At 38.6% G+C, this 144,179-nt stretch overlaps 4 protein-coding genes, 1 long non-coding RNA gene and 1 other non-coding gene across 9 annotated transcripts; 3 read left to right on the forward strand and 3 right to left on the reverse strand.

Annotated features, from left to right (window-relative positions):
• The first annotated feature begins 3,368 nt into the window (after nucleotides 1-3,368).
• LOC131778699 (nucleoprotein TPR-like) lies at nucleotides 3,369-24,639 on the forward strand. 4 transcript variants are annotated; one of them, XM_059095109.2, is made up of 12 exons: nucleotides 3,369-3,525; nucleotides 3,953-4,450; nucleotides 7,311-7,609; nucleotides 8,000-8,189; nucleotides 8,809-9,023; nucleotides 9,363-9,687; nucleotides 10,155-10,200; nucleotides 10,620-10,754; nucleotides 12,966-13,216; nucleotides 13,517-21,265; nucleotides 21,460-21,981; nucleotides 22,518-24,639. In XM_059095109.2, the coding sequence occupies exons 1-12, from the start codon at nucleotides 3,513-3,515 to the stop codon at nucleotides 22,961-22,963; spliced, it is 10,689 nt and encodes a 3,562-aa protein (XP_058951092.2). In that variant the 5' UTR covers nucleotides 3,369-3,512; the 3' UTR covers nucleotides 22,964-24,639. The 4 variants fall into 4 exon arrangements, with proteins under 4 accessions (XP_058951092.2, XP_058951094.2, XP_058951095.2 ...); XM_059095111.2 differs by having other exon boundaries at nucleotides 13,008-13,216; XM_059095112.2 differs by lacking the exon at nucleotides 10,620-10,754.
• A 749-nt stretch (nucleotides 24,640-25,388) lies between these two features.
• On the reverse strand, nucleotides 25,389-42,399 carry LOC131778743 (polycystin-1-like protein 2). Its single transcript, XM_066165664.1, is given in 19 exon segments — nucleotides 25,389-27,263; nucleotides 28,079-28,244; nucleotides 28,453-29,887; nucleotides 30,237-30,364; nucleotides 30,605-31,303; nucleotides 31,753-31,992; nucleotides 32,396-32,713; nucleotides 32,850-32,975; nucleotides 33,448-33,660; nucleotides 33,798-34,398; nucleotides 34,821-35,067; nucleotides 35,231-35,284; nucleotides 35,287-35,670; nucleotides 35,854-35,992; nucleotides 36,246-36,574; nucleotides 38,771-38,914; nucleotides 40,628-40,912; nucleotides 41,363-41,481; nucleotides 42,278-42,399. Coding segments are annotated over 18 exon segments (7,122 nt in total). The 5' UTR covers nucleotides 41,424-41,481; nucleotides 42,278-42,399; the 3' UTR covers nucleotides 25,389-25,710.
• A 2,312-nt stretch (nucleotides 42,400-44,711) lies between these two features.
• Nucleotides 44,712-61,415, reverse strand: LOC131778745 (polycystin-1-like protein 2). Its single transcript, XM_066165389.1, has 14 exons — nucleotides 61,394-61,415; nucleotides 59,766-60,056; nucleotides 56,721-57,164; nucleotides 55,714-55,960; nucleotides 54,631-55,231; nucleotides 54,269-54,475; nucleotides 53,620-53,745; nucleotides 53,194-53,511; nucleotides 52,666-52,905; nucleotides 51,397-52,077; nucleotides 50,337-50,573; nucleotides 48,275-49,624; nucleotides 47,190-47,355; nucleotides 44,712-46,752 (listed from the first exon to the last, which is right to left on the reverse strand). The coding sequence occupies exons 1-14, from the start codon at nucleotides 61,413-61,415 to the stop codon at nucleotides 45,254-45,256; spliced, it is 6,429 nt and encodes a 2,142-aa protein (XP_066021486.1). The 3' UTR covers nucleotides 44,712-45,253.
• Nucleotides 61,416-74,808: 13,393 nt separating this feature from the next.
• Nucleotides 74,809-74,881, forward strand: Trnan-guu (transfer RNA asparagine (anticodon GUU)). The gene has a single exon. It is a non-coding gene; the product is annotated as a tRNA-Asn (tRNA).
• A 32,353-nt stretch (nucleotides 74,882-107,234) lies between these two features.
• On the forward strand, nucleotides 107,235-109,704 carry LOC136280604 (uncharacterized). The gene is made up of 3 exons (XR_010717397.1): nucleotides 107,235-107,280; nucleotides 107,422-107,492; nucleotides 108,108-109,704. It is a non-coding gene; the product is annotated as an uncharacterized lncRNA (long non-coding RNA).
• A 4,911-nt stretch (nucleotides 109,705-114,615) lies between these two features.
• On the reverse strand, nucleotides 114,616-136,757 carry LOC131775868 (polycystin-1-like protein 2). Its single transcript, XM_066165721.1, has 16 exons — nucleotides 136,724-136,757; nucleotides 133,423-133,541; nucleotides 130,588-130,884; nucleotides 128,872-129,003; nucleotides 126,212-126,652; nucleotides 125,752-125,998; nucleotides 124,639-125,239; nucleotides 124,269-124,481; nucleotides 123,383-123,508; nucleotides 122,965-123,282; nucleotides 122,418-122,657; nucleotides 120,983-121,666; nucleotides 120,309-120,545; nucleotides 118,214-119,563; nucleotides 117,137-117,302; nucleotides 114,616-116,663 (listed from the first exon to the last, which is right to left on the reverse strand). The coding sequence occupies exons 2-16, from the start codon at nucleotides 133,499-133,501 to the stop codon at nucleotides 115,147-115,149; spliced, it is 6,648 nt and encodes a 2,215-aa protein (XP_066021818.1). The 5' UTR covers nucleotides 133,502-133,541; nucleotides 136,724-136,757; the 3' UTR covers nucleotides 114,616-115,146.
• Between the last annotated feature and the right edge of the window lie 7,422 nt (nucleotides 136,758-144,179).

Below are 144,179 nucleotides of genomic sequence, written 5' to 3' on the forward strand. Positions count from 1 at the left end.
TGTAGTTTGAACGTGTTGAAATTGCTGTTTGAACGAGCGGATGATAGTTTCTCGGTCAGCATATTGCCAAAAACTGGCTAAAACCGAAGTGGACGTAGGTAAAATGACTAAACCAGCCGTCGAAATTTCGCAGAGTGTCTCGTAGTTCATTCTCATCATTTCCTGGTAGGCTTCAGTATCTTCGATTCGCAACTTCTTTACTAAAATTTCAAACACCACCGAAATTGCTGGCCTCAGCGCGCGCCATATTTGTTTACAATCACGCGATTTCATTATTGTGTGATTTTGTCAATTGTCATCAACTATCATGACCGTTTGAATGGGGCTTTAAGTTTCTAAAGAAACTCTGGTGCGGCGTCGGTGGGGGGTATTACAAGATGATTTGGTCAGAGTGAAGGACGAAGTCAAGACGAAGGGCTAACGCACGAAACGTCAGCCTTAGAGGCTCTTTACGGTGGCCGAGTTACATTATCAGCTAAATTGATAAAACCAAATAATCTTAGATTTGAGTAATTTGATTAACGTGCAGGTGTGAACCAGCAGAGTGTAAAGTGGCTTGGACTTCTGTACTGGAATGGGTAGCAACGCAGTAATTGGCTGTGGATTGAATTGTGTGTGTTTGTTCTGGTTATCGTCAGTAAAATACCTGCGCCCAGTTGTGCTAAGGCCGATATAGCTCTAACCAAAGGTTACATTTTAATCCGGGCTTCTTTTATTCATTTTTTCAAGAGCCTTTTGGAATAATTTTTTTCTATTCATTTTCGAGTATGCAATGATCCATTTGTTGGTGAGAAAAATTGTACTGAATTTTCTTTTAAAGCTTTCATATCTGAAATTCGATTTCACGGTAACCTTGGGTTATTTTAAACCAGCTTCCAAAAACCCTGACCCTATTGTTTGGGGAAAGATCGGTTATTTCACTTTGTCTCTCTTTTCGCATCTGTATGAATGGGTATCGGCAGACTGTTGGGTAAGCCCTGAAGGGTAGCCAGCTATCACTTTGAAACCAGCTTACTCTAAATTATTTTCATACAAAAAGTTATTGATGAGGTGAATTTGGCCATTGTTGGGATAATTATGATGGCCCTGGGAATGAGGAAGACATAAAAAGTTAGTTCCTCTGTGTCACAGCTCGGATATGAAAACCAAACTAGTTGTGTCTATCGCTTCAGGGAATCAGGAAAAGAAAAAAGGAGAGACCTTGACAATGAAGTTGAGATTAGACCCATATCAGAAGCGCCATAAATGGAACTTAGGGAAAATTAAGAAGAAAACCTTAAAATTTTAATGTAAACATGCCTGCTTTCCCCCTACAGTGAAAATGGCTCTCATTAATGCCATGTCTTCCCGTACCATTAATCACTTTGACGTACATCACGGCTGTATTACGACAGTGCAAGATTTGAACGCAATAATTATTCGTGTCTTGTAACAAATATTTTGTTGTGCAACGTGGGCTGTCAATAATAATTTTTCTGAAAACGCTTTCTGTCTGTGCCTAGCGGCGTGAAAACATTTCGCACTTGTTCTGATGCAGCTGCAGTTCCTCAAATATAGGTTCAACAATTTTTTTCCTTTTTTTTACTGCGATGATATCATTAAGTAGGGATCCGCCACAATTAAGTTGTCGGATTTTATGAATTACGGGGGCGTATAATACGATTTTGCTTTTTCGATACTGCTTCTAATTTTTCATAGTCTTTTTTTTTTCATTTTCAACACATTTGAAAACTCGTAACCATAATCATTGGCTTACACGTGTTAACACTGTGAATTGGAATAAATAAACCTTAACTAAACTTCGATTTACATAAAGCGCTCTTATTTGTAATGTGCACCTAGGAGTAATTGTTTTATTTTTACGAAAGCGGCATAAATATATTTTAAATACATATTTATAGTCTTAAAACGTTTCTCTGTTTTATATGGAAATAAAAAATTTAATCGAGAGGGATTATTTCGGATTTGCAGTTTATATTTCAAGAGCCATTAAGTATTTGGAATGTTAAATGTACCACGGTCTTATTTGGAAACATGCAAATAAAGATTTTCGCTTTTTTCCCACATGCCCGTTGGCCATTTATGAAAAATTTAATTCTCTCTTTGTGCTTTTCTGTAATTATTTCTGTAGTCACCACGGCTAAAAATTCGTGCCTCGTGTAAAACACGGTTCTTATGGTCGTTGATTAAGGTTTGAACGGCGTAGTTGTCTAGGAACGTAGAAACTTGAGAAACGAAACTACAAGGCCACTCAGACCTTCTTTATGAAAGTTTTTCGCAAACGAAGTTATTTTGCTCGTTGAATTATTGATAGTAAACAGATTGCTTTTCTCATTTTGTTTTGCTTTTTTATTCCTTTAAATATTGTTCACATTTATGAAGCAAGCGGTATTGAAAAGTTATATTGAACGCCGTGCCAATTCACTGTATTCATCATTATGTTTGTTCAAACTTCATTTATTTTAAGCTCTGTGTTATATGTTACTGCAATAGACACTGTGAACTATAAGATATAAATATTCTTTGCTATTGTCCAAATGGATCAGATAAATAGAATCAATATTATGCACAAAAAATGCTTTCAAAACATAGTACGTTTAGCATAATTTTTCTTCTACCCCAGCAAAGCGCTTCAACTATTTAAAAATATTTTTCTCATCGTCGCGACACTTCGCTCCTGATACGTCTGTGTAAAACCACTTCAGACTTTATCGCATCCATCTCACAGTTAAATATGAATTTTTCAGTAACACGGGTGTGACTCTGTAGCGGTTGTTGATCGAATCACTTGTGAAAATATTTTAATAAACGATTTTAATCGAAAAACTCTTTACCCCTTCTGGGAGAAAATCAGAATTTGTTTCCAAAATGAATTTCTGATGCCTAGCTTCGCAATTTAGGTTTCGAGCTCATTTTACGAAACCAACTTTCTGTTTAAGTGGCAAATTGTCATCGTGGAAAGCTCGGATAGGTTTGTGTAATATTCAACTTCGAGTACGACGATTATTTGTCTACATGTTCAAGTAAGTGACGTGAATGTACTGATATTACGTTTCAGAAACTTCACCAATAAACAGCTCTCTTGATTGTGCGTCTCTTTTCAATGGGCCTGTTTCTGTCGAAATTATACAGTACGCAAGCCTACGCGAAATATTTTCTTTGACATCACGGAATTCAGGCCAACGTTAAACTAATAATTTCACGGAATTCCTCAATTCGCAGTGATGCACTTGGTGCCGGTGTAAATCGTTGTCTCTTCCGTTCCAAGTACTTTGAAAAATTAGTTCCCAAACTGCATAAAATTACATCATTAGGTTTTTGTTTTTGAATGTGTCGAAACAGATAGGACGCGGCTTAATGACTGCTTTGTTGATCACGTGACAATACACCACCTGCCCGCCGACCGCGGCAGAATTTCGTGAATTGAATATGTTGAAGTTCATATGAGACAGGTCTGAAAAATTTCGCTTCGGATCGAACCATCATTCTCGCCGTCCATATGCCGGTCTACGATGGAAAAAAGCGGTAAGTAAGGTTTATATTCCATAATTATTTAAGTAGCTTTTCCTCCTGCCTTGTGATCGATGACAGTTCTGGTTCGGTTGTCGCTCACACGAGTCTGGAAAATCGAATGTGAAGACTACAGAAGCTTCATAGGGAACCATGTTGGTATTTGACACCGATTGGAAATTGTGCTCTTGGTCTTCAAGATAAGTTTTCTCTTGAAGGGGTCTTAACGAAGAATCGTCCAGGAGAATTTCAGGTTCTGCTTACAGTCAGGATCAGCTGTTTAGTAGCGAGCTTAAAATGAATGAACGGCGACTGAGGAAAATAACCAGCATGGGAGTTCACGATTATTTAATTTTTTACTTTTATTCAGTTTTCTTGCCTTCCTTCAATCGGTATTGAATAACGCGTCTCGACTAACACCACAAGTTCGTTTTCTCCTCAGACTTGCAGCGCTTTCGCAATGAATGCGTAGCTGCCCATAACTTCTACCGCGCCGCACATGGAACAGCGCCTCTTTGCTGGTCATCGCGACTCGCGGAGAGCGCGCAAAATTGGGCAGATTACCTCGCTAGTTCCGTCGGCGGCTCGCTAAGGTACAGCTCTGACAAGGACATCGGCGAAAACCTCGCCTGCCTATGGGGCTCTGAACTAAACGGGCAGAAAGTCACACGGATCTGGTACGAAGAAGGGAAGTATTTTGATTATAACAAGCCTCGAGTTAACTCGCGTACGCGCTCCTTCTGTCAGGTGGTATGGGAGGGGACGCGAGAGCTTGGAGCGGGAGCGGCTGTCACCAAACATGGAAAACAGATCATTGTGGCACGGTATTTTCCAGCCGTGAATAAGAGAGATGTGACACGGAACGTGAAGAAAACTAGGAGCACGCCAGAGAATGAACAGCCTCTGGCGTACGATACGCGATGGAGCAGGCTCTATGTTGGTAAGAGACACTCTCGAATGTCTTTTAAATATGGCGACCTCTGTGTTTTAGATTTCTAATTTGCATTTTATCCTTTAGTTTTTCCACATGAAATAATTATTTTTTTCATTTGAGGAAAAAAAGGGTTGCTTTGATTGATATAAAAGTAAGGAATTTCGCGAGGTTCAAGATCACTGTGAAAATATTTTAAACATTTTTCCTCGTTAGGTTTCGTTTAGTTCTTGGTAATATATTTTTCTATTGTCGTTTGCTTGTTATTAATATGCACAACACGGAAAACTCGTGATCAACAGGAGGGTTTCAAATGAAGCGATTTTCCATGTTTACTGGATTAGAAACGATGCTGTTTGAAAGCGGTTTTTTAAAACAGAATCTAAACAAATTGTTCCAGCCTCTACTCAATCATGGGGAGGGTCTATTATTTTTGAAATGAAGGACAACAAACATACTTTCGATCGTTTCATCAAAGACAATAAATTTGGGTCGGTCAAAAGTGTCGCAAAAAACATAAAATATTAAAAAAACAAAAACTAGACATTCAACGAATATTCTCGAGTACGAGTACTGGACGCGGAAAAAATATTGTTTCAAAGCATGAGGAGTAAAGTCTATTTTTGAAATATAAGAATCTGATAGTGTCATGCGCCTTACATTTGACGGAAGTGGTTTCGCTTTGTTTTGGTTCGCTCAGTCTTCTCACAAGGGATTGATTTCGATTTGCATCAGAACTAAAATTATGTCACTTTCCTGATCTCTGTTGTCTTATTCAAATGATTCACAGAATATTTTCCCGGTTTATTCACACATAGAGAAACTAATTGTGCTAATTTTAACAATGGTTAAAGCATCGAAAAGAACCGATTTATTTGCTTTTGCTCTTCGTTACAACCTGTTTCTGTAAGCGGTGATATTTGCATATGATTTCTGAATTACTTCGCTCTTTTGTTCCGATTAAAGACTGTAAATTCAGTATCTCATTTACCAGCTTCTTCGCAAAATTTCACTAGAATTTCGAGTCCTCTAAGTTGTTTGCTACAATGTTAAGATGTCCTTAAATAATATACTTGTCTTGGATTTTTTTTTTTAATTTTAAAACTGAGGAACTTAGTATCGTTTAGGGCTAAGTGCGGTTTAACTGATTTTCTTTTATCGTAAAGCACCTGTTGAATAAAAACAAAAATATTTCGTTTTCGGCTTGGATGTAATCCTGGAACGAAGAAATACCTGTTCTGTCCTCCTAAGTATCAAATTATTTGTACAAGTCCTGTTTGTGTGTATTTGTCTAAACTTCACACTATACAGAGCTTGTACTTTCTCAATTTTAATATAAATATTATCGCTTTACGAACGAATTGTTAATATTTCTCGCCTTACAAATGAATCATTTTGCTTTACAAAGAACCTGGTAAACGACTAGCTGACACGTCACTCAAGCATCTTCGGCGTAAGAACAGTCCGTTTCGTTCAAAATTGTTTGGCATTGCGGCTTCAGCCAGGGTTAATCCCATATCGCATCCTGTAGATGGACAACATTCTTATCTCTTTATGAGAATTGTATGTGAATTTTAAACACTTTGATAAATTTGGTGGTAAGCTTGTAAACGAAACGGCTTTATTCATCAAACAATGAACCTGTCGATACACAATATCACGTTTTCTTTCTTTTTTTTTTTATTTTTAATTTTTAATTTTTTGTCCTGTACCAAATGTTTGATAATCGAGAATACCGCATTTAGCTTACTGGAAAATTTTAGCCGCACAGATTTTTGTGGCAAAATATCGAATGTGCATGCAAAATTTGTAACCACGTGTAACCCGCTATTAATTTACCGGAATACAGAATTATCTTAAAATTGTGAAAATTTTCTCCCAGATATCGGTTTAGAAACGTTTCCATAATAGCAACAGTAAAGCAAAGATTTATACACCAGAGCGTAATGAAGGAGAAAATTCGTCTGAGGAAATTCAAACTTGGAAACAATCAACTGTCTTTGCGCCAAACATTCTCTCTAAAGCAATACATTATTAAATTCTTTGTGTGGTTACTGGTAAGTACAGATTACATTTAAATTGTTTTTGCAATATTTTTCAAAAAGCTAGTAATTTTAGATGGTGTCCGTCTATTTGATATTACAGATAGAAATAGTGAAGTTTATTTTTATCCGTAGATAAACCAAGCTCTTTCAAGTAGAAGTAAAACCATTAGCCTCTTTAGGTTCCTTAAGTCGTTTTTCACCACTGATTCCTTGTGTCTGTAAATTGGTCATTTTTCAAATTGAATACGTTCCTTTACTCAAAACATTTCCGTCTGTCATTTTTAAGTTTGTGAGCAACACATCCTTAGAGCAATTTATCAAAGTTGTTGAGTTTGTTAGGTAGCGAAAACACGATATATGCAAATGAAGAAAATTTTGTAATGTAATCAGATAAATTTCGTGCGTAGGAAACCCTAATAGTGAAGACAAGAGTATCTGATTCCACCAATGTCTGCTTGTACGCGAATGTAACCTAAGGAGCTTGTGTAAATGAAAGAGAATTGAAAATATGTTGGTTCCTCTCTTGCGTGTCCTTCCCTTATCAAAGAGTGAAAACATGTTTTTGGTGGCAGTTGTGTGTGTGTGTGTGGGGTGGGAGGGGGGGGATTGTTCGATGTCTTTCAGATTGGATATTTTTGGTGACTATACCATGGAAAACTTCAAGACATGCCTGAACATTTACCAAAAAACTATCGGGGCGGTCCTTTTTGCATCATTTTTCATGCATTTAATCACAGAGTGACGTCATATAGTCAAGCTATTTCAGTTACTTCCACTGTTTAGCTCTCTAACTAACTAACGGACTTAATTTTCTCGTGTTTCAGGCCTTAAAGAGTTTCACGAAGAATGCCTGGCTGTGCACAATGAGTACAGGTTCAGACACGGTGCCGCTCCTCTTCAGTGGTCAGCGGAACTAGCTTGGGAAGCCCAGCAGTGGGCTGAGAATTTGGCGCGAAGTGGTGAACTTCGACACAATGATGACGACACTGTTGGGGAGAATTTAGCAGGAATGGTGGGTGGTGAACTAACTGGGCGGGAAGCGACAGATATGTGGTATGACGAAATAGAAGACTACAACTTTGATAACCCGGGTTACAGCGAAGATACATCAAACTTTTCGCAGGTAATGTCCTCTTGTTTTCTTTCTTTCTTTATCATTAAACATTTAATACTGATGGCCTTGATGTTATACGTTTTTGACGGAAGCCAAATAAGAAAGTGAAAAGCTTATAGGGTAAACTTTTCAAATTGTCCAAACTTTGGCTACGACTCCACAGAAACCAAACCCGTCTTTTTTCAGCGCAGGCAAGGAAAAGAGATCCTAAGAAGGCGTCGAGTTCGTTCGACGAAACAGTCTGGTTTATTGCTATTCAGCGCTATACTCGCATACAGATAGTCTCGCTATTTGGCAAACTGTGTCATATCCTGTTTCTTCATGAAGTTGAAGGTCTTTGTAGAAACATCGAACACTTTTGATATCCACGCATTTTATTTTTTGCTTGTGCCATCCCAGATTGTTTGGGTCGCTTCAGAGTCTCTCGGAGTTGGTAGAGCACTCCACGATGATCTGTGTGTAGTTGTCGCTTTTTATGAACCTCCGGGTAACATGGAAGGATCATTTGGGGACAACGTTCTTCGTATGGGGTCAGCGGTGCGGCAAAGAAAGAGTAAAGAGCCAAGAGGGTTTGTGCCGCCTACCCCTGGTGAGTCATGCCACAAGGTTTTTTTCCTTGACATATCTTTGCCTAACATGGCAAAATTCTTTGGCTCAGGTAACTATTATTTGTTTTCTTATCGTTATTGATAAGAAATTGGTATCATACTAAGATCGATAAAGAAGCAACCAAGTGATACCAAGGAAGATACCAAGGAGAATTGGAACAATAGCCTCCTCACGACAAATATCCGTATATCTTTGGAGTTTACCTTCACTAAATTTCAGGTGACTCGTCAGCGCTCTAAGCTGAAACGTTTTGGTGGCTATAATGACTATTTATTTGCAGCGAAAGGTGCCAAATTGATGACCTGTGTGCGGTGGTAATCTTGCGAATTTTAGCCTTTAGTTACTTAGTCTTCATAAAAATATTGCTCATGCTCGGTTGCTTTCAGCTGTAAAAATTTTCCGTTTTTTAATTGATTGCCCGAGTATGAAACCTTGACATGACACATGAAACTTCTAAATCAAATACCAGCCTCACAGCGTGCTCCAAATGATTTCAGCAGTTTTGCACTTCATAATATTTTAAAATGTGTCTTCCTTGGATTGAAATTTCGACTTCTCTGCTGGACCCCACTGATTTAAACCTTGTATTTGCCCAACAGACTTAGAGAGTTTTCGCCTGGAAATGCTCGTCACCCATAACTACTTTAGAGCCCGTCATGGTTCTCCTCCGCTAGTTTTCAGTGGGGCCCTAACAGATGAGGCCCAGTATTGGGCCGAGCGCCTTCTGGTGACTGGCGCCATGGAAAGCTTGGATAATTCGAGGATTGGAATAAGCGTGGCGGTGCTTGACAAGGCCCAAGTCAGCGGTGTAAAGGTAGGGTAGGAGATTGTTGTAAAGAGAATAGCCATTTTATTATCCTGAAAGATCATAGGACGCTAGGAAAATACAGCCTTGAACGTGAGACGCGCATTCTTTGGGATTTAATCGTAGATTGAAAAATCGGACTTATCAGCGCTAAATGAAAGCTAAAACCCAGGAACAATTATCTACCTTTAGCTTAATCGACCTGGCAAGGACTGCCTCGGGATAAAGCGTCCCTGTTTCCTTGGCTATAAGTGTCGCATGTACAATATATTCGACAATAATAGATCACTTTATCAATAGTTTGAGCTTTAGATACCCAAACTTAGTACGGTTTCCTACTCTCTATAGGTCTCTGAGCTCTGGTACAAGGAAATATTGAGCTATGACTTTGACAGTCCTGGCTTTAGTAACGAGACACTAAACTTCAGTCAGCTGGTCTGGCAAAGCAGTCGTAAGCTGGGTATTGGTAAAGCAACAGGTGTGGACGGAGTGACTGTCATTGTAGCACGCTATGAGCCTGTCGGCAATATAGATGGACTGTTTGTACAGAATGTCAAGCGACGAGGACACGAGAGAGGCAGCTGTGAACCAATGATATTCCACGTGGAATATAGATACCGTGTGCGAGCCGACAGCAAGTCCACTACCAGCTTTATGAGTTGGGAGCATGAAGGTTTGTACTTTTCCTGTTGACAAAAGGAACCTTCTTTGTCCTGCTAATTTAACTGTTGACACATATAAATTAAATGAGAGGGCAGGAGTTTGTAACAGCGTGAGTCAACTTTTTAATTGCAGTTTTCGAGGGACATGTCGTGAAAGTTTTGGTTACATCATACCATCGGCAACTTTGACTCTGCATGTTAGTTGATAATCTTACTTGACCAAACAGTGGTCTCGGTGAATTACAGAAAAGAAATCCACGTCAAAAATATCCCCTATCAGAATATTTACGATCTGGGTTTGTGACAATATTTACTTTCTGATTATTTGGTCATATCCTGGACTACTTGGGTGCTCTTTGATTTGAAATGTGTCAGGAGGCAAACATAAGTAAATCGTGACGTGAGTTGAAATTTAGGTGTGTCGTCGATGCAAAAACAAAGGAGGCAGTTCTCCTGATGAATAAAAATCCTTTTTCAGATGCGCCGACTTTTGTTGAACTACAGACTGGCTCCGTGAGGACGAGGTAAGAGTTATATGGTGCATGTACACGTTATCTAAGTAACGCATGCGTAACACTCGCTCATCATGATTTGCATTAAATGTGTCTGCGGTCAGGTTTGTGTTCTTACATTCATTCACGTTTGTTTGAGGCCTCGTTGGGTTTCTTTTAAACGCGCAATGAATATTTTTCGTTTCTCATGACAAAGTAAAGGAAAAAAAAACTAATTAAAACAGAGATATGGCGGATAGTAATTATTACGGTGCAGCAGGTAGGTAAACCTTGCTAATTTCATTCTTCCTAAAGTGGTTAAAAATCACACTTCCTCAAAGCTTCAAGCGTTTTACGGCAACGTTCGTTTGAAAAATTTGTAAAAATGAAGAATGAGAAAGCTTTCCTGACTCAAACAATTGGTTAATACGTTGATTTTGTCGCCACTTTAGTTGTGAAGCACCTCAAGGGACTGGACTTAATCGTGCAAAGTTTCTGTTAAACCGTTTATTAGAAGACTTGGACCGGTGTCGTAACAGCTGTTACCTTTCCCCTCCCCTTAGTATGGCCGCCAGTTTAAGTTGGAGGTATGAACTCGTCTTCCCGCTTAGCATTTTCTCTGAGTACGTTGACACGAGAGCAAAAAGTCGATGGTGCGGTGTTTGGCGGATGTCCACCCCTCTTTGCGTGAAATGAGAGATTGTTTGCTCACTGTACTTTTGGATCCATGATTTTAAAAAGCCTTGTATAATCGGCTGGTTTTTTTTTAAAAGGATTTTTACATTTATTTTTGAAATTTTGAAAGAGAATTTGATTTTTTTAATGCCTGTTAGAAAAATAGTATAATCACTGAGGAAAACACTAAAGACTGTTTTGACAAAATAGGAAAGAAAAATGCCTTTCAGTGTCAGTGATTTAGAATTAAAAAAGAGACTGTCGTTGTGCCATGACTTCGTGTCTGTAGCTGCCAATTCTTTCTTCCCGATGAACGAGTGATTTCGCTCATCCGTTTATTTTCCTTACCATCAAGTGAACTAGTATAAAAATTTCGTCTTTCAATGATTTTTTCCTTGGGATAACTACCTTATCCTGAGTCGAACATACCATGACTACATCAATGAAGAAAGTGTAATGTATGAGACGACGAAACGAGCACAAAAAGGGGGCAGATTAATTCACATTGTCCACAGTATACTTTAACTGGAATATAATGTAATCATACACAGGAAAACATATTGTGATTGGAAAATGAGTCCAAACCGACCATCTCTACGAGCACACATACCAAAAATATGCCAGCAAAACCAACAGCTTTGTTCAGTGTGGTGTGCGCTAGGTTTTCCCCATGGGTGCTTGGCTCTTTTAGTTCTCTCTATTTCAGGGTTACAGCCGCTTCCCCAGAATCAAGGATCGCGGATAATTTAGCGGCTTTTGCTCTCTTGTAAACGTAGTCTGACTTGTTATCGCATGTTATGAAATGTTCTTAACACTGTGCTAGGCCAAATCAATTAAAAAAATGTCTACTTTAGGTCCCTCTTTTAAAACAAAGCACTTCGCTAAAGAAACTAACAACTGCAATCTTCACTGATGTTCTCGGGATCGTAACTCTTTTGCTCACGAATAAGTCATTAGGCGGCTCTTGAGGTGATGGGAAAGGCTCTCTCTCTTTATAAATATGAAACGCTTTATTTAATGATTAAAAATCTCTGCTGTGCTGCTAATTGAATCGGGTAAATTTCCTCGTTTTCTGGTTCCATTTCGTGTTTTTGTTTTTAGCTGTGGTTTATCATTCTCAACAGTGGAATTCATTAAGGAAACACCTATTTTTTTTTTTGACCGAGTATTGATTACGTAAGGAATTCTTTGTTGTCAGCGCATGTCAGTCCTTGAAATAGCATCATATCACATCGTCATACTCTATTTTCATCTTCCTTGTTTATAATTTCATGATTGTCGTGTCATTCTGTGATTGTTAATATCCAATCACCCATTGAAATAGTTAGAGGGAGAAGAATTAATCACATAAAATTTGCTGAAGGGGTTGTTATGTGAATAAAAATCTTTCATAAATAAATTATTGTAGAAATAACAAGAAACAGTAAATTAAATGTAACTGTTGCTGAAATAAATGTCTAGTCATGCAACTGAAAACGCTTGCTGATAATTTTAATGAGCATTAACGCACAAACAACTTAAATCCTGTAAACCCACAAGAGAAAAACATTTGATCGTGATTTCTTGTTGTTAAGACTGATTGTAACTAAACCAGAGTAACTTAACCTAATGCTAAACAATTGTTTTCTTTCATTCAATAGCGATTTAAGTTTTATCTAAAGGCGCTAAATGAAAGTAAAAATATTTGTCATAAGACTCCTTACTCGTTTTACAAGGTAACGCAGACAGCCACTTTAGTTTACTTCCTCAGGAGAGAATAACGGCACTAATGCACTGAATGGTATTCATCCCAGTGTAATTAAATAGATGTGGTAACAGAGAAGCAGTAGGTTATTTTTTGTCCATTCTCTAAAGGTTCTCTGGCAGAACCAAAGTGCCGAAATTAGTGATCAGAATTGAGATAAAAGAGCTAGAGCTAGTTTCTCATGGGACTATTTGATTGGTATGTAGTGAGCCAAAGTAATCACCAATGAAAAAGGCAAACACTTTGATTCATTGAAACAAGAGCCCAACGATATTATTAGGTTATAAGACAAAGTTGGTGCTTTAAGGCCTCCGACTGTTTCTTTGTAACAAAATATCCGCCAATTTCGTGGCTTCTCATTGTCACTTTCCCCCTCTAGTGACTTGGACGAGTTTGATGAGAACGAGAATATCCTCCACAGGGCCCAGGCGCAGCAGGAAGTATCTAACAACCTGACAGTAAGCGACCATTTTACCCGGCTGGTGTGGATAGATCCTAACAGCCCTACTCTACAGAGGAAAGGTGTTATCGGGGAGCCTGCTAAGGATGACAAGAGTGGGCTGGAGGAGGATGAAGAGAAAGAGGATCCGCGGACAGCGTATGAACAGGATAACACGTCAGAGGCAGCTGGTAAGGGAATAAATTGTTCTGATTCAGCAGCAAATTTTGGGATGAAGAAGGAGTTTCTACCGAATTAGTTGGTTTGTTTGAAGAAAGACAAATTAAGGTGATTTGAACCACGTCCATTCGGCTTCAAATGTTTCTCTGGGAAATAGAAGTCTTCCTTCTTTAGAAAATCTGTTCGCAGGTGTTGGGAAATCATTCTGTTCTGGCCTTTTGCTACTTAAAGCATGGCTTCGCAATGATACCTATTTCAGTTTTTCCAAGTATCCTTAGCAAACGGATAAGTCTTTCTTTGTTTATTTCCAGATCTTACCAGTGTAACGGAAGAACCACTCTTGCATACCGAGGAGGGCGAATTGGAAGAGGCTGATTTGTTTTCTGATCCCGAAGATGATCTGCATCAACGTTTCTCTGAGGTGCGTCGCTCTCTTACATTGGATTCAGAGGGAACAGAACCAGACATGCAGAGGGCAAGCGTTCTGTCCAAGGTAGCTTTTTTTGAGATGTTTCAGCAAGGCATGGAAACTCAATCACCCTCCCATTCAGAAACCTTACTTAGACGCAGTCTCATTCAAGAAGAGCTGGAGGAATTGGCTTCCCGTCCGAAAAGAAGTTCTTTCCCGCAAGAAGAGGAAGTTAGAGGAGAAGAGGAAGTCCTGGAAGAACATGAGTGTCAGCTGGAATTTGACGATGTATTTCCTGCGCACAGGGAGGGGGACGAAGAAGATGTGCAATTAGACGAAGACATATTTGACGACGAGGCTGAAGACGAAGAAGAAAGTCTGGTAAGTGTTTCAGAAACAGAGGATGTGCTAGATTTTCCAGACTATGATACCAGACCAGAAGGCCTACAAGACCTTGAATTTGAGGAGGTCGTTTGCGTGACCCACGAGTTTTCAGAAGAAGAGCAATCAGCTATGGAGATCACTGATGCCTACCACGAGGATATTTCGCATGAGCATCCCGATAATACGGAAGAGGAGGACCAACCACTTGGTCCAACGAACTTGAGCACAGCTGATGAGTCTTACAGAACTGATAATTTTATATTGTGCGAGGATGAATCACCTGATTTAGTAGAGAACACGCCAGATAATTCTAGGGAAGAATGTTTTAAATCTAGTGAGCCAGACTTAAACGAACAAAGAGACTCATTTGAAAGAACTCCAGATCCAGAGTTTTGTTTAATGGCTTCGAAACAGGAAAACGTCGAAATTCGAATGAAAGAACTCTCAGCCAAAGGAGGACTTTCATTAGTGGAGGTGAGCGAGGACGCTAGTGACGAATCTGGTGATTTCAACGAAACTATGGAAGGAAAGCTTTTAGAAAATATTGTAAACAATGGAAGGCGTTATGAGCCAGAAAATGAAAAAACACCAATTGAAGAAACTTGTGAAGCTTCTTTTCGAGAGGCTGTGGAATCGGAAATAGATTTTGAAGCGTTGTTTGGAAAACTCCACGCAGATTGGGATGTATCGGAGAAAGCTAACGAAGGGCAAGAAAGTAGTAAAGTCATCTACCCCTCTGAAACAGTTCAAGTTCTATCACGAGGTCGTGAAAGTGAACGTGCAGCGAAATTGACACAAATAAGCCCTGATCTTGGGCCTTCACCTATTACAGATAATGACGACGATCTGGAAGAAGAAGGGAAGGCTGGGTTAGAAGTAACGCTAGATTACCAAGGTACAACATCCATTCCTGCACGCGATGAATGCTTCGATGAATCTACTCAGAAGGACACCATTCATGTGGTTTGGAAAAGCGCGAAGGATCCCGTGGAGCCACAAGCGCGATTGGTCAGTCCGACCCCGGAAGATAAGGCGGAACAGTGTTATGAAGCTCTTCGTCGAGATTACGGTCAGGAACGTGCAAAGGCTCTCGAGGAAACCGGCTTAGAACTTAATTTAGTGTTCTCCTCATCTGATGAGATACTTCCATCTGAAGAACATGTCGAACCATTAGATTACCATCAAGCATCTAAATCATCAACAGCGAGCGAGCCATCAGAGATCGTAGAGCACATTGATGCCGAGACTCGTCAAGTTGTGCAATCTAAAATGAACTTCGAGGACATGTTTTGTTCCCTAGACGAAGAAAACGCAGAGTGTGCGGACGAACTTTCGGAAACCGATCATTTTGAAGATATCGTAAGAGAATCCACTTCAAAAATCGGGAACGCACCAGAAAATTTTAAGGAGGAATGTTTTAAATCTAGTGAGCCAGACTTAAACGAACAAAGAGACTCATTTCAAAGAACTCTAGATCCACAGATTTGTTTAATGGCTTCGAAACAGGAAAACGTCGAAATTCGAATGAAAGAACTCTCAGCCATAGAAGGAATTTCACTACTGGAGGTCAACGAAGATGCTAGTGACGAATCTGGTGATTTCGACGAAACAATGGAAGGAAAGCTTTTGGAAAACATTGTACACAGTAAAAGGCATTATGAGCCAGAATATGAAAAAACACCAATTGAAGAAACTTGTGAAGCTTCTTTTCGAGAGGCTGTGGAATCGGAAATAGATTTTGAAGCGTTGTTTGGAAACCTCCACGCAGATTGGGATGCATTGGAGAAAACTAACGTAGGGCAAGGAAGTAGTACAGTCATCTATCCCTCTGAAACAGTTCAGGTTCTATCACGAGATCGGGAAAGTGAACGTGCAGCGAAATTGTCACAAATAAGCGCTGATCTTGGGCCTTCACCCATTACAGATAATGACGACGATCTGGAAGAAGAAGGGAAGGCTGGGTTAGAAGTAACGCTAAATTACCAAGGTACAACATTCATTCCTGCACGTGATGAATGCTTCGATGAAACTGCTCAGGAGGATACCATTCAAGTGGTTTGGAAAAGCGCGAAGGATCCCGTGGAGCCACAAGTGCAATTGGTCTGTCCGACCCCGGAAGATAATGCGGAACAGTGTTATGAAGCTCTTCGTCGAGATTACGGTCACGAACGTGCAAAGGCTCTCGAGGAAACCAGCTTAGAACTTAATTTAGTGTTCTCCTCATCTGATGAGATACTTCCAACTGAAGAACATGTCGAACCATTAGATTACCACCAAGCACCTAAATCATCAACAGCGAGCGAGCCACCAGAGATCTTAGAGCACATTGATGCCGAGACTCGTCAAATTGTACAATCTGAAATAAACTTCAAGGACATGTTTCGAGAAGAAAAACGAGCGTCACCGTATATGGAGGAAAATTCATATGTGGACTCGGTGAAGTACAAAGTACCTGAGGATTCCTTACACATTGCTGGTGAAACCCGTAGCTCTGAAATAACCGAAGAGGTGGTAGAACAACATGATGACGTGCAACAGACATCATTGGTCATGCATGAACAAACAGTTGGTAGTGTTACAACCCGTTCGACGTCCTCGCCGTCGGTTATAGCTGGTGATGGCACTTATGGAAAGAGTTTTGAAGAAATGTATGAAGATGTTTTTGATGAAGTGGAGAGAAGGGCGTCTTTGTTAGAGGAAGAAGACTCATTTCTCCATGAAGTAGAACCTATCACTCCTTCTTCCCCCAAAAATCTCGTTCAAGAACATCAAAATGTCGAACCCTTTGAAGAAATTGATGAAGAGCTCATTCAGGAAAGCAAACGGGCATCACTGCTTTTAGAAGAGGAAAAAAATAAAGTAAACGTTCAAACTGACAGCCCATCTTCTCCAAAGCACATTGCAGTGGAAAGCCGAAATTTCGAGACTTACCACGAACTAGAAGAAGAATCTATCGAGGAGTGTAACCAAGCATCGTCGTTTTTAGACGAAGGTACTCTTGTAGACGAGGATATAACTGTTTTGCCGTCATCTCCTGAGCACCTTGCAGGAGAAGGCGCGAATGCGGAGAATTTCGAAGAAGTGGAAGAAGAGCCAACCGCTGAAAATAAACGAGCCTCTCTTTTTATCGAAGAAAACTTTGCTGTCGACGAATTGACACCCACCAAAACGTCGGTTCCCATTCATATTGCTGGTCAAGAGGTGCGCATATCAGAATTTGTGGAAATCTCAGAAGAAGCTACGGCACCTTTAGAGCTTGCCCAGGAATTTGAAGAAAGTGATGAGGAGGTCAACTACGATTATGCCGTTACTAAAACCACTGATGGAAACAATGATGTTGCTGGTGAGGTTACAAACATAGAGCTTAGAGAGATTACAGACGAAGAAGAGTCACCAGAATCGGATTATGGTGAACAGTTTGAAGAATTCGAGAGTGCTTATCGCACTCAAGGACTCATGGAGCCAACTCGAAGCGCGCATATTGCTGGAGAAATAGATAACATTGTCTCTCGTGATGAGGTCATGGAAGACACATTGCAGCTGGAGGAAGGTTTAGAGTTCGAAGATAGCCTTCAACTTGTAACCACAACTAATATAGAGGACACAAACCAATCTCCACTACACGTAGCTGTTGAACTCTCTAACATTGAACCACATGAAGAATCCTCAGAGGAAGAAAAACCAGAAAAAGAAGAGATTGCAGAGGAAATTGAAGAAGCTGAGGTGCGAGCCACAACTGTTGCTCTTAAATCTCCTCAATCTTTACTGAGTATTGCCGCTGCTGCATTGGAACTCAAAATTGATACTACACAACAGGTCTCTGAGGTGGTAGAAACAAAATCTGAAGTAACGCAACAACATAGTGAAGAGAAACATCTCGAGGTGCCAGCTATTTTTGTGAACGTTGCCGATGAAGTATCCGATAATGACGAAGAAAGTGCATGCTATGTCGAAGAAGAACCAAATATCGAGACAGAAATACAAGAACAATTTGAAGAAACTGTCGTAAAATATAAGACTGAAAAAAAACCTGTCTCTGAGTCGCATGTTGCTGCAGAAGTTTGCATTTCCGAATTTCCTTCAAAGAAAGATGACGTGGAGGAGCAAACAGACTTTGCTGAACCTTTTGAGGAAAGTGAAGAGGGCTCTGTCTCAGAATTAATGTCCGAGTGTTCGTCGTCACCGTTGCACGTTTCTAGTGAACTCAAGGATTTTCAAGATTACGAAACAACTGGCGAGGATTATGGCACTGAAACCTATCAAGTCATGACACTCGATGAAACTAAGTTCGTTTCGGAAAAGTCGTTCTCGAAAGGATTGCCATCACTTTACATAACAGAAGAACTGTCGACACAAGCAATTTATGACGAAAGTGTCCTGAACGGGAAATCAGTTGCAATCGAAACGACTGAGGAGTACAAGAAAGAAGAGAAACCTTTAGAGACGGAAACTAGCATTTTCGTATCTCAACCGCTCTTGCAGACGGTTTCGGATTTTTCCGACTCTGATTACAATGACGGTGTTGGAGAGGAAGATGACTTAAGCGAGAGAGAGTTTTGTGAAGGATTTGAAGAGATGGAAGAGAGCGGCGGAAGAGATACACTGTCAGGAGAGCCAACTAACGCTGTTTCTAAAAGCGTGTTAAGCGAGTCGCAAGTTGCAGAGGAAGAAGATAAACTTGTAGACGCAACTGACAACGCACAGAAATCTAAGGAACAAGAGCTTGTTTATGTTCATCACTATGCAAGAGATGTCGAAAGAGAAAGCATTGTCCATACGGAAGGAAAAACGAAGGAAGACACTAAGGAAATCGAAGAAAAAGGTTTTACACATCAGATGCAGACGTTTACGACTGTGAGCCAGAGAGAACAGAGATCTGTGGAAGTCAAGTCTAGTTATCATGTTATGGAGAGCAGAGAGTCACAAAGCAGCGAACATATCTATACTGGAGAAGAAGAACAGCGAATGGAAATATCGCACACAATTGAAGAGACAGTTCAAGTTATTGCATCGAAAACAACGCGTCAGGTATCTTCCACAGATTCTCACATTGCTACTGCAAGTGAAGAAATTCACTACAAGGCCGACAAAAACAGTGAGGGTATACTAAAGGAAGAATTAAAAACAGTTCAAGAAATCTCCTTCACTCCAACAAAACAAACAACCCGACAAACCTCGTGGGAAAACGATCAACACTATGTAAAAAATGATCAGCTTAGTGAAAGTATTTTAGAGAAAGAAGTCGAGGATCAAGAAACCAAGAAGAATGAAAGACTACTTTCAGAGGACGAAACAGAGGTTCGTCTTTTAAAGAGTGAAGTTATGAAATCCAAGGCGGCTGAACAACAAGAATCCTTGGGGAACCCACATGTGATGATAGAACGGGAGTCAAAATTTGTGAGTCTTGTTCACTCTGGAGTTAGGGACGTTCGAGAAGTTCAACAGGTTATACGACAGGAAGACGTAACGGTCATTTTAAAAGATGACGAAGCTTCTCTTGAAGAAGAGTCAGCAGAAGAACACTTTGAAGAAGAAATCGATATTATGCGAATGGATGAAGCCTTGTCAGAGGAGGAATTCCGTGGCGAAGGAGCTGAAAATGTTGATCATAGCAGTTCAAGATTATCCAAGACCGATTCAGTAGAGGAAATAGACAGATGGGACCAAGAGGAGGGAAGTAAACCTCTCGAGGATGAACGAAAAAAACATCTCTTTGAGGAAGAAGTAGACGTCAGCGAAGTGCAATCTATCTATGAGGAGGAAGTGGAAATGCAAAGGGTCAAGCTAAAAGAGGACGGAGACCCTTCTGAAACTAAGGATAATGTCGTCAGTAGCACGCCTACTTTTGAAGAAGAAGTTGAGATAGCAGCACATGGAAGCACTATTCAAGCGGAAGAAGGCAGCTTTGAAAGCCAGACGGCTGACAATATGCAATTAAGACCACAGTCAACGGAGTTTGAGGAGGAATTGGAGGTATCTACACTACAAGAAGTTCAAGAAGTGGGCTCAGAGGATTTTGATCCAGAAGGTCATTCAGTAGCAGCGGTATTTGAAGAAGAGGTGGAGATTTCTGCTTCAAGAGAAGAGTACCAAGAACCCATGATGGTTAAAGACGAGGAACGCAAAACAGTTTACTACATAGAAAGTTCAGAGCAGTTTGTTGAAGAAGGACGTGCTAAACTTGTTGAAAAGAAATCCACACGAAGGCAGCCGCTTGATTTGAGCCAAGTTGATCTGTATGAGGATGAAGGAGCAGCAACACGGTATTACGTTGAACTGTCATCAACAGAGAGCCTGGAACGAGCTTATGAGGAGGTAGAAGATGAAGCACCGTTCACCGAAAAATTCGTGCGACAGGGAGATCCATTGGAAGAAAACCTTGAAGAGTTTATTCTCGTACGATACGGTGATGAATTTGAATCTTCTGGTGAGGAGGACCTTTCTGAGCAACGAGAAATCTACGTCATTCCTGAGGAGGATAATGATGGTGAAAACAACAACCTTGTAGAATACCCGAAGGAAGAGCTTGAAATTGAAAAGGAACCACTCGCGGAGAGTTTTTACGAGAGAGAATACAAAGACGTTGGTCTAGAGGAAATCCGAGAATCCCCAGAATTCGGAATCGACGATTCTCCAGAAGACGAATTGGATGAAGAGGAACAGCGTCAACTCGAAGAATATGAACGGCTGGAGTCATTTGTTATCTTAGAGGAGAAATTGAGCCAAGTGGAGTCCGATGAAGACTGTGATGATGAGAATGGGGGTTTCAGAGGGGAGGAAGGGGACGAAAATGTCTTCCATTCAGATGTACATTCTAGCAGTGACGAAACTTTGCACGAGGATGAATTAGGTGAGACCATGACGACTTCTTCGATTAGACATGCAGCAGTGTCTGCTGATACCGAATCAAATGAAGATAAAAATGTGGATCGCCAGAGTAGCGGCACACATCAAGAACTCGCTGAGGATTCCTTTGTAGTAAAAGATGACGAATTGGAAGTTCAGGAGGGTTTTGCTGAGAGTGCAGTGAAAGATTTTTCCAGTGAGGAATTTCAAACGTTACCAATACAGAAGGGTATTCTTTCTGATGAAGGAGATCGAGAGAACGTGAAAGCAACTCCAGAATCTGTTGAAAAAGAAGTACACCCCGAATCCAGAGAAGGAAAAGACAATAAAAACGAGCACAATCTAAGCAGTGACTCTTCTGGTGAACAAAGTATTTCAAGTGAAGGATCATTGTCCTCCACGGCCTCAGTTGATCTTGAAGGTGAGAGAGAACTTTGCTTTTCCTTTCAATTTGACATAAATGGGAATTTTTTTCCTTTCACTTTCAAGGTATAATGCTCTCTACTCTTTTTCGTGATGATTTTCTGTTCCTTGTATTATACATAATCACGGAGGGTTTCTTTGATAGAGCAATATTGTGACTAAACAAAATATCCTTGGAAATGTATTTTTTAGGATTAAATGACTTTGAGCAAGATTGTCTTTTGCAACACAACTTCTACCGGCGGCAACACCGATGCAAACCGCTGAAATGGTCTGAAGAACTCGCCGCTGGCGCAAAAGAGTGGGCAGAATATTTGGCATCGGTGAGCTCCCTCGAGCGCTGCGACGGGAAAGAATTTGGTCAAAATCTCGCAACTTCGCAAGGAAAAGAATTTAGTGGCTCCGAAGTTGTTGACACTTGGTATGGAGAATCATCAGAGTACAATTTTGATGATCCTGCCTTTAACGCCAAATGTGGTAATTTTACGCAAGTTGTTTGGACTTCGTCCTCTGAGTTCGGTGTGGGGAAGTCTGTGGCTGATGATGGAACTCAGTATGTCGTGGCGTGGTATAAACCTTCAGGAAACGTCGTTGGAGAATTTAAAGACAATGTAAAACCACCTAAAGATTCTTCTAGCCGAGTGCGAAGACGAAGGTCAAGTGCCAGGAGACGTTCCCGGTCAGGAATTCCGCCTTCCACTCCAGCGGAAAGAGGTAGTGACCATGATTAAATTAGAGACTTACTTGAGAACTTCAACTGCCGGTGGATAACTTGTTTGTCTACCGCGGCATTCATGGAATGAAAATTTTGAGGCATGCGGTTTCAAGCATGTCGTTATGTGTATTTTTCTAAAACAGACAGCTGCTTAAATTTACTCAAGAACATAGCAATTTTGGCAGATAATGGCGTAGCACACCAACTAGATAGAGGAAGTGAGACTATATGTAAGAATGGAAGGCCACATCTAGTTGGAAGACTAAGCTCGATTACCGATTAATTAAGATTACTCTTAAATACGGATTGATAACCAAATTTATCGCTTCATTGCCCTCGTGAGCATCCTCTTGCGCTGTTAATACATTGCGTTCATGAGACAAAGACCATCCTTGTTTTTTCATAACCTTATTTTGTGTTACTTTTTTTCGTTTCTGTTTGCCATTCTACACAGGTTTATATCATGTTCTGTTGTTTTCCTTTACTCACACTTTTCATTTTTGTAAGCTCATTTCCTCATTTTTTACGTCATCAGAAAAATTTAAAACCGAGTGCGTCATCTCACATAATTACTACCGTACATTTCACAATGCTCCTCCTCTGCGTTGGTCTCCATTATTGGCTGCCGAAGCGCAGAATTACGCAGATCGCTTGATTAAGACAGGCTCACTTACTCACAGCGGGCAAAAGGACCGCGGGGAAAACCTGGCCTACACATGGGATAGCCCGCTTTCTGCTCGAGGAGCGGTAGACTTGTGGTATGATGAAGTTCAAGAATACGACTTTGATTGCCCAGGTTACACATCCAATACGGGGCATTTCACGCAGTTAGTCTGGGTAGGAACAGAAGAATTTGGAATGGGAATGGCTGTAGCTCCCGATGGGAGACATGTGGTCGTCGGAAGATACTATCCTCCGGGAAACATCGTAGGACAGTTTAGAGCAAATGTGCATCCAAGGGAAATTGCTGGAATTCCATAGTGGGGTTTACAACGATAATACATGGTTAACAGTATTAGGAAAGTGATCTCGGACTTAGAAAAAGCGACAGATGAAATGGCCCGTTTTTAGTTGTTGTGAAGTCTTGGAAAGAGTATTTCTTACACGTGATATTTGGAATACGTCAGTTTTATTTGTCATATTGATCGTTTCACAATATTATCAGTCTCATGAGAAGTCTAATGGAAGATAGTTGAAACCTCTGTTAGACAAAATTGAGGTTCATTTTAATGTTTATGTACCATGAGGGCCAGCTTATGTTGAGCGAAACAGCAATTTAACCTGCCAAATTTACGTTATGAAGTGCCTTTCCGATCGAGATGCGAAAATGCAAGAATGAGGTGATGAGGTGTATGCACGTGTTTTAGTTGAGCTTAATTTTTTGGGTAATGCCTCTTCTTTTCTAGAAGACTGAGGAAATCCGTCACTAAATTAGGGACAATGAGGAAGTTCCCACGCCCCCGTAAAATTCTGAATTTAATCAGATATGCAGCCTTAGGAATGTCAACTATTCAGCTTTTGCTCAATTCTAACTCTATACTTGATCTTGACGGTACTGTCCTGTCAGACTAATCTTGGTAGTTACTCTAAATCATTAGTTAAACTTGAGCCAAGAGCGCATCAACCAAACAGACGGGATTCTTGATGATTTTTTTACCTTAAAAAATTTTAACCCGAGGCTGAAAAATTATCAAAAAGGAAGTTAAAAGCGTTACCTTTGAGCCATTTCAAGTGACGATGCAGGCACGAAAGACTAATTTAAAGGTGACACAAAACTAGATTTTAATTTAATTTTAAAGGTTTTCGTTTCGTAATTTCTTAAAGTTATTTTTAGTCTCGTTTTGGATGGAAAATCGCTTCAAAATGTTTTACAAGTCTGTTTTAGGTTATTTTTGTACTGGGTAAAGTATATGGGATAGAAGGAATAACTTTGGACATTTCCGCATCAATTTGCATTAGGATAGATAACTTCTAATGGCATATAAAAAGACAGTGAATAAATTTGAAGGCGCGCTCTGATTGGCGAGTCAAACTCCTAATATTCTTTGCCATTCTCCATCGAGTAACTCACGCGGGGAATTGCTACCAACGACTATCGTAATCGTTACCGGAATAAATGAGTTAAAATCATCTTTTTGTGCTATATTATCTCACTGTTTTGGTATATCTGATACAACTATGCACCTCAGTGTCGGACACTAGTGATATTTTCCTCGCCGCTTCGCGGCACGGTAAATATCACCACATGCCACCTCCACTTCGGAGAGTAACTGCTAATTATTAATAAGGTTTCAAAAGGATATTGAAATGCAGTTTGCGTCTGCGTTAGGATCGAGAACATTTAACCACTTATTGAATAATAATTAGCCTTACTTACTGGCTATCTTTCTAAAAGATTCTTATAAATACTAAACAGCAAACGTTTGTTGCGTTAAGAAATATGAATTAGAATTCTCTTAATTTATTGGAGCATGTGGGCTTCCAGGGACATTTAAAGAATGTATATTTGATTCCATATTTATTTTGTATTATAACCTTTTAAGAATATTTCTTTGTTAAAGAGAAATTATAATATGATATTTATTGTTAGATAGGCTGTTTAAATTGAGTGCTATGGAAATTATGAACGTAAATAAATTGCAGAGTTTAAGCAGGAATGCAACTGTTTTGATTAACTGATATCTACTGCCGATGGTTACTTATTCTACTTTTGCAATTTGAAATAATGTTGGAGTATCGCATTTTTGCTGCTTGTTAGGAATCACTTAATGGAAAAAATATCCGAATATCCCTATGCCTGTTATTATCTATGATGGGTAGATATTCCTTGGAAGGTTTAATCCACAAAAACTGCAGAAGTTTAAGTGAAGCTTAGGTAGTTTCATAATTGGACGTCACGTGACCCCAAGGTAAGCTTTGAGATAGCGAGATAAAGCACATCATCGGAAAGTAAGTTCTGATAATCCTGCGTGGCCCCTTGCTGAAGCTTTCTGCCTTGGTTAATGACTAACTGTAACGTGGAGGAAACTATTGATGCCCTAAACTGCTGTCATTTTACTGAATAGCTCTCGACCGTTGGCTCCATAAGATAAAAGAAGAGAAAGGGCTTACAAAATGAGTACCGTAGCTCTCGAGAGTAACACAAAAGGAATCTTTTCCAAACAGAAAAGTGACAAGTAGAAAGAAAAATATCCATCATGAATTGCCGAAGGGAAAGTGTTTGTTTGAACATCAAATTCTTAGAGGTTTTAAAAATTGTACGAATTTTTTAGCAGACAAAGAGAAGAGAATTGTTATTTAGCTCTCGGGAATGACAAGGTTTAACGTCAACCTTTGTAAAATCACACCGAGACTCTTATTAATCAACGATACGATATTTCATCTGTTAACCTCCTTTAAGCTTCATTCCATTAGGTTTTTTTTTAATCAGGCACTAGAATTAATTTGTAGCAATTATAGAACAATAAACTCCACTTAACGTAAATAATGAAGCTGTTTCAAACCAATAAAATAAAACTTCCGAAGTGAACACAAATTACAGCACCTCTTTTAACAATTACCTAGCGGAGAAATAATCACTGAAGTGGTTCGCAAGTTTGCGCGACAAGTATTTCTGATCCTAAATACAGCAGCTTTATTTTTTAACAAAAAGTGATCGCGGTCGACTCCTGTTTGTTTGTTTGTTCTCAGTCTAGTCATACAGGCGGGCGAACTGCAAGCACCATTTACTACGCGAGGCTTAAGTATTCTTGTGCATCCTCGTAAACTTCTTCTAAATCATTCTCAAACCTTTCTTGTGCATCCTCGTAAACTTCTTCTAAATCATTCTCAAACCTTTCTTGTGCATCCTTAGCTTTTAAGCGTTGAATGTGAAGATCAAACCACAAAGAAAACATGTCAAGGTCTTCACCGAATTCGTCAACATACAAAATATTTAAATGGTGATTAATCTGATCCAACTTGGTTAATATCTCATCCACTTCAGGAAGTGTATTGTTCTCCTCCTTATTTGTGTTATGATCACACGAACTGTCTGCATCCATTGCTGAACTATGAACCACAAAACCCATGAGCTCCTTTACTTTTACAATAATGAAGTTTCCAAGATTGAATTTCCCTCTGGTGAGGTCTCTGATATTTCCGTAATTGTAAACAAGAACTGAAATGAAAATATTGATGCATATGAGATTTAGTCCCAATTTTAACGCTGTAACGTAAACAGGGCCGATGACTGTACAACAATCGTTAAAATAGTCCACTCCGCCACCGACGACTCCTTCGACTAGAAGAGACTGTAGAATAATGAAAGGCGAAGAAAAGGAGTAAAGTTCTCCCCCAAATAGAAGATATCCCACATGAATACATCCAAATATGAACACAGCGAATAGAACCGAGCAATGAACGAGTTCCCGAGCAGATCCCTTCATTACATAGAATAAATGCCGCACATGGGGATTGAATTTGAGCAAATACAGCAACTTCAAAGTGTTCAAGAACATCAGTAACGATATTAAGACCGTTTCCAAGTCCTCTAAGAGAGCCCCTTTATCAAAACTGATAAACTGAAATGTATTGTTTTTGAGTTTCTCTGTGTTGACAAAAAGCTCTGTTTGTTTTAAAATGTGGGTGATAACAAAACCGACGACTGTTAAAGTCTGCGTGAATTCGACCCAGTTTAGAAAACGTGAGAAATAAATTCGAATACCAGCGATCATCTTTGACGTTTCCTTGACAACAAAGTATACAACATAACCCACTAGAAACAATTGACAGGTGACGGTAACAGCACTGTAGCCTCCACCAATTCCGTATACATGAATGCCTCGAATCACATGATCAGATACCACGTGACCACTTGGTGAAAACTCAATTGGGATCCAAATCACGCCAAACAAATTCACTTGAGAGTTAAAAACAGTAAACTCGACAATTACAGCACTGGTAAACCTGTCAATCCAGTCAAACAGATTAAGTTCAGATATGACTTTCAGTGCTGTATTTCTGTCATAGCCCAACTCGGCCAGGTAGCCTCCTTTACCATAAAAGTTTGACAGATGAAGTTTTCCCCACAAAGGAAGGCTTTGAGTTCGCTCTGCCGAAGAATAATGCCAAGCAGTAGGACATATCTGATAGAGAATGCTTAGCGAATCATTCTTCGATGGGGAAAATTGGCGCCATCGTGTTTGATAGAAGTTGGTGTTGTCCTCGTTATCGGATGTATATGAAGCCACGCAGGAGTTGAATGGGGCTGTTATTTCATCTATGCCGACATCGCAAGAACCTTACAACGAAAAAGAGCATGTTTTTAATCTATACAGATCACAAGATCGAAGTTTGCCTAATTATTCAAACTATAGTTGCCTCAACGACGATCCGCTTCGAGTTCAGTGAATATTGTCGAAATATTGGTGTGTAGCTCTTACGTGAAAATAGGAAAATGTTTCATAATTCATCAAATCAATCCGAAGCAAACAATAAATGTACGAGCTAATTACCCGAAAACTTTTTGCTGAATTTGGTTTCATGTAAATAGTGTCTGGAGCCACCTCCACGAGAGAAGTCCCCCTCAGCGAACTGCCGAAAATACATTTCAACTAAATTAAAACTTGAGACCCGCTGCATCAACTGTTTGAGGATCTTTGTGAAATGAGTTTTTGACTTCATTTTACTTTTTACTTAACCGAATCTTTCGAAAGGTGGATAACACCATCTGCTGGAAAAGTCGTTATGCGGCGGGTAATAAATTATTTTTTGTCAACAATTATCGGCTGTATGGCAATTTATATGTAGGATAGCATTATCCACACCTTGAACAACTGGGCTCGTTCTTTTAGTAGAGGGCTTTTATCAACTGAATTGATAATGTAAATAAGCCACCGTAAAGAGCTTCTAAAGCTGGCGTTTCGAGTGTTAGCCCTTCGTTTTTGCTCTGACGGAGGGCTAACGCTCCAAATGTCAGTTTTAGGAGCTCTTTACGGTGGCAAATTTACGTTACAAACTCAATTGTTAAAACCACACTGTTTTCTCAATAGCCTCCGTCAACAAAAAAATCAATTTCCAAGATGGAAAACGCTTGAAACACTTCTTTTAAGACACCTTCTTTGACTCGCAGCTGTCTGAGGCGAGGCATTCCAACAAGAACAGAGTCGCCATCTCCAATGTAAGGACTGGAACTCTTCAGTGGGACGTTTTTCCCGTCTTCAAAAAGGCCTGGTACTAAAACGTCACGTGTCCAGTCCCAAGTGTTAAAGTGATTTGATATCTATATGATAAGAAGCGAAAAAGCCAACGATCAATCAGTAACTCCTTCTACTTTGAAAAGTTTTAGTTTGATTGTTTCTATCTACTGCCATTGTTTCTCCTATAAACTTAAGGAGTAATCTAAAGGCTCGTACAATCACAGAGAGGTGTAGGTATTCGTTGTCTTTAAGTTACGCGTATATAAAACGAGAAATTGGCCGATAACATACCGAATCAAGTTCCCCAAATGTCTTCTTAATGGAAGATGTCATCGGGTACCCATGCTCGCTACGTCCACCGTAACAAACAATACATAGAATTAACAAGTACAGCATGTACGACACTATATTCCGAAGGGCAGTATACATATACACCTCCCTTATTCGAGCGACCCTTGCGCGACGTAACTGCCTTTTGCTTAGTGGCTTTGGTATTCCAATTTCTTCCTCGTCAATCTCTTTGTTGCCTAACCCATTCAATTCAATATCTTCGACATCAACGACTGCGTCAACGTGATAAGGTTGCCACGTAAATCTTTGAATTCCTCCTTTAAAAATGTGAGATAGCATAAAGGCAACAACTATGATTTGAATAGGTTCCGATACAAATATGTCCAATACAACTGACATTACAACTGAAATCAGCCACTGCTCACTTATATCTGCACCCCACTGAAGACTGTAGAAGATAACAAAAGCCGCCGAACATGACGAGAGGAGGAAACACAAGAGCCAAGGAACGAATATAAACCAGCGTGGAAAAGAGAAGTCACGTTTCTTCTTGGCGAATTTCCTATGCGGGTCCCTTTGGAGAGCCATTTCCTTATTCTCGTTTGAAGAACGAGTGTGAGTAAAAAGTGCCACGGTCAAAATATTGACAGGAAGTACAATCATAAGACTCTGCCCTGCAATGACGAGCGCTCTGAAGTTCACAACAAAACGGCCCAACCTCAACGATCCTTGATCATCGTCCATCGCTGTTTCACGCTCGTAAAACATGGCACTGCTTAGCATGGTAGTCAGTAATATAGCTAGACAGCAAGATAAACGTTGAGCTCGAGTAAATCGATAACTTGGTGGTCTTGTTGCGACAGAAAACCATAAATGTGAATCACTGAACTCACCAGCAATTCTATTCTGAACATAAACTGCAAAATCAATTCCTTTGTCGGCAGTTGAAGTACAACGAAGAGTCCGGTCTATTAATCCATCACCTCTATCAACAGCCAGCCACGCGAAACACACAAAGTTCCATTGCTTCTCATTGGTCAGTTCGCAAACCTTGATATGATTCAAAAACCACGATGGACTGGTGCCCGAGTTGTCATGCCATACGCGCACGGTTCTCATAGGACCAATACTGTCATGAATCGAAAGGATAAAGGAACTAATGCTCCCCCTTGCGAAAGGGATGCACGAATCGTCTTTCAAATGGTAAGGTCGGCTAGTGCCTAGCTCCCCCTCTAGTATAATAAAAATGTTAGCAGTGGTGCCGGAGTTTCGCCAAATGCCTGTGGATACTTGAACCTCGACGAAATAAGAGCCTGGTGAAGGAACTCCTACGAATGGCTTTTCCCCCACCTGTAAAAACCAAAAAGAAAAATAAATCAGTCTCAATTATTGTACTGTGCATGCTGTCCTGTGAATATCAGAGTGCACCAATGAGCTTTGTCACCCACCCCGTTATCAAAAAATTATATACTTATTGTCCGTCTTTGGGTTGTAAAAAATTCTCACAAAAAAAGAAAATTTAGTTGTGTGCTGACCTAAGTGTAAACTTTACACCTAGTTCAGCACTTTACAATTGCGTGATTAACATGAACACATCATGGGTTCTTCATAGAAGTGTCATATGTTGCTCATTTGTAGTACGAACAAATGAACAACATATGCCACTTAAATCTCCTTAGAAGCCCCAGTTAAATATCTATACTTTACAGAAAAATCAGAGTGAAAATAGATAATCATATAAAATTCGATTGTTAAACTAGTTGAGAAATTTATAAATCATCTGCCTACCTTCAAGTTCAGTGAAAACTTTATCAAAATCGATTGGATTCGGCGTGACAAATAACTGACCCCCAAAAGCACTCAAGTGATTACAGGAGCAGTAAATGGCATCTTGAGTAGTCAATTCGGCTACCTGCAAGAAAGCAGTTTAAAATGTGCCACTTTCAAACCGAAACTACAGAGAAAGGAGATTTTTTTCCTATTTTTCAGTGACACCGGCCTCTTCTAATAGAATAATTTCCTATCAGATTGTGGTATCAAAAGGGTAAGTGCTTTTGATACTCGTAGCTGAAGAGTACTTAGTCACCTCTGCGTTAAAGCACTATTCCCTATATTTCATTAGTGATTAAATATCTACTATTTCTTCTCTTACCTGGCACCCCTCTGAGGTCCATTTCGATAACTGCGCATTCCAGAACAGGCAAGCAGCTGACGTCACCTGAAAGGTGTAATTTTCATCCCCTACACGGTATTGAGGTACGCTGTAACTTTCACCAGTGGTGGGTGGTTCCTTGTACTGTACACACGACCGCTTCAAACGGCCGCGACCTGAGCAGCGCTTAACCCTTAGGATCTCAGAAATTCTTGACACGGCTCTTAGCCCAAAGTAGTAATATCCAAAACCTTTGTTTTTAACAAAGTCTTGGTTCACAAACACTATATATGGATTGCGTGAACAGTTCACATGACCATCTGGCATCTTACCGCAAGATGAAAGGTCAGGTATTGTTGATTTTAAGTCGCTATTACTTGGGGAAGGCCGCTCTCCGTACTTAACAGTCACCACAAACTCTGTTCTGTTGCTTTCCGGACGAATGTTTAGCACCAATGCCATCCCTGACTGAGTGACATTTATCTTGAAGAAAACAGTTCTGTTGGCTCCCACATAATGAGACTTAGCAGCGTTTGTGAAGTCCTGATGGCTCTGTAGTCTTATAGTAATCGGGTGTATTAGTTCCGTCGTATTTAAGAGATGCCCAGAACTGTTCTTAAGCTCAAGGCTTGAAACAGCGGTTGTCACTCTTTCTCCTGACGGGTCCCATGAGAACGGTGTGAAGTCTGTCGTTACCATCTGTCAGACCGGCAGCGAAAAAGAAAAGAGGGGGAAATTGTCATAAAAGGATGGTCGGAGCACATCACTGAAATGGCTTTTTCTCACAAAAGTAGGGCCGTTTCGGTAATTAAAATATAGTACTATGGGAGGAATTTGTCATAATGTTAATAACGCGATGTCTGCAACAGAGTTAAGAGTAAATATTTGAAATGTACAATTCATTATCATCATCATCATCATCTTTTATCTGCCTTATTTACACAATACAAAAAATTTATTTACAGCGGTTATAGCTAGAAGGCGAGGAGACCCAGGAAGCCAACAGTCTTGTGGGAGCGCCACCACACTTACATTAATAAATAAAGTAAAGAAAAAGTGCTGTGAAAGTGCGGCTAGGCCAATTCAGTGATTATTTAAGTAAACACTCTTGCATTTTTGTCTTAAAACTAAGAAGGTTTCTTACAAACCTGGCTATCTACAAAGTGGCCAGAATTGTCAAACAATTTGGAGGCCGGAGGAAGCTGAAAACTGTTCCCTTTATTTGACAAAACAGTCCCAGCGAGTGAATTAGGCTCCTGTCGCGACACTAGCAGGGAAATTGCCTGGGCTGGAAGCTCTTTTGGCTCTTCTCCAACGAGAGTCCGGGACAAGATGGTGCTTCCGACTTCCTCCAAGGAATGAAGTAGAGTCTCAACTTGGACACGAGCCTTAAAGAAAAAGATTAAAAAATAATTGTTGTCACTCAAAGTTTTAACTTTTAGAGCAATTAATGCTTTTTTTTCTTTGTTTTTTGAGGAATAGCAACCCAAAAGCTAGATTTTTAACATTAATCTTTTTACCAACTGAATCTAGCTTTTGTTCCCAATTATCGGTCAAAATGTTGTACTTTCAGTGTCTCCTTTCTAGAAATATGGTATTGAAGACATGGCAAGCGAAATTGTGTTTTAGATCAGCGCTCCAATCAGGAAGTGGAAAATGTGGGTAGAATTCCAATTTGACGTGACTTTTTTTCCTGTAGAACCATTATAGAGGTGCTTTGCGGATTTAGCACATGTCTAACTTTAATTTTCGATTCAGGTTTTTAACTTGAATTTATATCCGATTCCCTACCTGCAGCTGTACGTCAGCACCGTCCCTTTTGGTCCTCCTACCCAATTTATTAGACAAAGAAGTTCTCGATTTGAGATTCCCCTTTAGATTCTTAGACAAGCGTCCTTTATATGCAGTTATAAAGTTAGCTTTCATTTGAGACTCTTCATGTGACACAGCATTTTCCACACTAGCTCCGTGTGAAGTTAGCCTGAGCATGCTCCCAAGTCCAGTTACAAGACTTTTCACACCATCAAATAGTGTGTCGTAACTTTGTCCAGCTTCACTCGCCGTCTTCAATACTACAGCCATCTTTTCGAGTGCATCCGTTGCATCTTTCTAGACGAAAAGAAAAGTTTAAAGGATCAGGAAAAGCATTTTTGTTCTTTCAAGCGACCTGATCGTGTTATTTGTAATTTTAGCTAACAAAGCGATACTGGCGTGATTAAAATGAAGTGATTGGTTATTAAATTACCTGTGCTTCGTTGGTAATCTCGGCGATAACTGAGCTGGCAGAGGCTATCACATTCGATACCTGCTGGACTCTAACGACAGTATCTACTGGGACGGTTGAAAGCTGTTGTATGATGTTTGATTTTATCTACAAAAAATATAAATGTATTCTTAACATGGGCACAAATGGAATAGTTCCAATCCCATAACAGGTATACAAATATCGTTATGGACAAAGTAACACGGCCGGGTAAAGACAATTCTGCGCTCAAGCCGGCAACAACAAGACACGGAGTTGGAGTCTATACAAGTTATAATAGTATTGCGTCTTCCTCTAAATACTAGCCATGCCAGGTTTATCTTTCAAACCCGGTGAGAAAAGACCCAGAGACTTCTCAGTTCCAAGCTTGGCACAGCGTGCGGTAACGTTGGTGTTACCAGCAACAAACTTTGCTTGGGTTCAAGTCCCGACCAAGTGCCCAAGGGTACAGGAGCCCAGGGCAGTTGTGACTCAAACTGAACTGTGTCCCATTAGGCCTCTAATAAAAAAAATTCCTTACAATTAGGTAGTTCGCTCTGAGAAGTTCCATCGTTAGTTTTTCTAAGTATGTAAGAATTACCATAATTTTTTTCTCTGTGAGCTCCTGCGCCTGACTTTCTGCAGATTCTGATTGCGTAACAAAATCAACGGCCGAAAGGACTGCTGCGGCCAATTGTGTGGCACGTGACACATCACCTGACTTGATCAAGGAGTTCAGTTCACTTTCATCGCCAGACGTGAGGTTGGTGACAACATCGACAAGGTCTTTTGGATCAATATTGGGCTCAGAAACCTAAAATTAAAAAAAAAATTTCATCAACTACATCTGGATGTCATAGACAGTGCTGACTAAAATAAGAAGTGAACAGGAAAAAAAGTCAAAATAAACTAGTGAAGGTGTTCCTTGCCGTTACGGTTACCATTTCATACCTGCACAGGAGTCCTCATTTCAGTGTATGCCCCCAAAATGTCAACCACTCGCACGCGAAAGTCGATGGTAAAGTTATTTTCACTCTCTCCAGCAGGAAGTTTGGTTGTTAAACTAGTTTTTACTCCTTTGTACGCCACATTTAGAAGATCGTTACTTCTGAGGTAAATAAATTCATACTGCAACTGAAGATCTGGATCCTGCCAACTATCACAAGTAAAAGTAAACTCTGTTATAAGAGCAACTCCTGATATTTGGCTCACATTGCATACTCCTCCAACAGGGGGACTGTTTGAGGTCACGTGGTACTCGGAATACCCGCGGTATCCACCTGGTCGTTGTGCAGTCAATATAAATTTATACCTGGTATCGGGTGTCAGCACTCCAGGCTTAGTGACGAGAGATTTTGATGAAACTCGAGTACTTATCAACTCTTGTATTTCTAAAACCTCAGTCCATTGTGAACTGTTTGAAGAGTTATTCAAGTCTTTTAAAACTGTCCACTTGAAGATAAGGTTACCATGACACGAGGCACCTGTACACATGCCCTGTAAAGCCACTCTCCCAGATGGATTCAGTTTGGCATCGCAGTTTTCAACACACCTGTGGGTCATTTTGATGATGCAGTTTAAACAGATTTCAAAGCAAAGTTACACAGTGCACCCTTAGCCCACCTCGTTTTACTTCTGTCATTTGTGAACCATTTTTCTTCAATATAAAATTTAGTTCCCTCAATTTTTTCAAAATTGTAAACTAGATAGGTAAACGTTTACATTTAAAAGTAGGAACATATTTTTTAATCCTTCAATGGATGTATTACTTGAAATGATACAATAGTCTAAAGACCTAGGAATAGTCTATCTACAACAATACAGTATGGTATGCTCTGAGAAACTTGTCATTGTTCCATTAAAAGTTTTATAAATGCCTAAGGTTGTCGCAATTAATTTGTCAAAGTTGATTTTGTTAAGATTGTCAATAACAGGTGAAGTTCAGCTGTACCTCATGTCTTAAGTTTCAAATACCTGATTTGCACTTCCGGTGGGTCACCAGGAACGATAAACACTTCCTGAGTGTACTCAGCTTTCCTTTCATCCCTTGTAACCTGTACTGTTATGAAGTATGAGGTGTTTTCTGTCATAAGACTGTTGTTTACTCTTAGTTCATGTCCAACATATTCTTTATCACCAGCCCTATAATAACATCCTGCCTCATCTGAATTATTAAGATCCAAAGGCAACTCTCCTCTGCATAGCCAGGTAAAGTTGAGGCCTAAAAAAGCACAATAAGGTTAAACGTAGGGGTTAAATTATGTCAATAGTAACGATCAGTTAGTCAAGAAGTTATTTTCATCCTTCCTGAAAAGTTTCCCTCGTCTTTTTCCGATTGCTCATGAAATTTTGTCAAAAGACCTATGATGCACTTGGTTACTAACCTGAAAATTGCAGATTCTCTTCATCAGGATCATATGAAAGGGATGCATCAAAATCAATGTTCTTTCCAGTCCTCTGGCCACCTTGCTTCCTCCAGTGATGGATGCCACTAAAGGGCTACTCACCACCTCGAAATAACCCTGGCTGACCCCAAAAATTGCTGGTCCTATCATGCTGACATTGAGTTTAACCAAGAATTCACCAACTGGCAACAAGCGTGGTGTGATCTGTAATTCTGAGAAGCTATTTCTTGAAAGTAATGGTGTATCTTCTTCACCCAGTTTATAAACACGCCAGAGGAATGATGTTTTGTCAGATAACTCACAATGCAATTTGACTTCAGATTGTATTGTAAACTGTCTTAATCTGTGAATGTTCACGTCGGAAGATGCATTTGGTGAGATATTTGGCAGGCCCACATCCGGACTTTGGCATGGAAAGTCTGATTGAAAAATAAACCACTTTGAGATCTCCATGTGGAGGGGAAAGGGAGAAGGAGAAGGGGAATAAGAGGGAGAGGGAGACAAAGTCTACGAAAAATTCAGCATGCGGTGTAACCCCTTCTTTAAACTACATGTACTTGCCACCATGCAACTAATTGAGGGCTAATTTAGCATCACAGTACCTGAGCAACCATACAACTCCACTCTCATTGAGATGTGCCTTGACCAAGTCACTGGTCGAAAACGGATGTAACGAGCCGTAATTGATTCGTTGAGGACATGACCGACAACTGTGTTCGGGTCGGTGTTTCCATCAAAAACCTAAAGGAGAAAAGGATTTAAAGTGCATCTCTACAATTGAGACTGGAAAGTAGTAAAGGTAATGATTGAAAGTGTTATTTCGTAGCGAATTGTGTGGTAGATTAGCGGCGTGAAAATGATAATCCTTCTACAGTGCTTCTTCAAAGTAAACAACAAAATTCAAAACGTTTAGCAGGCTGGAGGATGAAATAGTCAGAAAAAGTGGAGCTCAAGAAACCCTGTTAATGAGCAAGAATTTTTCATCCTATTTAACCTTGTCTGCAGCTTGTTCAGGGTCTTTGTATGAGGTGAAGGTAGAACCATCCTTACTGTACTGCAGCTTGTACGTTGTCACCCACTGGTTATAGTTATATCGACCTTGAGTTGCAACACCTGTCACCCTGGTGAACACACTTCCCAGATCAATCTGAAGCCACTGATTTTTATCGTTTTCTTTGGCAGACCATGCTCCTTGTTTGCCTGACGGTGGTTTGTAATGGAGCCGTCCCTGAATGGCGGCATGGTTGGAGTTCCATTCCGAAGATGCTCGCACTTGTTCGTTGGGTATTCCATAATCTTCCATCCCTAGTGCTTCCTGACAATCTGAAAAGTTTAAAAGCGATTTAAACAAGAATCTAAGCATAAATATTACTCATAAAACACGCAAGTTGAATAATCCTTGGGAATCGATGATTTTTATTTTTATCAGTCAACCACGGCAGAAACCTTGCAACATGAAAGTCTGATGTTGACATCAAATGCTGCCCTTAGAGAGCCTTTTTTTCAACGAATTGTGAGAGGAGCTCTTTAAGATATCTCGCTCAGTCCTTGTTTTCTAGAGATGTCGATGAAGAGGTTAACGTAGTAGCGCTGTAGAGCAGACGAGTCAATCAATGTTTCCATCCTTGTATAAAAACTTATAAAAAATTAAAATCGCACACGCTACAGTAGACAGAATTGGTACTTCATCACAATCATTTTCCACAATTCTGTTTATTTCAGAGAATCTTTTACATGCTTGAAATTTATTTTATACTTTGGGCCTTGAGATTTCTCGTTCTTGATAATAAAACGCTTTCGTTAGGGCTTACAAAATTACCCCACAAGGTTTTCCGGTATCGCACGCACCGAAGCATACAGATATCAAATGATTTAAGTAGCCACTGATGAAAAAACGGGCACTGTCTCAGCTAGCTTGATAATTTCCACGGATTAAATTTTTTTGACCGAGTGATCTCCTTTTTCTTTAATTCTTGGTGAGTGTCAACCTCTGAGGGAAATTAAAGAGTCCTTTGACTTCCTCTTGTGTAAAATACCGAGCGATCGCACCATTTTTATCTTTTTTCTTTTTAGCTTGTAAACGATATCCTGGAAAAAAACAAAATTGTGGAAAATAATTTTGATGAAATCGCTTTTTTAGCAATCCATTTTACATATTAACTATGGGGAGTTTCGTTCCAGTTACGTCTTACGATTATGCACGCGGATAATGAGTAGTTTGAAAGGTGGAATTATGAGATTAAGATTCAATTTTTTCTTTATTTTGACATCATAATTTGTTTTCCTTTTCAAGTCAATGAAGGGCTCTACATCGGTAACACGTCAACCTCGTCTTTAAGACCAAAAGTGTTCAGATGATTCGAAATATCTCAATTCCTATCACCAAGAAATAAAAACTGCATGAACTTGTTATTGCAAGGAGATACTCATATATGTCTTTCAAATTGCTATTATCACAACTGGGTTTTCCATGTAGCACTACCGCTGCCTGCTTGCGATGTACACCCTCGTGATTACTTAATCGTGGTTTTCCTAACTATCTTTTTCTAGGATAGTATGTTTCTTCAGAATGCTCAGAAATATAGAAAAATGTCCGGTTCTCGTCTTCTTTGAGGCGAACGATAGAAACCTCATGGAGAAATACAGCGTCACGCCGTCTTGATAATGCATATGTTTATTAACCAAAGATCGGAGTTGAGATAGTTCGTCAGAAATAAGCCGACTTTAACATGTTGCAAATGACATAGAAGTATAGCAGTGTACTGGACGTCAAAGAATTTAGGATTGCTCAGCAGTCATTCATGAAAGTAGATCAATTTCTTTTAGAAGATGACAGCCAGAGGCGAATATCCTCTTCAGGATATTGCTCATAACATAACATTCCTTCAAAGCCATGTATACTACATTTGTCTAAATCTTTTGTTGCTGAGAATGTCAGATGAAAACATCGCCAAATTATGCAACAACTGATTTTTCAGCTTTGTTCGTCAGCTGCCCCTATGAGAAATAGCGGCCTCCCCTCCCAGATTTTTACATATTTCGCAACTAGAATATTATAATCAATTCAGTGCTTAGAAAAGTTTTCCCAGTTTTACCCTACAGCCAAAATGACCGAAATTGCACTGAGATAAATAATCGATTAGTGTGTTCACATTCACTCTTAAGGAAAATTGAGTGTATGAGAATATCTAAGGCGAATAATGTCACTGCGTATATATAATGGTAGATGTGCCAATGTGGCAATGTTGTAGAGAACTAAACATTTTACGCTTTTTGGCAATTTTTTTGTGAAAATACACATTTTCTTGCTGACCAGTATTCTGATAAGTTATCATGCAATTAAAGGGTGCTGTCCTGATACAAAATAAAATTCACAGTGTTACTCACATTTAGTCATTAAAGACGTACGAAAAGTGTACCAGTGACCACCAAATTCTAAATCTAGCTCTCTGGTAATCTGAATAGACACGCTGAGTACAGTGTCAACTGATCATGTTTCATATAACACTTATATGTTACCTCCATTTTTTGGTACAGCACAAAATTCACCAATGAAATGTTCAGTACATTGACAGTAAATACGAAGGGAAGAATGGCTAGGTCTCTGATCATCAACTTGACATGTTCCTCCATTTCGACATGGATTGGGATCACAAGGATCATCTGCAAGGCAACAATCAATTTAAGGGAGGGTACTCTCATATCAAAAAGTAACAAATTTGATACATGTATAATCAAAATTGTCATTAAAATGACCCATTTTACCTTTGTGTTCTTCACTGCCAAAGCTTACACAGAGGTGATGACAAAGGCTAGAGGTGTTGACCTTAACATAATAAATAGTTGCTAGTTTTTCTATGCTAATCTGCACTCCCATCATGCAAAATTTACCTTTTTTTTTTCATTATCATTTTGAATAAAGTTAACTTCTATCCTCACTTTCAGTCACCGTGGGCTTAATGGCAGTTAAAAATTGGTTGATGCAATTTTAGACTACTGGACAAATATGCAAAAAACTCATCAGAAAAGTATTTTGTGACTCAAATGTACACTAGTCTTTGAATTGATTAAATATCATAATCCACTTTGTCTTAGTGGCTACTATACAATGTTTGCACCACTGTGAAGTGGTCAACAACTGACCCAGCCTAAGAGAAACCTGTATGATTATTCACTAGCTGAGCTATCTGCAGGTATTGATCAGCTGGCTGAATACAAGAAGAGCCATGCAGACCAAGGCTGTCAATTAGGAATTATTGGTTACAAAATTGGCCTTTCCAGTAATGCTAGTTCTACAGCCAAACTTCCTTGGCAGTTAAAACCTGCTCCTCAGAATAAGCTTGGCAGTAAATCAGACTAGCAAAGTAAGCAAAACAATTTAAATAATGACTGTGGTTTAGTTGTAACCATTTTCTTGATATGTATGGTCTGCTCTCTGACCATTGCTATCTTGGTTGTAATCAATTGCATGTTGAAGTAATAAGTATACTCAGTTTGGTTGAGTTTGTGGTCTGAAAACTGCAGTAGAAAATGTCTAAGTATCCAAAAAAAGTTTCACTCATCACACTTTCAACAATTATCAAAGATAACTCCATATTAGGAAGTAAATTCTGATAGGCTACTCTTATGTTCTACTAAAACTGTCTGACATAACTATGACAAAGAAAGAGGAGGAGTGATGGGAGAAGTAGGAAGAGTAGAAAGAGAAGGAGGAGTTACTTGACAATAATGATATCTGGCTAGAATACTGCTTAATTTCACATTCCATTACACCTAAATGGCCACTTTATAGATACAAAACATCAATTATTTCAACCCTTCCCATCCTTGAAAACATTTGTAGCTACACAAACTAAGCATCAAGCATTGTGTTTTATCCTAACTATTTGTTTCAGTTAACACTTTAACCCCTAAGAGTGATAAACTTCTAATTTCTCCCAACAGTATTACCCCTCTTTGTCTGTACCCTAGGAAATGTATGGAGAACAGTATGGAGAACTTGGATGCTGATCTTAGGGTGTGAAGGGTTAAACAATAAACAGGAACTGTAAAAACAAAACTTTACCAGTATCTTCTTGCAATCAGCTGCAGGGATATCTTGTGACCACATTTAGTCTCTTCATTTAATTATAGCATACAGTTTCTCAGACATAACCATAATCACATTGAAGAACTCAATATACATTCCAGAGCAAGATTAATTTGGAATCTGCATATATCCGCAGTTTTTCACTCAGAGTGTCTGCAGCTGTCTTACCTGTATAATTTGACCCATCCTATTAAACCCCAGCATAAAAGCCAGTTCACTCTGGGTTTGGGCTAAACCTTGACTCCACTCTTTCTTATTACATTAGTAAAGCAAGCTAATTGTCATACCATATTTATGTGACAATGTCCTGCCCTCCACGTTGTTTGAATATGGCCCATCTTTTTCATTTCCATCCACAAAATATATTCCAGCAACCTGAATGTTATATGCAGTGTTCTTCTTGAGCTCAGTTATTTCAACCTCTCTTTGATCAGAACTTACGGTCATATACTTCTGATCATTACTATTAGATTTTGCATATCTTATCTTGTATCCTGAGACAGAAGAAAGCTGGTCCCAACTAACTGTGATTGAGTTTTGGCTTGTGGTAACAACTTTGAGCCCTGTGGGTTCTATGTAAATCATACAAAATGAGATGAATGACAATTAATACTTGAAATCACATGGTCACTTGAAACTAATGAATAAAAAATTCATAATCACAATGACAAGGAATTATCTGACAATTTTTCCAAAATTGCAATCTCGCATAGATTCATCTACATAAATTATGCATAGTTCATGACACAGTCTGTGGTGACATTCTGAGGGACTCACTGTGTATAAGATACATTTTCCCCTTACTTATAAGTCATTGAACAGAAAGAACCATTAGATAGAATTCCAGACATGATTGGGTATTGCAGTAAACTATTCATGGGAGTAACATGAATTTTCATAGTTAGATTAATTAACTTACCAACAAAAAGAGGTATAAAGACATCCTCATGTAAATAAAATGGTATTCCTATATGCACACTGGATAAGTTTGTCTGTACATTACACTTTATACTTGTTTTTACCTGTACATTTTATTTGTTCAATAAGCACAATCAAAACAAATGTGATCAACAACTTCTCCATGCTTTAAATCTGTGCACTCTTACAACGCACTCTCATCTACATCATCTCATGCCATGAACTAGAATGTAGATAAAGAGATATCTCAGTTTATATTTTAAAACTATCAGGGTTGGGATTGATTCCATGTTGTGCATCTGTTCAGTAATAGATCGCAGACGATGTCAAAATGTTGCAAGAACAAAAAAACTGGCTCATAAGGGGAGTAGCCAAAGGTGTCATTGATGTTTTAACCACATTTTTAAAACTTTTGTACACCATCATTAACCAGACGCACTGCAGTATAAATTTCACTTGTTTTGAACTGTAAATTAAAGAAACAAAATTTTTTTCATATTGACGGATCAGTGCGTCTGACCCGTCCTACGATTGTTTCTAAATTAGACCTCATCAAACTGTTTGTTTAAGTCAGCATATTGCATAAAGAGTAATTATTGGGCTTTAGAAATCTCGTCCAAGTATTTTTTGTTTCAAATCGTTTCTTACGACTAAAGCCAACGCATTAAAGTGAATTACCCGAAGCGAGCCCATAAGAAAGAATATATTTGATATGCAGTAAACGCATCATTTCTCTTCCAAATGTACCAGCTGAAAAACAGTTTCAGCGGCCTTTGGCGAGTCACCTGTGCGTAGAGCTGAATAAGTGAAATGACAATGAAATTAAACTAAAAAGTGGTCTGTTACTAAGAAGTTGTAAGAATTTGATTAATTGGGCTTTCAACCTAGGACTCAAAAAAGTGGTTGTAAAACAAGATTCTATTCAAATGACACCGGAACATGATATTTTTACGACATAAAATACCGAGAAAGAGTGTAAATGAAATGACCAAAAGAGCAGTTTAAGCTCTTAAACTTACCTCAAGAGAACCCAAGTATATATAGCGGCGGATTTAACTCAGGTAAGGAGTAGTAAAACGTTCAGGCTTGTTTTAGTTATTTACCACTGACAAGCTTGCACTATTAAAAAAATCGAACGCAATAATTTTGAGTATTATCAGTTAAAAGAATGTATATAAAAGTAATTAATTCTCTTACATGAACCACAATAATTCGTCGGAAATCCTGTCCTAACAGTTCACACGTTACACGACTTCGTCAGCTATGACGCAGACGCCACACGGGGGAATATAGCGGAAAACTGGCGGGAAATTCTCCTTCTCGTCACCAGGGCCTTTCATGTGTGACGGGTGATTAGGCTTAGGCGCCAGTATTTCATGTCGCAGATGGTCTTTTTTTTTTACAAAAGAGAATTTCTGCACTTCAGATCGTTATTGTTGTGCATTTTGTTCGTGAGCACAACTGGAAAACTTGTTTGTTCAATGCAGGCAGGACTTTCCTTCCAAGGCACGCGAGGGTACCTCGAGGCTTCGCCCAATCTTTACTAGTTCGCCGCCAAATCTTTCGTCTCGTTTTCCTCAATGAATAGATTTTTAAAATTTCTTGTTATGAAATGCATATTGACTTCGTAAGCAATATCCAAATTCTAAGCTATGCTTGTCCTCATGCGACTGTAGGAGTAATGAAAAGCCGTTACATTACACCACTCCTTCAGTAACTTAATTGACAGATTTATTGTTAATATATCGTTAGAATTGAAGCAAAAATAAAGGACTATTTCCCTCGCCTTACATCAGCACTTTGCACCAACCAAAAAGCTGAAACAAAAATTTTCTCCAAAAAAAGATTGGATCAGTATCAGTAGCTGACCGTAGCTCTCTGGGATAACTGGTCTTTTTTTTAAGATTTTAATCCCCCTCGATCGACTTTACATGTTTAGTTAAAAAAAAAAAAAAAATATATATATATATATATATATATCAGTAAAAAATGCTAGTTAGAACTAGTCTTCGTTGAAATTTGACTTGGGAAATTAAATTTTGTTTTCTGATTCCTAAAACTCGCTTCTGTGGTTCTTACTTTGTTGAAGTTCGGACGAAATTTTATCAAGTTTATCTCCTGCTGATGTGCATTCCACACTTTAATCTCCTTAAACATATTAAGCAGCATATGACAGTTTGCAGCCTTTCCCTACATCTAGCCGAAAAACTCAAGAACAAAAATTTATCTTTCAAATCTGCACTAGTGCGGAATCAATGAGCGCTTTTCATTCAACTAATTTATTCTTGTTTTCTCTCCACCATATTCCCACCAATAGCGTTGCTCGATTTTCTGCATAACACACACTCAACCCATGATTCCTCCAATCGCTATAATGAAGGGCTAGCACTCGAATCTGCAACTTTTAAACTCTTTACGGGGGCCAATTTACGTTCATTTATTATCAACTCCGTTGATAATACTAAATTATTCTGTTATTACTCTCCCACCAACGTAGCACCGCAGTTTCCTTAGAAACTTACCCCTTTGCTGTTGAAAATTATACTCATCAACGGATGCAAAAATAAAACGCTTAACTTCGCTTTATCGAAAAGCCGTTGAGCTCAATGGTCCTTGTTTCTCAACAAACAATCGAATTGAGCTCAGAAAGCTTAATTTCAAAGTGCACCCGCTTATTTTCGTTTCATAGTAATATACATAGATTCTGTAAAACTTCCTTTCAGTCGGGGTTTTTTTTTTGTTTTGTCAGAACGGTAAAAGAAGTAGATAGCAGTCATCACTACTAAAAAAGGATGGAGTTGGCTGCGCATTCAACAAAAATACTTTCAAACCATCTGGGTCGCAGTAATCATCGGCTCTGATATTTTCAAGAGTTTCTTACTTGACGCGCAGTAAAAATGTTTAGTGTGAGCGTGCACAGGAGAAATAGTCCCTTGCACTGGGTGTGACCATCCTTAAGTGTTCATGCGATCAGGTACTTTAATAAGTTCAATTCACGCCTGTCTAGATGAAGTCCAACGTTTCACCAGTTTAGTTGCATTTTCACGGTCATTAGAGGGACCTAGAGATCGTTTTCACAGGATATTCCGACGGTCATATTGGCTACCGAAACAATAGTGACTCACGGCCATGTTAGTACTGCACTAAACATATATTTAGGAGCAGATTTTCTTTTTTACAATAACCACCAAGTAAAAACAACGACGCATTGATTTAGGAGGTTAATATATCAATCTTTAGCAATACTAGCGAAAGGTGCCCAAAATTTTAAAATCGAGCATTAGGCATGGTTGAAATTTTGAACGTTATCCGTTTACCGATTTACACACCTCGAGCCTGGTAAATAAATAAATAAGCTCTGAATCAATCCCCATGAACGCAATCGGCCAACAAATACAAGTTGCATGCATGGATACCACTTTCCCGTGATCGTATTTATTGCAATCCAGCGAATAAATGTACAAAATCTACTACGTTAAATAACAGGTAGCGGTAAATCTGCTAAATGGAATCACCCTTCCTTTGAAGAATGTTTAAAAGAATTACTACATCAAAATGGCATAAAAATGCTATTAGTTGATTAACACGACAACTGAGACTGTGTTGGTCCCTCATGGTAAGATTCCAAGGCCTATTAGGTCCAATTAATGAAGTTGCAATTAAAGCTATCGCAATTATGAGTGTTTAACTACAATAAAAACCTAACACTGTAAAAGAAACCATTATCAAAATGGCGAAGTGAAATCTAATGAGTATATGCACTTGAAAGCAGCCCCTAATAAAATTATGCTATGGGAGAAAAATGACTGAAATTGTTCCAAAGTTAACACGACAATGATATCTCCTTCACAGTAACAGCTTATTTTAATTCTGAAAGTGATTCGAAAGGTCGATTCAAGATGATTTAGTGGTTTTTTCGAACAGTCCTAAAGGCGAGTCGTTTAACAATTGCCTATGGTAAACAAGGAAAAAATTTCTTATTCCTTTGCATCCACCTAATCTTCCTCCTCAGCAGACTCAAAACTTTCTGGTGCATCGAACCAGTTTTCTTGTAAATCCTTGGATTTCCTAGCTTGCATGTGGAGATCAAACCACAAAGAAAACAGCTCAAGGTCTTCACAAAATTCTTCGGCATAGTGAACATTTAAAAGATGATTAATCCGATCCAAACTTGCCAATATCTCAGCTGCCTCAGGTAGAATATCTTCCTCAATCTCCGTGTTCGGTAAATCATACGCAGATTTGTCTTCATTCGCCCTTAAACGGTCGCCCACGCAGCCTAGTAGTTCCCTCGTTTTCATTATCACGAAGTGTCCAAGACCAAATTCTCCTCTGGAGAGTTCCCTGATGCGGCCATAATTATAAACAAGAACAGAAACGAAAATATTTATGCATATGAGACTAAGTCCCAATTTTAACGCTGTAAAGTAAACGGGGCCAATGACTGTGCAACAATCGTTAAAATAGTCCACTCCGCCACCAACGACTCCTTCGACAAGAAGAGACTGTAGAATGAGGAAAGGCGAAGAAAAGGAGTAAAGTTCTCTCCCAAATAGAATATATCCTACATGGATACATCCAAACATGAACACAGCGAATACAATTGAGCAGTGAACGAGTTCCCGAGCAGATCCCTTCATTACATGGAATAAATGCCTCACACGGGGATTGAATTTGAGCAAATACAGCAACTTCAAAGTGTTCAAGAACATCAGTAACGATAAAAATACCGTTTCTAAGTCTTGTAGAAGAACACCCCAATCGAAGCTGATAAATTGAAATGTGTTTTTCTCAAGTTCAGCTGTGGTAGCAAAGAGCTTTGTTTCTTTCATTATGTGAGCAATTAGAAAGAAAATGACTGATATAGTCTGGAGGATTTCCACCCAATTGATAAAACGTGAGAAATACAGTCGAACTCCTTCGATCATCTTCCTCGTTTCCTTGATAACAAAGTATATAATATAGACCACTAGTAACAATTGACAGGTTATGGTTACAGCACTGTAGCCGCCACCAATGTCATATATGTGCATAGTATGAATCACGTGATTAGAAACCACGAGACCACTTGGCGAAAACTCAATCAGGATCCAAATCACACTAAACAAATTTACTTGAGAGTTAAAAACTGCGCACTCAAAAATTAATGCACTGGTAAATCTGTCAATCCAGTCAAGCAGGTTTAGTTCTGAGATGACGTTCAGTGCTGTAGTTTTGTCATAGCCCAACTCGGCCAGGTAACCTCCTTCACCATAAAAATTAAACAGATGAAGTTTTCCCCATAAGGGAAGATTTAGTGTTTGCTGGGCTGAAGAATAATGCCAAGCACTTGGACAGACCTGGGGAAGACTAACGAGTGACTCATTCCCAAATGAGGAAAACAAACGCCAGTTTTTTCCAAGGGAGTTGGTTTTGTCCTCGTTAGTAAAAGTATATGTAGCCACGCAAGAGTTGAGTGGGGTTGTCAATTCCTCTATGCTGACATCACAAGAACCTTAAAGTGGAAAAAGACCATCGTGTTTATTGTTTTATCTTTGTGATAGAGATATCGCGTGCATGAGATGCTAATTAATTCATAAATTGATGACTAATGATTAAGGTTTTCATTTTCTCTCCTCAATGGAAGATTCCTAATGAAATGAAATGACTTTGCATAACCTTAATGAAGCACAATTTTTCTGTGCAGGTTACCCGAAATTTTAAATATGCTAATTCTTTTATAAATTATTCAAATCAAACTCATAATCATTGGCAAACCCAGCAATTCACGTTAGTTTCTGCGAGTCTTTTTAACCCACTCAAAATTTGAAGTAAGAACTTTTGACGACCCTGTTGAAGCTTATATAGGCTGAACTGAGATCAGTTTGTTGACGAGATAAATTCAGGGAGCAATTTTGTTTGGTCTTCGTTTAAACACTTCCTTCAGAATACCTTCTTTGACTCGTAGCTGCCTAAGACGAGGCATCCCAACGAGAACAGCGTCGCCGTTTCCAATATAGAGCCTGGAACTATTTGAGGTAACATCTTTTCCGTCTTCAAAAAGCCCGGGTACCAAAACGTTACGTAACCAGTTCCATGTGTTGAAGTGATTTGAGATCTAAATGTTAGGCGTGATGAATGAATAAATTAGTAACTAAACAAATAAATATTCATGGAATTAAGTCGATAATACTTAATTAACCTATTACACTCTCTCACCGACGCAGTTTCACAGTTTTTTTAGAAACTTACCCCTTTTATTCAAAGAAATATTCATACAGTTGACTAAATATTCAGCGACCGTGATTGGTTGTTGCTTGTAATCTATCAGATTATCGACGCGTAGCTGACGTCAAACAAAAGCAATTTCCCCTTGCTTTGTCTGATACGAAAAAAATGTACTTTCGAGATTTCTCCTTAGGATTCAAAAATTTCTTCGCTCTTTTCCCGGGAAATGGAAATACCAGATTGAATTTTAACCTTTATCAGGGATTCTATCATGTGTCCATGTACTTAGCGCACCGTTCAAGTCTAAATTGGCACTTTGAAACTGAGTTGACACACATCCATGCAGCTATACCTTTGCCGTAGAAAACCAGTTCCTTGCAACTAAGAATATACCTTAACAGAAACTTGTCTATTTGAAAGTAGCTTTGATAGCTTTTTTGTAACTACCTCGGTAGTTTCCTTAAATAAACTCCACGGAACCGTTTCTCGAAAGTCCTGGTAATTACTTGTCTCCAAAAAGTTGATTATTGTTGGTCTCGTTCACATTCAGATCGAGGTGTGGATAGGTTCGAGAGTCGGTCGGTCAGGAAATGAAACCAAATGTTTTGGTTGTCTAAGTCAAGACTCGCAACTCTGGCTCCTATATTTAGATTGAAATTATGGCCTCAGCCCGTAAAGTTACCGACACCTATGACAAACGAGCCTTTGCAAATTTCCGTTAACATTATAAGTTAATAGTATACATTCTTACTAAAGTAAGCTGGTCTGAAACGAGAGGATTAGCTCATAATGAGAAGCAATTTACCTACCATATTAAGTTCTCCAAATGTGGTCTTCATGGAAGATGTCATCATATATCCATGCTTGCTACGTCCACCGTAACAAACAGTAAGTAAAATTAACAAGTACAGTAGGTACGATACTATATTCCGAAGAGCTCTGTACATATACATTTCCCTAATTCGAGCGGCCCTTGCACGACGTAATTTTCTCTTCGTTAAGGGCTTTGGTGTTTCAAGTTCTTCTTTTTCGACGTCATCATAGCCTAGCCCGCCAACTTTAATATCTTCGAGATTAACCTCTGTGTCTACAGGGCTAGAAATCCATGCGGACCTATCAGGTCCCCTTTTGAAAAGATGAGGCAGTATAAAAGCAACGACGATGATTTGCGCTGGTTCCGTTACAAATAAGTCCAACAAAATTGACATTCCAACCGAAATCAGCCACTGCTCACTTCTATCTGCACCCCATTGTAGACTGTAGAAGATAACAAAAGTCGCCGCACAAGTCGAGAGGAGAAAACACAAGAGCCAAGGAACGCAAATAAACCAGCGTGGAAAAGAAAACTCGCGTTTTATCTCGTTAAATTTCGTCCTTGCGTTGGTTTTGAGAGCCATTTGCTTATTCTCATTCGAGGATCGAGTACGAGCAAAAAGTTGCACGCTCAAAATATAGGCAGGAAATACAACCATAAGGCTCTCCACTCCAATGATGAACTCTCTAAAGTTTACAACAAAACGGCCCAATCTTAGCGTTCCTTGTGTGTCGTCAGTCGCTGTTCTATGTTCGTAAAACATCGCACTGGTTAGCATGATGGTCAGCAATAATACTAGACAGCAAGATAAACGTTGCACGCGACTGAATCGATATCTTGGTGGTCTTGTAGCGACAGAAAACCATAAATGTAAGTCACTGACTTCTTCAGCAATTCTGTTCTGAACATACGAGGAAAAATCAATTCCTCTGTCATTCGCTGTTGTGAAACGAAAGGTACGGTCTATTAATCCATCACTTTTATCAATTGCCAGCCACGTAAAACATACGAAGTTCCTTTGTATCTTACTGAACAGATCGCTAACCTTGATCTGATTCAAAAACCACGATGGACTGGTGCCCGCGTTGTCATGCCACACTCGAACGGTTTTTATGGTGCCAATGTTGACAGGAATGGAAATAACGAAGGAGACAATACTCCCTCTTGCAAAAGGAATGCACGAATGGTGCTTCAAATGATACGGTCGACTGGTACCTAACTCTCCCTCCAGTACAATAAAAACGTTGGCAGTGGTTCCCGAATTTCGCCAGATGCCCGTAAATACTTGAACCTCGACGAAGTGATACCAAGGTACGGGTACTCCTATGAGTGCCCTCTCGCCCACCTTCAAGGGGAGAAAGGAGAACTGGTCAAAGTATGTTCGAAATGGACACAAACTGTAACAACAGTGGAATAAAATAACTTTTTGAAGGGCATAATTGTTATCTGCGACCGTCATTTAAGAGTGCAAATAAGCTATGTGCCCAACCACTATCAACAAACCTTGTGCGTGGGTTTAGGGTTCACCTTTACTACATATAGCTTCCACTTGATTTCAAACATTTTTTTCCAAGTGACAAATAAGCTCTCTGTAAAGTGTTTATACTCGCTCTACCGAGGCTGAAATTAACTATCAATGATTTCAACAGCATCTCATATAGCATGACTAGTGTCACACAACCGAAGTCACCTTTCGGCTTCCATTTCTCGCACCATTTCTTTTGATCCCCCAAGAAATGGCTCAGTTGGCATTTTCAGCCTGAACATTTTCCTTTGAATTTGAGTTTGGACAGCCAATTTCTGCCATATTTCGCCTAACGATCGGAGAAGACTCGGCGACTGAAAAATTGCAATTCAAACTTGGAAATGTTGGCTAAGCTTACCCTCGTCAAGCAAAATTTGTCGAATAGCAATGAAAGAACCAATAAGCTGTGCAACTGATGAGGGTATTGGAGCTTGCAATCAGTCATTCAAGGCTCACTAGGCGCGAGTTAGTCAGAGGCCAGTTGTCTTTTTTGGCCACACATATTGGTAATAATTAGAAATTACATTTTTACCTTCATGAGATCAAGTTTGTCATTCCGTCTAGCCCATAGCAACAGTCCCAGATAGAGACCAAACACACAGCCAACTGTTATTATAACAGCTAAGTTTCCACTATACGGTAAGCGAACAAGCTCTGTGAAAACTTTGTCAAAATCGATGGCAGTGGGCGCCACAAGTAACTGACCACCAAAAGCACTCAGGTGATTACAAGAGCAATGTATGTAATCTTGAGTTGTCACTTCGCTTACCTGCAATTAAACAGTTTACATCAACAGTTAAATTGAAGTGCTAATTCCAAGTAAAGGTGAACATGTTGGTGGGAGGAAAATAAATAGAAGAGCGCTAAATAACATGAAATTAATGAGCCATTGATAGAGAAGGTAACGTTCTAGGAGTTACTAGTCTTATGGCCACCGTATGATCATATGTTCAAGCTCCGTGGGAAATTTGAGAGTGAAATTAAAAGCTTAGGTAATAACTAAAAAAGTGTCTCAAAAGCGTGTTTAAACATTATTAAACACCCACCCATCAATCTTCGCGCAATTTTATTGGCTATTTAACACCTCGTGGCGCAAAACCACCGGTCAGTATCACGTAATAACCCCAAGTTTACCTCGATATTTGTCCCCTGACTATTTCCGCCGAAAAGAAAAAAGCCAGCGGAAAAAACAATGAAAGAGTTTCACCCTTTCATCGTTATTACTTTAAATGGAAGAGAGCGAACTCGTTTGGTCGAGTCCAGGGATACTGACATTAGTAAGCTGATCTCAGATGCCGCCCCGGTCAATAAAATCTGCTGTCGACGCGCGATCTGAAAATTAATAGGAGGGTTATCAAATAAATAAACCCTGTTTTGGTTTCTGGTATGTTGGCTGATAATGTCCTTGGATGAGAGATTTTCCTCGAATTTCACAAGTGCCCTTGAAGCTTTGCTTCTTGGCCAAATCCTTATTTTCGGACATTATCAGCAGATATACAAGCCAAATGAAGGAGTTCATTCAATAAATATTACGTCGCAAGGTTACAGTTTACAGCAAAGGTTATCATAACTTCTAATATCTCATATTTCACCTTGCATCCGTCAGAGGTCCATTGCGATATTTCCGCGTTCCAGTACAGACAAGCAACCGGCATGACTTGTATGGTGTAATTTTCATCACCTTCCCGGTACTGAGGTACACTTAAACTTCCACCCTTGGTGGGCGGTTCTTTGAACTGCACACATGATTGCTCTGAGCAGCGTCTAACTCGAGAGATCTCAGGAGTTCTTGGCACGGCTGTAAGACTAATGAAGTAATAACCAAGACCTTTGCTCTCTAAAAATTCTTGGTTCATGAAGACTTTATAGGGATCACGTGAACAGTTGACATAACCATCTGGAATCTTATCGCAAGACGAAAGGTCAGGTATTGTTAAATTCAAGTCGCTATTACTTACAGATCGCTCTCCATATTTAACAGTCACCAAAAGTTTTGTATCGTTACTTTTTGGACGAATCTTTAGCATCAAAGCCATCCCAGTTTGGCTGACATTTAACTTATAGAAAACAGTTCTGTTGGCTCCAACGAAATGAGACTGAAAAGCGTTTGTGAATTCCTGGAGGTTCTGAAGTGTTATAGTAATCGGGGCTGTCAGTTCTGTCGTATTCAGGAAATTACCAGAACTGTTCTTAAGTTCAAGGCTTGAAACTGCAGTCGTCACTCTTGACCCTGAGGGGTCCCAAGAAAAAGGTGTAAAGTCTGTTGTTACCATCTGCAGACATAAAGAGAGAACAGAATATTTGTAACTGTAAACGGCTCTCAAAGCAGTTGTTGGGAACCAAAAACGAAAAACATTTCTCGTCTTCTCAACCTCTCTTTTGATTTCACCAAAGATTCACGGTTCAAAAGCGCAACAGATGTTTATTCAACTTCCCACGGTCGATTCAACTGCAAGTGAATCGAAGGTTAACACATTTCCTCTAGGTTCCTAGCAACGTATTAGTTTCCCCGCTTTGTGACGGCAAGTTTTGAAATGTAGAATAAACTGGCGCCTTAATTAACGAACAATATAGGGTGAGGGGATTTGACATTGATTGGCCTGGTTTTGAAAAACACATGTTAAATCAAATTCGCTGGCTTTATGCTATTAATTTTTGTTTTGTCCTTTCTTCCTCATCAAAACGACAACTTAGAAGTGTCAAAGAGGACGACCACAAAGCCATACAGACAATCCCCTTCCCAGTCAGAACGTCGACACGTTTACCCACAAGTGTATCCAGGGCGCGTTCTTCAACATTTAGAGTGGCGCAATATTTAAATTAAGTTATGTGCTGGGCAATTCAATAGTTCTTGTACCTACCTGGCTATCTACAAACTGGGTAACATTAGCCAACTGAATACCTAATGAAGTTAGCTGAAAACTATTTCCTTTGTTTGTCAAAACAGTCCTAGCGAGCATATCCGGCTCCTCTCGCAGCACTAGCAGAGACATGGCGTGGGCTGTTAGCTTTTTCTGCTCTTCACCCACGAGAGTTCGGGACAAGAGGATACTTCCGATTTCTTTCAAAGACTGGAGAATATTCTCAACATAGATTTGAGCCTGAAACAAAACATACATAACAACAGTGGCCCCTGTAATCATTGGTTAAAACCTATAACAGCTACTTTAATTTTTTTTTTTCCGGTAACGTGAGGTGCCGCCCAAATTGCCATAATTTTACCATCAAACTAACGATCAGGATTTGAGCGATGCGTTTCGAGATAACTTTAACTCAAAATGTCTCATACCCGGAAACGTGGCAAGGAATTGATTTCGCGTCTAATATCCCTCTATTTTATTGTAGTTTATTTATGTAGGTTTTGAACACATTTCTCAACGGTTCGTTACCTGTACCTGAGCGTCAAAAGATTTTCTCTTTCTCCTCTTGGCCCGTAAATACGGTGAAGAAGTTCTTGACTTGAATGCTAACTTTCGGCTCTGACGTGAGAGTCGTTCATCTGTAGTTATGAAGCTGGCTTTGATGTGAAACTTCTCCTGCGAGTGCGAACCGTATACACTAGCTTCGTGAGACGCTACCCTAAGAATACTACCGAGACAATTCACAAGACTCTTTGCGCCATAAAAAAGCGATTCGTATCTTTCCCCAGCTGTACTCTCCACCTTCAACACTGAAGTCATTTTTTCAAGTGCATCCGTTGCATCTTTCTGCAAGAAAAAAAGGATCAGAATGTGAAATGAAATCATTTATTTCTTATTAAAGCTAAGAAATTGATCTTCGTTTGATACCGAAGCATTACCTGGTTATCAAATTACCTGCGCTTCGACGGTAACCTCGTCAATGACCGAGCTGGCAGAAGCAATCACATTTGACACCTGCTGAGCTCTAACGACTGTGTCTACCGGGATGGTGGACAAAAGCTTTATGATGTTTGATTTCATCTATATCAATTTAAAGAAGACACGAGGTAAGCTTGGGTGTTCAAAACGGCTGGAAAGAAAAAAAGTAGAAAGTAATGTTCTTAACAGGTGGGAATCCTTTCAACTGTGGAGGTATATCGTTAGGATGAAAAAAATTTGACAAAGCGTGCTAACTAGGCAATTGCCACTTTCTGAGAGGCAATACGGTGTTTCAAAAGTCTATAGTAATATCTGACACCATTGAGGGATAGCCCACAAAGTTGAAGTTTAACAGCTTACCAGGTCGCCGTTACAAACTTAAAAATATTGGTGGAGATAGGCACTGTGCGGTGGCAAACAAAGTTTTATTCCAGGAAACCCTGCCCGGCATTGCATGTTAAGTAGAACACCAACCCAACTTAGCAATTATGCGCTTTAATCAAGCCCTTCTGATAGGTAAATCACTGAAACTTGACATAATCGAACCTCCCTAAAAAGATTTTTTTTTTGAGAGGTTTCACATGGAAAGTCTCACTAGAATTGGTTCATCACGGTAAATCGTTACCATAATCCGTTTCTCTGTCGACTCAAGGACCTGATTCGTTTTCGCGTGTGCAATGGCATCAACGACCGAAATGGCGGCCGTTGTTAATTGTAGAGCACGTGACACGTCACCGGACTGAATCAGATAATTCAGTTCACTCTCATCTCCAGTTATGAGGCTTTTGACCACGTCTGAGAGGTTTGCTTGTGCAACGTTAGGTTCTAAGACCTAAAGACAAATTAAATACAGAAGTATACAAATAGTTTTCAAGAACTACATGTTATGATTAATAATAGAAGGTGTTGACTGAAATGAAAATAATGTTAGCACAGAAAAGAAAGTGATGAATATGCAACAGTTTCCTGAGCGTTTCCGTTTCTTACCTGCACGGGAGTCTTCACTTCAGTGAATACTCCCAACATATTGGTCACTCGCACTCGAAAGTCGATGGTAAAGTTATTTTTCTTCTCTCCAGCAGGAAGTTTGGTTGTTACACTAGTTTTTACTCCTCTGTATGCCACATTAAGAAGATTGTTATCTGTGAGGTAAATATATTCATACTGCAACTGAAGGTCTGAATCCTGCCAATTCATACACGTAAAAGTAAACTCTGTTGCGAGAGTGACTCCTGATACTGGGCTTACACTGCATACTCCTCCAACAGCCGGGATGTTTGAGGTCACGTGGTACTCGGAATACCCGCGGTATCCACCTAGTTGTTGTGCTGTGAGTATAAACTTATACCTGGTACCGGGTGTCAGCACTCCAGGCCTAGTGACGAGAGATTTTGATGAAACTCGAGTACTTATCAACTCTTGTATTTCTAAAATATCAGACCACTGAGAACTGTTTGAAGAGTTATTCACGTATTTTAAAACTGTCCACTTGAAGATAAGGTTACCATGACATGAGGCACCTGTACACATGCCTTGTAAAGCCATTCTTTCAGATGGAGTAACTTTGACATCGCAATTTTCAACACACCTGCAGGCCATTAAGTATTGTAGTTAATGCAGATTCACTTCCTAGCTCATCAAAACTCAATTCTTCACCTTGAAAAGAATATTCATACAACTTCACTCGTCTTTCTTTTCCTTTTTTTTCGTTCTATTTCTTCAACTCAGTTGATAAAACCAAATCATCCTGTAATACACTTCAGCGTCGCAACTCCACAGTTTCCTTACAAACTTAACCCTTCCCTTACTCTTAATTCATTTTATTTGTTTTTATTGATGAACGCAACACTCCTCCATGTTTTCATGCGTGATGAAAGTATGCCCTTGTACATATTAAAAGGCATGTCATATTTGGATCAGAAGGGGACCAATTCTATTATTAACAGTAGATCATGTTCTTATTTGAATAAATTATCATTGATGTACTAAAGATTGTTTGTTCTGAACACATGATAGTTTACATGACTGGTGAAGTTCAAGTCGCGCCTGGTTTCTTTAAGTCTCAAATACCTGATTTGCACTTCCGGTGGGTCGCCGGGAACGATAAACACTTCCTGAGTATCCTCAGCCAGCCTTTCACCCTTTGTAACCTGTATTGTTATGAAGTACGAGGTGTTTTCTGCCATAAGACTGTTGTTCACTCTAAGTTCATGTCCAACAAATTCTTCGTCATCAGCCCTATAGTAACATCCGGCATGATCTGAATTGTTAGGATCTTGTAGTGGCTCTTCTCGGCACTGCCATGTAAAATTTAGGCCTAAAGGCATGAAGAGAAAGTGCTACACGTAATAAATAATACGATTAACCACAGCTAGTTGGGCGAGAGGTCTGCTTTGTCGATCAGTCAAATTGCTTACTCTAAACTTGCGTTACGTATACCTTGTTCGATGGTTTAACATACAATACACGTGGGTATCTTACGAGTCGTGTAGTATTTTTCCGAGCCCCGAAAGGACTAGGAAAAATTAGAGCAGTGAGAAAAATGTCTGCTTGTATTATAGGTTGAACCATCGAATAAGGGATTAATTTCCCACTATAAGTACACTTTTTAGTGTTTTGATTTTAATTTGCGAAATAAATCCTTCGGCCACACATAAGGATTACGCAAATGACGAGAATAACACACACAAAACCATTAAAGTGCTCTTTGTGACCAACAAAAAATCTGTCGTGCTTGACAACTGGTCAAGCCTAAAAAACGAAATAAAGTTTGGATCCTTCAGTGGGGCCACTTTGCTGCTCAATGTTCTTGCCTGATTTACTACCTTAGTTTCCTGTTTCCGCTAATGGCTAAAAATTTCGTACACAACCTTTTTTACCGAGAATATGAGAAGACCTTGAGAACAAGCCCGCCTCAAGGATGACCTCAGCTTTGTTAGCTAATTAATGATCTGATATTTTTTAAAATTATTTCTTTCTACGATTTTAAGTGCTGATCCTCAAAATATATAAAGGATTTTACATCACTGTATGATACACACTCTGGAATAAGAAAAAAATGTTATTTAGTCACCAACCTAATAATTTATTGTCCTCTTCATCAGGATCATAAGACATAGATGCATCAAAAATCAGTGGTCTGCTCAGTCCTCTGGCCACCTTGCTTCCTCCAGCAATGGATGCAACTAAAGGGCTACTCACCACCTTAAAATAACCCTGACCGACCCCAAACACTGGTGTCCCCATCATGCTGACATTAAGTCGAACCAAAAATTTACCAACGGGCAACGAGAGAGGAGTAATTCGAAATTCTGTTGAGCTATTTCTCGAAAGTAACAGCACATCTTCATTGTCAGTCTGTTGGTAAACATGCCAGTGGAACAGTGTCTGGTGGGAAAACTCACAATTCAGTGTTACTTGAGATTGGATTGTAAAGTGTCTTGATCTATGAAAGCTCAAGTCTGAAGAGGTATTCGGCGAGACATTTAGCAGGCTCACAGTTGGGCTGCGACAGGGAAATTCTAATAAAAACGAAAAATAATATTACCAAATTTCTCAAGTTTCCATGATTTATAGAAGCCTTCTAGCCATAAACTTAGTGACTTTTGATGTTGAGGATTCTTGAAAAGTATGCCTCCCTCAGGTCAATAAAAGATGAGCTCATTTCAAAATAGGACGATTGGCATTGGTGGAGGGTGGGGCAACCAACCAGGTGACAAATCTCAGTATATCCAACTTGCAGGTAATGTAAATATGGACAGACTATAATCACTTTAAATATGTTATCAAAATTCTCATTTATAAGAAAATGTAGAGCACCTGGAAGGAAGAGTTATTAATCAAATCTTTGGTGTTAAAGAGTTTTATTTATCCCAAACTTTAGTATTAATTGCAATTTAAATGTCAGTTTTGTCATTCTTATTCCATTAACGATAATTGAGGGTTAAATTGTGGTCACATCACTTGAAAAATACATATAAATTGTGGTCACATCACTTGAAAAATTTATTAGCATAATTGCAGAAGATGGTGGAAAGCAAAAGGAAATTGTACAATGGAAAATTTTAGATATGAAAACGTTCCCATTTCTGTGTAAAAAGAAAGAACCTTACTTAAAAAATTATATTTGTAATCCTACCATGATTCCATCACCCAAAATTGAAATAAGATTTTTAGATTACAGCCTGTTAGTCACACACATCTGTATTAAATTCACTAAACATGAATGTTGAAATCTAATTATTGAACACTTACCAAGTTCAGGATATTTTAGTTAGATCAAATCAATGTAATGGCTGGTTGGGTGATCTATTAAAACGAAAGTTGGGGGGGGGGGGGAGAGAAAAGGGGTAACTCTAGGGAAAAAAAGACAGAGGAAACTGTGAGCTTTTGAGGAAGATGTAATGATCCGAACAATAATGGATGAGAGCATGCCACTTTTAAAACATCCATTCTTACTTCGTCTTGTGATCCTTCATAGGTGTTTCGTCTAGTAAGATATATGCTAAAAGCTAAGTCAAGAATCTTACTCAAAGAGCAGGAACATCTAAAATTGACATTAGAACTTAAGAAGTGATCAAAGAAACAGGAAAACCCGGCGGCATGTGCTTAAACCAAGCTCGGATAATTTGTCCTCAAAAAAGCGTACTAATTCTTAGAATTGCATGCCATTTCCAAAAAACCTCTGATATTCTTAAGAAGTTTGAAAGAACCTTTTGGTGAGAATTCTGTGAAATTTTCTGATTGCCAGGCATTCAATCTATTTGAGATAGTGTAACCATCATACTTGTTGGACTTTGGTCCTGAAACTACTCAGTGAAGACCGCCTTTGGATTATTCCTACAACCCTGGCCTCTTCAACTAGAGAGCTAGAAGTTGCTTACCTAGGTATCTGTAGTTTGCATTCGAAGATAGAAGAAATCAGACTTTTACAAAAGATCTGCGGATTTTAGGTTTTAACAATCACTGAGGTAATTTTGAATGCTTCTATTCCTGATAGCCACTTGCAAATAGATGGTCATAAACTCATTTAATGCGAGGAGACTAAAGGCAAAGGAGGAGCTGTTGCCTTAAAATAAGCTGAATAGTTTGGTCAAGGGAATGAAGTCTAAATGAAGAGGTTAAAATTCCATAGTATTACTACCCTATTAGCAGTTGTTTACTGTTTCAAACAAGAAACATCCAACTCCGTTGGGAATTTTCAGTGTCCTTGAAAACCAGCTTGGATTAAATCAGACACTATCTTTATACTGGAGGACTTACTGCTTGTTAGAAGCTTAACTAAAGTTTGATTCTATGGCCATCACAAACCAAGCTCAGTTGTGTCTCTTTGACATCTGAGTTTAGTATCCAGAATGTCATTAAAGGTCAAAAAAGTTTATAATATCATTATAAACACTAAGAGTCTTTCTAATGATATCATCATGTATCAAAATTTGTTTCTAATATACATTACCAGGTTCTGTTATATTTTTTACCTATACTCACAAAGGTCAACATGTAAATTGTATTTTGTATTTTATTTGTTGCCAATCCATCTACCTAAGAAAACTTTCAAATCAATTTGGACAATTTAAAAATTTAGCATTAATATTGGTAATGTGAGTCAGTGGTGGTCCTTTGGGTTTGTATAAGTGAATGCATCTACCCCTCATCTAAATATTTTGTGTATGTCTTCACAGTCACTTCAGTATGTTCATACATTAATGTGTGTGGATGAGCTTTTTCCCTGGCCATTTTGAAACTGAGAGAGGCAGAGATAGCACAGGAAGAATAATTTGGATAAAAAATTTGCCAGAACTGTTTTGAAACAGTGTTACAAGTATCTAAGATTAAAAGTTGAAGAGAGCATTAAAATTGTAAGGTATTTCCATTTTCTTTCATATATTTTAGGAAATAAGATCAAACTTTTATGGACATGAGTACATGTCAATAAAAGTCCTCTATCACCCTTCCCTCCCTTGCCCTACAGTTGGGAAACAATTATTATTACTGTCTTTGATGACTACATAACTCTTTTCCGGCCACTGCATTACAAACTCAATACTTAATCAACAGCATGTGGCTTAAGTGTAGATCAATACACTAAATGCTTGATGAACACATTAAGTTCCAACACTTACCTGTTTTTGTCTCCACAATGAGTTCTTCTGAATATGGTCCAACACCACTTATCATGAAAAATGCAGCCACACAAATCTCATATGCAGTGTTTGCCTTAAGGTCACTTATTTCAGCTTGTGATAGCGAGTGATGTATGTTCATGTAGTTGTAATTCATACCATCTCTCTGTTTATATTTTATCACATATCCAGACAATTGACCTGGTTGAGAGCTTGGTTGCTGCCACTTGACAGTGATTGATGTTACACTGTTTGTAACCAAACTTAAGCCTGCTGGTGCAGCACTGGCTACTGTAACAAAAATGTGAGAAGGGAATTAACTAGTTCAGATAAATCATTTTCTCATAAAAAAGGTGATGCTTGATTGATTTATGTATATTTCATATCAAAAGAACAATATGTTTTTTATTATTGTGTGAAGGCTTTGGAAATTTTGACACCAGCTTAATTGCACTTTTTTTTGTCCCTATAATTTATTTGTCAACACCTTTTCTATGGAAAAACAAAAGGTTATATAATTCTTGTATAGCATACATATTTTCAAACTGCAATGTTTTTGAAAACAGGTGTATCTACAATCTACATATATATATCTAATGGTTTAGGTAATCACTAAGACAACTTTTTCTATGACTCTGAGTTTCACGCTGTGAAACTCAGAGTCATAGAAAAAGTTGTCTTAGTGATTACTTCAACCATCAGATATACCACACTCTGCAAATGCATCGAGCACTATACCACAGGGATAGACTATAACCAAGATTTATACATATATATTTCATACCACACAAGTGAACAGTAATAATACATAGCAATTCACCAGGAAATGGCTAAAACAATAATGGAATTTGTCCATTTCTGGTATACAATGGTACAACTTTGAGTAAAAGTGTTCAGTGTGTATATCTGTTAGTCTTTACTAATGAATGCTGTTGTTTTACTTTTATTTACTTATAATCCACTGAACATCCAGACTTCAGAAGTGAATCATTTCTTTATAATTGCTAATTAGCTCTGCCTTGAATGGTTGAAAAACAACCCTGCACACTCATCAGGCTGGATAAATGTCTTTGTTTAAGCTCACTGCATGACAACCAAACACAGGTTGCCAAAGTAACCACCACAGCAGAGGACTTGGTCACAAAGTTTTATTTACACTTTCGATGGCAATCTTAACTGTCACACCTTGCAGTGCTGTCACAAATATTTTAGCCACTCTAGCAATTATTCAAAGACATGGTAAGTGTTGTTTAAGTATATTAGTGTGTTTATCTCCAACTAAAAAATCTAAGTCACTCAGGTTTCCATCTTTGCAATAATTTTCCAAACAGCTCATGAGTTAAGTTTTTTCAGTGCCAAATTAATATATGCCATCTTTGCACCCCAATTGGGCACATGTTGGACTGTCTACATAGTGAACAGAAAATGTATCCTACAAAAAAGATACATCAGGGTTGGACACGGTATGTGATATATGGGAGGATTTAAGGAAATTAGTTCCAAAAAAATGCTTAGAACTGTTTAGTTGTAGAATCTTGGATCTATACCATTGAACAAAATCACATTTTCATTAATTTCTAAGCAGACATTTCATAGACATATCAATAAGTATTTCAAAATGTTCTTACCTTCTCCATATGAAGTCTTCATAATTACTTGCTTAATTAATACAATAAAAAAGACTTCCAGCAACAACTTCTTCATTTTTGGAATTGGATTAGTTTTCATGACACTCTCATCTGCAGCTAAAGATGACAAGAACAAAAGAAACTTCTCTATGATTTTCAATTTTAGAGCTTATCCTTTGCTTACATATTACCTGACAACTATGGAGAACATATGTTGTCTCATTGCTTAATCAAATTGAGCATCACACGCACAATGGTACGACTGTTAATACCTGTTGAGATATTCCCTAAAGCTGCCACTATGTTATGACAACTGATTGCTTTAAATTATGATGAGCTCAGATAAACTTGACGAAGTGGAATGTGAGAACTTTGTGCAGAGGTCAGTAGCATTTCACCTAACCCTCGTTTTTTAACTTAGACTTATCCTTGGGATATTTTCCTTTCCTCTGGATTACATTCATTACTTTGACATTCGTTTTGGTTTTAAAACACTTAATTACAATGCTCTCCAAGGCCTTTACTATTGATTCCAAAAGGTGAACCCAATCACGCTGTGCATTGGGAAAGGAATTATTTGCTATTAGAGCACAATTTTGTTGTCCTCGCTGATTTCCTTCACTTACTGTATGCATAAGGAAGAATTATGTTCCACAAACCAAATGTTTGTCTCTGCCATAAAAATTGTTGTTATGAACAAGTTGAAGAGCTACCTTAGCTCGTTTTTTACGAAAGACGAGAAATTTTCTTGGGTTTCATGTTCACGCTTGAATGTTCAAATATATTATATTATATCAGTGCATTCTAGAAATGTGACCGAGCATTTCTCCTGAGCTTTTTGTAGAACGACAAAAATCGAAGCCTACTCACATGAACAAGACTCATTTGCTTGCCGGAAAACATCCGCTCCACGATCGAAAAATAACCTGAAAATTGAATAATCTAGCCAAAACTCACCAAATATGTTTACAAAACATTTTAGCCGCAACTCGAACCAGACTCATTTGGCGAGAGCCGAGACGCGAGAAATGGCGGGAAAACTAGGGCGGATAGAGGTTGGGCGAGTCGTTCGGCGGGTCAAACGTCTTTGCAAGCGTACTCAGATAAAAGCTGCGTGGCTGCGTGGCTAAATTGAAATTGTAAGCAAGGCTACATGAATGCTTTCAGCTATTTTGTCGTCTATATGGCATTCAGCCATGGCGTATATACCCTTTCTTTTATCGGGAACTCATACGCGACTTAGTCTTTCTCAGCTGCTATGGAAAGTTCAAAGTTTCCAGGGCCGAGAATTCGTTAACAGGGTTAACGAGGAACTTTTTAAGTTGTGTAGCAAGGACCACAGGATTCATTCGGCATACCACCTGCAGTCCAACGGTCTTGATGAAAGAATGAATCAGACGCTAACGAGAGCCTTCGTGAAGTTCGTGAACGACAACCAATTGCAAGATGACTGAGATGTGCACATCAAGTCCATTCTGTTCGCCTATCGAACCTGTAAAAATGACTCCACCAAATTCACACCGTTCGAGTTGATATTTGGCCGTGCACCCGTGCTACCCATCGAGATGGAAATCAGGTCAAAGCCCAGTAGCACTGACTCATTTTCTGACAAAGTCGAAGATGCACCCTCTGATTTTAATGACCGAGTCCTTGTCATGATGAACATTCGTGACCAGGTGAAGGCTCTGGCAATGCAGAAAACTGCCAAAGCTCAAAAGCGGCAAAAGAAGTCGTATGATGCAAAGCACCAGCCACTAAGATCCAAGGAGGGCGACACTGCTGAAACGAAGATGGTACTGAGCTGTAAACATCATCTAAAAGCTGAGGACTGAAGATCTAGTATCATTCGGTACAGTCACACCCAAACACAAACACTTCTGCTGAGATGCCTTTGAAATCTGGTGCCAACAGAGAGAACAAAAACACTTCGGCAGAACTTACCAAGTCTGTTAAAGTGAATCTCCTTGAAATAGATGGTTATACCATCATAAGCAACGGTCGCCTTGACGACAACGTTATTAATGAATCACAAAACATTTTAAAGAAGCAATTTCCGAACATTGGTAGCTGGCAAAGATACGCTGCTATGTCAAACATCTCATCTGCTGCTTCTGAAGAGTCTGTCCAAATTCACCACACTGGAAAAAAATAATTGGGTTTGTTCAACGTCGATTGATGAACATTTGCGGGTTTACGTCAGTTCGTCCAGCAGATGCTTACGACATCGATGGAAATACAGCTGGCTGAATGTTATCAAACCTTGGTCACGAACACGACCCTTGTTGTGGAACTACTGCCTGCACAAATACAACGGGGAGGGGTGAACCGTGGCCTGTTTGCCATCGCCAATACATACGAACTGGCAGCTGGAAATGACCCGAAGGATGTTTCTTTCAACCAAGGGAAAATGCGCAGTCATTTAGTTCAATGTTTGGAGCAGGGTCGCTTTCGACCTTTTCCGCGACAGTCGAACACTGCTAGATTCAATAAGAGACAAACTTGTGAGTAATTTATTTTGTTATTGTTCAGTGCCCGAGTGTTTGGACGACATGTTACAGTGTAAGTTGTGCGAGGGATGGTCGCGTTAAATCCTTGCGTATACTGTATGACTCGTTATAATAAATGCAGCAGAACTGGAACGAAATGGCTGTTTATCTTTATTGAAGAATGTTGTGCTGTGATTGAAAAGAACCTCGACGAAAAGCTTGCAAATTGAATATGTTACCAAATATGATACAAACGATGCTTAAAAGGAAAGTTTGATTGGGGGGTCCAAATTGCGAAGGGGTCCATATCCGCTAACGGATTTGGACGGCATGTTACAGTGCTAAAGCCGTGCCGGAATGTTTAAGTCGTGCCGGGAAAAAAACCGAGGTGGTGAAAAATTAAGTTGAGGGGGTGAAAAAAAAGAATCGATGAGAGATACGAGATGGCACTAACTGGGCTACGTATCACTCTCGTCAGCAATAAACTTGGTTGTCAGAACTAATCTGCACCAAGGTTTTCGAACTGTCTGAATTCAGCCAAAGGAGAACAACACAATTTAATAATTGATTCTAGCAAAAAAACCGGACCTCGCACCTAGACATCTCTCTGCTAAAACATTTACGAGCAAGGTATGGCTATGTCTTTGGGATCCACCATTTAAGTGCTAAAATTTCAGTTTCGCATCAGAAAATGGTTTATTCAAGTTTGTTAAATTGTATGATTCTTAAAGAAAAAAAAGGGCGACCAAGTTTCCTCATTTGAACTCTCATTCCAAAGATTTTAAAAAAACCGTCAAAACCTTGAGAAATAACCGTCTTCCATTAAGAAGGCTTATTTGTAAATATCAACCTTCAGGATGCCACCTCTTTGAACCCCTGGAAAACTTTTACAAAACCGTGCAATCGGAAACGCTGACTGATATCATAACATCTTAACAAAAAAGGAGAAGTGGTAAGACAGAAGTAACTTTGCAACGATAAGTATTTATCGCCAATCCGCTGTTTAGAAATCATTTTTATACATTTCCATACTGATGTTTTTTCAGCCTGCTCTGGATTATTTGCATTTCATAACTTAAAACACATTCCATGCCTCACGACCCAAGAAATTCGACGCTAGATGCACCACTTACCCGCTCACGCTGATTGAACAATTGTATCTCTGAAGTTTGTTGTCTCTTTTGTCTGGGGTTTTAAACTGGAGAACCCTTGGGTGCTAATTATCTGATCGCGATTCCTGCTCAAAACGTTCGGCATTCAAAAACAGCACTACGGTTGGCTTATTGAGCATTTTTTTGTCGATGACTTACATTGTAATTGTCAGCTACAGAAGCCACATTTTTTCAAACCTCTGTAATGTAATTGTTTTGCAACGAGTTCTAAATACCACAAATAGATGAAACGGTTAGTTCGCCGTTCTTTTGGTTTGGATGGAGATCTGAAGAAAATGATGCGTTTTTAACCTCACGAAATAAAGGTTAAAAACCGTAAATAACAGCAAATTATGTTCTGTGGAATTCAGATCGTCATCTTATTGAGCTTTGTTGTTTCTGAGACTTCAGAACAACTTAGTTTCCAAATAAGAGGCAACGAGGTCGGTAGAAGTAAGAATGGCTCAGGAGTTTTGTGTTCAGAAGCAGGGAACTGTACATGTATGTTTGAGGAGCTTAGTGTGTTTGTAAAATGCACCACTGCAGGCAGTAAACTTCAGCAAATTATATCCGCACTTCCTGAAAGGACGGCGCACTTGTAAGTACGCTAAATATCGGTAGTCTTGAAGTTTATTTAGCTTCCATGTGCATGTTTTATCACCGCAGACTTGTCGGCGTGATTTACTTCAAACGACACACGTATCCTTCAGATATAGCTCTTATGATCGCAGACACGATATGTATATGTGGAAATGTAATTATCATCAAATCACTTTTACTCTCGCAGAAACGTGGTTAATCGTCCTTTTTTTTTCGCTGACTCTTCAGGTCGAATTCGATTGAATTGTGAAGTTTTCACTACAATTTTTGGAGCAACTGCAGAATACCCGGCCACTCATTTACATGTCATTGAATAAGGATAGCGTCTATTGTGTTATGCCTCGATCTTCAAAGCCTCCCGACACATGTAAGTGAAGCGGACCAAAGTGGCCGGGTATTCTGGAGCTTCGCCCAATTTTTTTTTTGGATATTTTATATACTGTGCTACGCTGTGCTCGTCAATGTGTACTTCAATACACAGCCTCACCATACATTTCTGCCAAAAGCACTGTTTGCTTAATTAAGTCACGAGTTCTGTTCCTTGAGAAAAAGCACGCTTATATGGGAGTGCCGCTGAGGCCTACTTGCAAAAAGATTCTATTTTAGATTTCCTTCCTCTTATTTTCATCTGTCGTATTTGCTTAAATTCTTTCAGAATTCTGAGGAACAATGGAATATCTAGCCTGGTGTCACTGACTGTTCTTAGTAACTTCAATTATCTGCAAGTTTTGTAAGTCAAACTACTTTTCTCTCTTTCATTCACCGACAAGCTCCTTTAGTTGAAGTCGTTCAACGATCGTCGGGAGGGGGTGAATCGCCAGGAGCTGATTCAGTCAATTATTAAAAAGCTTTTACAACCCCCACGTATAATGACGCACATTTACGTTTGGAATTCGTGAATTTCAGTTATAGTGCAATAAATCGTAAGGGCCTATTTACACGGTACGACTTTGTCGCATGCGACAAGCTTACGACAGGCTTACGACACGAATTGTTTCGTGTAAATCAAACCTACAACTCGCTTACGACTCTTAAGTCATGTCGTAGGCCTGTCGTAAGCTTGTCGCATGCGACAAAGTCGTGCCGTGTAAATAGGCCTTAAGGGTTCTATTTCTTCGTTTCTTGGAATGGGTTGATCCCAGAACATATGCGACTTAGGATGTGGTCAACATTAGACTTGGGAAGGGGGCGGATAATTTTGTACCTTGATTCTACCGTTTAATTGCAACCGCTTGGTCGGGGACTAGGAGCGGGTCTTTCTCGCCCGAAAAATATTACACATACGAGTGCTTGCACATTTAAACAAGTCAAGCGATAAATTGCATAAAAGATCAAAACGCTTGTGATATTCGTAAATGTAACGAAAAAAACTATCAATTATGAAGGAATTTTGAAAAATCCTAATTTGAAAAATGACGCGTATATTTCCCTCCTATAATTGTAGACCTTAACACTCTCAGTCCTTCCTAAAAATTTGGTCCACTCTGAACAAGTTGTCTACGATCCCTTCGAAGGAATTGTACACCGGAACTTCATGAGGGTTACCAAAACGTTTTCCCGCCCTCCGCAAACTAGATAGACCGAACCACACTAGGTATTCAGAACATATAAGAGCGGGAGAAACACTTGAAAAGAAGACATCTTTACGAAGCCATTCCAAACGACTCTTTCCGAACCACCTCTGACAAGATGAAGTCTTAGCCCTCAGTCTATATAAAGAGGGCCGCCTTTTTGGCACGTAGTGTGTTTAGTGCCCCAACGAGGAGAGGAGAATCTAGTTATGTGGGTCTGATTATTTAAACAAAGATAAGCCGATGTTTAAAATAATCAATTTAGCTGAATCTTTTATCTGAAAATTTATTTCCGCGAACAGTGTAAAAAGGGCCGAAAGTTAACAGTGGAAGGACATCATGCACTGATGGCGTGAAACCGTAGTTTGGGCTAGAACTCTTACAAAAACAACCGGCCCGTAAAAATTTCCTCAACGCGAGATCTATGATTAACTTTTAAAGAGACTTCAAGTTTGTAATTCAAATTTTTTAGCCCTGGCAATATTTGCCATCATGCAAAACTCGAATCAACGAATCGTATTTTCAAACATTAATGAAAACTATTGTCTATGAATATGACAACTTCTACATGTATTGAATAGTATTAAATGTATTTATAAAGTCATCTGCAAATTTGTCCAACCTGTCATTTTCCATGTTTCCCTCTCCCAATTTTGATGGCGACAAGGGCACAGCTAATTTCAACGGGAACGGTTTATGCTATACCACACCAAGAGAAAGATGGACGAGGTTGTGCGAAATATTGAGATTTGTAAATGGCGAGGAATTTTTTTTCGAAGCCTAGGACTGAGAAGAGAAATGAAACCGCGAGGCGTTGACAATTTACGATAGTTTACGAGTACTGAATTTGGACACTGTTTCATCACTTCATCATAGCTTCCGTTTTTATACCTATTCCTTGGTTGTCGCAAAGTACAGTGATCTGTTTGGCAGTGTCGCGCCTGGTTAAACCCAAGTTGTCCGAGTTTACCGCCTTATTTACACTGATGGACAAACGATAGCCTTTATAATATTGATAATGTATTCTCCTGATTATGGAGACGGTCAAAGACTTGCTTTAGGCATATTTAGCTAGCTAAAAAAGACCCGCCGATGGGAGGACCAACAGGAAAGCTATCAAATTCTTCAGCCGATCGCGCGACAATAAAGTTCATATCTCAATTAAAGATACCACAAACTTCATGAACTTCATAGAAAAAAACCCTCCGAAAGAAATTATAATCGTTTCAATGCATGTTACGAGCTTATACCACAAGTTGAGGGCATAAAAATAGTATGCACAGCGTACGATTTTACAGAGATGCCCTCCACATTCCAAAGCCTAAGCTAGAGAAAGCTAAGGAAATCATTCCAATTCGACGAACAAAAGTACTCGCAATAGCACGGAACCACCATGGTTACCCGAAAGGCAGTAGCTTTTGCAAACATCTTCATGGTCAAAATCGAAACGCAAATCTTTGATAAAAGTGTAAACAAACCGCTCGTTTGGAAAGTTATATCGAGGACATAATTTCTCTCTTGCACACCCACTGATATGTCGTCAACCACTTCATTGAACAAACAAATAAACACCTCCCAACAATCATATAGGGCTGAACCTCAATATCTGTTTCAGAAGCTATTTTGTCAGAAAAAACCATCTATAAGGGTGAAAGATTCAACAAGGAGTCAGTTCTCGATATAAGAACCCACTTCAAACCTACAGAGACATTCTACACGTTCGACAGCACACGTTCTACATTACGTGTCACCCACTGGGAGTCTAGAAAGGCTTCGCTACAGGCGAATCGTTACGTCTCCTCACGACTAATTCTTCAAAACAAAAATTTGTTCAAGACACACCTGGCAGAGAGAGGCAGGGAGAGGCAGAGAGAGGCAGAGAGAAGCAACCCGAAAAACGTTTTTTAAACAGCACACTCTCAGAGGTGAAAGACGAACCTTCCTCCAACAGGGAAGAACAAACGATCGAATTTTGCCCTTTGTAACACAATACTATCCAGCAGTTCCAAACCTTATAGAAATCCTTATCAGCAAGTGTCTTTTCATACACCAACAACCATTGCTCAAATAAATCTTGAAAGAAACGATAATATCATATAGAAAACGGCGCTCACTCGTAGAGATACTCGTGAGAGCAAGTTTATAACAAAATTAAATATGGAGCCGTGTACGCTTATTATCACTAGTAACAAATACAGAGAAAACTGGACGTAATACGGATACTACGGTATCATTTAGCCCTGTCAACCCCGATTTACACGGGAGCATTAATTAAACCCGTCTATTAGACGAAGAAATACTTAATGTCTCAGGCTGAGTCGTGTGACTCGCAATTTGAGTTAAATTATTATCCCGTCTTTTCCTTATCCCGCCTTCGAAACAGAGCGTATCCCGGTCTCGCCTTCCTATTTCATATTTCTATTTCATATCCCGTATCCCGACTCGATTTTAAGCCTTATCCCGCATCCAGCTAAACCTATGTTGTACCCTCAAAATTAGGTATTATACCTCGTAATCATTTATGTTTCTTGACCTAGGGATCTACGCGACAATCTCATCACTACACTAGACAGCATCCAAATGGAAAGTTCATTCAAGCGGTTAAAGAAAGTGTAAGTATTTTTTCAGGAGGAGCGAAAAGTGATCATTTTGTCAACAGTTCCGTTCAACATTGTTATTTGGGTGCCTCAGAACCATTTTCTCACTTTCAAAAACACTGAGGTGTTCTATGACATTATAACAATCATATCTTTCTTATTTTATCCCTTTAAAATGGCGTAACACACTTTTCCAATTATCTCCAGTCAAGTAAGGGCACTTTTTTATTTAGGGAGCCACTATAAAAATGCTTAAGACAATGTCTTGAAAACACCCCGTGTTTCGGCCTTATTTACTTATACTCCAGAATAGCTCGGCTTACCCCGTTTTTCTAGTAATCATTTAGTCACAATCCGCATACCGATAATCACATTTTAGGGCACTTTTTAAAGGAATCTGTTTGTTATGTTCGGAACCACATTAAAATGCAATAATGAAAGGTGACTTTTTGCATGTTGCTTGCAACTGATTAATAATCAAAGGGCGCCTGTGGCCAACTCGTGGATAAAGTTTTAAAGAGATATATACTTTAAAGTAGCTATCAGTAAACTAAAGTGTTTAAAAAAAAGATAGAAAGTAGAATCATTGCAAGTATAGAAATTATAGTACTTGAGTATGTGACTCCTTAGTATTGCACTGCGCAGCCTGTACTACGCCTGGTCCCCTTAAGAAAATTAGAAAAATTTTCGGAAGGAAAAAAACTTATAGCTACGGGCGTACACAAAGCACTTTACAAGGGGATGCAAACTCAGTATGACCTTCAAAAAACTACTCGAGAAACGTTTTGATCTCGTTTTAAACTGTGTGAAATGTTCCACAAATTATGTTACATTGTTCCATACTCACCCTTGAGAATATCTATCTATCCATTTTTACATTGCTGACACTTGCTTCTAGCTACCGCAAAAAGTACTGTGAACAAATGAAATATTAAACGAGCGTGATTAGTACCACTGAGTACAAGCATAAATAAGGTACGCTTGGCTCTTCACCAACTACAATGACCTGTATTTTTAATTGAATAGTTTCTGATAGGGAGCATTCAAAGAAAGTTGAAAAAAAATGTTCAGCAACTTTTATTTTTGAAGAATCACCTGAAGTGACCATTATTCTTAACTATATTTGATCATATTTTGTTGTCGTTACTTTTTAACTCGTGAATTGCGCGTATGCGCAAGAGCGAGTTATAGATACGATGTGGGGAATGGCATTCGCTCGCTCGCTCGCTCGATTGGTCGATTCCTGTAAACTTTTTTTCGATTTTAGGCTTTTGAGTGCATTTGATAGTTTTTGGCGAGCAATAAACAGACGAAATGGCGACCTTTGTTGCTAAAATAGTGGTGGGGTGAAAAAGAAGCCAATGATAATCTTAAAAGAGTTTTTTTTTTTCGTTTTAGTTTCAACAAGCGGCGCCAGCGACTGGCAGGCATGCAAGGATTCACATTGAAATAACAGAACAACCTTCGTTTTTCATAAAATTGTAATTTACAATCCTTGAACTTGAAAACAATCCGAAGATTCATTGAAAATATCACTTACTGCGAAGCGCTCGGAGTTTACAGATGTTCAAAAGCTTTTTCTGTTATGGCGTGAGATTGCGGACAAAATCGATCGTTACGTTTCGTCACGTGTGTTTTTCCTGTGTGAAGCAACAAAAGATGCCGGCGACTGACGAAATAACAAGTTAACACGAAAATTAAATAACACCTAAACAAACAATTTTAGCTACCGATTTTCAGTGAATTTTTAAAGAACAATTTTCTTTTAGGTTTCAAGACAATTTGAAGATTCAACATACATACAACGTACTAAAATGCGAAAGTTACACACCACAAAATTGATAAATAGGCCTGAAATGAAATTCTATCTTGTTATTGATTATACGTTGCCTAGCACGTGACTTAAATCTACCCAGGCGGAGATCCAAAATGACGGTGGCAGGCTTGGCTTAATTATATCACTCAAAACTCGTTCCCGTTTGTCTCGTTTGATAAAGAGGGAATCGTTAATGTTTTCATAAGACAGTATCGCCTTGATTTTCTAATATTTACAACGAAAGACAGTAAATTTCACTTTTCACCCACATTTACTTCCAACCTTTTCTTTTGAACCAGAAACAAAAATGATAGAAGTTTAAAATACGACATCATCCACCTTGTCAAATGTAATAGCATGATCATTTCAATTGTAATGCCTTCTTATCCCAACGTTACTTTGTTTCTTTGCTACATTAGCGAACACTGAACTACTGCTCGTACTCTAGATATGACAATCAACCACAAAATTTCCTAAACCTGATAACTTTAAACATAATCTAAAAAATCATGTGTCAATTCACGAGTTTGCTCACAGAGCACTTTGATTTCAATATACAGTGAATCAAAAAATAGATGGCCATAAAATAGCATTCATTTTAAGTTTTAGGCGGAACGCTTCTTTGTATCGCCTCGCTCATTTAATTATGCTTCCAGGGAAAAACAGATTCGGTATTTTGGTTTTTTACGCGTAGAAAGACAGACCTTTAACGTTCAAAGTGGTATTTAAACAAAGGAGTATAGAAGTATTCTCTTAAGAAAAAGATCACCACCATTTCTCAGCATTATAAATGATACTCTCTTCACAGTTTATTGGATAATAACCCTTTGGAGTGTGACTGTGGAATAACTCCTTCCCTTTGGACAGCTAAACTGACTGGTACGTGTGCAAATCCACCTCATCTAAGAGGAGTTGAAATTGACACACTTAACGACGAGGATTTCAAATGCGGTAAGTCAAATTCTTATAACCTTTCAAAAACTCTAAAACAGAGTTTGCTTTTGAGCATACGTGACAGATAGAAATGAAAGGAAAATAAGGCGAGAATTCACACAAAACATTTGACCCCCTTATAGGCCCTGCCTCCCATAACCTATTCTTATCTTCACCTAATTTAAAAAAAATTTTCGTTAAAAGAGAATAGTGAAGAGCAGATGTTCTTATGTTAACCGCTCAAAGTCTAAAAGGTGGATCAGTAGCTGGGAATAGTTGGAAATCCTCTAAAGATTATTGTTAGTCTGTTCCCTTATCTTTTTTATCTGTAACAAATTTTCATCATTTCCACGTTATTATTTCTTAGCTAATAGCTGTGCAAGACTTTTCATACAGGGGAAACGCTCCACAGGTTTTTACAATATTCAAAGACCTGACATCTCCTTCCTGCCCAGAAACCAGCGTTACGTACAGGTATGGTGTGATGACATGCACGGCCCTGATGGCGGATGGATCCTACTCCACGAGCGTGCCGATGCCTCCTTTAACTTTTTTAGAAACTGGGTTTCTTACGAAAACGGTTTTGGCAAACCTGGCTCTGATTTCTGGATTGGTAACAGCGACATGCATGCTATAACGTTCAACGGTAGGCATATGGTAAGATTTGAATTTCTAGAGTATTTTGATAAAAGAAACCAACCGCTGTTTGCAGAGTATGAGGACTTCAAGGTGTTGGGTCCCTCCTCTGGGTATGTTCTCCAAGTAGGCAAATTTCGAGGTAATGTGGCTAACATCCTCTCAGCTTCCAACAACTCTGCATTCTCTACCTGGGATCGCGATAATGACAAAATAGAAGGATCATGCGCAAGAATAAGGAAAGGAGCTTGGTGGTACGGAGGCAGTTGTCTTGTACATGACCTAACCAGCATGCTGGTATTCGTGGCGCTTACAATAAAAGTCAAAGAAATCTTTGAAGGTAATAGATTTATAATCACAAATGAGTCGTGTCTTTTTGGTCATAACATCATTACCGCATATCTCTTCGTGTACAAGTCAAATTTGCAGAAGAGTATTAAAAATTTATAAGAATGTTTAATTATTTCACTCTCGAGATCTCCTCATTAATTCTTCTCACTTTCTGCCCTACAATTCTTATAATATTAGTTTAGAGAATTTTGTAAAGGATCAGATTATAATTCCCTACATGATATTTTTCTTTATTCTCATCACTTGTCTGGTTGATGTTGTGATGATATTGTAAGGGGAAACACTGTCTTGGTCACTCATACATGTCCAGGGTTAAAATACGGTGACTTGAAATGAAGCGTTACAAGCTACTTTTAATTTGTTTCGTTTTCTTATACTATGGCTTAAATTATGATTTTTCTTTAACAAAGAATTCTCTAAAAGCCATATTAAATGTATTTCCACCATATTGAGGTTCCAAAGGCTAACCCAGTTAAGTGTTGCAAAATTTCAGCCATAGACTCTTATGGAATCTTACCTGTTTGTTAAGGGATTCTCGTTTCCTTCTCTGGCTTCCCCTGGCGAATTTTCCAGGAAAAATTAGGAACACTCACGAACTACTCAAAACGGAATTCTCAACTCGATTAATCATATTTATGTGTTTTGATAACGAGAACCGTGAGCTGTCAGGTTACCGAATTGTTTCCAAAGTAGCGACTTCCACAGTCAAATTCTGGGCACATTTGAAGAGAATTTTACAGGATATAAAAGCCACATAACTGATTTATAATGATATCCTCTTTTAATCCTACAGATAATTGCAATTTGAGGGAAATTTCTGGTAGAATTGAGTGCGGATGGCCAAACATTACAAAGGAACAGTGCTTGGAACGCGATTGTTGCTATGACCATAATGCGATATATCCCACAAAAAACTGCTTTGTTAAGCCTCATCTTGGTAGGTATATACTGATGGAATGCGAGTTTCCTAAGTCTACTATATATTTCGGCCAGAGGAATAACAAATGTTGCTTTCCGTGTTTGATTTTTCGCAGTGGTTATTTGTATTCGTATGATAGTATTTTCAAAACGTGTTTAGTTAAAATGTCAACTTCATGTTTTGTCATTTTATGCCCAGGCTATTCTACAAAATACTTAAAATGCTTTCCATTTGTCCGAACCGGAAGCAGGAAATATAAATTTCAAGCTATGGAACTTCGTAAAGCTGAGATTTATCAGAGCGTTAGACTAACTAATCACATCTAAAATCTTCATTCATTAATCAGCTCTCAGTTGGCTTGTTAGCTCAGTTGGTAGAGCGCTGCACCGTTATCGCAGAGGTCATGGGTTCAGATCCCGTACGGGCCTGAATTTTTTTCAGGTCCTATTTTCAACTACTCGTTTCAGTAGTGTTCTTAGCTGCGAGGATCTCTTAATTTCATAGTCAGAATTTACTTGCTAATATGGAATTATTTTCCTTAAATGTCTCTTTAATTCGAGATGAACGAAAACTTTTGCTGCCATTATATTGAAAATACCCATGGAATTGTAGTTTTTAGGTGTCAAACACGACCGAATGAGGATTTTCTCATCATGCAAAAAAGCAAAATGGTTGAGAGAGCCCACCATATTTGTATTTGATGAAACTGATTTAACTAATGCACTGTTCTTATGCTGCAAGTTAATCTGGTGGCTGAAGCGCGACTAACAAAATTTTCAAACAACGGATGCGTTTTTCCATAACCAGCTTATCTGCATTGAATTTACAGAATATAAAATTTTTATAGCCTTTCCTATTTAAATTAATCGATAGCTAAACAGCAACCTAGACACGATCAAAATTCAACAAGTAAACCATTCATTTTGAAGAAAATATTACTAATGAAAACGTAGACGACCCACTTTTGACGCAAATGAATGCAAAATTCCACAATCGTGAAATGTTTGAATGAAATATAGCACAGAATCTAATAAAAAATGAGGAGAAATTTAAATGAATGACACAGTTTATCTAAAATTGCCGGGTACCTTGTTTGATATTTGCCGCAAATTTCAGTTGTCGCGGAGAGGGGTGCATATTTACATGTACCACCGACTTTTCAACAGAATGTGTACAACTTTGCGTTTCAATTCTGCTTTATATTGTCAGTTTCTTTAAAATCTTGGGTAAAACAATCAGTTAGATAGCGAATAAATTTTTGAAATTATTACTTACTTTGGCTTTGCTTTCTAAACTCTCACAGCTTTTACAACTCCAGAAAACACACGCTAAATAGCAGGTTTAACGAGCACATATATCACATTCTTGCTCTTTTGAAGGTACAAGGATGGAACAATCAAAATGTTGTTTCTTTAAAAATTAAGAAGTTAATTTTGCGTCCTCACTGGCTACACAAGCCCCCTCGGGATTGCCCGCTTTGACCTGGGCAAGAAACTTTTAAAGTTCGTAATTTTGGACAATATTGAGGTAGAATCGCAAAAAGCGGCAGAGGACAGTCAAAACAAAAAAATTACTCTCCTGTGAGTGTTGTGCTACAAACACAGGTGGCTTTCTTTCCCAGCTTTCGAAATAAACCTGTCATTCTTGATTCTTAGGGTTTAGAAATTTAGAAATTTAAGCGAAATTTAGTATTTAATAAATCTTTTATTGACAAAGCTTATTCGTTCAAAATGGCTTGAGGTTTTTATGGACCTCGACCTCGTCTCGGTCCATAAAAATGCAAAAAAGAACTCTGCCAATATCCAGCCATCTTGACCTCACGTTTGGTCAATAACGCATATATCATAGCTGGCTGCAAATTCCTCATGGTATCGATCTCGATCGAGTCAGCATCATTTTTCTTAACAACTTTTTTTAGTAGATTTTACTAACAAGTGGCATTTACCCTTGAACTAGAAAATTATTCAAATTCATCCGATAAGAATTTTTAAATTCCCTTTATCCAACAAGTGTTTCCTGAGCGAATTGGTTGCTTCTCTGTCGAAAGTAAACGGATATTAGAATATCAAGAGCCTCCGTTAGAAATTGTGAAGGAATGCAGCTCTTTGGCGGGGTCGCATGGTCTTAAGGTGTTTGCTGTACGAAATGGGAACAAGTGCCTTGGGGACCTGCATTTGTTATCCACGTTACCTCGACTGAATTCTACTAGAGGATGTCTTGGAGGTCGAGGAGGTCAAAACGTGTCTGATGTTTATCGCCTTACAAGTAAGAAAACATTGCCTTCCATGTTACAAAAAACATTTATTCCTTTTCTTTCTTTCCTTGAATTATCCATTCCGTTTCTCTCAAGCTCACTTGATTATTCGTACATCCATCTATCGATCCATTGCTCGATCTCTCTAATTCATTCATTTTCTAACAAATTTGGTTTCTCTCTTCAGTTTATGTTGATTTCCATGTCACATCTCAAACCATATTTAGCAATCATCGAGTGTCGAAAGAAATCCAAGATTGCATTAACTTTTCTGCGCCCCGCTCTGATTGGTCCAAATAAAACGCTCGCGCCGCCCTGAAAACCAAATCAACCAATCTCCAAAAAGGAGAAAAACTCTCAGATTTAATTGACGCAAGTCTTCTACATTTTTTCTTTAGTGTTTGTCTCTAGGCCAACTGTACTCAGAATCAGCAATGTAACTTTTACAAGTTTCCGCGTGGATTGGAATCCGGTCCCAGAACGCTTTATTCTCGGCTATAGAATCTTCGTGCAAAATACATCTCTAAACGAAACTCATTCTTGGAACAAGACCTATGCTGATATCACAGGTCTCCGTAGCAACACTGAGTACACCATAAGTGTATTACCAGTTCATGGATTAACAGACGGAGAGCACCTTGCAGCAAGTGCGGCAAAGATTATCGTAACTACCATGCGAGAACTAGGTAAATTTCTTTTAGATTTGGAATTCCCACAATGTGTCAGAATTTCCTCATTAACTACATGTAAATCTAAAATTTTTAAGGTAAGTCAAATGAGTGAAATTAAAGTCCCCGGAGCTGCCTCTCGGGATTATCATAGGAGCTAATGAAAAGTATTTTACTGACGTGACTCATTAAGAACTTCGCATGTTTGCCACTTATACAAGACATTTTTTCATCACTGAAGCTGTTAATTGTGTTTCAACGAAATGATTTTCATCAAGAACGTGGCACACACTATCGCCTAACCTTGAAAAGACACATTTTCCTCTGGTCTGTGGTTTTTTTTGGCCATTTGTGACCTTTGCTTTTTTTGACCCTGTTTCCTTGCGTTTTTCATGGGTGCTGACCTCTTTTACATCCTCACTTGTTACATGTGTGAGCTATCATTTTTATTTCAGTTCCATCCCAAGCGCCTGACTTCGTAATCGCAGAGACGTCAAACTCCACAAGCCTGGTAGTAAAATGGAGACACCTGCCAGAAGAAAATTTTCGAGGACAACCAATTGGTTACTATGTTACTTTTTTCCCGGCTGATTTAGAGAATGATATCAATTTTGTGAAAGTAAACTTCGCGTCCAATAACACCATACTTTCAAACCTGACAGCTTACACCACGTACCTCATCAATGTGTCTGCAGTGAGTCCTGGAGGAATAGGTCCTGCACACACAATAAAGGCTCGAACACAAGCAGCAGGTAACCTTAAAACGTCGAAGCTATATATTTTTTTATATCTGCTATACAAAAAGTCATTCACTACAGAAAATTACTGAGATCATACTAAACATGAGTGTGGGTGTGATCTACACAGCGAAAACCACAACACCGACCAACCTGACTGTTCATACCATGTATGTGAATAGTGTGTTAGGGGTAAGCTTTGTCGGTATAGGACAAGCAAACACAGGGAAGGCTCGAAAAGGCGCAGAATGTATATGAAAGATTTTATTTTCTACACAATGGTTTCTTTACTTAAACGTCCTCTTCCACTGAACATACCAAAAAAAAAAAAAAAAAAGACCGGGCGTGTCTTGTTCATACTAACGATAAACGAGTGGAGAGCAAGATTAAACTGCCAATCCGAGCTGGATGTACCTTTCAAGAATTCTTTCCCTTGGTTTGGTGAAAAAATTAAGCAAAAAAGTGTCAATGTTGTTTCTATAAATAGGCATCACGCCATGTAACAAATAAAGCGTAATTCTGTCACCTACGATTAATCCTTACCTAACAAATCATCAAGGAAAACCGGTATCCCAACAGCTCTATTACAGAGACTCTGATTATCTCTCCCATCCTTTTGTTCTGATTTATTAGCCCCATTACGAGCCCCTGAGTTGGTTGCTGCACACAACTCTAGTTCCACGACTCTGGTAGTAGAATGGAGTCACTTGCAAAAGGAATGCTTTCGAGGAGACCCTATCGGCTACCAAATCGTTTATTACCCGGCTGACAGAGGAGGTGAACGCCATTCTACGAGAGTGAGTGACACAATGAACACCACAACACTGACCAACCTGACTGTTTATACCCTGTACGTAATTCATGTGTTAGCGGTGAGCTCTGGTGGAATAGGACCAACAAACGCAATAAGCGCTCGAACGGATGCCGCAGGTATACGATTTTTAAAGTCGTACTGTTCCAGCCCCAATTTTCTTTTGAGGCTAGCTTGGACCAATTTTTAGTGTTTAGGGGGCGAAGCCGTGAGAGGATTGAAATGAGAAAATTGGTTGAAAAGAAAAGCAACAGTTAAGGGCCTTATGATGGTCTTTTACGATGTCCATGTGGAATAGTAAGATTTTTCATAAGAAATTGTGTAAGATATCGAATATCTCTTTGTGAACTTGACCTGAGAAATATGAGACTACTGTAAAACAAGTACTTATGGAAAGAGAAAACTCTCTTCAGTGCGTAAGAGGGTTTATATTCAATCACCTCAAAAGCTTTCAAAAAGAATCTATTTTCATCCTTCAGTTTTCAAATGTCTTTATCTAAATTATAGTTTGATACAGAGATTTAGATTTTTTTCGTGGTTGTTTAACCATTGGCTCTTTTATAATTTCTTTTTGAATTCGTTGCTTCTGTACGTCCCATGATGCACCTTTTACAAGCTCCATCTCTCGCTCCTGATATGTTAACCGCTTACGGCGTGAGCTCTACATGTTTGGTATTGCAATGGAGACACGTAACAGAAGAATTTCTTGGACGACCAATTGGCTATCGTATCACTTATCATCCATCTGGTGTAAAGAGAAATATCAACTATGTGAGTGTGGACATCGTGTTGAACACTACAAAACTGACCAACCTGACTGTTTACACTAAGTATGTGATTAATGTATCAGCGGTTAGCTCTGGAGGAATAGGACCTGCCAACACAGTGAAGGCTCGAACAGGCGCAGAAGGTACAAGGCATTTTCTATGTAACTTCTCTAATGATAAAAAGATATTCTGTTCTCCATAAAGAAGGAGTGGGTTTGTCCTCATCAACTTATCCAATGGTTTCTTTTTACCCTTGTCACCCGTGAGTTATACGCTTGCATTAAAAATTTCAATGGGGTTGGGGGCATCGACTACAACTGGTCAGTTCCATTGCTTTTAAAAAGGTGTGCAGAGATAATCTTCACAATGTCAAAAATTCTCTCTTTCAGCCCCTTTTCGTGCTCCTGGCTTATTATTTGCCCGCAGTTCCAGTTCCACGGCTGTGAGAGTAAAATGGAATTACCTGTTAGAGGAGGATTTTCAAGGACAGCCTATTGGTTATAATATCACTTATTACTCAGTCGATTTAGAGAGTGGCGTTAGGTTTGTGAGAGTAAACTTCACCACAGATACCACAACACTGACTAACCTTGCTGTATACACCATGTATATCATTAATGTGTCCGCGGTGAGCTCTGGAGGAATAGGACCTGCAAACACAGCAAGGGCCCGAACAGACGCAGCAGGTAGGGATGGATCTCCTGTGCCAAAGAGGAAAAGTTAGAATAACGCAAAAGTGTTCACACAAATAAATACAAAAGTAAGATAAAGGAAGAGATCGAATGATATCACACAAAAGCCACCAAAAGGTGGAATTTGTCGATTTGATGATACGTAGTCCCAAATTTGTCGAGAGTTCGCTAATTTTTGAACATGAATTAAAATATTTTTTAATCGTGGTTAAGTCATTGACATATTTTTATCAAATGTTCCCTGAACAGGGGAAGATGAAACAGGTTATTTTTTACGATAGGCACAAACACCATCCTGCTCATGAACCTTCAAGACTGAAAGGACTTAGATGCAATTTGCCCTAGATGACATCTCTCTAAAAATACAATAGTATTCCAATAAGCTAAGTTTAGGATGTGCACAAGTAAATTAACTTTGATCTGCTAATTATTTTTTGAGGATTGTATATAACTTTGACAGCTTTTAATGTTAGATAATTAGGTCTTATCAAAGGAGTTTGGTAATGTAAATTGGCCACGGCAAGAGTTTTAAAGGTGAAGTTTTGAGCGTCAGTACTTCGTCACAGGTTTTTTAGGAACTTAACCCTATTTATTTGTTTCTCATGTCACTTTATCTTCACTCCTCCAGCTCCCTCTTTACCTCCTGACTTTACATCTGCGTACAACAAAAGCTCCACGAGTCTAATAGTAAAGTGGAGTCAACTACCAGGAGAATATTTCCAAGGACAACCAATTGGTTATAATATAACTTATCACGCAGTCGATTCAAAGGGTAATGTCACATTTGCAACTGTACACTACACTGTAAATAGCACAACACTCTCCAACCTGACTGTTTATACCATGTTTGTCATCAATGTGTCAGCGGTGAGCTCCGGAGGAGTAGGACCTGCAAACACAGTGAAGGCCCGAACAGCTTCAGAAGGTGAAAAGTGAATTGCCCATTGATAATTCAGTGCATTTGGATTGCCTTGTATAACTCTCTTCCTTTAAATAAAAAAGATCTTTACTACACTGGCATATGAACGTGCTGAAAGCGGAGAAACGTGCACTCCCTGGAAAATACCTTGTCTGAGATGTGTTTTAACATTTGGAGTCTTCTCCCTTTGTATGCAGTTCTCGATCAGCAATCTTTTTTTTTCTTTCTGTTAAACATTTCATGGGATATTGGCATCCAGCATTTCCTATCAGTTCTAGAGTTTACATTTGTGACGCAGCGGCTGTAATGTTCTTTATTTCACTATGAGACTCAACGGTCCTATGGTTAATCTTCTTACAATAATTCATTTTTCATAAACAGAGAATTTCTTCTGTCGCTCATCCAATTTTCTTTTGACAATTTATTTTGATTACGTATACCCATCTACCACTTCGGCTTTACTACTCATATTTAATGTTTTTGATGTGTCAATGAATATCGACCGAGTAGTGATAAAATTTCCTCAGTTTTCAGAGCAGATGCAAAGGGTAAGGATATCTTCAAAATAGCATTAGATGAAAACCTTTTCTTGCAGAAAGAAAAAAAGAAATTGTATTTTGAAATATGTAAATGTAACTTATGTACGATTAGGGAAGACTCATCCCTTTATGTTATCATGGATAAATTGTGTTTTCTCCGCCGAGCCTTCCATCTTCACCTAAATTGCGCTGGTTTGGTTGTTTCCTTTCACATGACGGAACACATGTTAAGTCACCGATAATCTTTCCAATCTTATTGCTGTTTTCTTAGCTCCATCCAAAGCTCCCCACTTGGTAACCGCGTACAACTCCAGCTCCATAAGTCTCATTGTTCGATGGAGTCTCCTGCTAGAGAAACATTTTCAAGGACAACCCGTTAGTTACAGAATCTCTTATCACTCAGAGGAGTCAGAGAATGATACAAAATTTGTGAGCTTAAATTACACAATTAATACCACAACACTTACGAACCTGACTGTTTATACCATGTATGTCATTGATGTGTCAGCGGTAAGCTCTGGAGGAATAGGACCTGCGAAGACAGTAAGGGCTCGAACAGACGCAGAAGGTAAGGGTTAGGGTTAGGGTTAGGGTTAGTGTTGAAATGGCTGTAGGTGTAGCAAACCGTGTTGTTGCCAAAAAGAACTTTCATGGAAGGAAGAAACACAAAGAGACCTTTAATAGTAATTTCATACCTCTCTGGAACCCGCGAGGCGATTTGCTTCCTGGTAATCTTCTGAATTTTTATGACTGTTGAGTTATTGATCTTAGTAGTAATTAGGAAACGTTTTCATATTCAACGAATGCAGAATGGAAGTTTTGGAATTCTTTTTGTTACTTGCAGTCATTGAGTTTTATTGTTGGATTTGAAAAATTTGTAAAATTTTGCATCTAATTCAGTAAGTAGACATCATACACTTACTAACATAAGTTTTACTTTCAGCCCCATTTAAAGCCTCTGAGGTGATAACTGCACATAACTCCAGCTCCACAAGTCTTGTAGTGAATTGGAGTCACCTGCTGGTGAAACAATTTCAGGGAAAACCCATCGGTTACGAAATCACCTTTTATCCGGTTGAATCAGGGATAAATGGTACTCATGTAAGCGTAAACTACACGACAAATAGCACCACCCTGACCAACCTGACTGCTTACACCATATATGCGATTCGTGTGTCAGCGGAAAGCTCTGGAGGAATAGGACCTGCAAACACAGTAAAGGCCCGAACAGACTCGGACGGTACTGTAGAATCGATAATACTTTGTGGAAGCAAAATATGTTATCCTATTTAAAAATAGACTCTGAATCATGACATTACTAAACAGTGTTGTGTAAGGAAAGTCTCACACATCTACAAACCTCTTGTTTACTGATAATTAAGTCTATTTTACTTTTGTGGACTGTAAGTGTTAAGGTTTTAAAAACTTCTGGAGTGCGAGCATATTGCACATTCAAAAGTTCCAGGTATTTTAAGATTAATTTGTCTTCGATTTTTTTGGTTCTACAATTTTCTTCAATTGATCTCAGCTCCTTTTAGGGCTCCTGACTTGGTCATCGCCTACAACCTCAGTTCAACGAGTCTTGCAGTAAAATGGCGTCACCTGCCAGAAAACTATTTCCAAGGAGAACCACTCAGTTACACAATCACTTACAACCAGATTGCTTCAGAGAGTAACATTAATGTTTTTAGTGTGAACTACACGTTAAATACAACAACACTGACCAACCTGACTGTTTATACCGTTTATGTCATTAATGTGTCAGCGGTGAGCTCCGGGGGATTAGGACCTGCAAACACAGTTAAGGCCCGAACAGGCGCAGAGGGTAAGATGGTTTTTAAATAAGAACTTTCCAAAAGGAGAGCAAAGAGAAAAGAAGCAAGAATTTAACGCTTGGATTACATCTGCGTCACACCGCAGATGATAATTATGCATATAATTACACCTCCTGTTCAGCTTTTAAGTAAACTAACACGCACGTAAACTTTTGAAAGAAATTCCTCTGAGCCAACATTTTTGAAGCCTAACTCAAAACCTCTCACAGAGCTCGTAATTTGGACAACAGGTCAACAATCAAGTGGTAATCCTGAGATTCCTGGTTGGGGCTTCGTGGTTGTCTTAGCTATTAACTTGGCAGAACACCTGGCTCTTTGAAATTTTTAGAAGATCTCGGATAGCCCGTTTAGGAATGAGCAAAATGTATTCAAGAGATTGCTAATCAGTATCTTTAAGGGAAAAAATTAGTAGCAGTAGCCTTTTTAAATATTTTCCAGTTCCCTCTGTTGCACCTGGTCAAGTTTTGGTGACTGCACAGAGTTCCAAAAGTTTGCATGTTTCCTGGACTGCTGTTCCTCAAAAACATCACCACGGAAAGATCCACATGCACAAGATTTATGTTAGTCTGGCTACTAAGCCGAGTAACTACATCAATTCATATTTCACATTTAATCCAGTCGAGTACAACATTAGTGACCTTCGTGTTTTCACATTGTACGTCATTCGTGTTTCGGCGGTGAATGAGGCAGGAGAAGGACCGAAAAGTAGAGCTGTTACAGCAAGAACTCTGGAGGGCGGTGAGTTTATTCATATCAAGCGAAAATAGATATATTTTTGTAGATGTATTATTTATTTAGTTATACCCTCCATTTCTGTAGTGCCCAGTGCACCCCCGATGAATTTAAGATTGGTTCATAGCGACTCTTGGTCCATCGTCGTGGAATGGAAACCAGTCCCTGTGGGATATGAGAATGGTATAATCAAAGGATACACGCTGGTTCACAGAGTGAAGGATTCCGAAAAATCTATGTCCATGGCTGATGACTCAATTTATTCCAAGAATATTGCTGTTCTTTCTGGGTTGGAATTTGACACATTGTACTCAATCCGAGTGGCTGCTTTCACAAATGCTGGTTCTGGAAATTTCTCGGAGCCAATCGAAGTCAGAACAAAAATGTGTAAGTAAAACTCCATCACTTCCTTTATTGAGACCAAAAGATTTTCTCTCGTCTAAAAAATTTTCTCTCTGTCTTCAAAAGCGTGGCTGCTTTCCTTTCGACTCATATAGCATGCTGAGTCGGGGACTGATGATAAAAACTGGAGGGGTAGGGTAGCTTGCACATAGGACAGACGAAGCTGGCTCCTCTCTGTTTATTTATTCATTGATCGACTTTTTTAATTTTATCTTGTATATTTATCGTTTTGTTTTATCCAGCATCCTTATCTTCAACATTCTTTGATTTTGTAGTTGACCCATGTGACGATGTTTTTTGCTTAAATGGAGGGACATGTATACTGACGCCTGAATCCTACCTGAATGCAAGCAAACCTTGCGTATGCCAAAAACGGTTTTTCGGAAGATTGTGTGATGCTTATGTTGCTGGTAAGAACGTAGCAACAACTTTCCAATTCTGAATTCAGCATTGTCGAAAGCATTGTTGTAAGAATCTTTACATTTTTCAATCTTGGTTCCTTAGAGCGTTCGTGTCGAAGTCCGACCGTAGAGCTGCCTGGCCTGTCATCAAATGTAACCTCGTTACTGACTGTACGTCGAGCCAATCAGCTTGTAATTTCTTCAAAAGTCAGTCTTGATTGTGAGCTTTTGTATGAGACAATATTTAACTGGGAAGTGTACGATCTGCATTCACAATCTCGTGAACATCCCTTTCTTTCAAGATACGGTGGTACCTCAGAATTTCTCATAAAACGAGGCAAGCTACCGGTGGGTATATACTTGGTGCGACTGACTGTTAAAATGGCGGGAACGCAAGTATTTGGTTTCAGTGAGGGCTACATCCGGGTCATTGAAAGTCCATTAGTTGCGCATATCTCCGGAGGAACAAAGGTAGAAAGAGGATTCAATAAAACCTTGGTGTTCAATGCTTCCCTGTCACGTGACCCTGATTCCTTCAATCCTCCTAACGGTAAGATGACTACTTTACTCTGATCACGAAGTAAGACTAGATATATTTGCTTTTCTTAATTTACTGTGGTGGCCATCTTTTCCATTCTAAAATTCACGCTGATAATTGACTGTACCCTTTTAGTTGAGAGCGAAGATGTTTCAATCGAAGATTCGTAGTCCACCATCAGGCGCACCTGTCCTCGCCTCTTTTTGTTAACCTTCCTCTCAGTTTCATTTCCTTTTTTTTTTTTTTTTCGCTGTCCCTGATGGTAACGTTTCTAGTCTCATCTTATCCTTTCTCGTAAAATGGAATTAAAAAAGAAAATACGCGAAATGGCCGTTCGGCAAGAGTACCTTAGGGTTACCTTCTATTTTTAGGTCTTCGTTTCACCTGGATATGCAGAAATTCTTCACAGAAGTTTTCTGACGATCTACTTGAAATACCCGTGGCCCTGCCAAGACCTTCAGCAGCCAATCTCGACAGTGGAGGATGTTTTGGGACCGGAGCAGGAAATATAGGCAGCAACCATTCCATTTTTAAGATCGACAGTAGCTATATTACAGAGAACAGTTCGTATTTCATAACAGTTGTGGTCGAGAAGCATCCGAGAAGAGCGTATTTCACACAGGAAGTGGTTATTTCTCCTGGTGATCCTCCGGTAGTCGAGATAAGGTACGGTCATAGAATACATAAAAACAGGAGTAACAGATAACATAGATAATTCAAGGAGGCCCTGCGCCCACGATAAAGATTTTTTTGTAACTTTGGAGTAAGATAAACATTAATTTACTTATTGGAATTCACCATTAAGAGACGGGAGGCACCTAAGTCGGTAGGTGCATTAAGTTTAAATCATTAGTATCTCAACATTGATTTAATGTTATCGTAGTAACCATATTTGGCAAAAACCATCACAACTTTTTGCAAAATAATTTGGCACATTTTCTACAGCATGTGCAAGTAATTCTGATAAAGTATTAACTTGGGTTACGGAGGGCTTTCCTTGCCCGGTGAAGAGTCCATTTTATCCGGCACGAATGAAGACTTGAATTCACTGCAAAGACAAAAAACGTCGAAATCACAGACCGTGTGTGAAATACCGGGGCTAGCAAGAAAACGATAACAGAATTACAGAGAGAATGTTTGGAAGGTATGTCTTTATCTGGTGTCCTTTTATTGCGCGTTATTAATTTGTTTTGTTCTGTATCCTAGATGTGAAGATAATTGTGACTTAAAAATGAATCCCTCTCGTCGTTTAGCGCTTGAACGACTCTGCGAGGAGCTTGACTGCAGAAGGGGCCTTTCTTATCAATGGACTCTTTTTGAGGCCGACGTGGCGAACGAGTCCAAATGGATTCGAGTCAGTGATTTACAAGAAAAAATTCGTACACGATTGACCTCGCCGAGAGTCGTTTTAAACCCTGGAGTACTGAAATCCAATATGATTTATAAATTCGTGTTAACTGCTAAACGGCGCGGAGGACACGCGGGTTACTCAGAGTACCAGTTCGCCACTTACAGCTCCCCTACTGAGGGAAAATGTGACGTCACTCCTTTGTCTGGAAGAACACTGGAGACTACCTTTACTTTCGCGTGCAGTGGCTGGGTATATCCAGATCGTCCTTTGCAGTATTCCTTCATTTATTTCATCGATGATGTTTTTCCCAACGTTGTATACAAAGGGATGGAAAGAAGTATGAAGACAAAGCTTCCCGCTGGACAACAGATAAACAACTTTACAATCGACTTTCGTGTACGAGTGGCTGACATGTTCGGAGCCTTCACTGAAGTGAGGACTCCTGTTCAGGTATGGAACGAATGCATTCAATTCAGAAAATTTTCTATTAGGCTGCATTATTTTGACAAAAGGAAAGTTTGAAACTTTTCATTGCTTTATGATGAAAGGTGAGAATCGTGCGTCGATTTTACGAGCTGGTGTCTTGCAGTAGTGGTAGATTTTTGAACAGCAAATGTTGACCAATGCTTATTACCTCTTTGCGAAATATGTGGCCACCATCTTAGTTGGGTATGTTTGGTAGAGAAACACATTTTTTGATGCATACAGTTATATTGGCCGCTGTAGACTGGCTCCAGCTCTGAAACGGTTGCAATGCAGGCTTCACATACGGACGTTATGCGATTCAGTAATTTGCAGCCCGTCCTCTTAAAGAAGAAAAAGCCAAATTCATCAAAACGTGCAGCTTCTGCCCATTCCTTTTGAAACATTTGTTTATTGAAATGATTCTCTTGATTACTTTTCCTCTTATCTAATATCAGGTGCTGCAGCTTCAGTTAAACGCAGAGAGGCTTGTGGACCGCGCTGTTCAGTTGACGACTGGAAACCAAAGTCAGTTGAATAAATTACTTCAGTCAGGTGACTTGTCACAGGCTGTTCAGCTGGCCAAAGCAGCCATTGTGGCTGTTGACGTTGATGAAAAAATTCCTCAAAATAAGCTTAAAGAAAAGAAGAAAGGGGTGAGTACTCGATAATGGTTTTCATGAGCAGTTTCTTAAAATCTGACGGAAAACTTGCTAAATATTTACAAAGAATTGTAAAACAACTTAATGTAAATTTGGACTTCGAGTTCAAAATAACAAATATTAATTTTCCACAAGTTGACAAACTTGCACCGTATGAGGACTGTGCAACAATGGACACCGGAAAGGGTCTGATTTTGGACTGAAAAAACCTCTATAAGCGAATGAAAACTTGTCTCTGGGGTGAAATTTTGATCACGACAAACCTTTCTATCTATAGGTAACAGAGTCATTCGTAAACGTTATTTTGTGCAGGTGAAATCCAGTATTGTAAAACAGTTGTCTGCTGTACAAGTGGAGACTGTGGAAAGAATACAACAAATATCCAAGGTTATAGCCGAGGCCGTCTCGGTTGTTGGCGAAGTTACCGCAGAAGCACAGGTAAATTTTTTTTACGCATCTATTTTTTTCATAAACATTAAATTTTTCTAATCAACTTTCAAAGCTCAATTTTGACCAGGAGAAGGTGGATTCCTCCTTGAATGATAGTTTGTGAAACCTTAATGAACACCAATGTGGTGATGAACTTTCAGAGAGCAGCAGCAGATGCCCTTCAGTCCATGACTACAGTTTTGAAAGAAGAATCCTCAGCAGGGGAAAGTTACGAGGCGCTTTTGGACGGTGCAAGAAGTCTTGCTGCTGGTCTCGGTGGCATGCTCAAGGTGTCTTCATACTGGGCAAGAGAATACGAGATGAGGAACACCCACCAGGTGGATTCGGCCAATGTACACCGTCAACGAAAAAGCCTTCTTTCCCTAGACCCTGCTGTTCAACAAAGATCAAAGCAGGACGCTGCAGCTGAGCTGCTACAAGCGAGGAATGAGGTATAACAGTGCGACGTTTGCCAAGGGCGGAATTGGTTTACTTTACATTTTTAGAAGCAGCGAGCTCCTGCTGGGTTACAAAAAAGCGATCGTAGTCGTTAATCATTCTGTTGGGGAAAGGGGGGAATGAGGGCATCTCAAATTAATGTGCTTTTTTCTTGCAGTCAGCTTATGAGCAGCCCTAATGAAACTTAATCCACAGACCAGTTCATTCATAAAGAAAACCAAGTCATTTTTAGAGTTACCTCGTAGGTTCAATTACTTCAATCACTCCCTGAATTGTATCAACATTTTTAATATAAACACTGAAAATTAAAATAATTAGCAATCGTAGTTTCAGTCAGCTGCCTTTAAGATTTTTTACTCTACTTTATAGTCAAGAGAACGAGCTCTGGGCCTTTTACAGTCGCTGGAAAATGTTGGAAGAACCATCTTGTCTCGCACCCTAGTCGGTGAGAAGCCAAAAGAGCTTTCATCCCAGCCTGTGTCTCAGCTTGTTTTCCGAGAGGAGCCTCACTTCCTACCAGGATCTGTTTTGTCCAACCAAGACTACAGTTGTGCGCTTCCTTCAGATTCGAATCTTTTCGGTAATAGTACATTGTTTGTGGATAGCCAGGTATTGAAATAACGTCACTTGTTTTTTTGACTAATTTGCAACATGTAGGCAGTCAGTCCTTTTCTTTGCCCGCCTTAGTCTCAACAGGTTATAGATATCAAGTAGAAAATAGATTTTGTATTAAGGATCAACGAAAAAGCCGCTTTTTAATCATTAACATAATGGTGCACATAATGTTTACCAGTACGTTCTCATGTCAGCAGAAGATCAGAATAACAGTGACAGCCTGTTAAGGTTTTCTTCCAGAAAAATTTTTCAGTTATTTTATGAACCAAGGTGTCTGAGTTAGAAGTTTACTCTATGTGGAAAAGGTAGATTAGTGGACCACATTTCACAATTCCGTTTTTACTTCAGATGATCACAACAAGTTTTGTATCTTACTCGTGGCACCCTTCAGCGGCGAGATTGACAAGTGGAGTTTTCAGCCTTGAGTTTAAAAACAGCTATGGGCATCTCTTCAATGTGACAGAACTGACAACGCCGATGACTATCAAATTGCGCAATAATTACAATTTAATTAACACCTCTCGATCATACTCCGTTGGTACTCGTAAGACTGTGTTCCACAAGATAAATGTCACTCATTTAGGGATAACTCTGATACTGAGGGTTCGTCCAGAAAATAGCAAAACAGAATTGTTTGTGACTCTTAAGTTTGGAAAACGACCCTCTGCTAATAACAGTGATATGAACGTCACCGTCCCTAACTTCTCAACCTGCGCTCAGACGTCGTTTGGTTATGTCAACTGCTCAACTGATCCGTATAAGGTACTCGTAGACAGTAAACTAATAAAAAAGACAGGCATTTACTTCATTGGATTACAAATCAAGTCAAAGAGTCCTTCTAGGAAGAGGCGGTGCATAGGACAAGGACGGTCAAAACGCGCATGTGTGCAATATAAAGAAGTCCCTGCAGCAGACGATACTAAAGCAGGACAGTCTCCACACAATCGAATCTTTAGGAAGGGCGATGAAAATTACACCATACAAGTGATGCCAGCTGCCTGTCTCTATTGGAATACCGCAATGTCTAAATGGACATTTGATGGATGTAAGGTCAGTAAGCATTGTTGTTCAGTGTCAATGTTATCTAACCTTTTGCTTTATCAAATGAAGTGCGAAACTAAGTTCATACAGACAATTAAGTGTTTTCTTATTGACAATGGTTTGCATTATGAATAGGTGGCTGAAACAACAACTATGGACATGATTTACTGCCACTGCAACCATTTGACTGCATTTGGAGGTGAATTGCTCGTGGCACCAAACCCCATCGATTTTGACAAAGTATTTGTTGAATTAAAACGCATTCCAGAGACTGGAAATGTAGCTGTAATTATAACAGTGAGCTGCGTGTTCGGACTTTACTTAATACTTATACTGTGGGTTCGGAAGGCCGACAGGAAAGATGCTTTGAAGGTAGGTGTCAATATGTTTCTCAAGGAGTAGATGATGACCTTATTCTACATCTTTTAAATGCGTTTAAATTAAAATCATAAAGTCATCAGACAACGTTCGCTTTGTCGTTCATTTCAGATTGGCGATAAACTATTTTTGGGATCTTTATCACCCTGGTGTTGTCGATACGAGATTGAAATATCCACAGGCATTTGGTTTGATTCTGGTACCAGTGCTAAGGTGTATCTAGTACTTGAGGGCGAAATGGAATCCAGTCGACCTCATCATTTAAAGAGCAATTCCTTCATTCCATTTGCAAGAGGTAGCTTAATGTGTTTTACCCTCTCGGTTCCGAGTAATGTTGGCCCCTTACGGAGAGTGCGCGTGTGGCATGACAACTCTGGTGAAAGCCCTTCTTGGTATCTAAACACAATCAAGATTTATGACGCGTTCAGTCAGGAGCTTAAGACTTTTACCTGTCACAAGTGGTTAGCTGTTGAGAAGGGCGACGGATTAATAGATCGCACTCTTGCTGCTGATTCAACTGCCGGGAAGCGAAAGAATTTCTGGGAATCTTGCCGGAATATGGTGGCCGGAAAACTCGGTGATGGGCATCTGTGGTTTTCTGTCGCAACCAGACCACCAAGTAGACGCTTCACTCGCGTGCAACGTTTGTCGTGCTGCCTGTCACTTCTGTTGACCACAATGTTGGCCAGTGCCATATTTTATCAGTTTGTTCCTGGGCACGTTCAGCAACAGCGCACATTAAGGCTGGGCCCTCTGGTCCTAAATTTGCGACAACTAATTATTGCATTGGAGAGCATTGTTGTAGTTTTGCCCATAAATTTGATAATAGTAGGAATCTTCAGTCACGTGATAACCAAGGTCGACACACCAGGGCAACGTCAACAAAGATGCAAGGTTAGAGAAAGGTTCAGCATCCACAAGGTCACCGAGAAACATCGATATCGAAGAGGCCTTCGCATAACTCTACCGTATTGCTTTGTTTACTTGGCCTGGTTCCTGTGTTTCATCTCTTCAGCTGCATCAGCAACATTTATTATTCTATATAGTTTACATTGGAGTAGAGAGACAAGCGAGGAATGGCTTATCTCCATTGCTATGTCCCTGTTTGTAGAAATATTTGTTTCAGAACCGGTAAAGATCGTCGTCGTGGCTTTATTTTTGTCGTTCTTTTGTCAGTCGGATGCTGATGAACTTGCTCAAACTCCCAGGACGGTCGTACATTTTGATGAAGTTACCTTTGCCGACGTCCAAAAGGAAGATGAAAACGACGAAAAAATTGCCTCACCAAAGCCCCTGAGCAAGAAAGAATTGCGCCGTGCGAGGATCTATCGAATGCGAGAACTGCATATGTACAAGGCGATACAGAAGATAGTCTGCTATTTTCTATACCTTTTGATACTGATGATCATGTGTTACGGAGGTCGGAGTCAGTACAGTTATTCTCTGAAATTTTCACTAGAGCAAAAATTTGGAGAAGTGAATGAGGTATGTTCAAGCCTCCCTTCATTTATCTACTGTACTATTGAGAGCATGCTTGCATTTTCAATTTTAAGGCGAAATGTGGTAAAAATTGAATCGCTGTCAACTTATAGTATCTTTGTGTTGACTACCAGGAAGGAAATGAGTTCATAATAACTGTACACTGAACTGATTGATTTTCTTTGAATTTCCAGTTATGTAGATTATTTTTTTAACACTGCATTACTTCGTTAGATCTTGACTCTTGAGGACATGTGGCAGTGGCTTCAAGACGTTTTGTTACCCGGAATTTACCAGGACGGTGAGGACTTGGCTTTTTCAAATTCTACTACGTTCACTGGAGAAGATGATGTAGTCCTTGTTGGGATGCCCCGCCTTAGACAGCTAAGAGTGAAGAAAGGTGAAAATACATATATGTGTATTATACTTCAGCAGGATGACTGGCAGTAAAATGCTGTAAACCGTTAAAGATTTACTTTTTGACTTTTACTTTCTTTTAGATTCATGTCATGTCGTTAAGGAAGCGAAATCTCTATTCAACTCTTGCATCGCGTCATATTCATTAGAAGCTGAAGATAAAACGGATTTATATCAGCCAGGATGGCTTCCACTTCTATCGTCACTGAATTCCTCAACTGAAACATTGAACAAGGTCTGCCCCAAGCCTTGGCGTTATTCTGCAGCAGAGCAAACCGAAAGCTTTCCCTTTTGGGGAAGACTTTATCCTCTTTATAGTCAGGGTGGTTACTTAGCAGAGCTAGGCTACGACAGAAAGTCTGCCACGAAAGTCATTTCTGAGCTGAACATGTTAAACTGGTTTGACAAGTACACTAGTACTGTATTGATTGAATTTGTAGTTTTCAACCCTCATGTCAGTCTGTTCAGTGCAGTTTGGATACCGGTGAAGTTCTCACCATCTGGCTATGTGGCTTCTGGTCACGTGATTCATCCTCTTCACGTGTACAACATTGGAGCTGGCTACAGTGTCGCTCATCTTGTTTGTCAGATATTGTTCATGTTGTTTATTGTTTACTTTGTCTTCAAAGAAACCAAAGAGATGATTCAACAACCAAAACACTACTTCCGTCGATTTCTGAATTGCATTGAAGTGGTTCAGATCTTTGTAGCAATTTCATTTGCAGTCGCTCATATCTTTAAAGAGGTAGAACTCTCTGTTAACACGACTAAACTTCATGAAAATGTCTTCCAGTTTATAAGCTTTGACAAAACCGTTTTACTCGATGATATGGAGACAGCATTTTTGGCGTTATTAATGTTTTTCAACACTTTGAAGTTGCTATATCTGTTCAGATTTAATAGTCATGTTAAACGTTTGTCTGATGTCACGAAGGCGTCTTTCCTGGAACTCGTAAACTGCTCAGTAGGATTTTACGTCTTCATGTTCGCCTTCACTCATTTGGGATTCATTCAATTTGGAAGGGAGGTGGAGGAGTATTCCTCGCTCTCTAATGCTTTCCGGTCCCTTCTCATCCAGGGAGTCTTAAGCGACGGGGCTGAATATCTCCAAGATTGTCATGATGTCATTGGTCCTCTTTTCTTCATAGTTTTCAACATGTGTCTGCAAGTGATATGGGTTAACATCTTCATTTCAATTCTTATTTATAATTACCGAACCGTTACGCAGTTCTCCAGAGGAAGATTTATCTTTAGGAAATTTATGATGAGGAAAATCAAGGAGATACTGCATTGCATAGGAGACGGGAAACCACCTCATACCGGACCGGGCAACAACAGGAAGAAAAGGGTGCACTGGGAAAACGAAAACGATTCTGTTGAACTGGGTAACAACAACAACGACAGCGGTGGGAGCGAAAGAACCAATGGCAAGACCCGGGGTCCTCCTTTAAAGGAGTTAGACAAGTGCGTCACCCTGATGAGTCTAAAGTTCAATGACCTCTACATTGACGAGTTTATTGTAGACATCGAGGACATCGAATTATTGAACCGGTGGGCGGACGCTCGTGCGAGTAGAAGGAATGTGTCTGAGAATAGGAGGGCTGGTACCCAATCAGAAGAAGTTGTACAAGCATCGGAGACCCACAGAATGAATAAACACGTGAAAAGAGGGTGATATGGTTTGATAAGCGAAAAGTTACATCAGCAGGTCATCTGATGTATTTGAATTTACTCGGCTTTAAAGTGACTAGTTGTTTGGAGCCAGCGTTGTGAAGTAAAAACCAAATAAATGAGATTGTGTGAAACATGACTGGGAGTTCCTTAAATCTCTTAACGAAGTACTATTTCGCAAGTTCAATTGAAGAAGAATTTTAATGAGTTTTCAACAGCAGAAAAACAATTCTTAGAATTGTTATCTCTCCTTATTAATGATCGCAAATCGAACTTTCAACGTCAAATATGTAAACGTATTAAGTCAACGGTTTCTCGCGAAACCAAACACAACGCGTGACGCTTTCATGAATAAATACGTATGTGTCCGAGAGTTAATCTTTCGTCTTATTCAAGATGTGAGCTTGGGACGCCTCTGTTCAAACTCCTTAATTGCAAGCACAACAACAACCTCAAGAAACCTCACCCCAGCACCCTGGGGTTGTGAGATTGCATGTAAACGCGTTTTATTTTTCGACCATGGCTAGGCGGGTTACCTCGCCCACCTGGGGTCCCCTACCTCCTACCTCGAAAAAGACGAAAGATTAATTCTCGGACATGTATGTATTTATTCACGCGTTGTGTAACGCGGTGTTTGGTTTCGCGAGGAACCGTTGACTTAATACGTTATACAGAATAGTTTGGGAAACCAAATAAGGTCGATTTACAACGTTAAATATTCCGAAATGTGAACATTTTACACTCCTTGTGTGTCCGTTGCGGTTTCCAGTGATTTCTGCCATGAGACGGCTGGGAAATTTACAAAGTTTTAAAACATACATGTTTCTCTTTTGAACTTTTTGCCATGAACGCGATCCCGGCTAGGCAGGTTACCCCACCTTGACACGTTTCCCCGGCTAACAGGGTTACCCTACCTGGCAGACCGGGCAACCCATCTAGGCGGGTCACCCCACCTATCATGTAAACGTGATCAAAATAAAATAAGAAATTATATGGACAGGCGGATTACCCCACTTACGCGCGTTACCTCACCTACCCAGGGGCCCCCACCTACATGTAAACAGGCCCTTAATTCCATCGTTTGAGTTTACCACGGAAAAATGTACTTTCTAATGAATAGTGCGCGCTAAAAGCCCGTGCAGTTAGACGAGCCATTCAGGGAAGAGCTCAGTAACCCACGTGTAGACACAAGTCTTAAAATAGCGCACTTTTTGGAATCCTCTGACAGCTCGTCTAAAACTCTGTTCCTTTCGTGCAACATGATCTGTGTAATCTCGGATCACAAATCCAAATCCGGATCCTCCCAAAGGAACGCACCCTTTGCCATTTTTTTGCGTTCTTTTGCGGTAGAAAACAGAGAACAAACAGACAATTTCATGAAACGAGGGCTTCACTCAATTTTCTCAATATTTCATGAGACCAGGACGTAAGGATTACGAGAACATTCGATTGAACAATGGTTTTCGATCATGTTCTTTCAAAATTTTATCTCAAAGGCGATCGTGGGAAATTATTTTCCGCAGGGCTTACGTGCATACGACAGACTTCTTCTGTTGGCGCCAACCTGAGGGATGGAGGGGGTCAGCACAGCAACTGAACCGAACAACACACTGTTGTGTTATTATTCGTACTTCCGAATAATAATATATTCCGAATAATAATGTATTCCGAATTATAACCTCGGAGCGATATCTTCAAGTGCACACTGGGAACGAATTCTCGCAACCAGTGTTTTCTTTCATTCGCGCTCCCTTTTCAGCCACATGCGTAGATGATCTTTAAGCGACTGCTAAAACAAGGTATGTGCCTTCCTTCTTATTCCCTGCACTGCTCATGTCGTTTAGTGGTGGTATAAATGACTTGTTCTCGGGTGGCGTTTTAAACACCATGCAAGTTTCGTAATGAATTTTGCCATTACTCTTTTAAAGGATACAACCAAGATAGAAGAAGCAATGGTGCTGAGCTGTTGTTTCTCTTTCTTCTTATTAAATCCGTAAGTATTGAACAGCTTAAAAATGGTTCATATGAAAACCTGTTGCTTTTGATTGTAGTGATAACAGAGAAAACGAATGATTTTAATTGACGTCTATTTAGCATGAAGCTTACTTTAAGTAAGCAGTAAAGCTTCTTCCAAATTTGCGAGACGTTTGTAAGCGAACGATGAGTTTCAAATAAAGATGCATGGACTCTCATGTATCTGTCTTTTTTTTTTTAATTATCTTTAGTTATCAAGACAATAAATTTGTGCTTATTTAATCCATTAAATAAATAAACTAATTCAACTTCTTTGAAGCTTGTAACAGATAACTTACAACACCTTATAGCGGAAAGTTTAAAAATTTAATCAAGTTGAATATTTATTTCGAATTTGGTATTGTAGTCAAAAACTTGTAATGGAAGGAGAGTTTGTGGAGCTGCATACAAATTTAGAGAAAGCTGTTGTCACGCAACATACCTTGTCACTCATCGTTGGATGAATGGCGATCTGTAAGTATGGGTGGGGCAAGTTGGTAAAATAGATTTTGTTCAATTTTTTGACGTTAGGATGCTTAACAAAACTGATGATTTTTAAAGGATATTTTTCGTTGGCTGTCACTGTTATTTAGAATTTCCACCAAAAGCTTTTAAGATCTTTTTGATATAGAGTCAACAAACGGGAAAGGTTTACCACTATAGTGTACAAAGATATAGAGAACAACTGAACAACACCGTGCTGTTTGAAAAACAAAGCATTTAATAGTTATGATTCTTAAAGCCAACTTGGCTTTGAGTTTGCTCATTTTTAGGAAAATGTGAATGAAATTAAACTGGAATAAGCTGAGAAATCAAAGCCGCCAGTACCAAATTTGCTGGATGTCACGCAAGGCCACTTTACTGGAATTAAAAATTGAAAATAAATTAGATAAAGTATTTTGTTTATAAATCTTTTCAAAAATGCCACTCTCATGGAAAATCTACTTAAAGAATGCTCTCTGCCAATGAGAAAACCGTAGCACAAGAAATCAAAAATAGAAAAAAATTTGTAATAAAGTTACAAGTACTGGAAAACCGTTTACAAGTTTATCGAGCGAGGACAGTGGATGGCAGACGGTGGAAAACAGAAACAACATCAGAGATGAATTATTTAAAACTAGGTCACCATAAGACGAAATATCTTCGGGATTACTGCCAGAAATCAGTCTGAAAAAGCTCGGAAAGTTTGTATACATAGAAAGATGCAGAATTAAATACTTGAGTGTGTGGAGTATAAAATTTAGAACACTTAAACAATTTTCGACCCTTTCCGAACTTTTCCAACAAATTTCTAACAGTGATGCGAAGATGTTTCTGCTTATAATGACGTAATTTTTGATACTCTATTTTTGATTTTAATTTTGATGTTCCGTCCACTATTCGCAGTCCGCCGTTTGCAGTCCGCCGTTCCCATCTTCGTTTTACTGAATCCCCTTGATTTTTGACACGTTAACATTTTTTCAACATATTGCGTTAGGAGTAACTCCTGTCAACTCTAAAGACTATGTATATCTGCTTTTAGCTTGTGTTGTGGTAATCCGTGTACAAAGTAATTTTTAAGTAAGTACTGACTGAGTAAGAACCACGCTCTTTTAACTTTGCTTTGAACTCAAAAGCGTTTTTCCTTGGTTAAATTGTTAATGCGTGTTGGCGTAACATAAACTTACGGACATCTTAGTGTAACTGAAGGTTACTAAAAAAATAACATGCATATTGCAACTTTACACTATTAATAGGATAATTGCTTTACAAATATCAAATAATCTTAATGATTTAACTTTGTTTACAAAGTTGTTAAAGAAATATTTTAAACTTGAACCTTGCTCAATGTTTACCATCTTCCGCTCAGATGCGGCGGATTCCAGTCAAGGTCTCCTGGAGTTTCTGAATATATACAACGGCCTCTCTGATTGTCTGTAATTTTGTCGTCCTCCTTTGATCCTTTAGGGACGGAATGATCTCTTTCAGTTTCTTATAAGCTGTCTGTTCTGCTTCTGTCCTCATTCTATCTTTGTCAGAATTTCTTTTCCTAGGTTTTTTCGCAGCAGCTCTCTTGTCCGTGTCTGGAACAATTCTTGTTTCACTCGCCATTTTCAAAGTGTGAACCTCTCTATTCATGTATACAAAATCTGGATTTATACCAGGCATACCTTCTCTTTCGTAGAGAAAGTCTCTATTTTCTGTACAAACAAGGTCGTATGCTTGGGTCTCCATATTGCAATCTGTAAAATCGTAGCGAACAGAATTAGAGTTGAGCCTTACGGAATATTTTCAACGCAGAACTAGCTATGAGATCGAACATAAAGCTAGTGATTGATAACTGTTGATCCAGTGTCAGCCTATGGTCGATTTTCATCTTACCTGAAGTACAAAAGTACGTTTGAATGGACTTAAATTGAATGTGTTTTTCACAGACTGAACGAAACTGCTAGCAACACCACGTGTTCGCCAAGGTCATAGGTGTCATACAACTGTCAATCAAAATATTTAATTAGTAAAAACCCCGGACGCTGGGTTCACTGTGGTTGTTTTTCTTGAAAAGAAAATCTTATATGTTGTTACTAATCAGCAAGTTCACGCTATTGCTGTTAGTTTATTCTTTAAACTGGAAGGAAAAGTAAAGCCCAGGACACAATCTACCGTACCGTTGCTTGGGGAGCTCCTTCTCGTCCAATTCATCCACGGAAAATGGAACGCGCAAGTTTCATCAACAAATAAAATGCGTCCGGTGCTATGTAGAGTGAAGACTTAGCAGCAGTTTGTCTTACAGCTGAATTTTTAGCCGTTCTGTTTCTTCTCTCCTTCTTTTATTTTGCGATCTTCCTGTAGATATAACTTAAATCACCCTGTCATTAGAGGACAGCTCCTAACATGAGTCGATTGCGACATCGCGACGCCGAGATACACTTTAGCTGTTTTACATAGACATCAACCCCAGAGGATCAAGAGAAGATTACATGATTAAGCTTTGATGGAACTTAATAAAAGCCTTTTAAATACCAACACGCCGATGGTTGTAATCTAAGGTTTGACATGGAATGTCTCAGTACTTCACCGAAACTCGTGGTCTCATATATTTACGTGGGAGGGAGGTTTGGTTGGTCACATGATAGTAATAATTCAAAATGGCTGTCTTGATCAACTTCGCATGGTTGCGCTGAGATCTATTTAAAAGGTGAGTAAACCTTTATTTTAAATCCCATCCAAGAGAAGCATATTAAATCTAACTTATATGCTGTGGAAAATCTGCCGCTGAGTTATCGTCGGTCTCAATATTTCTCGTGGAAGAAAATCTTGCTCTATCGACGGGGACGTATCCGTTCATGTTGCGAGATTCTTTTTAAGCTTATATGGCCATATTGATGATATTGATGGATAAAATATTATGAAGTTAATATTTATTTACTTACATATATTTAAAAGGTGATCAAACCTTTATTTTTAATCCTATCCAAGAGAAGCGTATTAAATCTAGTTTAGGGCCTGTTTACATGTATGTGGGGGACCTCAGGTAGGTGAGGCAACCCGCCTAGCCGTGGTCGAAAAATAAAACGCGTTTACATGCAATCTTACAACCCCGGGGTGCTGGGGTGAGGTTTCTCGAGGTTGTTGTTGCGCTTTCAATTAGGGAGTTTGAGCACTGGCGTCCCAAGCTCACATCTCGAGAAAGACGAAAGATTAATTCTTGGACATGTATGTATTTACTCATGAAAGTGTCACCCGTTGTGTTACGCGGTGTTTGGTTACGCGAGGAATCGTAGACTTAATGCGTCATAAGGAATAGTTTGGGAAACGAAATATGGTCGATTTACAACGCTTAATACTCCCAAATTTGAACATTTTACACTCCTTGTGTGTCCGTTGCGGTTTCTGGTGATTTCTGCCATGAGACGGCTAGGAAATGCACAAAGTTCTAAAACATACGTGTTTAGCTTTTGAGCTTTTCGCCATGAGTGCGACGACCCCGTCTAGGCGGATTACCCCACCTTGAGACGTTTACATGGAAAACTGTTACCTTGGCTGATAGGGTTACCCCACCTATCATGTAAACGTGATCAAGATAAAATGAGAGATTATATGGAAAGGTGGGTTACCTCACCTGCCTGGGGTCCCCAGTACCTCCATGTAAACAGGCCCTTAAATAAGAAATTATATGGACAGGTGGGTTACCACACCTTGGCGGGTTACCTCACTTACCTGGGTAAACAGGCCTTAAGGGCTTAGGCAGGTTGCCCGGTGACAATTTACCATGTAAATGTGTCAAGGTTGGCAAGAAGCTCAAAATCGAAACACATATGTTTTAAAACTTTGTACATTTCCTAGCCGTCTCATGGCAGAAATCACCAGAAACCGCAATGGACATACAAGGAGTGTAAAATGTTCACATTTTGGAATATTTAGCATTGTAAATCAACCATATTTGGTTTCCCAAACTATTCAGTATAACTTATTTGTCAATGGTTCCTTGTGAAACCAAACACTGCGTAACACAATGCGTGATGCTTTCATGAATAAATACGTATGTATCTGAGAATTAATCTTTCGTCTTTTTAGAAATGTGTGCTTGGGACGCCTCTGCTCAAACTCCTTAATTGCAAGGGCAACAACGACCTCAAGAAACCTCACCCCAGCTCCCTGAGGTTGTAAGATGGCATGTAAATGCGTTTTATTTTTCAACCACAGCTAGGTGGGTTACCTCACCAACCTGGGGTCCCCCACCTCCATGTAAACAGGTCCTTAGTTACAACTGCCTTGTCCTCCTGCTTCTTGGTTTCTTCCCCGTCATTTTTCAGAGCAATTAAGTCTTTACCCTTTTGTTTAAACTAGCGGAGGATGTTGATAATGACTTATCGGCTTTGTGGATAATGTTGCAGATTTTGTTTCCCTATTTTTCCCAAAAGGAAAACTTTTGAAGCACCCCTTTGATTAAGCACCTTCCTTCAAATAAGTGTCCCCTCAATGTCAAAATTTTAAATAAGTGCTCGGGCGCTTGTTTCAGGAAATACGGTCACTGAGGTTAGCGCTTGTGTGTAGCATTGCAGTTGTGTCTTCCATTGTAGTTATGTCCTCACACCTTATAACCAATAGAATGTGGTTTTACTTCTTCCAATCAAAGTGTGTTGTGATTGTGTCTTCAGTGTGTCACTTCCCAACTAGGGGAGGGATGCAATGCAAAAGTGTAAAAAGATTGTTAAGATTTCTGCGCTCAGAGTTTGAGAATTTCATGGGCTATCCTTGATGCCTCTTGGGATGCCTCAGATTAGTGGAAGAGTAAGATTCTGGTAGCATCTTTAAGTGCGAGGTATCAGGGAAATTTTATTCCATACATTGAAAAGCTTAGGAAGACGAGAATTTGACATTGCCTCATGGCTTTCCTTACTTTTCTGTTGGAGCTAGTACAATAAAGTAAGGTTTTCGTCACATTTCATGCTAGTATTTTTTTAAAATTTAAATATTACAACCATTCTTCAAAGATCACGTGCAAGTTTTGTGCCAAATTCCTGTAGATTTCATGTAACTGGATGATACCTGGATTCATTGAATCCTTCTGTGTTGAGGACTGACTTTTTTTATTTTGTTTGGGACATGCAAAACTAGATATTACACGATTAAAAAGCAGGACAGATCTCGGTGTTTCAATGACGAAAAACTTGTGATTTTCTTCCAGCCTCATAATAATTTGTATTATGTTACATGTAGCAATCTCATAGTATCTATACTGATGGCTATTATGGATACAGCGGAAGACAACAATATTCAGCTAGGATGTATGGTCGATGTCAAACTTCACATATCTTGGTTAACTTACAAACTGCTTACACATGATGAAGATCTGGTCTCTCTTAAGGGATAGGGTGCTGGCTCCTATTGCTCTCTAGCAAGTAACAGTGGGGTTATCATTCTCTTTGCTCACCCAGAAGGGCACAAATTTGAAGCAAAATTACTCATCACTTAATAATATGTGATTTTCTATTTAAATCAGTGGCTGACATATGCCACTTTCTTTCTTTTGATCTATTTAGAATATAGCCCCTTTAACTAAATTATGAGGAATACCACAATAATATGTATTTTATATGTTACCACATTTTACATACTTTTTCAATTGTATGTTACAAACATTAAAATGAAATAAATACCAATTCATGCACAAATGAATACTTTATTCAATACAGACTATTGCCCATTTTTAGTGATTATTGCTCCTACATTTGTTAGTAAGAACTTGGTCTTATTGGTGTTCATTGTGAGTGTTTGGTAATCCATATAATTATCAATGGAGACTCTCTCTGCAACTATTTCTGTGGAGAAAATACAAATCCTTTCACCCTTACTTAATATCATTCATACAGGCATGGATGAGAACCAGCAGCAAAGCAAGGTAAACAAAAGTGCCGATGAGGTGGTAAGCTCCATTGTAAACATTTTCTTGACAAATTATGTACAATTTATAAAAAGCTATGTGTTGTGCTTAATTTTTGTCCTTGATGTAAAAATCAGTTTCCTTTGGTTTTGTTAATGATATGAATGAAAACTGCATCTTGTTTAAAGGAAGATAAAATTTAGCTCCCAGCCTAAGTTATGGTGAGATGATATGTCACTATCCATTTGGCCTCAATTAAAAGTAAAAGAATTAAACTAAGGATAAAACAAAACCACAGCATACCTAAACTAAACCCTCAGCCTATTTGTATCAATATTATTATTCTTTCTGGTGTTTACGCAATAGATTCAATCCAGACAAAGATGGTGCCTGTACATTTTACTATTATTCTTAGGGTAAGGCATAATTATGTAGAAAGCAATATTTCACAAAACAACAACATTATGTATGCAAAGTTTAAATTTTTCAGACCTTTTCTGCTTGATTTTTTGAGTGGTTCCAGGATTTTCTTGTGCAAAGAGTTCTGGGTGAATTTACCAGTCACCATGTTTTTTGGAATGATGGTTTACATTGATTGCTGTGCTCTACATTCATTGTTGATGTACCAATTAATTCCTTTGCCATCAGTAATTGCTTTAAATATACTGTGTCAGAAATCACAGCACTGTGCCCCAAAATGTAATGTTGTCCAGGGCACAATTTCATAATCTGAGCAAGGCAACAGTAAAAATCAAGCAAGACCACACAGACATCATCTACAAGACAACATTGCTATGTATAATGTTTATATAGTTCGTTATTTAAAAGCTACTCTATTCCTTAAATCAGTGTCAATACTCTCCCTCATAGCAGATATAATTTTTAGCCAACTTGGGAAATAGTGGCCTTAAATGGACCCTTTTGGACATCCAAACTTTTAAATTTCCAGGAAAGGTTCCCCAGACTTTGTTGTCCAAGTGGGAATAAATGGCTGCCACACTGTCATTTTTGTCCCTCCAAGCTGCTCAATTGGTGTCTTTCCTTTCCACAATCTTACCAAAGCCCCCATATAAGTAGTAATAAAAACATTGAAGTGAAATGTGCAATCTCTGCAAGAGATGATAATCATGCATACTTTTAAGTGAGTCATCTTAGTGGATGTTTGGTGAGGTATTGCTTTCTGTGCTCAAAATCTAGTTCAAATATACCTGGGGGAAAAGAATAGGGTGTAATAGTCAGGTCGGTGAATTGCTACAAGCTTTAATTCGATACCACTACTCATTTGGTTATCTATCTTGCCAATACTCTCTCTGGTTATTTGGGTTTCTATAGAAACTCTTCCCATTGAGAAGAAGCATGGTATGTGTTTGCAAATTAATAGAAAAGATAAGTAAAAAAAAAAAAAAAAGGAAATAGGGGAGGAACAGGATGGTACCAAAGACAGTGGTACATTTTTTTTTTTGTAGGGGGGTAGTTTTTTAATTTTTGAATTAGGGTTCTAGCCTAAGTATGTCTAAGTTTCTACACTTGTTGTTTAGTCTTGTGATTTCTTGCTTTAGGAAGTGAGGTAAAATTGTTTGAATTTGTTTTTTCGTTACAGCCACTTGAGTCTGTAAATGGAAATAAAACACATAAAAATGATGGTAAGGAACATATTGCTTGCACTATAAAGTACTGAAAGTAATTTGTAACTCTCCATATTTGTTATTTACAATTGACATGCTTTGCACAGGTGTTGTGTGATAATTGAAGAAGTTAACTGTATTTCAAAAATTTAAAATGCAGTGAAAGCTATTACTTTTGTAGTTGTAAAAGTATCAAAGGTAACCCCTCTGAGAACCTTCCCTAGTGTCTGTGTTATAGAGGTGTCCCCTATAAATATAGGTTAATTTATTAGGAAATCTGGGAAGAATAGTATGCAACTAAATGATGCAAGTTTCAGCCAGTTGAGGGTTCTTGCTTTTTTTTATTGTGGTGCTAATGGTGTCTCAGTCAATTGCCAACTTGGTATTTAAGCACTAGTTGTGCTTGTTGATTATTTGACTTTCCCTTAATGTTTTTATCAGTGGAGCTAAAAGAAAAAGTTTGTGAGGCCATGCTTTAAAGAAATGACAGGAAGGCCTTAAAAACTTACTTAGATCTTAATGAAGATGGAGGGTTACTTTATTAGCAGTTACATGTAAAGATGGGTTGCCAGGGTTACTTACCAGGAGTAGATTTAAAAGTTAAATATACTACATTTGAGCTCAAATTTTACACAGACATTATTCAGGTATGATGGAAACTTAAAAGCACATTCTTGTCTCATTCATAAGTAATGCTACATACTCCACAGGTGTCAAATTTATTAAATTTTGTGTTCAGAATTACTGTTGGCCTTGATATTTTTAACATTATGTAACATTTATAATGGTAACTGAACTGAGTGAAGTGCAATTTGGGCTGAAATAATACATATGTATGTGTGATTTCAAAATCAAATGTGCACGCAGTGCGAGTTCCATTTCAAATCACAAGTATGATTTCAGACAAAAATTGCACAACACAAGGTTCAATTTCAGCTTTATTACATCCATTTTGAAATTGCCCAAATACAGGATTTGGTCAGTTAAAATATTTTATTGATGTAGTACTGAGCTGGTTTGAGATTAAATTCATCCATTTTTTTTTTTGGGGGGGGGGGGGGAAATAAGAGTTTTGGAAACAAAAGTTGCAAAATTTGCCACATGATATACTCTTTGTCTTTCATTTTCCTGCAATTTGATTGGTTACTTTAAACAAGCCTTGAAATCTAATTGGTTGTTTTGTTTTTAGTGTAGTCTCATTGGCTGAGAAAAAGATGCGATTTAAGGCAAAAAATGATGTGATTTGTGAATAAATTGCACCAATTAGGGCAAATCAGATTACAGGGACCACCAGTGATTTCAAAATGAGTGTGATAACACATTATATAACATTATATATCATCATTTTCAACAAACAATTAAATTTGTTAGTTTTGATCTGAGCAACTAAAAACATTATTATCTTGTTTCCAAGGTTTCCAAGGAAAGGTTTCTTCACTTCATGCCTGGGTCCTTATGTGCATTATTCTGTTTTATGGAAAATAACAGTTAACTTAAGCAGGAAAACTCTGATCAGCCTAGAGAGGCTAGAAAATAATTGTGTTTAGAAATAACAGTTACCTCCAGCTGGAAAACAAAAAACACAGAACAGCTTGCAGGGGCTGGAAAATACAAGTATGTACTGGAAAAGAATATTTATTCATTGCTGGTAATCTCAGAACAGCTGTGTGGGGCTGGAAATTAACAGTACTGGAATACAACAGTTAACTCCTACTGAGAAACTGAGAACAGCTGAGAAGGGCTGGAAGATAACAGTGCTGGAATATAAGAGTTATCCACTGCTGGAATTCAGAAACAGGAGACTTTTAAATACTATCATGCTACAATACACTGAGCATGCAATAATATTTTCCATTGCCTCAACTCCAGTTACTTGTAGAAAGGTCCTCTCTGAACCATTAAATAGGATCTGCTTTACCAGTTATGTACAGTTTGCAATACATTAATGAAAGAAAAAATCTTAACCCTTTAACCCCTAAGAGTGGCCATCCTAAAATTTCTCCTTACAATATCACCCCTGAATCAAGCATTAAGGTCACAAGAACCAAGAAAATGACCAACAACTTATAAAGCTCTTGATTTGTAAACAAATTCTCCTTGTCAACAGCTCAGGAAATGTATAGAGAACAGTATTGAGAATATGCTTACTGATGTTAGGGTGTAAAGGGTTAATCAATAAATGTTTTTTAAAGGTAGCAATCTTATTTAGCTATTACTTATTCACAAATGCTATATTTTATTTAGCAGATTGTAGCTTCAATGGATGCCAGAAATATGGTTATGAAAAACTGGCAGATACTGTGCTGGTGAAGACAGCAGTGCAAAAATAGGTGAAGATGGAATCAAGAAATACAGAACAGGAGTGAGTCCATTTAGTCCTGAAAAAACCATGGAAGAGGTTTCTGCTGGTTTTGGTGTTGCTTTTCCTGGTAAGTGTGAATCAGGAGATTTTGAGGAGGATTATGAAGATATGAAAGATGATCCATTTGTTCTCCCCCTCCTCTTCCCCCACTAGACATTCAACTGGACAAAGACACAGAGTTGTCAAGTGAAAATGATATTCAAGGTAGTTAAAATGTTGACCATTTTCTCTCTTTGTTTTTGTAATATGAGTTTTTTTGCTTCATTGTTCCATAATTATTTATCTCTATAAACCTTGTTTGTTTTTGTTATTTGCTAAAGAAAGCACTGTTGTGCTTTTTTACAGCCAGTGAACCAGATGATGAAGATTTTGTCCTGTATGAGCTCCTCAAGCCTCCCAAAGATGCTTCCTATGAGGTATGCAGAATTTGTGAGTGATTTATAGTTTTCTTCTGTTTAGGTTTTCTCTTACTTTATTATTATTATTTTAAACCATGCATAGATATTCTTGTAACATGCTATGTAGTTTAGGGGAATATCATTATTATTATCATTATTTTATACTATGCTGAGATGTTCTTGTAACATGCCAAGTAGTTAAGGGGAATATTATTATTTTTATTATATTATTATCACTATTATTACAATAATAATTTCTATTACTTTTGTTTTATGTGTCCTTTGATGACCAGTTTTGGATGTTTTTTATTGCCTTATGTCTGCAATAAATTTTAAGTTAAATGATTATAAATACATCTAATGATTGATGTTCCTTCTTTGATTGCCAAATTTGTTTGTTGGGTTGACATAAAGATGCGATTGTTTTCATTGTCCCTTGAGTTAATTCATAGCATATTATCATTAACATACAGATACTTGATAAGTGGTACTTCATTAGCAAAGAAGTCCAACCAACCAATCAAATGAAAGTAGGCCAAATGTGCATTTTAATACCAATTTGGTAAAGACAGTCTTTCATGAGCTGAGTATCATTAAAGTTTCTTTCCTGATGGAGACTGATTTTCTTCACAGATTCCAACCCTACAGATTCTCTATCCAAAAAAAAGGTAGGAAGGCATTCCAAGGCCTTAATGCCATCACTGAGCAATATCTTTTCAAACTAAGGAAGGAGAAAGTGATAAATGTTCAAGAGGGTGTTACCATGCAGTGATGACAACAGAAGAAATGGTAGATTTTGATTACTAGAGGCAGGTAAGGAAGGGGAAGTCGAGGCAAAGATTTTTTCATTACAAGTGGGATAGAGCCTTGGAATTTTGGACCAAGGAGACCACAGGAGAGTTGATAGATGTGACAAGTATCTTAGAGCAAGTTGATAGTGATGGATGGGTCTTATTGAGCATCACAGAACAGCATCATTATGGAATGTGGAGAGACTGGAAACGGGGGCAACTTGAGGAGAAAGACTTTTTGTAATTTTAAATAAAATCAGTAAAGGAAAGCTATTTGGTACAGTGTAATACTAATAATTAAACACCTAATGGGTCATGTGTCCACTTTAACAGTTTCAATTGGGTTTTGAAGCATGCTTAATTCAAGTTATATCCAAAATTCTCCAGCTCCAAATTGTGAATAGTACCTAGACATGGCCGGAGAACATCAACAGAGAATGTGACCTCTTAAGCATGTTTACATCAAACCCATGAATTTGTCCACAAAATCTCCTTTGGAATTGTTTAGTTCCAGAGTTTCACATCCAGTGCATTTCCAGAGTAGTAAAATTTAAAAAAATGACACAAACATTTAAATTGTAAAGAATTTATTTAAAACCTTTACATTTACAGCAACCCATATAAAAAAGAAATCTTACCAACAATTATGAATGAATGGGTGAATAAAATAGCCTTGACTCCTCAATCTGGTGTCAACTGCTTTATTTTATTCAAAAGTATATAAGGGCAAATTGGAAGGACAGAAAGTGTTACTTTCTGTAATCTGTGAAATAGTATTGAACAATTAGAGCCAAATAATTGCAAGTAAGTAAAAGGATAGAATGGATTTATTGTATATTAGTGCACTTTAGTCTACTTTATATTTCACAAATTCAGAAAAACCACTATTTCACCTGAAGTTATTTGCTTGAATTATTTGTACTGAAGATGTTTATTTCCATACAAGTGTTGCATGTTCAAGTACAACTGAAGGAGTTTTTTTTTAACTACCCATTTGTTTGTTAGATGAGCAATTTAAGCTTGAATTTTGAGTTAGATTAATTAAGGTTTGCACATGTGGTTAGAAAAAGTATTTAGCACCAATCACTCCTGCTTAAATGACACAAAAAAGTGTTTATTTGTTCCAAACACTTACAGTGTATTCTATTTATCCTATTTAACAAGATAATTTTGTCAACAAAGGATATCACAGCCGGAAAAAGGTAACCAAATTTATATGAAACATTAAAAAAGGAACAACGAGAGTGATTTTACTTAACCCATGAAACAGTATGTAAACAAACTTGTATGAGACCAGCACGCATGTTTGATTGTTGGATCACCCCATGTTGTGTGTGGAAAACATGACATAAACCAAAAATTTTTGTTATGCACAGTAGTTTATGACCAATTTCACGAGTTGGATAAAATCACTCTTCATATTCATCTACAGTATCTTGTTGAGAAATAAACTGTGACAAAGCTTTGACTTAGCATTGGCATGAATAATAGTTGTTGCTCAATTGTCTTCTTTCATGATGTATGTTAATAGTGACAACAAAGCAATGCTTGTTATTGTCATCTGTTAAAAATTCAATTTAATCTGAATTAATTAAGTTTGGTTTTCTTTTCTTTTCTCATATAAGCATCCCACTTTTTGGGCAGATGTCACTCTGGAATGACATCCTTTTGGAATGGCTTTTTTGCAATCAATCCTTCAAATATTCTGTTACAATGTTTTATCTGACGGTGCATAGAACCCGTAGGCCTCTACGTAGATGTTCACTTTGCTTGTCAAGCAAAGATAAATCAATAGTTTGCCATCAATATAAGCACATGCATCTGTGTATACAGCGACTTATGGGAAAATTTCCAATTGCCTGAAAACATTTTTAACGCAAAATTGAGGGTGTGAGTAATATGCAGACCGGTCTTAACAATCAGAACATCACAGTGGTGAAACAGCACCAAAACTTGCAGACTGATAAATATACATATATACTTTTCCAGCGAAAAAATCTCCTCAGCTCAGTGACATTTGTTCAATAATCCCCAGGCTTTGTGCAGGGATTCTACAATGTACCGGCTAAAATTATTGACTTCACCCGAGGGTAACTTTCCGACACCTACCCCCAACCCAATATTCTTTTACGCGAATAAAGGGTGCAATTCCGGCGATCTAACTTACAAATGCGGTATATCTGTTCATCCCTATTTCTATGTTTTGAGCGCATTCGAAAATCAAAACAATTAGATAGCTCGTACCCTGCATATGCAACATAACTTTTCCATATCCAATCTTTACCCCGATTTGTTCAATTAACTCTAGAAAAACGGGGTAAATCGAGACAATTCTTTCCACTAGTGGTTAATATCATGACTTGCAATGTCCAATCTTTACCCTGACTTTCCATTTGTTCAACGAATTCTAGAAAAACGGGATAAGTTCTGAGAATTCATCGCGCAAGTGGAATAAAACCCAAGTTGTCATGTCAAATCTTTACCCCACTTTTCCATTTTTTTTTTTTTCAAATGAATTAATTCTAGAAAAACGGGGTAACTGGGAATTCATAATACTCTTAGGTCCCATATGCTATCTTTACTCCGAGTTTCCAATTTTGCCATATCAAATCTTTAGCCTAATTTTCCATTTTTTTCGTTTATTAGAGACAAGTAAGGTAAAATCTGACAATTAATCCCACATGTGGGATACATCCCAGCTTTTCATAATCGATCTTCACCCAGATTTTCCGTTTGTTGAGTCAATTCTGGGAAAACGGGTCAAAATCTGAGTATTCATCCTGTAAGTGGAATACATCCTAACTTGTCATATTCAATCTTTGTCCCGGTTTTTTGCATTTTTCCAATAATTCTGTAAAAATGGGGTAAAATCGGACAATTCATCCTACAAGTGAAACATATCCCAACTTGTGATATGCAATCTTTACCCGATTTTCCATTATTTTCAGAGAATTCTAGAAAAAAAATTCATCTCATAAAAAGAATATATCCCAACATGCCAAATGAATTTTTCAATGAATTCTGAAAACGGGCCAAATTGTGTCCATTCGTATTAAAGTTGGAATAAATTATAACTTGGGACATCCCTCATTTTCCGTTTTTTTCTAATTAATTCCAGAAAAACGGGGTAAATTCTGAGAATTCATCTCGTAAGTGGAATACATTCTAAGTTTCCATATCTAATCTTCAACCCGATCTTCTATTTTTATTTCAATGAATTCCAGAAAAACGGGGTAAGTTATGAGAATTCATACCGTAAGTGGAATATATCCTAAGTTGTCATATCCAATCTTTACCCCGATCTTCCTTTTTTTAACGAATTAATTACAAAAAACAGGGTGAACTCTGAGAATTCATGCTACAAGTGGATATTACCCAAAGTTCTCGAATGCCATCTTTGCTCCGATTTTGCATTTTTTTTGTGAATTCTAGAGAACCGGGACAATTTCTTAGAATTCATCCTGCAAGTGGAATATAACCTACGTTTTCATGTCATATCTTTCCTGATTTTCTATTTTTTAATGAATTGATTCCAGAAAAACAGGGTAAACTCTGAGAATTCATGCTACAAGTGGATAATACCTATAGTCCCCATATGCCATCTTTACTCTGATTTTTCAAATTTTTTCAAGGAATTATAGAAAAAACGGGGTAAATTTTAGTAAATCATCCTCTTACTGGAATACATCCTATTGACTTGCCACGTCTAATCTAGTTTACCCCGATTTTCCATATGCATTTTTTTCAATTCATTATAGAAAAACGGGGTACATTCTGAAAAGTCATCCTCCAAGTAGAATTTATCCTACTGACTTGCCATATCAAATCTTTACCCCCGTTTTCCATTTTCTTTTTAATAAATTCTGACAAAACGGGGTAAATTCTGAGAGAACACGCTACAAGTGGATAATACCTTTAGTCCCATATGCCATCTTTACCCCGATTTTCCATTTCTTTTTTCAGCGATGAATTCTACGATTAGCGCTAATCGTTAGCCCCCCAAAATAAAGCAATGCGCTATAACTTAATATGTATTTAAACGTTTCTTATAACGCACGCTTTCAGTTATTGTTAACTTCCATGGAAATTCAAAACTTAGGCACCGGCAACGTTCTATGTAATATACTGTTCCTCGTTAATTTTAATCACTCTTTAAAGAAGTCTCAATTAGAGACGAAATGCGTCGGAAATAAACGAGGAGCTTACAATTACAAGAAGTGTTTGTGCGTCTCGCTTGTCCTACTTAAAAATGAAAAAAAAAAGGAAAAAGTTACAAATTTTTAAAAAAGTTTATTTTCTCTACTGTGAATTCTAGAAAAAGCGGGATAAATTCTGAGAATTCGTCCTTCAAGTGGAATAGATCCTTGGTTGCCAAATCCAATCTTCAACCCGATTTTCCATCCTTTTTTTTTAATGAATTCTAGATAAACGGGATAAATTTTGCGAATAAATAATAAATAAATAAATGACAATTTATATAGCGCCCTATCCAAAAGCTCTAAGGTGCTTCACAATAAAAGTCAAAAATGAAAATAATAATCATACGTAATCATTCATAAAAATAACGCTTAAAAAGATAAGTTTCAAGATTACGCTTAAAAGCGTTAAGATCGACACTACATTTTATGGTTTCAGGAATGTCATTCCACAGCTTAGGTGCAGAGACGCGATCACCATAAGATTTCAACTTGGAGCGAGGAATCACTGACAAGTTCCTACTCGATGATCGTAAAGACCTAGTAGGCATATAAGTTTCTAACAAGTCACTGATTTAACTAGGGCATAAATTATTTAAAGCTTTAAAAGTAAAAAATAAGATTTTAAAAATAATCCTCTGCTCTGAATATCAGAAGGTGACCGTAGCTCTCTTGATTGACAGGACGTTTTTGTAAGTTTCTAATTCCTCTCGATCGACTTTACAAGTTTGACTTGGGAATTAAATCTTGTTTTCTGAATCCTAAAACTCGCTTCTGGGGTTGTTCCTTTGTGGAAGTTCAGGTGAAATTTTATCAAGTTCATGTCACGCTGATGGAAATTCCACACTTTAATCTCCCTAACCATTTTAAGCAGCATATGACAGTTTGCGGCCTTTCCCTACATCTAGGCAGTTCGGAAGGCCGCAAAACTCAAGAGCAAAAATTTATCATTCAAATCGTCACTAGTGCGTAATCAATGAGCGCTTTTCGTTCAAATAATTTATTCTTGTCTTCGCCAAATTCCCACCAATAGGGTAAATCAATTTTCTGCATATAAACACACAACCCATAATTCCTTCAATTGCTCTGACGAAGGGCTAACGCTCGAAACGGCAGCTTTTAAACTCTTTACGGCGGCCAATTTACGTTGTCAACTCAGTTGATAATGTTAAATTACTCTGTTATACTCTCTCACCAACGCAGCACTGCAGTTTCTTTAGAAACTTATCCCTTTATTATTAAAATTTATAATCATCAACGGATACAAAAATAAAACGCATTACTTTGTTTTATCAAAAAGCCGTTGTGACTTCGATAGTCCTTGTTTCACAACACACAATCGAATTAAGTTCGGGAAGCTAAATTTCAAAGCTTGCGTCCGCTTATTTTCGTTTCATTGTGATATACGCAAATTCTGGAGAACTCCCTTTCAGTCGCGTGTTTTTGTTTGGTCAGGGCGGTAAAAGTAGTAAATAGCAGTCATCACTAGAAGAAAAGGCTGGAGTTGGCTGCGTATTCAGCGAAAATACTTTCAAACCATCTGGGTCGCGGTAATCATCGGCTCTGATATTTTCGAGAGTTTCTTACTTAACGCGCAGTAAAAATGTTTAGTGTGAGCGTGCACAGCAGAAGTGGTCCCTACCACTGGGTGTGACCGTCCTTAATTGTCCATTCAATCAGGTACTCTAATAAGCTCAATTCGCGCCTGTCTAGATGAAGTCCAACGTTTGACCAGTTTAGTTGCATTTTCACGGTCATAAGAGGGACCTATAAATTGTTTTGACAAGATATTCCGACGGCTATATTAGCTACCGAAACTATAGTGACTGACGGCCATATTAGTATAGCACTAGAACATATCTTTAAGAGCACATTTTCTTCTTTACAATAACCACCAAGTAAAAACAACGACGCATTGATTTAGGAGGTTAATATATTAATCTTTAGCAGTACTACCGAAAGGTGGCCAAAATTTTAAAATTGAGCATTACGCATGGTTGAAATTTTAAACGTAATCCGTTTACCGATTTACACACCTCGAGCCTGGTCATGATCACTATGAATAAATAAGCTCTGAATCAATCCTCATGAACGCAATCGGCCAACAAATACAAGTTGCATGCATGGACACCACTTTCCCGTGATCGTATTTATTGGAATCCAGCGGATAAATGTACAAAATCTACTACGTTTAAAAAAAGGTAGCGGTAAATCTGCTGAATGGAATCATCCACCCTTTGAAGAATGTTTCAAAGAATAACTACATCAAAATGACACAAGAATGCTATTGGTTAATCAACACGACAACTGAGACTGTGTTGGTCCCTCATGGTAAGATTCCAAGGCCTATTAGGTCCAATTGATGAAGTTGCAATTAAAGTTGTCGCGGTCGTGAGTGTTTAACAACAATAAAAACCTAACGCCGTAAAAGAAACCATTATCAAAATGGCGAAGTGAAATCTAATAAGTATATGCACTTGAAAGCAGCCCCTAATAAAATTATGCTGTGGGAGAAAAATGACTGAAATTGTTCCAAAGTTAACGTGACAATGATATCTCCTTCACAGCAACAGCTTATTTTAATTCTGAAAGTGATTTGAAAGGTCGATTCACGATGACTTGGTGGTTTTTCGAACAGTCCTAAAGGCGAGTCGTAGTGTATATAGTAAACAAGGCTAAAATTTCTCATCCTTTTGCCTCCACCTTATCTTCCTCCTCAGCAGACTCAAAACTTTCTGGTACATCGAACCAGTTTTCTTGTAAATCCTTGGATTTCCTAGCTTGCATGTGGAGATCAAACCACAAAGAAAACAGTTCAAGGTCTTCACAAAATTCTTCGGCATACTGAACATTTAAAAGATGATTAATCCGATCCAACCTTGCCAATATCTCAGCTGCCTCAGGAAGAATATCCTCATCGATCTCCTTGTTCGGTAAATCATGCGCAGGTTCGTCTTCATTTGCCCCTGAGCGGTCGCCCACGCAACTTAGTAGTTCTTTCATTTTCATTGTCACGAGGTGTCCGAGACCAAATTTTCCTCTGGAGAGTTCCCTGATGCGGCCATAATTATAAACAAGAACAGAAACGAAAATATTTATGCCTATGAGATTAAGTCCCAATTTTAACGCTGTAAAGTAAACAGGGCCAATGACTGTGCAACAATCGTTAAAATAGTCCACTCCGCCACCGATGACTCCTTCGACAAGAAGAGACTGTAAAATGAGGAAAGGCGAAGAAAAGGAGTAAAGTTCTCTCCCAAATAGAATATATCCCACATGGATACATCCAAACATGAACACAGCGAATACAACTGAGCAGTGAATGAGTTCCCGAGCAGATCCCCTCATTACATGGAATAAGTGCCTCACACGGGGATTGAATTTGAGCAAATACAGCAACTTCAAAGTGTTCAAAAACATCAGTAACGATAAAAATACCGTTTCTAAGTCTTGTAGAAGAACTCCCCAATCGAAGCTGATAAATTGAAATGTGTTTTTCTCAAGTTTAGCTGAGGTAGCGAAGAGCTCTGTTTCTTTCATAATGTGAGCAATTAGAAAGAAAATGACCGATATAGTCTGGAGGATTTCCACCCAATTGATAAAACGTGAGAAATACAGTCGAATTCCCATGATCATCTTCCTCGTTTCCTTGATAACAAAGTATATAATATAAACCACTAGTAACAACTGACAGGTTATGGTTACAGTACTGTAGCCCCCACCAATGTCATATATGTGTATAGTATGAATCACGTGATTAGAAACCACGAGACCACTTGGCGAAAACTCAGTCAGGATCCAAATCACGCTGAACAAATTTACTTGAGAGTTAAAAACTGCGCACTCAAAAATTAATGCACTGGTAAATCTGTCAATCCAGTCAAACAGGTTTAGTTCGGAGATGACGTTCAGTGCATTATTTTTGTCATAGCCCAACTCAGCCAAGTAGCCTCCTTCACCATAAAAATTAAACAGATGAAGTTTTCCCCATAAGGGAATATTAAGTGTTTGCTGGGCTGAAGAATAATGCCAAGCACTTGGACAGACCTGAGGAAGACTAACGAGTGATTCATTCCTAAATGAGGAAAACAAACGCCATTTTTTCCCGAGGGAGCTGGTTTTGTCCTCGTTATTGAATGTATATGTAGCCACGCAAGAGTTGAGTGAGGTTGTCAATTCCTGTATGCTGACATCACAAGAACCTTAAAGTGGAAAAAGACCATAGTGTTAATTGTTTTATCCTTGTGCTAGAGATATAGCGTGCATGAGATGCTAATTAATTCATAAATTGATGACTAATGATTAAGGTATTCATTTTCTCTCTGGCTAATGTAATGAAATGATTTTGCATACCCGTTATGAAGCACAATTTTTCTGTGCAGGTTACCCAAAATTTAAAAGATACTTATTCTTTTATAAATTATATTTATTCAAATCAAACTCATAATCATTAGTACACACAGGAATTCACGTTGACAATTATTCAATGTGATCTGCTTCACGTCAAGTCGAATATGGTTTCTGCGAGTTTTTTAACTCCACTTAAGATTTGAAGTAAGAACTTTTGACAACCTCGTTGAAGCTCCTATAAGCTGAAATGAAATCAGTTTGTCGACGAAATAAATTCAGGGAGCAATTTTGTTTGGTCTTCATTTAAACACTTCCTTCAAAATACCTTCTTTGACTCGTAGCTGCCTAAGACGAGGCATCCCAACGAGAACAGCGTCGCCGTCTCCAATGTAGAGCCTGGAACTATTTGAGGTAACATCTTTTCCGTCTTCAAAAAGTCCGGGTACCAAAACGTCACGTAACCAGTTCCATGTGTTGAAGTGATTTGAGATCTAAATGTTCGGCGTGATGAACAAATAAATTCGTAACTAAACAAATAAATATTCATGGAATTAAGTCGATAATACTTAATTAACCTTTTAAACTCTCTCACTGACGCAGCATCACAGTTTCTTTAGAAACTTACCCCTTTTATTCAAAGAAATATTCATACAGTTGACTGAATATTCGGCGACCGTGATTGGTTGTTGCTTGTGATCTATCAGATTATCGACGCGTAAAAAAAGCAATTTCCCTTGCTTTTTTTGATACGACAAAAAGTATTTTCGAGATCATTCCTTAGGATTTAAAAATTTCTTCGCTCTTTTCCCGGGGAATGGAAATACCAGATTGTATTTTAACCTTTATCAGGGATTCTATCATGTGCCCATGTACTTAGCGCACCGTTCCAGGTCTTAATTGGCACTCTGAAGCTGAGCTAACACACATCCATGCAGCTATACCTTTGCCATAGAAAACCAGTTCCATGCAACTACGAAAATACGTTGACAGAAACTTGTCTATTTAAAAGTAGCTTTGATAGCTTTTTTTTCTAACTACTTCGATAGTTTCCTTAAATAAACTTCACGGAACCGTCTCTCGAAAGTCTTGGCACTTACTTGTCTCCAAAAAGTTGATTTTTGTTGGTCTCGTTCACATTCAAGATCGAGTCATGGATAGGTTCGAGAATCAGTCAGTCAGGAAATTAAACCAAATGTTTTAGTTGTTTAAGTCAAGACTAACAATTCTGGTTCCTAGATTTAGATTGAAAATATGGTTCCAGGGCCGTAAGGTTACCGACACCTTCGAGAAACGAGCCTCTGCAAATTTCTGTTAACATCATAAGTTAATTGCATCCATTCTTACTAAAGTAAGTTGGTCTGAAACGAGAAGATTAGCCCATTATGAGAAGTAATTTACGTACCGTATTAAGCTCTCCAAATGTATTCTTCATGGAAGATGTCATCATATATCCATGCTTGCTACGTCCACCGTAGCAAACAATAAGTAAAATTAACAAGTACAGTAGGTACGATACTATATCCCGAAGAGCTTGGTACATATACATCTCCCTCATTCGAGCGGCTCTTTCGCGACGTAATTTTCTCTTTGTTAAGGGTTTTGATGTTTTATTTTCTTCTTTTTCGACCTCATCATAGTCTAGCCCACCAACTTTAATATCTTCGAGATTAACCTGTGTGTCTACAGGGCTAGAAATCCAGGGAGACCTATCAGGTCCCCTTTTGAAAAGATGAGGCAGTATAAAAGCAACGACGATGATTTGCGTTGGTTCTGTTACAAATAAGTCCAACAAAATTGACATTGCAACCGAAATAAGCCACTGCTCACTTCTATCTGCACCCCACTGTAGACTGTAGAAGATAACAAAAGCCGCCGCACAAGTTGAGAGGAGAAAACACAAGAGCCAAGGAACGCAAATAAACCAGCGTGGAAAAGAAAACTCGCGTTTTATCTCGCTAAATTTCGTCCTTGCGTTGGTTTTGAGAGCCATTTGCTTATTCTCATTCGAAGATCGAGTACGAGCAAAAAGTTGCACACTCAAAGTATAGGCAGGAAATACAACCATAAGGCTTTCCACTCCAATGATGAACTCTCTGAAGTTTACAACAAAACGACCCAACCTTAGCGATCCCTGTGTGTCGTCCATCGTTGTTCTATGTTCGTAAAACATCGCACTGGTTAGCATAATTGTCAGCAATAATACCAGACAGCAAGATAAACGTTGCACGCGACTAAATCGATATCTTGGTGGTCTTGCAGCGACAGAAAACCACAAATGTAAATCACTGACTTCTTCAGCAATTCTGTTCTGAACATACGAGGAAAAATCAATTCCTCTGTCATCCGCTGTTGTGAAACGAAAGGTACGATCTATTAACCCATCACCTTTATCAACTGCCAGCCACGTAAAACATACAAAGTTCCTTTGTATCTTACTGAACAGATCGCTAACCTTGATCTGATTCAAAAACCATGATGGACTGGTGCCTGCATTGTCATGCCATACTCGAACAGATTTTATGGTGCCAATGTCGACAGGAATGGAAATAACGAAGGAAATAATACTCCCTCTTGCAAAAGGAATACACGAATCGTGCTTCAAATGGTACGGTCGACTGGTACCTAACTCTCCCTCCAGTACAATAAAAACGTTGGCAGTGGTTCCCGAGTTTCGCCAGATGCCCGTAAATACCTGAACCTCGACGAAGTGAGACCAAGGTACGGGTACTCCTATGAGTGCCCTCTCGCCCACCTTCAAGGGGAGGGAGGAGAACTGGTCAAAGTATGTTCAAAATGGACACAAACTGTAACTATAATGGAATAAAATGAATTTTTAAAGGACATCATCTTTATCTGCGACCATCATTTAAGAGTGCAAATAAGCTATATTCCCGACCACTTTCAGCTAACCTTGTACGTGGTTTAGTGTTTACCTTTACTACATATAGCTTCCACTTGATTTCAAACATTTTTTCAAGTGACAAATAAGTTCTCTGTAAAGGGTTTATATACTCGCTCTACCGTAGCTGAAATTGACTATCATTGATTTCGACAGCATTTCATATAGCATGGCTAGCGTCACACAACCGAAGTCACCTTTCAACTTTCATTTCTCGCACCATTTCTTTTGATCCCCCCAAAAATGGCTCAGTTGGCATTCTCAACTTGAACATTTTCCTTTTAACTTGAGTTGAGACTGCCAGTCTCTGCCATTATTTCGCCTAACGATCGGAGAAGATTCGGCGACGGAAAAATTGCAATTCAAACTTGGAAATGTTGGCTAATGGATAGTTTTCTTTTTTTGCGATAACACTAAGCTTACCCTCGTTAAGTAAAATTAATCGGATAGCAAAGAAAGAACCAATCAGCTGTGTGACTGATAAGGGGATTAGGAGCTTGCAATCAGTAATCCAAGGCTCACTGGGCGCGATTTAGTAAGAGGTCAGTTGTCTTTTTGGCCGCACATATTGGTAATGATCAAAGAATTACATTTTTACCTTCACGAGATCAAGTTTGTCATTCCGTCTAGCCCATAGTAGCAATCCCAGGTAGAGACCAAACACACAGCCAACTGCTATTGTAACAGCTAAGTTTCCACTATTCGGTAAGCGAACCAGCTCTGTGAAAACCTTATCAAAATCGATGGGAGTGGGCGCCAAAAGTAACTGACCTCCAAAAGCACTCAGGTGATTACAAGAGCAATGTATATAATCTTGAGTTGTCACTTCGCTTACCTGCAATGAAACAGTTTCCATCAACAGTTAGATTCACCGTTATTACATTACATGGAAGAAAGCGAACTCGTTTGGTCGAGTCCAGGGATAGTGACATTAGAAAGCTGATCTCTGATGCCGCCCCGGAAAGTACAAAAGTTCAACAAAATCTGCTGTCAACGAGCGATCTGAAAATTAATGGGAGGGTTATCAAATAAGTCAATTTCGCTCTGGTTTCTGGCATGTCGGTTGATAATATCCTTCGCTGAGAGATTTTCCTCAAATTTCACATGTGCCCTCGAAGCTTTGCTTCTTGGCCAAATCCCTATTTTCAGACAGTCTCAGCCGCGACCATTATCAGCAGACATACTAGCCTCTTGAGGGGGTTTATTCAATAGATAGAACGTCGCATGGTTTACAGTTTACAACAAAGTTTATAGTAACTTCTCATGTTTCACCTTGCATCCGTCAGAAGTCCATTGCGATATTTCCGCGTTCCAGTACAGACAGGCAGCCGGCATCACTTGTATGGTGTAATTTTCATCTCCTTCCCAGTACTGAGGTACAATGAAACTTGCACCCTTAGTGGGCGGTTCTTTGTACTGCACACATGATTCCTTTGAGCAGCGTCTAACTCGAGAGATCTCAGAAATTCTTGACACGGCTGTAAGACTAATGAAGTAATAACCAGGACCTTTGCTCTCTACAAATTTCTGGTTCATGAAGACTTTGTAAGGATCGCGTGAACAGTTGACATAACCATCTGGAATTTTATCGCAAGACGAAAGGTCAGGTATTGTTAAATTCAAGTCACTGTTACTCACAGAAGAGCGCTCTCCATACTTAACAGTCACTAAAAACTTTGTCTCATTGCTTTCTGGACGAATCTCTAACATCAAGGACATCCCACTTTGGTTGACATTTACCTTATAGAAAACGGTTCTGTTGGCTCCAACGAAATGAGACTGAGAAGCGTTTGTGAATTTCTGGAGGTTCTGAAGTCTTATACTGATTGGTGCTGTCAGTTCTGTCGTATTCAGGAATTGCCCAGAACTGTTCTTAAGTTCAAGGCTTGAAACTGCAGTCGTCACTCTTGAGCCTAAGGGGTCCCAAGAGAAAGGTGTAAAGTCCGTTGTTACCATCTGCAGACATAGAGAAAAGAACTCATGATTTGCAATAGTAAACGGCTCTCAAAGCAGTTTGTTCGAGAGTCCACAAAGAATTGGTTGGATAGGTCTCGAGCAAGGTACAGTCGAACCTGTATTAAGCGGCCACTCACAGGAAAGATGCAGTGGTCGCTTTTAACCTGCACTTAAATACAGGTTGACCACTAGTTTAGGATATTATTACGTTTACAGAATCTTGCTCAAAAATACTACTAGTGGAACAATAAAAACAGGCTGTTGAGACTTGGTAAAGGGTAACCGCGATCGCTTAATGGAGGTGAAAATTACAGTGATTAAGGAGAAACAAATTCGGGACTTTGACAACTAACCGCTTAATACAGTGCCGCTCCATACAAGTTCGACTGTAGCAGTTTTCCCGCTTTGTGACAACAGGGTTTGCCATGTCGAAAAACTGAAGTTAATAATACGTTATTTAACGAACAATATAGGGTGAAGTTTGATTTTGTGTAGCCTTGTTTCAAAGAAAACATGTTTCATTAAAAATTTCCGGGTGTATGCTGATGCATTGTTCTGAGTGTACTGTCCTTTCGCCGCCATCAAAATGACAACTTAGAAGTGTCAAGGAGGAAGCCTCATGTAAAAGGACACACCCATAAAGGTAATTCACTTACCAGCCCGAACATCACGGCGCGCTCTTCAACTTTAATAGATGCGCTATATTCGCAATGAAGTTATGTGATGCACAATCAATAGTTCTTGTACCTACCTGGCTATCTACAAACTGGGTAACATTAGCCAACTGGATGGCTATTGAAGTTAGCTGAAAACTATTTCCTTTGTCTGTCAAAACAGTCCTGGCGAGCATTTCCGGCTCCTCTCGCAACAGTAACAGAGACATGGTGTTGGCTGTAAGCGTTTTCTGCTCCTCACCAACGAGAGTTCGGGACAAGAGGATACTTCCGACCTCTCTCAAAGCTCTGAGTATGCTCTCAACGTGAATTCGAGCCTGAAATAAAACACCAATAAAAAACAGTGGCCGCTGTCATCTTTATTTACTAATAGCTTACAACAGCTATTTTAATTTTCATTTCGGTAACGTGAGGTGCCAATCCAATGTCCATAATTTTACTATCAAACTAACAATCACGATTTGAGCGCTACTTTTCAAAGTAGGTAAATTTAACTTAAAGTATCTCTAATACCCGGAAATGTGGCAAGGATTTGATCTTGCGTCTAATATTCCTTTACTTTATTGCGGTTTATTTTCATTTACTACCTTGGTTTTGAACACGTATTTCTGAACGGTTCTTTACCTGTAGCTGGGCGTCAGAAGTATCTCTTTCGCTCCTTCTGGCCCATAAATACGGCGAAGAAATTCTTGACCTGAATGATAACATTCGGCTCTTACGTGAGAGTTGGTCATCTGTAGTTATGAAGAAGGCTTTGATGTGAGACCTTTTCTGCGAATGCGAATCGTACACGCTAGCTTTATGTGATGCTACTCTAAGAATGGTACCAAGACCATGAACAAGACTCTTTGCACCATCTAAAAGCAGGTCGTATCTTTCCCCTGCTGTTCTCTCCACCTTCAAAACTGAAGTCATTTTTTCAAGCGTATCCGTTGCATCTTTCTGCAGGAGAAATATTCAAAGGAACAGAATATGAACTCACTAATTTTATTTATTTCAGCTTAGGAAGTGATCCTCGTTTGATACCAAGTTATTAAATCACCTGCGCTTCGACGGTAACCTCGTCAATGATCGAGCTGGCAGAGGCAATCGCATTTGACACTTGCTGAACTCTAACGACTGTATCTACCGGGATAGCGGACAATAGCTGTATAATGTGTGATTTCATCTATATAAATTGAAAGAAGACACGAGGTGAGCTTAAGTGTTCAAAACGGCTGAAAAGAAAAAAAGAAAAAAAAGCGAATGAACGAGGAGGGTAAGTTTCTAAAGAAACTGTGGTTCTGCGTCTGTGGGAGAGTGTAACAGGTAATTAAGTATTATCAATTGAGTTGATAACGTAAATTGGCCACAGTAAAGAGTTTCCAAGCTGACGTTTCGAGCCTTTTCATCATTCGCTGACAAAGGGCGAACGCTCGAAACGTCAGTTTTGAAAATCTTTACTGTGGCCAATTTACGCTATCAACTATGTTGATAATACTAAATTACCCTGAAAAAAATCAGAGGTAATGGTCTTAATAGGTATGGCCCCTTTTCAATTGAAGAGGTAAGCGACAAAGCGAGCCAAAGAGGCAATTGCCACTTTCTGAGACGCAATACGGTGTTCTGAAGAGTCTTTTTGGTAATTATGAAACCATTGAGGGATAACTTCATCAGAGCGGAAGTTTATCAGCTCACCAGATCGCCATTACAAACTTTAAAATCTTGGCGAAGGTAGGCACTGTGCAACGGAAGTGTTGTTTCCGAAAAACCCTGCTCGGCTATGCACTGTAAGTAGAACTGTAATCCAGGCTGACAACGATGCACCTTAACCATGCCCCTCTGATAACTAAATTACTGAAAATGTACATAATCAAACCTTTAAGAGAGTTTTTTTCAGAGGTTTCACATGAAGAGTCTGGAAGTCGTTAAACAAAGTAAATCGTTACCATAATTCGTTTCTCTGTCAACTCCAGGGCTTGACTTTCCGTTGTTTTTGAAAGTGCAATGGCATCAACGACTGAAATGGCAGCCGCCGTCAATTGTAGAGCACGTGGCACGTCACCCGACTGAATTAGATAATTCAGCTCACTCTCATCCCCAGTTGTGAGGTTTATGACAATTTCTGAGAGGTCTGCTTGTTCAATGCTGGGTTCTAAGACCTAAAATCAAATTAAATACAGCAACCTACTTATAGTTAATAGTTAACAAGAGTTACATCATCTCATTATGATAGAAAGTGTTGAATGAAATGAATATCATGGTGGCACAGAAAAAAAGTGATGAACATGCAACACTGTTTGCGTTTCCGTTTCTTACCTGTACGGGAGTTGTCACTTCAGTGAATACTCCCAGCATGTTAGTCACTCTCACGCGAAAGTCGATAGTAAAGTTATTTTTCTTTTCCCCAGCAGGAAGTTTGGTTGTTAAGCTAGTTTTAACTCCTTTGTATGCCACATTAATAAGATTGTTGTTCGTGAGATAAATAAATTCATACTGCAACTGGAGATCTGGATCCTGCCAATTATCACAAACAAAAGTAAACTCTGTTATAAGAGCGACTCCTGATATTTGGCTCACATTGCATACTCCTCCAACAGGGGAACTGTTTGAGGTCACGTGGTACTCGGAATACCCGCGGTATCCACCTGATCGCTGTGCTGTCAAGATAAACTTATACCTGGTATCCGGTGTCAACACTCCAGGCCTCGTGACGAGAGATTTTGATGAAACTCGAGTACTCATCAACTCTTGTATTTCTGAAATTTCCGTCCACTGAGAGCTATTGGAGGAGTTATTCAAGTTTTTTAAAACTGTCCACTTGAAGATAAGGTTACCATGACATGAGGTACCTGTACACATGCCCTGTAAAGCCATTCTCCCAGATGGGTTTTGTTTGGCATCGCAGTTTTCAAGACACCTACGGGTCATTTAGGTAACGCAGTTAAAACAGATTCACTTCTTGACACCCAGACTCAAATCTGCACTTAAAAAGGGTGACATCTGTGACATCTACGGCTGAACCTACATTAGCGGCCACCACTCTAATTTAACCACTTTTTCCCTGATCCTAAGTTTAATTCGCTCAAGAAAAAAATCAAAGAACATTCCCAATAATGAAAGCCATCTTTCTCTGAAACAGATGTACACAGTACTTATCAAGCCTAGCTCGTTTTGCTTTGTTTCGTGATTTGAGTAACATCTTTATTTGTTCTGAACATCATCTTGGGCTGACTATTTTTTTTGTTTTAGCATACTTAGATACGCAATTGTTGTCATGTGTGTAAGCCTAATTTTACCAACAAAAGTAAATGATGATTTACTCTGGGAAATTGTCGCGGTTATTTTGAAGATTTAATGAAAGCTTAAAGGACATATACTACGGTAACTTACAGGTGAAGTTCAACCGCGAGGTTCTTATCTTTCTCATACCTGATTTGCACTTCCGGTGGATCGCCTGCAACGATAAACACTTCCTGAGTGTACTCAGCTTGCCTTTCATCCTTTGTAACCAAAACTGTTATGAAGTATGAGGTGTTTTCTGTCATAAGACTGTTGTTCACTCTAAGTTCATGTCCAACAGATTCTTCATCATCAGCCCTATAGTAACATCCTGCTTCAGCTGGTTTATTAACATCCAGCGGTGACCCTTGTTTGCATAGCCATGTAAAATTGAGGCCTACGATAGCAGCCGCATAGCATGGCATAGAATAAATAATGCAAAAATTCGGTCAGTTTGACTGAGCCAACAATTATTTTTATTCTTCCTGAATGCCCAATAGGTTACACTTACTTTCATTTCCCTATGCATGCAAGGCTTCATCCTTAATCTATTTCCTGATGACTCTTTAAAGTTTGTCAACAGACATTAAAATAATATCTTATTACTGACCTGAAAATTTTTGATTTTCCTCATCAGGATCATATGAAAGGGATGCATCAAAAGTGAAGGAGCTTTTTAGTCCTCTAGCGACCTTGCTTCCTCCAGCAATGGAAGCAACTAAAGGGCTACTCACCACCTTGAAATAACCCTGACTGACCCCAAACACTGCTGTTCCTATGATGCTTACATTGAGTTGAACCAAAAATTCACCCACTGGCAACAAGCGTGGAGTGATGTGCAATTCTGAGAAGCTATTCCTTGAAAGAAGTGGTGTATCTCCTTCACCCAGTTGGTAAACACGCCAGAGGAACATTGTTGCAAAGGAAAAATTACAGTTCAGTTTGACTTCAGATTGTACTATAAACTGGTTTGATCTGTGAAAGCTCCAGTGTGAAGAAAAATTTGGTGAGATATTTAGCAAGTTCACATGTGGGCTGTGACATCGAATGTCTGATTGAAAAAAACAACAATAAACAGTTATAATTTGAAAATACCGCAATTAAGGAGTATTAGAGACTTAACCACTGGGTGAGCGATAATGGGCATAAGCTTAGTTGCTAATTAGTTGCAGTCTTTACCAGTACCAGGCAAAATTGCAGTGGGGGAGCTGGGGAGATAAATGAGAGTTGCAGAGAACAATTCATTAAGTAGTAGAGTGTGCCACGACTTTTGCCATTTATTTTACAATTCCCACCCATGAGCTTTGTAAATAACCACCAAAACTTGGAAATGGGCCATTACCCCAATTTCAAGTGGCTGACTCACCCTAAGTTCAGGAAAAAGTGACTTAAATTGACAGAACATAATCAGCTGCTGATAAAGTATTCTCTACTATTGTTCCAATGTCAATTTAACCTGAAGAAGACTAGCAGTATGCAGTCGAAACGTCGCGATCTACATCACACGTGATTACATCGAGAGACAAACGAAAAACCGGGTTGATCTAAATGTTACCATAGAATTTTGTGACACAAAGCTATCACAGTATAAAGTACATCACCATATTTTATAAAGTTTCTTTCTCAACTTGTGTATAATTATGCACATAATGTACAACTTATTTTTGATTAAAATTTAATGTAAACTTAACTTAATTATGGAAGGAAAATGTGGTAACAAAAATGAGTCTCACTTGGCATATGTAGTCACATGGGCCTAAGAGCAATTTAGGATTAATTCCACGTTGATTTTTAAATTTATAAAAAAGATTGCCAAGTTGTGAAGCAATAGAAGCTCTTTTTAGAACATTAAAAATACAAGCGTAATTTAATTCTTAACTGCAAAAGGTTACATGTGAACACTTGTTTTTCACATTAAGGGTAAACTTTTTGAAAGACTATTGTTAATGTGCAGATCATCCACGTTGCGGTTCTAGGACATCTGATCAATGTCACTATAAATGTTACTCAACTGAACCAGCCGTCCAATCGTCTCGGTGAACAAATGATGCTCAAAGTAAAAAAAAAATCAAAAGAACCTTGTTGCCAACTTTCAATTCAGTAAGTCGCTTCTGGCAATTAAAAAACTAATTCAACATCATTCTTTGCTCATTTACGTTTTCAGATTTGAAGTCGTCTAGTCTTTGCGTAGAGCTGAGTGTTCCGAGTTACATTTTGAAATACTGAAGTTCCTCTATCTCGTAACCTTTTTTCTAGCACTGAGGTTGGTTAGCTCTGGGAAAAAATTTTATTGGCTGCTTTTCTCACATTCTGATCTCCTCTCCATTTTCGTGCTATAAAAAAATTGAATTAAGGCTACGATCAACGCTAACACTGCGTGGCTTTCAAGTTCATCATTTTAGCCACCTCTATAAACCCACTGTCAAATATTCTAGACCAAATGAGAATTCACTTATTTTGGTTTTATCATTTTCACTCTTTTAAGTAAGTTCTTTAATAAAAACATTATTGGCTTCAACAAGACAGGAGGCATTTGTATCATTGCAACAAAGTTATATCGTCAAATTTCAACAACAGCCCCTCATTTCTTTGCAAATATTAACAAATCAGAATCAAGCAATCACACCCTTTTGCTTACCACAAGTGCCCTCAACATTGACAGAAAATGCAAAATTTTGTAATTTTGTTCAGTATGCTAGAAATGCATTTAATTAGATTCATTAGTTTATCCCTTGACTTATAAACATGTAGCCTCTAAAATTAAACGCAGTTAAATGCAGTTTAAAGGAGTTAACAGCAAAGAGCATCGGCGTTCTCTAGTAGTCAGTGGTTTTTTTGCACATGCACATGCTTCAAAATTTCATGTGCTCTTCGTTTTAGGCGTTCTTGCATGTGCTTTGAGCGTGAACTTGCAGCGTTGTGTGGAGTGGCAGCTCATCGTCCTGGCAGTTTTCCCCACCCCTTCCCTCCCTCTTTCCATTGTTTATTCAGTGTGATGGGTGCTGTTTCCCTTTCCTGTGTGGGGGCTCATGGTTGGGTTGCCAGGATTTGCCAGCCATGAGAGAAGTCTCCATCTAGGAGCTGGCTGCCAATAGTGGAAGCACCCAACCTCCACTTAGCTATGCAGTTGTTAATGTTTGATAAGTGGGCTGTTTTAATGTGGGGTAAAGAAATAGGGGTTGTTTCATCTCTGTGGAAAGGATCATTTATTTGTGATTGAGATGTGAACATTTTTATTCCTAAAATATATACTGACCCTTTCTTACTTACCACTCGTAAAAAAAGAACAAATTTCACCAGTGAAACCTGTAGCACATTCACAGTTAAATGAATTGATTGACGGGATTGGTGATGTAACACATGTTCCCCCATTCAGACATGGATCAGAATCACAGGGACTATCTGAAAAGCAAATGAATCATCAATAAATACTGATACCTATTGACTCGCATCGAGGTTGAATATGCCATTAAAACAACCCCCCTCCTACTATGAGCCAAAATGAGGCTGCCAGGTTAAAATCCTATCAAACTTGTACAGGCTTCCAAAAGTCCTCTGTAAGGGGCCCTCTTCCCCACTAAGGAAAAATTACACATATCCAGTGGTATTTGCATGTTAAATACTATTTAAGAAAGACTAAAAAAAAATGGTAGTCACACCGCACAGTGACGTCACAAGAAAGTAGTGCATGGTCTAACACTGTAAAGGCTTAATTATTTCAGAGATATGGAAGACTGCTATATGTATATATTACTCAAAGCAGTTTAATTTTGAAGCATAAGTTCTACATAACTGTGTTTTACTTTCTGCACGGCTATAAGTTGTATAAAAAATGGGTGTGGGAATAATTGTTCTGAGAAATGGTGATACATGTTGGCAAGAAAGCCAATGGACCAGACTACCTACACCAAAAGTCATGAATTATTTATCACAAGAGAAGAATACACTGAGCGATTTTTGTAATTTGCTGCAGTCTAGAAATTACCAGGAAGCAAGATCGTTATTAGTATGCAAACAAGAAGCGTTTCAAAGCCCTTCAAAAACGTTTGTTCAGAGCATGAATCTCATGCAGCAGCAACCGGAGGATGTTTTTGAAGCATGTTTAGTTCCAGAAGCCGAACAACAACGCCAATTAAATGAGGCTCTAATCTGAGTTTCTGTTCTTGTACTATCTGGCGACTGCATTCTGGCATTTGGCGACCATTTTTTCTTTGATAGCTAGTCCCCAAAAGGCGACTTGAATTTTTTTTTCAATTTCGAGCCCTGTAAGCACAGTTGGCATACAAGTAGGCACTTCTTCAACTCTATATATTCTATATTTATCAACAGAATATTGTGCAGCATTACATCTAGAATCTTGAAAATAAGTGAAGTCAGTCTTACAAGGATTGAGATGTGGAAGTGTCCTTAAATCTGTCTCAAGAGAATTACATGTAGGTGCCAATAAAGAGTGAATCACAAAAATTTTGCATCACAGGTGTTTTGTCTCTTGAGCATTGGTTTATGTGAGAAACTTTGACTTACAGACTTATGATTAGTTGCCTATTAGTGAAAAGCCAATTTTCAGTTTCAATCAGCTGATTGCAAATTTGAACCCTTTGAATAAGTTACAAATAAATGCAGGTAGATATACATATAGACATGTTCATTTCGTCGTCTAATAAATACAGTTGATATTTTCAAATGCATATCATTCATGTATAAAATTTAATATTTGTTTAGCATTTTTTGGGTATGGTAGTTTTTGATAATGGTCATAGGCCGTGAATGCATCAAAGTATCCTAGCTTGCTCTGTGATTGTGCTAGTTCGAAAATGCATTATCACATATTACTAAGTGCAATATTTAACCTGTGATCATCTTCAATTCATCCTTCATTATGTGGCTGTTAACACTGGCAGCAATTAAAATTTTTAAAAATGTTCCAATTGACCAATATAAAACACAACTATTATAATACATATGGATTCCCAATAACTTAATTACCTCCACTGGTGATTGCTCTGAGTCTCGCTGAATATGGTCCTGTTCCTGCCTCCGTAAAGCCAGCAACATAAACCTCATACATAGTGGTCTTCTCGAGGTCACTTATGTTAGCTTGAGTTAGAGAATCTGAATTCCATGTCAAGTAAGAATATGCCATACTAAAAACTTTCTTATATTTTATCTTGTATCCTGAAAGGTGGCCGTTAGTAAGGTTAGCAGGAATAGGTTTCCACTTGACAATGATTGATGTTGAGCTCTTTTCAACCAGCTGTAATCCTTCTGGTGCCACACTGGGAACTATGCAATGCAAATTTTAAGGAAAACAAGTTCCTTACATATGTTATCAAATGTAAAAAAATTAGTGATAAATCAAACATATGTATGCACACACTGAAATCAAATTTTGTTGCACATATTATCACACAAGAAATGTTATTTTTATTTTTAATTGTTCCATGGATTTCAATTTTTGGCTAGGCAGTCACTGAGGGCCAAGGATTTCCCATTTCAACAAAGAGTATGAGCCCTGGCTAAACTTTAATACAAGACTATAGCTTAGGAAAGTGAAAATACATTTCATAAGAAATTGAGAATTGAAATCAAATTTTTTATTTTAAAATAGTTTAACCCATACTTAATTAAGCAAAATTCTTATCCTGACCTTCTAAGAAAGTGATTTTGCAATTTTTGAGGCTTCGACTGAAAATTCACTTAATTGATTAATGGGTTTTCCTTTGAATTTAGCACCCACTTTATAACATGTTAGTTTTGTACAGATTTTCTTCATGGCTATGTTAACAAAAAGGTTGGAGCCTGACAGGTCCTGAATACAGCCTAATTTCCCCCTAATTACCCTTCACAGAGCCAGACATTGACATAACGAAAGCCTGACAAAAGACAGAGCTCACAGCTAATGCACCAGACAAATGATACACTCTTGGCTGGGCCATGACCAAATGGAAATGGCTAAACAGGAGCAGGGCAAGAGCAAGAGCAAGATCAAGATCAAGATAAGAGCCAGACAATGCTAAATACCTGTACATATTCAAGGTGACATGTAATTTAACAATGTGCCTGATTTCAGAGCCCAACAGGAGACTGCCAGGAGCCAAAAAAAAAAACCAATGTTTTTAAACCTTTTTACCATGTCCATAAACACTACCACTTGAAACTTGCTTTCACTTGAATAGCATAACATAGTCATGCAGGGCCAACAATTTTTCAATCAGTTTTTGTGACACAGACCAGTTACTATGAGGTTTTTTTGAATTGGAAATCTTAATAGTTGTTCATTCTAGAAAACAGGTTTGGTTAAGGCCATCAAACAGCTATTAAAAGTACATTTAATTCTGTGTTTAGGGGAAAGCTTTGAGTGTTTACAATTCTTGCTTAGAGAGCACACACAGCTGAATGGAATGTCTCATTTTCAGATAAGATGAACTGGATTCCTTGTTTTATTTTGTGTAAACATGTATTATGATTTGTCTATTAATTAACTCTTTTGTTGGTTTTTTTTAGCAATTATGGGTACTAACGTCACTTTTATTTTTGTGCTGTCAGACTAATGTCTGGTTCCTGTCAGTCTTATTTTCCCATTTTGAATGATTTTTTTGTCTGGCTCATGTCAGGGTGAGTCTCAGGCTAATGTCTGGCTCGTGTCAGGCTGGTTTCTGGTTGTGTACGATATTTTTTGTCTGGTTCTTGTAAGGTTGATTACCTGTACCTCTTATTTACTGCTTTGTGCCAGATTCTTGATAAGCTCTTTACCACTATGTCCAGTTCAGCTGTTTATAATTGCTTCATTTAAAAGTGTTATTGATTTGAAGAGGTCAAACATTTTTCCAGTCAAAAGTCAACTGAATCTTGATGGCCTTAAGTGTTCTATCATATTAAAATTAAGATAGATTGTCCAAAACTTTTCAAAGTTTTGTCACACCTATCTAGTACAGTGTTTTTTGTACCTCAAACCTCCATCCCTACCCCTACCATTCGCCAAGCACATTTAAACAACAACAAAAAGAAAACAGTTTATACCCCTGCTACAAATTTTCACTGCATGATAAAATTAGTGCCAGCTGGATGGTTAAGTATTTTACAAAATTTTAAATCTCTTAAAATTTGAGACATTTATAAGGACTTACATGGAAGAAGTTTAAGGGGTAAGTGAAAAATCTGGACATATGGAACATGCATAACTGTGTCATATATCCCCATGCAAACAGGATCAAATGCATAATCGGAAGCTTACCCAGATTTTAACAAAGAGCAAAAAAATTAGAGATTTATAATCAAGATGAATGAAATCAATGTTTGTTAATTGAAAAGTAAAGACATATGTCATGGCTTAAACGTTTAAGTGTTTAACTTTTCTTGAAGGATTGGGAAGTTATATACACACAGTTGTTAGATAGCATCGGAAGTGTAACTCATTCAATGACATATTTGTTTTAAAAAATCTACCTCAAAAGTAGCTTTCCAAAGGCAACCAAAGTGATTTAAGAGAAATGAAAAAAATAAATACAAGTTTTTTTATCAGCTTACTAAAAGGGTAAGTCCATGTAATGAAAAAATGTGACTTTGACCTTGAAAATGGTACCCTAATGGGTTGTGGTCTTGGGCAGCATTATTAATATCTTTTTCATATGGTCTATCACTTTACTTGGACCTCCTGTCCACAAGTGACATAAATTTCTCCAGTGTCTGAATAACCATCCTACCTTCTTGTGTTACACTTGGAAATAAAATTTTCATCCAAGGGCAGCCATGCCTAATTAATGGACTATAAACCTTCTAAATATAGTTGAAAAGTCTGTCAATGCATCAAACTGCTCTTACCTCCATCATTTGAGTTCTCCATAATTACTGCCTTCATAAAAACAATAAAGACAACTTTCACCAATGACAACTTCCTCATGTTTTGAATTGTTTATTTTCCATGGCCTTCTTACATGTATCTATACCAAAACGAAATTAAAATAATAATGTTTCAGTATAAAGTGATTCATAACGTGCTTCCAACTCGCGCCACTCTTTACCGAGACGGCATTTCAGAGAGCCCCTTATGCAACCTATGCAATACAGAAAAACAAACGTTGCATCACCTATTAATAAACTGCACACTAATACTCGACTTCTGGAATCTGTTTCAAGACTGGTGGCACCAAAAAACAAATGAAACAATAACGTTATCCACAAGTCATATACTCTATGGCTGGCATTATAGGACAAAGCATTGGCAAGTCCTAAATTATTGCCTATTGTTAGCCAAATATCACATTTTCTGCACAAGCCTTTGCGGAGACATCTTAGATTTTCAAATCTTCCTACTGTTCATCACGGGAAAACTTGAAATCCTAAAAGAGATTGCGACCGCAAAAAAAAGTTCTTCCGAAATTTTATCGCACGTGGGCTTTTTTACTTTAATTTTTCATACTGCTGTTGTTTTTAGGTTAGACTTATACTTAACTTTGTATCCTGACCTGTATGTTTACTTGTGATTGTCTTTTAATTGAAAAGAACTTTGTAAACACGCCAACCGTAAATTAAATTAATGTTAATAGTATTGTAATACATGTATCGTAATGTAGTGTATGCATAATTTGTGTAAGTATAAGTATCAGTAGTGTTAGTAGCAAGTACAAATGTAAGTGTAATTAATGCTGTAAGTAGAGTAAGTGATCGTCTTGTAAATAAAATTGTTAAAAAAAAAAAAAAAAAATCTATACCAAAATATGCCATAAACTGAAAAATGATTGAGTAAAGAAGGCTCATTATTCATAACTACATAAAAATGTTTCTGATGCTGTGAACTTTGCATTGAGTTGCAAAAAAAGCAAATTGTAAATGCATATAAGGGAGAAATGAAACCAAACAAATAATTCTCCTGCCCAAAGCTGAAATATTGAATAATTATTTGGACAGTTGTTGCTCTCAATAAGATTTGAAGTATGTGACTACCTCCCCTTGCAGGAGAATAATATGAAACTGGCTTCAGATGGGGTTTTCCATGTTAAACTTTGGTCTGATCAATTTAATTTTTGTAACAATTGTTTAACTGATCATATTATTGCTAATCATAGTCTTCTATTTTTTGACATGCTAACCTGCTGCCTCAGTTTCAATGAAAGTATGTATGGTTACTGGGTACCAAAATTTAGGTCAGTATTTTCTTGGAGACTCATAATTTACTTTTATCTTCTTTTTGGCTGGAACTGACAAAATCAATCATTTTTATCAAAGTTGTTTATGAAGGTAAGAGTCAACTCTAAGACCTCTAAGAGATCTTTAGGTGTTTAAGTCACAGAAAGATACAGAATAATTGCAACCATCCAATATCCCATAATACTACACACTTTCAATAGGCAGTCTACAAAAACAATACAAGATTATAATTATCCTCTGCGGGTTAAATTTTTTTATTATATAGAATCTGATGAAATACCAGGATTTGTCCTTTTACTAAAACATCATATCTTCATTGCACGAATTGAAGATACTATTTTTATCTTCCACGTGTGAGGATATTGGTGTTGCCACAGTTACTAACATGATTAGCTGATTACAAGAGAGCTTCCCACTCAGGTGCACGACTGTTTCTTTTGAAATTTCATTGTCTTTTATGTAGGAATTTCATCAGTATCTATAAAATAGATAGAACATTATATGGCTGCTTGGGGATATGAATTTTATCTTCTCATGCTGAAAGTATCTTTCAGCACTTGAAGATAAAATTCATATCCCTGCGTGGCCATGTAATATCCTCTATGTATCCCTATGTTCTCAAATTTTGACATGACAATCTAGACCTTTCTTTGCCTGGCCAAGCCAGATTCTATTTTTTCCATCTGTGCATCGCTTTTTGACTCACAGTTGCCCAAAGCACTTGCATTGTAAGGCCATGATCTTTGTTTGCTGAGTTATCTTCTGCTTGCAATTAGAAACAAACCTATTAGTCTCCTGCCTCGAAATGCAAATGCATTTTTGTGATTCTGAGTTTTTTTTTTTATTAGGAAATATCAAAGATATATGGCAGTAAATTCCACGAGGTTTATTTATTACAAAAAAACCCCAAACTATTCCATTCAGCCTCTGTTTATGTAAGATCATTAAATTAAGGGCTGTTTTCAGGGAGGTGGGGGACCCCAAGTAGATGAGGTAACCTGCCTGAATTAGTCTTTCGTCTTTCTCGAGATGTGAGCTTGGGACGCCTCTGCTCAAACTCCTTAATTGCATGCGCAACAACAACCTCAAGAAACCTCACCCCAACACCTCAGGGTTGTAAGATTGTATGTAAACGCGTTTTATTTTTCGACCACGGCTAGACGGGTTACCTCACCTACCTGGGGTCCCCTACCTCCATGTAAACAGGCCCTAAATCAATCAGTCGATGGATTTTAACTGATCCCACGGTTTGCATTAGATCATAAACAAACGTCGAGCCGCCAAGCTTCACGACAAATCACGAACAGCTCACTTACTCGTGTTCTGGCAAACTAGTAACCATAAGAACATGGTCCTCTTCGCTTTTCACGGGAAATGCTGGCTTTTTGTTTTCGTTTCTCTCTTTGTCAGTTAATTAAGCCTTTGTGAAGCGTTTTTAAGTGAATTTAGCGTCTTTGCCAACAAGCTCCGAATTTGATTTACGTGTGTTATCGAGAAGCGCGTTGTTTTAATAACTTTGATTTTCAAGTTTGATTTCCAACTAGCCATTGACAAAGAAACTTTTGATGATTTTAGCTCAGCATAAATTTGTCGGGAAATTATTTTAAGAAACCGACGATGTGTACTTCTACTTCACGCACGATAAATTTCCGTACAACACGCAAAACAAGCAGAAAAAGAAAACTGCCACTGAAAGAATTAATCTCACACCGACCACGGAATTTGAAAAAGAAATTGTGTCCGCTATGCCATAAAAACAATTGGTTCATACCTCAAGCTGTGCGTGTATCGAGAGATGGATGCATGCGGAAAGTTTGTAGAGCACTCAGCTGCGCTTTGAGCATCTCTTAACGCTTCTCTCATGCTCTCCAAACTTTCCGCTTGCATGCATCCCACACGCTGAGCTCGCTTGGTAAGAACCAAAATGTTAAATACATACATAAATACGACATCAAACAAAAAATGTTTTTCTTACCTGGGGAACAGTCAATCACTTGTTTAAAAACTCGTCAAAGTGCAGTCTCCGTGAGGACGGTCTTCCTCTCGTAAAACGAATAATGCCAGAAACGGCGGGAAATTTTGGGGTCACAAAATCACGGCTAACAAAAATGGTCTGAGATATGAGTGGTCAGCGGTGAAATATCTTCAATCATTCATGAAGCGATGAATCATTTGTAGTTGCAGTAAATAACTGTGTTTTAAAGCCCGAAGTTTTACCCATATACTTCGCTGAGTAAAAAGTTAAGCAAATTTTCAAAAGCGTTGACTGTACCAATATTTGTCATTGCTGTAATAACCTACGGAGGCATCGGGAAAGGCATAGGTGGCATCGCAAAAGGCTTCTAGAGCCCATAAACGCATCACATCAATAAGAAGCTTTAAGAAGAATGGCATTTCCGTTTTGTAAGCTGCTGCGTAACGGAAAAAAGAGTTTTGTGACTTTTGATTGTCAAAAATGTCAATCAAATTTGGCGCGCATTCGGTTCTCTAAATCTAGTTCGTTTATTCCGGAAGATTTTGCCATGGATGATGACGAAACGCCAACAACGTTAAGAGATTGGGAGATCAACTTTTTGAAAGAGGAGCTCCAAATGGTTTTTTTGTTTCAGGTGATTATTTTACTTTGGATATTTTGAAGAAAACAGAGCAGAGAATTTTCATTTCAGGCGTTTCACTCCACGTGTTATGTACCTACAGAAAGCCATTCAAAACAGAAAAACCATGTATGTAACTTTTCTTTCAGTGTTTCGAAGTACAGATTTCATGAAAGTAAGCAAGATTAGATTGGTTCATCTTTGTTTAACAAGCAGGAGACTAGTTCAAGTTAAAATCGACAACAAATAGATGCAAACACTAACGACTGAGTTTTGTCACAAACGATTGATACTTTAGCTCTAACTATTGATACTTTAGCACTTACTATTGAGTTTTAATCACTAGCGACTGATATTTTTTGGCACAAATGGCTCCCCACAGAAAAAGGTAGTCGAGATTGCGAAAATCAAGTGAAGAGCACGCAAACTGTGGTTGACGGCTTGGACAAGCTGCAAGTCACGATACATTTTTTTTTCGTCACGCAGCAACTTACAAAACGTAAATATCATTCTTCTAGTGGTAAGCTTGGACCACCAGTGGGCGTTTCTAGAATTCTTCAGTTAGCTAGCCGGCAAAACCGTCCCCAAGGGTCAAAAAGGGGAAATATCTTACGTCAACCATTTAAAAAACAGCTCAATATCATCCGTCAATCGGTCTTGGGATTTTCAGATGTCACTATTTTAGGTTCTGGATCTTGAAGAGCCTACAGGCTGGCGAACCATTCCATTTCTCTGAGTCTTCTCATTTAAAGATCAATACCACTTGTGTGCACGCAAACTGTCTAAACTGGAGCAACAAACTAGTGGCCTGTATCTGGAAACTCTTCCGTTCTTAAAATAATAAATAATCTATTTCTCTGAGAAGCAGAAGCAGTCTAACTTCAAGCGCAACTCGCAACACACGTCGCGTGACCCATTCTCCCGCGAAGATGATAAATCGCACGCATTTTTTCCTATTTTTTATCGCTCACGTTAATTAGTTCGATTTTCACAGTTCTTAAAACACTGAGGTATTTCAAAAGCATCTGAAGAGCTTAATGAACAAGTGTTTATTTCTGACTGATTAGCATTTTTTTGATCTTTAATCAAAATATAACAAGGCGTACTGAATACCACCGAAGTCAGAAATTGGTGCGGACAAGTAACTCAGTCACGGTCGTTTGGTTTAGTTTTTGATGAAGTTCCGATGGAAATGCTGCGTTTTAACTTTTAGTGAAAAGGTTAAAAATCGAGCAGTTGACATCAGTTAGTCATGTTCTGCGGATTTAATGTCTTCACCCTAATGGCTTTTTTTATTTCCACGAATTCAGAGATATTCAAACCGCCTAAGAGCGGTGTCGGTAAGAGTAGTGACGAAAATAGCTCAGGCGTTTTGTGCTCTGAAGCACTGAACTGTACATGCCTCTTCGAGGAGCTTCGTGTGACTGTGAAATGCACCTCTGCAGGCGATAAACTTGATAAAATCGCGTTTCAACTTCCACAAACGACAACGCAGTTGTAAGTAGTAAAGTTTTAATTTTTAATAATTTAGTTGAATTTTAGCTACATTTGCACATTTCTTCTTCAAATTTTTCCGTTACTAAAATATTCCGCGAGAAGATATACCTATATCTTTAACAAATCTTGATACTCTGTGATAGCCAGTGCGATGAAATCAATTCTCGAAGCATCTCCATGAGTGCCTCTTGTCCTGATTCTGCCTCTTGAATACATGTGCCTTAGGAAAAAACAACATGAATATGCATTTTTCGGTAAGATTTCAGCACAGCATATACTTAATTATGCATACAGTTCTTGCATAAAGAAAACAATGGCGAAACCAACAGATTTTCCTTGAGGACTATGGATTTGTATTATAGTAGTACGAGGCAGTGCGGAAATCTTACCTTATTTTCCTTACTGAATAAAATTTATGTTTCTTAACATGTTCATTTATCGTTCAAATTACTTGTGGCTTCCCACCCTAAAGTACCGTTTATGGAGAAGAGTCAAAGTTCTCTTGAATAAGAATCCTAACTAGAGAAAGAGGTACATCTAAGATTTTTGGTTAGCTCGTATTTCAGATCTAATTCATGTTTTCCGGCTGTCTTTGTCAATTCAACATCGACAGAATTTTAAGGAACAATGGAATATCCAACCTGCTGCCACTGATAGTTCTCAGCTCCTTCAAAGCTCTGAAAGTGTTGTAAGTAAAAAAAATATCTCTTTTAATTTATCAACAATTATACCGTCATTCCACGGAGAGAATGAAAATAGAAGTGTACTGAACTCGGTAGAAGCTGACTCAAGGTCAAACATGTTTGCACGTCTACACGCTAATGATCACGAGTCATCATACTGTGTTTTTTGGAAAGACACTGATTCCCATGAAAGTGAAATGCATAATGCTTATTGTGCATACCACAATACAATCACCATGGTTAAACAGCTTTAAAATGGTTTGAGCCTGAGAAGTACCATACAACTGTTGGAAAACTTTACAAAATAGTGGGTTACCTGGGATGGGATAACTTTCTGCCCAGAAGGATGTGGTAATTCTCCAAGCCGTTCCATTGTGAGAAGCTGACAGAGAAAAGCTTCGACGATAATGGGCTACTAAGGCTCGTAAGCTGTAAACTAAGACTAAGGCAAATGGTGTGGTAAAGAAAGGGGTATACTTTCTTCAAAGTTTTGTTTTCAAGAATAAACGGTAACCTATGACAACCTTTATTTCAGTGAAAGGGTATTTAGCCCGAGAGGACTAACGGAAGCACAAAGCAAGAATTTAAGACAAACCTATGATACTTTTAAGTTTTTATTAAAAAAAAGACTTGAAAATAAATTGCAACATGAGCTTTTCAATGCAAAGCCTAAAGAAATTCTATGTAATGCTATTAATAAATATATTTCGATAGGTTTATGTTTCTTATTCAGTTTTTAATAAAAACAAAAACTTAGAATAAGCAAATCTCATTCATAACAATAACGTGAATTCGCCCTAATAAAGAAGCCGCGCCTGCACCCCAGGTGACAAATTTTTTACGTTAACTACAAGTCAAAATCTCTTGCATCTACCTTGCACTATCTCCTTTCCTTTTATCCCGCACACACATGCAGTGTGTAAAGTCCAGATTGGCCAGTTAAGCCAACATGAAAAAGATCCTTTTGTTTTTGTTCAAGATATCTTTACCTTTAAGAAGAAAATTGACTGTATTATATCTTTTCTTTATATAATTTTTTATGTTGCTCTGCAAAGTAAAATTATGTAGTTTGACATTTAAGCTGCAGTAAATTGAACGTTACCGAATATTTAATTTTCATTTTGTTTCTGACAAAGGAATGGCTGTGAGAGTGGTACTTGGTGCATTTTATATTTGCCTTCAATTATTCAAGTAACAGCTACAATAGAACACAAAAGGCCTTTTGTTCAATACTAATTTCAGATTCATTGGAAGGCCATTAGCAGTCTTTTGAAGCGATTTAAAGGAATTTTGCGTTAAACCTCAACGTCTTGTTAATTTCTTTTACCAACATAAATACATCAGTTCGACACCCACCCTAACCAACCCATCATAAATAGGTAGCATGCTTATTTTGTAATTTTTCGTTACACATTTAAAGCTCCTGTTCACGAAAGTGCGTTGAACATGTTCCATTCATTACTAACACCCTTTTTCATAGTAGGCCTGAAAAGCTTTTCACGAACGTTGCTGATAGCATCCTTGTGTCAAACTCGTTCATTTAATTGTTTATGCAAGCGTCCACGTCTTCTCAATACGTTCAAAATCGAAAACGGCATACTCCAATTTTCTCAATTCACATAACTTTTCAACACAGGGATCTCCGTGACAATTTAATCACTACACCAGGCAGTGTTCAGGTGCAACTTGTCCTTGGAAGGCTATCGAAAGTGTAAGTTTTACTCTTTCATAAATTTTTTTCTGTCAGGAGGAAAGAGTCGGAGAAGAGGGCTACTGCGGGTACGGAGGTGGGAGACGAGGGGGCGGGGCGGGGATGGGAAGCCTGAACACAGATTTTTAGGGTAGTATTAATCGAGCCTGAATCCCAATAGACCACATTAAAGCTCTCATGAATTATTGGTTGTTAATCAAGTCCTTTCTCTTCCAATGCAATGATAGAGACGGAGAAGTAGTCGATTATATCTATGAAAATTGAACTGAAGTTTCCGGCGGACTCGTTTGGTTACTCAGAGGGTCTCAATGGGGTTAACCGTTAATCGTAAAAATGCAAAAAAATGTAGCCATGAGGTGTGAAAATTGACAAAATTTAACCGCTAGTCGTAAAAAAAAAGGTAACTGTCACCTCCACATTACAGAGTCCTCATACTTTTCCGCGGCTCACGGGGGTTTCAAGAGGAGAAATGTATGTCCTGAAAAACTCCAACCGGCTTAAAGCGTCTTTAATATCTGTTATCTACGGAATTCTTGGAAGTTTTCCTTTACGTTTTCATTCCGTGGCCGATTGTATTATTTGTTTTTATTTTTATTTACATTTGCGTTTTGCTGGCTTACCCACTTTTCAAGCCTTTGTTTAAACGATAATCTCTTCACAGTTTACTGGACAACAACCCTCTGGAGTGCGACTGTGGAATTACTCTCTCTCTTTGGAGAGCTGAAGTGACTGGCACGTGTGCAAACCCACCTCATCTAAGAGGAGTTCAAATTAACACTCTCCACACGGAGGCATTCAAATGCGGTTAGTTCAACGAGGACTCTCTAAGTGGAGAATTAGTGATAGGGTATATCTTATCCTTCCGGAATTTTGCTCCTTGTAATGAGCAAAACTCTGTAGTTTGGTGCGCTCGAGTAAAATTTCCCGCAATTTGTTTTTCTTTAAGCCACGCGAAGGCTAGTGTGCGTCAAAGATAGTTCAGTAGCTGCAAATACCTTTTGCAACCGCTACCCTAAGCGAAAGTTGTTTATTACATTGTTTTATATACATTTCTGATTTTAAAAGACTGATTTATTTTCATACTGAAGCTGAAAGCTGTGCAAAGCTCTTCACCCATGGAAGGCGCTCGAATGGTTTTTACAATATACACAAACCCTACATCGTCCAAGTTCCCAAAAAGGAAAGCTACATTCGGTTGTGGTGCGACATGGAAGGACCTGATGGCGGATGGACTCTGCTTCAACGCCGCAGCAATGATACTTTTAGCTTTTTCAGAGACTGGGTCTCTTACGAAAAAGGATTTGGCGAGCCTGGCTTTGGGTATTGGCTCGGAAATAGCAACATACATGCTCTAACGTTTAAAAGGAAGTATGCGCTCAGATTTGAATTCCCAGGTTATTTTGATGATCAAAAACAGATGCTGTTTTTGGAGTATGAGAATTTTCAGGTGTTGAGTGCCATTACTGGTTATAGGATACAAATTGGAAATCATCAAGGTAACATAATGGATTTCTTCCTTAACAGTAACAATTCTGCTTTCTCCACTTGGGATCGCGATAACGACCAGGTACGCTATGCTACATGCGCAGGGATAAATAGAGGAGCTTGGTGGTATGCAAAGGATTGTTATATACCTGATCCCAACAGCATGCGCCAATTTCGTGGAATTACCATTGTGATGAAAGCTAAAGAACTCCTCGGAGGTAAAGTTTCTTATTATACAGATGTTTCAAGAAAGTCTGTCTTGCCTATCGCAACTTTAATGATATACATATATACGGTTTTTAGGTCAAAGAGGAGAATTCACGATATGTTTACTCGGTGTCCTGTGCTCTCCTATCACTCCCCTTTGAGAATCTAATAAGCAACAATTGGCTAAACTAAAAATTCAAGCCTGTCCATAGTCTTGCCTATATTAAGTCACATGGTCACATACCTTGTTTTATTAAGCATCACTACTGGCGAAAGGCAACGATGAAGTGCCACAGTGACGTGAGAAAAACAAACGCCTGCGATCACGTGCGATGTATCAGCAGTTCTTAGACTCGCAGTAAATGAAAAAGTGATAGAGAGGATGTTATAATCTTCACTACCATCTCTTTTCGTGAAATTGAGACTCCGTTTTGAGAATAGTATCGCTACAACTAACTTTGTCCCCTTTAGCACTGAAATCATCACTCCACATCGGAGTAGCTAACCGTCACATAATAATGAATTGCGAAAATAACTTTGCAATATTTCTGTCAGCGATATGGACCTTGTTTGCTCTTCACATTTTACGGCTGGGCTGTTATAACATCACAAATTACTTTCCTTTTACGACATACGACAACCAACAGTAAAAAATAAATAAATAAAAAAAAAAACTAAAAAGTAAAAACTTAAGGTAAACAAGTTGCATCCTTTCTTTTCATATCTTAGGTAATTGTGACTCTGTAGAAATTCCTGGTAGAGTTGAATGTGGATGGCCTTACATCACAAAAGAGCAGTGCTTGGCACGGGACTGCTGCTTCAAAAGTGCATCTGACAACAATGGAAGTGATAGAAAAATTAACTGTTTTGTCAAACCTCAACTTGGTGAGTAAGCAACTCTGAAATATTGTATCGCTTACAATAATATCTGAGGTAGAGTGCTGTTTGCTTCAAAAAATTTTCATTATACGTCAGTACTTCCAGAACCTGTTCAGGTGTAACATGTTGAAAATGAACCGGTATAAATCAGTTAGATCTCCTTTATACCAAACTGTGTTACCTTCAACTACATTTACACCGATACTGAGGTCAATAAATAATCCTTGTTACAGAATATATCACGCAAGCAGAAATGTAAACTAGAGCACTTAAAATTATTCCATTTCTGACGTCATGCCGAACTATGGGCCGAAGTTAGACTGTTCAAATATCTCGTTTTGCGATGCTGATTCGCAGAAAGCAAATTCTTACTAA

This window comes from Pocillopora verrucosa, chromosome 4 (genome assembly GCF_036669915.1).
Source record: "Pocillopora verrucosa isolate sample1 chromosome 4, ASM3666991v2, whole genome shotgun sequence".
NCBI lineage: Eukaryota > Metazoa > Cnidaria > Anthozoa > Scleractinia > Pocilloporidae > Pocillopora > Pocillopora verrucosa.

Bases quoted from the DNA above. Each gene is read 5' to 3' on its own strand.
- LOC131778745 (XM_066165389.1), bottom strand. From the start codon at position 61,415: ATGAAGACTTCATATGGAGAAG. The intron at 57,165-59,765 runs GTAAGTGTTGGA...CGTTTTTATTAG, and splicing joins CATTGTGGAGACAAAAACAG to AATTTCCCTGTCGCAGCCCA. The intron at 50,574-51,396 runs GTGAAATATGAG...GTTTAATTGCAG, and splicing joins GGACCTCTGACGGATGCAAG to GTAAGCGAAGTGACAACTCA.
- LOC131778699 (XM_059095109.2), top strand. The intron at 4,451-7,310 runs GTAAGAGACACT...CTCGTGTTTCAG, and splicing joins ATGGAGCAGGCTCTATGTTG to GCCTTAAAGAGTTTCACGAA. The intron at 13,217-13,516 runs GTAAGGGAATAA...GTTTATTTCCAG, and splicing joins TAACACGTCAGAGGCAGCTG to ATCTTACCAGTGTAACGGAA.
- LOC131775868 (XM_066165721.1), bottom strand. From the start codon at position 133,501: ATGAGGAAGTTGTCATTGGTGAAAGTTGTCTTTATTGTTTTTATGAAG. The intron at 123,283-123,382 runs GTGATTTAATAA...TTTCTCCTGCAG, and splicing joins AGGTTACCGTCGAAGCGCAG to AAAGATGCAACGGATACGCT. The intron at 119,564-120,308 runs GTAAAAATGTAA...CTCCCCTTGAAG, and splicing joins ACAAACTTGATCTCGTGAAG to GTGGGCGAGAGGGCACTCAT.